Below are 144,179 nucleotides of genomic sequence, written 5' to 3' on the forward strand. Positions count from 1 at the left end.
CCACAAGGAGGGACCAACTCGGTGGCCCACATGGTGAATGCAATGAACAAGGTACTGAGGGATTGCATCCCGGACATCACCTTGCCATTTCTAGACGACATCCCGATCAAAGGGTGGCCGGTGGAAGAGAAGGATGAGACACTCGGGCCGGACGGATGCCGGCGATTCGTGGCAACACACATCGACGACTACGAGAAGGTGCTACAAAGGTTAGAGGATGCGAGGCTCACTTTCTCCGAGGAGAAATCGGCCTTCGGACAATCAGAAATCCTGGTGGTCGCACACCTATGTGCACCATATGGCCGGAAGCCGTCTCCGGAAAAAGTAGAAGCCATCTCCGCGATGAAGACCGACTGTAGCTCGGTTACGGAGGTTCGGAGGTTCCTGGGGGCATGCGCATTCTACCACATATGGATCCCACATTACGCCCACGTTACGGAACCACTATACGGGTTGCTGAAGAAGGGGCGAAAATTCGAGTGGCGAGACGAGCACACGGAGTCGGTCCGGAAGCTGAAGGAAGCTCTTGTGGCAGCACCGGCGCTCCCGAAGGCTGTCTACGAGAAGGGTACCCCGGTATACATAACGGTGGATACGAGTCCGACCGGGATCGGATGGGTCGTCAACCAAGAAGACGAGGACGGCATTCGGTTCCCGATCCGATTCGGCGCGAAGGTCCTCAGTGAGCGACAGCGAGGGTACGCCCAGGTTAAACGCGAACTCTGGGGTATCGTTTCGGCAGTAAAGGCCGACAAAGACTACCTGATCGGGACAGAAGTGATTATCGAGACGGATTGCCTGCCAATTCTCGGCATGGTTTCCGGATGCGCGACACCGGACCTGGCGATGCACAGGTGGATAGCGTACATCAAGTCCCTAGACCCGGAAATACGACACATTTCCGGAAAGGACAACGCCATGGCCGACATGCTTTCGAGGGCGAGGTTTGATGACGAGGGCGGCATGGTTTCGGAGGACGAAGAAGTCGGCGTGGACTTCTTCGAGGCAACGTAGGTGACGACCGATGGGACGGGCACTCCGGCGCTTAACGGCTTCGACGTGAGCAAGTACGACGGCGAGTGGCTACAGATCGGTGGTTTCTTGAGGACAATGACGCCGGATGCGTCATGGACGAGGGACGAGACCAACCGGATCCAGAAGAAAGCATATCGATTCTTTCTCCGGGACGGATACTTATGGAAGCACCCGAAGAAGAGGAACGGCGTCCCGCTCCGGGTGGTGGCGATGAAGGAAGAACAGGAGGAGCTGCTGACGGCCTACCACGACAGCCCTTGGGCTGGACACCGTGGAACGTGGGCCACGTTCGAAAAGATAAAGGGGAAGTACTGGTGGCTGGGACTGTACCGGGACATGCATCGGTTCGTGACAACTTACGAGAGCTGTCAGATACACTCCATGGTACGACATCGGGACGAGCTTCACCCTACGTACCCTCCAACCATCCACTTCAAATGGATGGTAGATCTGGTGACGATGCCGATGGGAGTAGGACAGATGCAGTATCTGGTCCTGGCTCGAGAAGATCTGACGAACCAGGTGGAAGGCCGAGCCCTTCAGAACAAAACGACCGTGGCCGTATGTCGGTTCCTGATCGAGGACGTGATATGCCGGTACGGGTGCGTCGGGAAGATCGTGGCTGATCGCGGGGAGTTGGACGCCGAAGAGGCCAAGGAACTGTTCGACCGGCTAGGAGTCAAGCTCTCGCTTACCACTGCGTACAATCCGGAGGCGAATGGGAAGGTGGAGCGTGGACATGACCGATCATCAAGGCGTTAGTTCGGGCATGCGGAGGTCAAGTCGGGAACTGGTTGCGGCTGCTGCCTTACACGTTGTGGGCGGACCGAACTACGCACAGTTCAGTAACCGGATTCATGCCGGCAGAGCTCATGTTTGGGCAGAAGCCGATCATGCCGATGGAACGTACGATCTCCTCATGGGCAACCATGGACTGGAGAGACGAGATGAGCCGGGAGGAACTGTTGGCGGCGCGCATACGACAGCTCGAGCGAAGACCGGAGGACGTGGAGCAGGCTGCGAGAAAGCTTCGGGTGGCAAGGACGAGGAACAAAGCCCGCTTCGACCGAACGCACCGGCTCCGACCGAAGAAGATCAAGGAAGGCGACTGGGTGCTAGTCTACGACAGTAGCCTCGACCACCAACATCGAGCAACACGGAAGTTCGCAAGAAGGTGGTTCGGGCCTTACGTGGTACAAAGCGCCAACGACAACGGGACATACCATCTGGAGGAACTCGACGGCACGAGAATGGCGATACTGGTAGCTGGGAAGCGGATCAAAACGTTCAAGAAGCGTCACGACGACGAGCCGGATCCGGTTAACCTGGACCGCGACGACGAACGATCCGAAACCGAGGAAGAACCGACGGGCGGGGAATAAAGACTGGACCGGTTTTCTCCGTCCCAACTCAATTTGGCGCATGCCAGTGGATGCGCGGTTAGGTGGGGGCGGATGTCGTGAAGAAAACCGTCCACAAGCGGAATCGGTGCACCGGAGCATAGGAACCGACTCTTCATGCACGTACGCCTTATGTTGTACATAAGAGAGAATTAGGTACATAGAAGATCCTAGGTAGGTAGATTCGGTAGGTAGGAAGTTAATGGGAAATGGCTCCTTTCTTGCCTATAAGAAGAGGGAGACGAGAAGGAGGAAAGGGATCGACGATAGAGAGGACGAAGTGCTGTCGGGTTGTCGGCCGAAGGCTTCTCTCTCTTCCAAGCCCCGTAGCTTCTTTCTGTGCAAGTTTCGGGAGGCTCGCGCTGCTCTGAGGAATGCCCGAGCGCTTCCGGCAGCACCTCCAACCTACTCCTTTCTTTCTGTGCGTTTACGAACAGGCATCGGCATCTGCTCGCCGGCCTGTTCAGTTGTAACCGACTTCGTGCTTCTTGTTGTTTGTCTTTGTTATTATATATATACATACATTCATGTCTCTCTGTGTCGGTGTCCCACTCGCGTCTTTGTGTCGAAGGGCCGTGTCCCCGTGAATCTACGCTCGCACGTAGTGGGTCCCTTCTCCTTTCTCTCTTGCTTTTCGGTGCAAGACCCCCGAGGTCCCGCCTCATTCCACGCGTCCGCGAGGAATACCTCAACAACGTACCACCTCGCGGAACTCGACGGGACACGGTTAGCGGTGCCCGTGGCCGGAAAGCGGATCAAAGCTTTCAAAAAGCGGTTCGAAGACGAGCCGGAGCCTGCAAGCGGGAGCGACAACGACGATCAGTTCGGGTCCGGCGAAGAATCGGAGAGCAACGAGTGAGGCCGGGTTTCTTCGATATCTACCCGTCTCTGGCGCATACCGGTGGATGCGCGGTTTGGTGGGGGTGGATGTCATGAAGAAAACCGGCCATAGGCAGAATCAGAGAGAAAGCGCGTAAACCGGCCCTTACACGAATGGACGCGTGACTTGATATTTTGCACACGAACCGGTGGACGTAAATACTAAGCCGCACGCATTTATTAGGGGGGGATTGTGCGTATCCCGGTCAGAGGGACAGGGAATAAAGGGAGGAGGACAAGGGAAAACGAGCATCGCGTGCGAGGAGGAAGAAAAGCGTTGCTGCAGAACGAAAGAGGGAGCTCTCTCTCTTGGACGCGAATCGTCGCTCTCTGCGGGTGTCGGGAGGTCGCTGCCTCTGCTTCGTGGACAGCCCGTGTGCTTCCAACAGAGTCGCTCCCTTTCCCTTTTTGTTTCTTTGAGTCGTGCATCTATCGTCGGTGTGCATGAGTAGGGTCCCCGTGTCGAGTCCGTCGCCGCTTTGTCGGTTGTAACTGTCGGTGTTTGTAATCTCTGTCATTATAATTAAGTGTTACGTTCTATATCTCTCTTTCTAGCTCCTACGTGTCGGTGAATCTCTCTCTCTGTCTCTCTGTCTCTCGCTCCTCGGTCCAAGACCCCCGTGGTCCCGCCCCTGTCTACACGTACGCGCGTAACCACGCGACAACGGCTCTTGAGGAACTGACACAAATGGTGCGCGACCTACAAATCGCGCAAGCCCGGAGAGACAGTGGAGGGCAACCACGCGACCGAAGGCCACCGGCTGGACAGCGGTGTATGTGGCGTGACATGGTCGGACACAGCCAGCGAGACTGTGTGGAGTTTGCCAAAGCCCTCAGGGGTAATGTGGTGTACCTATGGAACGGATAGGTGCACATTGGTAGCAGCGGAGGCACGCCATGTGGAGGCCGTCCATTATTCAGCATCGGCCGGAATCCGAGTGGGAGGTGACGAAGACTGGAAAACGAAGGACTTTTGCTTCTGGCCCTTGGTGCTACAAGGCCTCTTCAGCGCACGACTAAAGAGGGAGGAAGCAAGTCGCGCAGAGCAGCAGGTCCGGGAGGTCACTGGATGGGATGATCCGGTTGAGGAGAAGAGCCGTCTCGTGGAAACCGTGTGCCAAAACTACAAGGTTCTGGTAGAAGACAAGCGCGCGAGAAAGGCCGGAGGTGCCGGGCCCTCATAGCGGTACGAGACCCGGTTCGGGCAAAAGCAAAATGATGCCGGTAACCCCGGTGCACCGGACAAAACTAAGCGGGCCGGTTATCGGCTGAGCACGGAGATTGAGAGGTCAACGGACCTGCAAAAAGTCTTCGAAGAACGGATCCTCGACAACAAGGTGGAGTTGTCAGTAAGGGAGGTTCTCGGGATCACCAAGAAGGAGTTCCACGATTCCATCGTGGACTTGGTGAAGCGGAAACGGCTCTCGACAGAGCCGAAGCCAGAGCCGGAGAAGAGGTACGGACGACACACTTAGAAGACATGGGCCTAGAGGACGAGTTGGCGAACAACCACTATTCGAAGTTGCATTGGGCCAGAGCCACTACGGAGACCCCTATTCGGATTGGGGACGTTCCGGAGCCGATGGTGGCATTGATAGACCATAGATCCAAAATCAACATGATGTCCATGGATTTCTATAAGAAAGGGAAATGGCTGATCAACACCAAGCACAGGTGGAAGATACACGCGGTGGAGGAGCTGCACGGTGCGTGCCCAAATGTACGTGTAAAGATCAGCGACATCGAGATAGATCAACACTTCTTTTTGTGGAGGAGACATCCTCGCAGTCGGTGATACTCGGCGAGCCGTACATTACGGCGGCATGTATGGAGACAAGGGTGCTGGATAACGGTTCGGCATACGTGCGCGTAAAGAGCGAAGATGGACGACACTTCGTCCAATTCTTGACTGTGCGACCGAACCATGAGCAGAACCGGGAAACCCTCGACAACGACGAATGAGGGGATTTTTGGAGAGGGTTATCAAGGCGTGGGGCCGCAATAGTCCGGACATCCCGGAGGATCCCCACACCTGTACCATAGGTAGGAAGTTTTGGTTCTCTGATAACGGAGGTTGTACGATAGCCGTCATCATTGGCCGGGAGAAGAAGCGGGTACAGGAACGACTCATGACATGCGGAGTCCTCGACCCCGAAGAGGAAATTAGTGGCGCCATGGAGGCGGTCTCTTTCGACGACACCCTTTGGGAAATCAGGAAGGTGATCGAAGAAGGCCTCAGTAAAGATCGGATGATTCTGGTTAACTTGGTGGGAATGTATGAAGTCATTGTCGATTTCGGGGAAAGGGTCAGGTCGGATCGGACGGCCTACGTGGATACAAGGTACAAGACTGTGGACCGGAAGGTGAGGCTAGTCGCGACACCCTTGCCAGAGGGCAACAAGGAACGAATAAAAGGGGTCACCGAGGACCCTAGTTTGCGGAATCCGGTCGGCATAGGACACCAGTTCACCGACATAACGCTACAAGAGCTCAACGTCGGTGGGGGTGGCTTCCTATTGCTGGCGGAGGAGGAGAGGTTTCGGGTAATGCTCGGGAGGCACGGGAAGGCCTTTGCATTCACGCCGGGGCGTGAACCCGACGATCGTGGAACCAATGGTGACCTTCACGGTACCGCATGTGCCGTGGAATCTCAAGCCAATTCCAGTACCTAGAGCTCACATCCCGGAGCTGGTAAAACTGCTTAAACCGAAGTTGGAGATGGGCATCCTCGAGCCGTCGAGTGCCCCGTATTCGAACCGGTGGTTTACAGTGCCAAAGAAGAACAGCACGCTGCGTTTCCTTCAGGACCTGCAACCGGTCAATAAAGTGACCATTCAAAATGCAGGTATCGGGCTGACCATAGGTCGATCTATTCGATCGGGGATCTATACTCGGGGTACGACTAGTTCCAACTAGCCGTGGAGAGCAGGGATAGTACGACGATGTGGACACCTCTCGGCCTAGTGTGGATGTGTACCTGGCCACAAGGAGGGACCAACTCGGTGGCGCACATGGTGAACGCTATGAACAAAGTGTTAAGGAACTGCATCCCAGACATCACCATGCCGTTTTTGGACAATATACCGATAAAGGGATGTCCGATGGAAGATAAGGATGAGTCGGTTGCACTGGACGGTTGCCATAGGTTTGTTGCGGACCACATCAAAGACTGCGAGAAGGTCCTACAAAGGCTTGAGAGCGCACGGCTCACCTTCTCCGGAGAGAAGTCATCTTTCGGGCAATCGAAGATCCTGGTCGTCGGACACCTATGAGGGCCTTACGGCCGGAAACCATCTCCCGCGAAGGTGGAGGCCATCTCTGCGATGAAGGACGACGACAGGTCATTTACGGAGGTCTAAAGGTTCTTGGGGGCATGCGCGTTCTATCACATCTGGATTCCGCACTACGCACACATCGCGGAGCCACTCTACGGGCTACTAAAAAAGGGGCGTAAATTCGAATGGGGCAAGGAGCATACGGAGTCGATCCAGAGACTGAAGGAGGCGCTTACTGCGGCACCGGCTCTCCGGAAAGCGGTTTACGGCAAGGAGGTCCCAATCTACGTAACCGTAGATACGAGCCCGACCAGGATAAGATGGGTGATCAATCAGTTGGACGAGAGCGGCACGCGGTTCCGATCCAGTTCGGGGCGACGGTTCTCAGTGAGCAACAACGAGGATACGCCCAAGTTAAGTGCGAACTGTGGGGTATCGTTTCGGCAGTCAAGACCGATAAAGACTACTTGATAGGGATAGAAGTAATCATCGACACGAACTGCCTGCCGATCCTCGGTATGGTTTCCGGATGCGCGACTCCGGACCTGGCGATGCTCAGATGGATCGCGTACATTAAGTCCCTAGATCCTGAGATATGACACATCTCCGAAAACCACAACACCATGGCCGATATGCTTTCTAGAGCGCGGTTCGACGACGAGAACGGCATGGTTTCGGAGGACGAGGAAGTCGGCATAGACTTCTTCGAGTCAGCTCGCATAACGACAACGGCAGGGAGCACTCCGGCGCTTAACGAGTTCAACGAGAGCGAGTACGACGGGGAGTGGCTCCAGATTGGAAGGTTCCTAAGGACAATGACGCCGAACGCGGCATGGACTAGAGAGGAAGCTAACCGTATCCTGTAGAAAGTGTACCGATTCTTCCTACGGGACGGAAGTATATGGAAGCTCCCAAAGAAGCAAGGCAACGTTCCGCTTCGCGTAGTGGCAAGAAAGGACGAGCAGGACAACTTGTTAACGGCGTACCACGAGAGTCCTTGGGTCGGACACCGCAGGACATGGGCCACGTTCGACAAATTGAAAGAGAAGTATTGGTGGTCGACTGCACTCCACATTCCGACATTGAGATGAGCTACACCCGACCTACCCGCCGACCGTCCATTTCAAGTGGATGGTAGACTTAGTAACGATTTCGATGGGGGTAGGTCAGATGCAGTACTTGGTGCTTGCGCGGGAGGATTTGACGAACCAGGTGGAGGGCCGCGCACTGCAGAACAAGACGATTGCGGCGGTGTGCCGGTTTCTGGTCGAAGAGGTAGTGTGCCAGTACGGGTGCGTGGGAAAGATTGTAGCGGACCGCGGGGAACTGGATGCATAGGAGGCCGAAGAGTCGTTTGTGTTGGGAGACAGGTCCCTCCGGATGGGAAGAGAAACCATATGACGAGTACCCGGCTACGTAGAGCCGGATGGTGCAGACGCGGTGAAGACCGGATGAGGAGTACCCGGCTACGGAGAGCCGGATGGTGCAGACCCGGTGAGGACCGGATGAGGAGTACCCGGCTACGGAGAGCCGGATGTCGCAGACTCGGTGAGGAATGCTCTCCGGATGAAGAGACATATTCGTAAATATGTTTCTGAAGAGCCCATCGTGGCTATATTTGTAAATAGCCGAAAAGTCATATTAGTATAAATATGACTTAGGGCAAACTTTTAGATACTGTTGTTGTTGTTGTCATTCTTGTTGGTGTAAGGGAGAGAGACAGTGCGTAACTGTGTACAAAGAGTGAGAGAGAGAGAAAGAGGTCGTTGCCTCTGTTGTAACCGCCGCCTATGGCGAAGATCGTGAGCACGAGGTCGTTGCCTCCGTGAACTCACTGTTGTACATACTAACCTAGTGATAGTTTGCAGCCTGAGGGCTGCTGTGGTTTTTCCCTAGTTTGGGGTTTTCCACGTTAAACATTCTGCGTACTCTTCTCTTCCATTGTGTCGTTCTTTATTTCCCGTTCTCTGTGTATGATTCTAAGCTCGGTTGTGGCCGAGCGTTGCGTATAAGGAGCGTTGAGTTCCCGTCAGTTTGGACGGTTAGGGGTTAAACTCTCGCTCACTACGACGTACAATTCGGAGGCAAACGGGAAGGTGGAGCGCGGACACAGGCCAATCGTAAAGGCGTTGGTACGGGCCTACGGAGGCCAGGTCGAGAAGTGGTCGCGGCTCCTACCCTACGCACTATGGGCAGACCGGATGATGCATAGTTTAGTAACAAGGTTCATGCCAACGGAGCTGATGTACAGGCAGAAGCCTATCATGCTGGTGGAACAGACAATCTGCTCATAGGTGGTGATAGACTGGAGGAACGAGATGAGCCGAGAAGAGTTGTTGGCGGCGCAGATTTGACAACTTGAGCGAAGACCGGAGGAGGTTGTTGCGTTGTTACATGCATGCATGTAGAACGATGCGGAACCACGGGGGTCCTGGACTGAGGGATAACCGATCAAGGGTAGGAGCTACGAAGAAAACGGTCATGCTCCCACACACACACACACAGAAACCGCAACCGAATGAAACAACGGAAACGAGACAAATGCGTATATGTTTGTATATACTCTAATGAAAAGGGGTTTACAACCGGCAGGCCGGTGAGTGACAAACCTCCTACGCCTACGCACACACACACAAAAGAGTGAGATGGAGACTCTATCGAAAGCACTCGGGCGTTCCGCGGAGCAAAGTCAGCCTCCCAAAAACCTGCACAGAGCAAAAACAGAGAGGAAGACAAAGGAGAAGAGCTTGGTCCTAGTCTGGCAGCACTTCTTCCTCGACAAAAGCGATTCCCATTTCGATTCCTCTCCCGCTCTTTTATAGCCCAAGGAGGGAAGCCTTTACAACCCGTTACATCATCTTTATTCTCTATCCTTTTGGACGGAGATACGCCTCGATTTTCCCACCTAACAAATGCGTGCTACCTAGGATATTCACATCAGCCGACTTGTACCTAAATGTATATATTACAACAAAACTTGTGCCTACATATAAGGGCCAGTTCGCGCACATTAATCTCCAATTTCGCCTAGGGACGGTGTTCTCCACGACATCCGCCCCCACCTAATCGCGCATCCACCAGCATGCGCCTAAATAGACTCTCGCCGGAGAAGACCGGCCTGCGCTTACCCTTTGTCCTCCGGATCGCCATTCGCCCCCCTCCTCGCAATCCAAGTCATCCGGGTCCGGTTCATCCTCGTGCCGCTTTTTGAACGCTTTGATCCTTTTCCTGGCCATCGGTACTGCCATCCTCGTCCCGTCAAGCTCCGCGAGATGGTAGGTCCCATTGTCGTTGGCGCTCGTCACCATGTAAGGCTCGAACCACCTCCTTGCAAACTTTCGCATTGCCTTGTGTTGGTTATCAAGGCTGCTATCGTATACCAGAACCCAGTCACCTTCCTCAATTTTCCTCGGCCGTAGTCAGCGGATCCTGTCGAATCGTTCTTTGTTCTTCACCCTCGCCGCTCGTAGCTTTTCCGCGGCTCGTTCCACATCCTCTGGTCTTCACTCGAGCTGTCGGATCCGTGCTGCTAAAAGCTCCTCCCGGCTCATCTCGTCTTTCCAGTCCACCGCAGCCCATGAGGAGATCGTTCGCTCCATTGGCATGACTGGCTTCTACCCGTACATCAACTCCGCAGGCACGAACCCGGTTACCGAACTGTGCGTAGTTCGGTCGGCCCACAACGCATAGGGTAAGAGTCGCGACCAATTTCCAACTTGGCCTCCACATGCCCGTACTAACGCTTTTGACGATCGGCCCGTGTCCGCATTCCACCTTTCCGTTCGCCTCCGGGTTGTACACCATGGTGAGCGAGAGTTTAACCCCTAGCCGGTCAAACAGCTCTTCAGCCTCTTGTCCGTCCAGTTCTCCGCGGTCGGCTATGATCTTTCCTACGCACCCGTACCGGCATACCACCTCTTCGATCAGAAATCGGCACATGGTTGTCGTCGTTTTGTTCATCTGGGCTCGGCCTTCCACCTGGTTTGTCAGGTCCTCCCGTGCCAGCAGCAGGTATCACATCTGCCCTACCCCCATCGGCATTGTCACCAAATCCACCATCCACTTGAAGTGGATAGTCGGAGGGTAGGTCGGGTGAAGCTCGTCCCGATGTTGGACTACGGAGTGCATCTGACAACTTTCGCAAGTCGTCACGAACCGATGCACGTCTGGTATAGTCCCGGCCAACAATACCTCCCCTTTAGCTTCTCGAATGTGGCCCACGTCCCGCGGTGTCCAACCCAGGGACTTTCGTGGTACACCGCCAGCAATTCCTCTTGTTCCTCTTTCTTTGCCACCACCCGGAGTGGACCGTCGTTTCTCTTCTTCGGGTGTTTCCAGATGCCCCCATCCCGCAGGAAGAATCAGTACGCTTTCTTCCGAATCCGGTTGGCCTCTTCCTTCGTCCACGCCGCGTCTGGTGTCATTGTCTTCAGGAAACCACCGATTTGGAGCCACTCCCCGTTGTACTTGCTCTCCTCGAACTCGTTAAGCGCCGGAGGGCTCCCCTCCCTTGTTGTTACGTAAGCCGTCTCGATGAAGTCCACGCCAACTTCCTCGTCCTCCGAAACCATGTCGTCCTCATCTTCGAATCTTGCCCTCGAAAGCATGTCAGCCATGGCGTTGTCTTTTCCGGAAATGTGTCGTATTTCAGGATTAAGGGACTTGATGTACGCTATCCACCTGAGCATTGCCAGGTCCGGCGTCGCGCATCCGGAAACCATACCGAGAATCGGCAAGCAGTTCGTCTCAATTATCCCCTCCGTCCCAATCGGGTAGTCTTTGTTGGCCTTGACTACCGAAACGATACCCCAGAGTTCGTGTTTAACCTGGGGGTACCCTCACTATCATTCACTGAGAACTTTCGCACCGAACCGAATGGGGAACCTTGTGCCGTTCTCATCCTCCTGGTTGATCACCCATCCAATTCCGGTCGGACCCGTGTCTATGGTCACGAAAATCGGAATGTCTTTACCGTAGACCACTTTCCAGAGTGCCGGTGCCGCAGCAAGTGCTTCTTTCATTTTCCAGACCAACTCCATATGCTCCTCTCTCCACTCGAATTTACGCCATTTCTTCAATAGCCCATAGAGCGGCTCCGCGACGTGGACGTAATGCGGGATCCAGATATGGTAGAACGCGCATGCCCCCCAAGAACCTCCGGACTTCCGTGACCGAATTGCAGTCGCGTTTCATCGCGGAGATGGCCTCCACCTTGGCCGGCAACGGTTTCCGACCAAATTGCCCGCATAGGTGTCTAACGACCATGATCTCTGATTGCCCGAAGGCTGAGTTTTCCCCAGAGAAGGTGAGCCTCGCGCCTTCTAGTCTTCGCAGCACCTTCTTGCAGTCATCGACGTGGTCTGCCACGAATTTCCGGCATCTGTCTGGTCCGATTGTCTCGTCTTTATCCTCCACCGGGCATCCTTTAATCGGGATGTCGTCTAAGAATGGCATGGTGATGTCCGGGATACAATCCCTTAGCACTTTGTTCATTGCGTTCACCATGTGGGCCACCGAGTTCGTCCCTCCTTGCGGAAGGGTACACATCCGCACTAGGCCGAGAGGAGTCTGCATCATCGTAATGTCCCTGCCCTCCACGGCTAGCTAGAACTGATCGTATCTCGAGTACAGATCACCGACCGAGTAAATTGACCTTCCAGCGAAGGCCTCCGCGAATTCGTCTATGGTCGGTCTGATTCCTGTGTCCCGAATGGTCACCTTGTTGACCGGTTGTAGGTCCTGAATGAAGCGTAGCGTGCCGTTCTTCTTGGGCAATGTAAACCACCAATTAGAATACGGGGCACTCGACGGTTCGAGGATGCCCATATCCACCTTCTGTTTCAGTAGCTCTATCAACTTCGGGATGTGAGCTCTAGGTACTGGAATCGGTTTGAGATTCCACGGTACATGCGGTACCGTGAAGATCATCATCGGTTCCACCATCGTCGAATCTACGCACCCGATCTCCTCCGGCGAGAATGCGAAGGCCTCTCCGAGCATTCTCCGAAACCGGTCCTCCTCCGCCGGTAGTAGAAAGCCACCCCCACCGACCTTGAACTCTCGTACCGTTATGGCGGTGAACTAGTGTCCTATGCCGGCCGGATCTCGTAAACTCGGGTCCGACGCGACCCCTTTCATCCGTAACTCGCTGCCCTCCGGCAAGGGTGTAGCGACTGGCTTCACCTTCTGGTCCACAATCTTGTACTTCGTGTCCACTCGGGCCGTCCGATTTGACTCGAGTCCTCTACCAAAGTCGGCGATGACTTCATACATCTTTTCCGAACATAACGAAATCGTCTGGTCTTCACTAAGGCCCTCTCCGAACACCTCCACGGCTCTGTTGATTTCCTCTCCGGGGACGAGGACTCCGCATGCCTTGAGTCGCTCTTCTGCCCGCTTCTTCTCCTGGCCAACGACGTCGGCTATTGTACAACCTCCGTTGTCGGAGAACTAAAACTTCCTACCTATGCTACAGGTTCTTCTGCCTACTGTACACGTGTGAGGTTTTTCCGGAGTGTCCGGACTATCGCGGCCCCACGCCTTGATAGCCCCCTCTAAAAATCCCCTCTACTTTCGCCGTCGAGGGTCTCTCGGTTTCGTTCATAGTTAGGTCGTACCGTCAGAAACTAGACGGAGTGACGCCCGTCCTGGCTCTTGACTCGCGCGTACGCCGAACCGTTGTCTAGCACCTTCGTCTCCATTCGTGCCGCTGTGATGTATGGATTCCCGAGTATCACCAGATGCGAGGATGTCTCCTGCACAAAGAAGTGTTGATCGATCTCGACATCGCCGATTTTCACTCGTACATTTGGGCAGGCTCCGTGTAGCTCCTTCGTGGTGTGCGTTGCCACTCGTATTTTCCACCCATGCTTAGTATTGATTGGCCACTTGCCCTTCTTGTAAAAGTCCATAGTCATCAAGTTGATTTCCGAACCATGGTCTACCAGCGCCACCACCGGCTCCTTGACATCTTCGATCTTAACGGGGGTCTTCGTAGTGGCTCTGGCCCAATGTAGCTTCGAATAGTGGCTTTCCGCCAACTCGTCTTCCAGGGCCATGTCTTCTAGGTGTGTTGTTCGCACCTCCACCAGCTTCTCCGGCTCCGGCTCCGTCGAAAGCCTCTTTCGCTTCACCAAGTCTACAATGGAGTTGTGTAACTCCTTTTTGGTGATACCGAGCACTTCCCTCAGTGACAGCTCCATGTTGTTGTCGAGGATCCGTTCCTCTAGGACCTTTCGTAAGTCCGTGGTCCTTTCGATCTCTGTGCTCAACCGGTAACCAGCCTTCTTGGCCTTGTCCGATGCGTCGAATGCACCGGCGTCATTCTGACTCTGCCCGAACCGGGTCTCATACCGTTGCGAGGGTCCAGCCCCTCCGGTTTTCCCCGCACGCTTCTCTTCCACCAGAACCTCATAGTTCTAGCACGCGGCTTCTACGAAGCATGTCTTTTCTTCGACCGGGTCACTCCACCCGGTTACCTCCCAGACCGGACTTTCCGCACGGTCCGTTTCCTCTTTCCTCAATCATATGCCGGCGAGGCCTTCTAGCATCAACGGCCAGAACCTGGAGTTCTTCATCTTCCGGACTTCGTCGCTCCCGACCCGAATTCCTACCGACGCTGAGTAGTGGACAGTCTCCGCGTGGCAAGCCGCCTCTTCCATCAGCCAATTCATCCCCCCTCATCTGACGTTCAGTTCCAGGGCCCTCCTGGTTTCGCTAGCGTGTACACACCCATTCCACATGTATACCACGTTACACCTTATCACTTCGGCGAAATCCCCGCAGTCCTTCCGGGCGTGGCCGAGCGCGTCGCACCACAAGCACCGATGCCTGGCATGAGGCTTTCGGTCGTGAACTTGTTCACCGTTGTCCCTCCGTGCTTGTGAAATCTGGAGGTCCCTCACCATCTGAGTAAGCTCCTCCAGAGCCGCACCTCCAGACGGGCCTTTGACCACGTTGGTCGAAGTCGAGCCGGTCTCGAGCCAATCTCGGGTTTCCTCCCTTCGCGCCGGTGGGGGTACCTCGAGCTTCCTTACCGCAACAGAGCCTGCCCCCGCCGTGCCTTTCTCGACCCAATCTCACCGTTTGTCGAAACGGCCGCAGACTCTCTTCACCACGGCTCAGTCGTCCGTCATCCCGTCGTCGGTCTCGAGCAGGAGGCCCGCTTGCTCCCGGTCCCTCACATCCACTGATTTAACAAAAAATAGGACACGAATTGTGTCTAGTACGGTCTGGTCCAGCGCTGAAAGACGCACGAAGAGTTCTTCAAACTCCCAGAGGAACACCGACACGTTTCTCCCCTTTTCGGGGGTCTCCACCCATTCCATGAAGTCCCGCTTTGATAGCCGAAGCGCGTCATCAAGCCCGTATTTCTAAAGGAGTTGACCTTCAAATTCTTCCCAGGTCTGGCTCTCAGCCCGTACCTCGAACACCTCCGCATGGATGCTCAGTATTGCCACTCGAGGGAATCCGACCAGTCGCCTGTCCTCCGGAATGTCCCTCATCATCATTTCGGCTCGGTAGGCCTCCAAATAGCTCGTGGCATCCTTTCCACTGAACCGGCCTATCGTTCCGACGATTGCTTCAATGGCCCTATCGAGGGCGCCTGTGCCTTCGCGCGCACTCACTATCCGATCCACAACTGAAGCCATGGCTTCTGCAAGCTCCGATCCCCTCATCTTCTTATCCCTCTGCCGCCTGTTCACGTCGGGTTCACCAAATATGTCGTGTTGTTACACGTGTGCGTGTAGAACGAGGCAGGACCACGGGGGTCCTGGACCGAGGGATAACCGATCAAGGGTAGGAGCTACGAAGAAAACGGTCATGCTCCCACACACACACACACAGAAACCGTAATCGAATGAAACAACGGAAACGAGACGAATGCGCATATGTTTGTATATACTCTAATGAAAAGGGGTTTACAACCGGCAAGTCGGTGAGTGACAAACCTCCTACGCCTACACAACGCACACAGAAGAGTGAGATGAAGACTCTATCGGAAGCACTCGGGCGTTCTGCGGAGTAGAGTCAGCCTCCCGAAAACCTGCACAGAGCAAAAACAGAGAGGAAGAAAAAGAAGAAGAGCTCGGTCCCAGTCCGACAACACTTCGTCCTCAACAAAAGCGATCCCCATTTCGATTCCTCTCCCTCTCTTTTATAGCCCAAGGAGGGAGGCCGTCACAACCTGTTACATCATCTTTATTCTCTGTCCATTCGGACAGAGATACGCCTCGATTTTCCTACCTAACAAATGCGTGCTACCTAGGATATTCACATCAGCCGACTTGTACCTAAATGTATATATTACAACAAAACGTGTGCCTACGTATAAGGGCCAGTTCACGCACATTAATCTCTGATTCCGCCTAGGGACGGTATTCTCCAAGACAACGTGGAGAGGGCAAAGACAAAGCTGCAAACATCGAGGGAGAGGAGCAAAGGCTGGTTCGACCGGACACACCAACTGTGGCCAAAGAAGATCAAGGAAGGCAACTAGATGTTGGTGTACGACAGCAGCCTCGACAACCAGCACAAGAAAACGCGCAAATTCACGAGGAGGTGGTTCGGGCCCTACGCCATAACGAGCGCGAATGACAACGGGATGTATCATCTTGTGGAGCTCGACGGCACGCGATTAATAATGCCAGTAGTCGAGAAGTGGATCAAGGCGTTCAAGAAACGGCATGAGGACGAGCCGGACCCGGGAAACGTAACCGACGACGACGACCGGTTCGGAACAGACGAGGATTCGGGAAGTGACGGATGATTACGGGCCGATCTTCTCCGGAGATTGTTAGTGTCTGGCGTATACCGGTGGATGCGCGGTTTGGTGGGGGTGGATGTCGTGAAGAAAACTGGCCCTAAGAGGAATCAAGGAATTAAAGGCGTGAATCCGCTTCTGCACGAGTGTGCGCGAATTGATTCATTGTACATAACTAGGAGTAGGACGGCTTATGTAAATATACTAGGTATCAGATATTCATTAGCTAGGAAATCGATGCGTATCTCTGTCCGAAGGGACAGAGAATAAAGTTAACGTGTTTTGATGTAACGGCCTCCTCGGTGACCTATAAAGGGAAGGGGAGAAGAAAAAAAAGTTTTATCACGTTTTGGGCGAGGAGGTGCTGTCGGACTAGGAACCGAGCTCTCTCCTCCTCTATCATCATTCTCTGCAGAGTTGCAATCGTTGTAATATTCGATGTTATTGAAATTGAATCTCTTGTTTTCGTCTATTTGTGTTTCTAGGAGTTTCCTCTTTCATTTCTCTCGAGTGTGCTTCTTGATTAAGTCGGTACACGCGTTGGTGGTTCATTCAACAGGCAAGTGCTGACGGTTGCTGACAGTTCTAGCAGGCCTTACACTTGCGTGCTTCTCACTTCCTCTTGTCTCTCTTGCTCCTTGGTTCAGGGCCCCCGTGGTCCCGCCTTATTTCACACGTGAAAGCGAAACAACACGACAACGGCTTCACATGCAACCACCGTTGCACTCCTGTATTCGGCCTCTGTGCTCGAAAGAGCGACAGTTGGTTGCTTCTTGCTGCTCCAAGAGATGCCTCTACTTCTGAAGGTTGATAGTCAATCGGCTTTGTAGCCGACCCAATCGACATCTATGTACCCTTCGAGTTGAATTGGTGTGGTCAACTTATAGAGAATATCATAGTCCATCGTTCCACTCACGTATCATAGCACTCGCTTAGCACAATCCAAATGGATATCTCGTCGAGTTTGCATGAATTGGCTAAGGAGCCCGACCGAATAGCTCAGGTCGGGTCGAGTGATCATGAGGTAGATGAGGCTCCCAATCAGTTGTCGATATTGAGTCGGTTCACACGCTGTGGTGCCGGAGTCGGCATCAAGTTTGAGGTTTCAATCGAGAGGGGTTGTGATAGATTTGCACTCAGTCATTCCGAACTTGTATAACAAGTTGAGGATGTAGCCGTTGAGAGATCATTGCTCCAGTTGGAGTCCGGATTACCTCAATGCCAAGGAAGTAATGGAACTCTTTCATGTATGTCATCTCGAATTTGTTGGAGCGGAGGGACTTGAGCTTGTTGATGTCGACTAGATGCTCACTTCCAATGACCAGATCATCCACGTATAGGATGATGACAATCAGACTTTCAGAATCACTTCTTACATAGATAGAATTGTCAGATTTTGACATTCATAAGCCAATTGGATGAAGATATTGTGTTATCTTCGAGTGCCAAGCACATGGTACTTGCTTAAGGCCATATAGAGGCTTCTTGAGTCGGCATACAGCTTTCAGATGAATGTTGGATTCGAAGCCGGGTGGTTGTACCATGTACACCCCCTCTTCTAATTCGCCTTGAAGAAAGGCGTTCTTGACGTCCATCTCATGGAGGTGCCACCCTTTTGTTGCATCAAGCGCTATCACGGTCCGCACGGTTCTCATCTTTGGCACCGTGGCAAAGGTCTCTTCACACTCGACTCCCTCTGTTTGTGCGTAGCCCTTTGCTACGAGGCGAGCTTTGTAGCAGTTGACAGAACCGCCAACATTATACTTCACTTTGTATATCCATCTGCAGTCGATTGCCTTCTTGTGCGGTAGTGAGGGACGAGATCCCATGTGTTGGAAAACCGATTTGGATCCGATTTGGAAAACCCAAATACTTGATGCTCGCTCCCTAAGGCTTGTTGATTCACGTGAAATTGGGATGTGTGCACCAACCTGGATGTGACTCATCATAGAGCCATATTGCATAGGATTTAAGCCAATTGATCATGGCGTTTGATTGCTCATAAAACAAGGATAGTCCACTTCCTAGCTTCTTGCAAAATAAGGATAGTCAACCTTATCTCATTTAAGTAATGAGATAAGGTTGACTATGATTTGTAGACCTTCTTGCTTTATATTGAATTCAACATTCAACTTTTCAAGGTTGATGTTTGCAATGTCCTTTTAGCATCTTCCCACTTATTCCTTAGTGGCTCCATTAACCTTTCCACTACATATTTTGTGGCATCACTTATGAGCAGGCAACAGCTTAGCTCAAGCCTGAACCAAATTGTTAAACCGTTTTTAAACAAACTAGAGGTTCGGTTTGGTTCAAGCTTGAGCTTCCTTAATGGGTTTGCATTCTATTTGGGATGATTGACACCAAGTTGAACCGTTTTAGGCCAAACCGGTTAAGGCTTAATTGGCTTGGTTAAACTGGTTCCTAAATTATTTAGACTTAACTGGTTTAGGAACCAATTTAGTTCAAGTTTGGAAACTCCCAAGCCGGTTAAGGCTTAACCAGTTTGGTTTGCACAAGGACAAACCAGCTAAGCTGAAACCAAAATGTTGTTGATTTCTAGCATCACTAGAATGATCTACTAGGTCTTCCACATGGTCCCTATCTTTTGTGATTCTTTTGTAGTTTAAATTCAACATTCCAAGCAAGACGTGGTAATCGATAATTCCACGTATTCTTGACTTTTGTAATGTATCGATAGACTCTCTGTTCCACCAATATCTCTATAGAACAAACACATGTTTGAAAGAGCATAACATGATTGGAGGTGGTGGATTTAACTCCTAGTTGTCTCCTTAAAAAATGTTTTGAATTTTCTCAATCTATTCCATGCATCACGAGGTCATAGTGCTTCCCCAGACTTCTACTCTATCAAGTAAAACATGTGTTACCATGGCAATAAATAGTTACAGTAATTTTTTCTCCCATCTATGAGTATCATATTAGTTACATTGAATTTCAAACGTATAATAACTTTTCCAACTAGCTAGAAGCCTAGGTCAAAGCATACACTTCACTTATTTGTGGTGGGTACATTGGTACCAAGATAATTAAAGCTTTGCACAAATTGTTAATGTTCTCCCTTATATGGGTTTTGGTTTAGGGTTTATAATGTCATGGATGATTGTTGGCAACTCAACATGTAAAAAAAGGGTTCTCAAGGATGGAGAACATTGACACGTTTAGAAGCTTAGTACCAATAATATATATATACATAAATACATATGTTTGCAAGTGATTTTCACATCCACTTTCACATACACCCATAAAGACCATGACAAATTTGAAATGTATAAATTCATAAGGCTCTTCATTAAGTTGAAGGATTTGTGAAGCATACATAAACTTGATATGTTGTTATCAAGGGAATTTGAGACAAATATGGACATTGCTTTGGATTAGAGAGAGACTGCAGTTGGTCAAATTGATGTAGACATATGGCTAAAATTGATTGTCACTTTTGATTTCCATCAAAAACCACATTCCGGTTGTACTTCTATAGGGTTGTGAGTTTAGCATAGTCTCACAACTCAAGTATAAAGTCTACAAAAACATAAAAAAACAAAATGAATTAAACATGTAAATCCTTCATAGTACTCACTACTTGTAGGGAAATGTTTTGAACAATGCAACAATTATTTCAAAATATGTTCCTGAGAAAAAATGTTGTATAGATTAGTTAGAAGTAGTTGTTTCATATAATATTGGCAATTTGAGGTTAATTGGGGATGATTTGTTACCCTTACAATGGCTTTTCATTCCGTTAGCCAAAACTCTATCCTCACCATCTTATAAGGTTGTTTTTTACTACCTTAAATATTGGGGTATCTAGTACTATTGGAGTTTGCGAAATGGGTCCTTGTTTGATGGCTGCAATGGAATACAACAAAAAGAGAGGTGCAAAGATCCTCCTATTTTGGAGGGGTTTTTATATTGTCATGTTGTGTGTGTGTGTGTGTGTTTGAAAAAAGAGAGGCGATCCTCCTATTTTAGAGGGGTTTTTATATTGTCATTTTGTTTATATATATATATATATATATATATATTATCACTACTTTTTTGGGAAACAAGAGAGTACCATAGAGATATATCCACCCTATTACAATAGAGTTAAAAAAGGATTTTTATATTACTACGTTGGTTGAATACAGATGCACACACACAGTATACTTTTATGAAAAAGTAGGATACACTTGCAAAGGAAAAGTAAGATGGACTTACATTCATCATCTGTGATGATCCAACATTCCTTGAGGGGATGTATTATCTTGTTGTGATGTCCATTGTCACTAATGAATTCATCATCATTATCATGAACACTAGAATCACTACTAAGAGCAAATGAAGAAGAAGAAGGTCTATTAACGTCATTAGAGAATGGGCTAGACAAGGAGCAACGAAAAACTCCATCCCCATCATCAATTTGTTGACGATGTTCAATATGTCTAATTTCATTACTGATGGCTAGATTTTCTATTGCCATTAATGCTCTATAGCAACAAAGCATGAAACTATCATCCTTTGGATGTGTATTAAATTTCTTAATGTTATGGTTGCTTGTTGGGTAGCGCTTCCTTCTTGCCAAACCACGTGATGATACTTGCATCTTCCTCTTCATCATCTCCAACACCTACATTACAATGAACGCTTCTCTTGGAAAGTAGCACTATATAACTAGAATAAAATGTAATGAACCATCCAACAATTATAAGGTCATCAAAATCTTCATATAGTTATGATTAATACTATATTTAGTCTAATAGGTAGAACTTAACACATGGTCTACCCATACATATATACTGCATTCACAATGTGTGGTGATAACACTCAGGTGTTTAGGTACATATGTGTGGTGCCAATACTCAATATCAAAAATGTTCAAGGCTTGTTAAAATGCATGTTATAATTCAAGGTAATTAGTACCTTTTGCACCATGCTTCTTGGAACATGGTCTTGTGGAATGATATTTTGTGGAGCTCCGGCCTTGCCCATTGGCTTGGAAATTCCCGATAATTTCACTAATACATTTTTTACAAGAAAGATAGGTAATTTTACACATGTTGGTGTCGGTGTTGGTGACATGTGATGGAGGATTTTCTTACTCATGCCTTGAAGCAAACAATAATTACTACTTGGGGATGTAGGTGGCATGTCATGAAGAAAACTATGGAGAAACCCTTTTGGTCCATAAGCCCCATTTGAACCTATTTCATCTATCAAGAGATTGAATTTATGATCCTTGCAATGACATTGTTTTCTACCAGCTTTTTTCTTTCTTAATATACTATCCTTTAGCTTATTATCCTTTGTTATAAGTTTGTCTTCTTGTTCTTCTCTCTTCAATGGGTTAACCTCTAGTTTGAAGCATAAGATCCTTTGCAACTCTTCTTGAAGTAGCTTTTGTAATATACAATTGTCATTAGTACTCATCAACCTTACAGACACCGACTTGTCTAACTTTGTACCTCCAATACTATCCCCATCCAATTTATCTTCTTCTTCTCTAATGATATCAACTAATTCATTATCATGACTTCCTATCTTTTTATCATAATCTTGGTTTGAATGCAAACTAGCCAACAAATCACTTATTCCTAATGTGCCAATTGTGAGGATCTCAACATGATTAGATGATCCAGAATCTTGAAGAATCTCTTTATTCAATGATGTTCTTATGCCACCTAGAAATATTAATTATAATGGAAATGAGTAATAAGTTTAAATTACCAACATTAGAAATGAGTAATTAAAGATTTAGGGAGACTTACTTGAGTTTTTAACATGTTCTTTGCTAGACTTGGAGTGTGGGCTATTGTATAGTTGATGGAGACGTTTCTTGTTTGCCCAATCAAATATCTATTGGAATGTAACATTAAGATGGTCACCAATCAATCTTGGTATGTATGTAGTGATAAAGTTCCATCATGAATGATAACCCAACATGCTTGATTAAACTTACCTTCATTTTGATAATATTGACTCAATTGCAATCTAATATTGCACTTATAAGAGTACAATATGTGTTTCTACACTATTGGATAGAGTTTGACGAAATAATCTTCAATTATTAGACACCTCAAACCTTCATAAGTGGTATACTGGATAGATCTAAAAACCATATGCCACACATGCTCTAGCTTTATAGGACATTTTGGTCCATGTTTATTAATTGAATTTCCTGTTTTAGGATATTGGAATGTGGCCTATCAAGACTGGTAAAGGCATTTATCCTTAACTAAATGTTTGAAAAGAAGAAGTTAGCATCATACACACCATACGCGATTTTAAAGCGTGTTGGCATGTTTATCACGACAGAAGAACATTCCGACCAAGATGTTGACATGTTATTTGTGCTAAAAGGTACCTTTATCGCGGTGCGATAAAAAAAGAATGATAAGAATATCGAATTTTCCATTGTTCATTCTATGCACAAAGTGTCACCGATATACACTTCTGAAAAACCAACTAAATGTAGTTGAGATGAAGAGATTATCCAAATATTATTGTGAGCCTCATCAAAACCCCTTTCCAATTAACAAGAACATATAAATTGGGTTGGTCTCTTAAAGACTTATGCACTCTAGTGTGAAATGGAGCCAATTATCCTCTTAGAGTGTACTATATGATATGGCATTGTGTCATATATTGTGCATCTATCCAAACATCAGTATCGGTAAATTCTCATCTAATCCTATTCATTAGATTTCTGCCATTTCCACATGGTATTGTACAAAGTTTCCATTTTGTGTTTTTGCACAGGAATATCATTAATTTATAAGTTGTTTTTTATCATCACTTAAGCATTTGTCCTCTACTATTTGGCATCACACTTATACGTGGAAAGGAATTCTAATCTATGCACATGATTCTGTATATATCCCTAGCATAATAATTTGAATTTTGCACTTCTTACTTAACATACAAGAGATAGCAACTTTGCACGAGTACAAACTATAAGCTCATCATGACATATGTTAACTTAAGTAATAAATGTCAACAAAGAGGATCCTAAGAAAGGTACTCTATGCTAGGAAATTCAAACTTGTCATTACATGCTCATTAAATTATAGATTGTCATAAAAAACAAGGGAACATTGAAATTAGAGAACGAGATTTAACATAACAAACTAAACAAACTCTTTCTAGCATATGTCTGTTAACTTTAGGAAAAGGTTTACAAATGGGATCCTAAGAAAGGGACTCAACACAAGTATCAGTTATATAAACAAACCATTACATGGGTTGATGAATTCTATATTTTGGAAACTACTTCAAAACAAACACTTGTTTTCATAAGCAACATTTATAATGAGTAGGTGGCCACCATCATGTTGGGGTTAGACGCACACAATAGTAGAAAAATAATAAAATATGAACAATAAATGACTTGGCTATAATAAGTACAATGAAATTATAATAGAGTAATACCCTAAACATGCTTGAATCACGTTTGTTTTTTAAAAGAATAATTAGTTATATCGGATAAGACTAGACCAGCAGCAACCTAGAGACAATTCATTTGACCTAGGAGGCCATCCTCTTGTCTATAGTATGTCCAAGTTCCAATGCATGAATGGGTGATGGCCCCATGGTCCTTATCAAATAGTGGTCTCAATCAACTATGCATACAGTCAAGGATATTTTAGAATAATCCCGTCCATAATTTATGTGAGAATTGTATGCCATGTTTGTTACGATAGGGCTTCGATGACCCCTGTTCATATTTTCAAATATCTTGGGTTTGGGGTTTCCTCAAGTGGACTTTTCTGGATTGAGTTAAACTTTTTATTTAAATATTCTCTCTCTTTTACACGCTTTCTTTCTCTAAATCTCTATCTTTCAATCTAGTCTCTAACTCTTGACATTTCACATGTAAATTATGAGCATGTGTTGTTTTTTTTTGTTTTTTTTATCCAAAAAAACACTACTTCGCATTAGTTAGCAAACCAAATAAAACAATGTTCAACTCGAATCCACAATGGAATAAGTATATACAACATGGAGGAACGACTCCAAAACCAACAAAACTCATGCGGCCCTTATCCCCAACAAAACTGAAACAAAACCCATTTTACACAATTTCTACTCATCTTTTATCAACTATACCTACATATTATTCATCCCATGTACAATATTGAGAGCCATTGGCGAAAACAACTACTTAGGCGCCTGGTAGTTCCACATAGGCTTTGTCGAAGATTTGACCATCATGGGAGAACAACCCCATTTCAGCAAGTACATAGACCTTGCACTTTTTGCTTCATCCGATTCCCCCTGAATTGAGTTCATACCGTCCACGCAGCCAGGCCACTAGCTCAAACCAGATACTTAGCATCACCTCACCGCATGAGAGCTTTTGCCCCTAAAAATCAAACTTATAGCGATTGGTCGAAATGTGCTAGACCGATAAGCACACCACCATAATCCAAATCTCCTCAAAAATTTTAGAATTTGTACCAGATCTCACCCTTAGATATAAAAAATGCCTCAATCATTTATAAAATTTTGCCTAGTAAACCACTCTCTCCATCTCTGATGAATATTATCAAACTAGGAGATCCCTAAAGCAAGGTGGTAAGGAGTTTCAAAAATCTCTTTGTTCCTAACAGTCGGCAACAGTTCGGTTTGAATCGAACCAAACTGCGAAACTGAGGCTTAATGATTAAATTGGTTTGGTTTGGTTCAGGTCAGGTTTTTCTAAACTGTCCGGTTTGGTTTCCACAGTTAGAAACCACGGTTTAAATAGTTTAACGGTTTTTTTTAATTTAAAAAATTAATTTTTTTTAAAAATTAAATTTTTTTTTAAACAACCTTTACATTTTCAGGCCTTATTCTCACATTTTAGGAAAATCTTTAAATTTTTAAATTTTTAAAATAATAAAATTTTAAAAAATGTTAAAAAATTTTAATTGAATTTTGACCTAAGTTGAAACCGAAACCGAACCACCAAACTATGTTTTTAACGGTTAATGGTTTAAGGGATTGGAAATTTTTTAATGGTTTCATGGTTCGGTTCGGTTTGGGTCAGGTTTCAAAAAAATTAAACGGTTCAGTTTTGACCCTCTCAAACCGAACCGTTGCTGATTGTTATTTGTTCCATCAATTCATAAATAAAAAATATTTCTACATTCATTTCGAAGCATACAAATGATTATATGTTGTAAAGAGTTGCTAAATTTTACAATTTTGGAATACACATATTTGTGTGGTAATATGTGTATGCCTACCTTTCATAAGGTTTCTAGTATTAAGATGTTGATTATTATGAGTGATATCCCTAAAAACTTTCATGATGATTCTTCATGTGATCATTTGTAAACAATGTTAGGCTCATTCGCTCATGTTTTTTTTTTTTTAATGTATTTCCAATGTTTGCATTACCGACAAAATACCTTGTTTGCAATAACAATTATATATATTTAAGAATTTGTTATATATCTCCTATTCTATTTATATGTCTTGCAATACCATGATTGACCTAGAAACTTTGGGGGTAGTTTTGGTCAAAAGACCATGTAAACATAGATTATGGTTATTTTTATAGGCTCTTTATTATTGTTGACCCTTTTTTATTTAAAGGTTACTGCTTAATCAAATTTTGTCAATTTACCCACATAGACCTTTTCTGCCCCAGATCTTGCTTAGCCAACATCATGCACTCGTCCACTAATTGTCCACACTTGCCCCAATTTAAAGCAAAATTTGTAAATCCAACCTTCACCCAACAAATAATATGATGACAACATGGTCGCTTGATTTTATTGTGACTTCCAACATGATGTGTTAAGCACTCTTGGGTATTATGTTTCCATTGCATTGAAACATTGTCTATAAATTATAACAAGATTTAACGCCAAACTCACCAATACAATGATACAATGAACGAATCCACAATCCACAAACTTAACTAATTGGGACATTTGTCCATTTTGGCTAGATGACTTCCATGTAACTAGTTTTGATCACCCGCTCGTATTGATCAAGGATGTCACAATCTACACCAACTAATATGCATGTCATTTTTCTATAGTAGTTATAGGTCTCATGGAAATTGAGGCCTAGTTGGTTCTCCACACAGTACTACAAATGTTGCAATTAACAATGGTGAGCCAATCAACAAATAGAGGAAGACATGCACTTGTACAAAAGTTGCAACAAATTTTTGAGACTCAATCAACCCACTAAAGAGGTTAGAATCTAGCATCAAGTAGCTCTTTCACTAGAACTATTCCAAAAATGGGACATCAATTTTGGTATACCACTCAATCCATGAGCCACATATTGCCCTAGGCCGACCAAAACTCTCATATGTATACCTCATGTAACAATATGGAAAGACAAATTAATTAAGATTATTGGTACTAATAGTCGATTGCAACTCAACTAGATGTTCATGACCAAATACTGCAAAGCCTTTCGGCTGCTCTATATAAATTTCCTCATCTAAATCACCATGGAGGAAAGCCGTTTTTACATCTAGCTGAATAAGCTCCAAAATCTCGGCTGCCACTACGCCGAGCATAAATGGAAGGGTCGTCATTTTCACCACTTGTGAAAAAATTTCGTCGAAATCGACACCATATTCTTGTCGAAACCCTTTCACAACTAACCTGGCCTTGAACTTTGGAGTGGTCAAATCAGATGTCTCATTTAGTCTGTAGACCCACTTGCACAGAAGAGCGCGTCGATTTTTCACTAATTCGATTAAGTCCCAAGTATTGTTTGCTCTAATGGAGTGCATTTCCGACTCCATTGCCAGATGCCATGGGGCCGAATCGACGGATGCCAATGCTTCTTCATATGACGACGTTTAGCTAGGGTCCATGAAGAAGACTCCAAGAGAGTACCTCTTCGGGGGTTGCAACAGTCTCTCAGATCTTCGAAGGATGACTGAACTAGTCGCATCAGGTGTTGGGGTCGGATGATCCAAAGCCGAACCATTCGGTTGTGCCGAGTTGGGCGCTACCGAGTCAGTGGTAGAGGTTTCAGCTACCCGTGAAGCCGACTTCGTGTTATGTGTTGGGCCTTCGTGAAGGGTCAACACTTCGGAAAAAGTTACCCTTCGGACTTCAATAGGCCTTTCGGTCGTCTTATACATAGCCAACTCATTGAACATGACGTCTGAACTTCGGATGATCTGTCTATGCTTGGGGTTCGAGAGTCAGTATCTCATCTCGTCGTCTGATCCATAGTTAAACAAAATGCATTTCCTGGATCTTGTCCACACAAAGAGAGAAAGAGAGAAGAAAGAGAGAGAGAGAGAAAGGGAAAGAGATATATTGATGAGGCAGAAAGAGAGAATTGAAAAGAAAGTATTTTATTGCGATATAAGATGGAGTACACAGAGTAGGCAATAGGGAGCTATAGGATGGCGTTGAACCAATTTGGTTTTTGGATGGTTGATAGCTCCTTATTTATAATTCTCTATAGAGTAATCTAGAACACTCTAGAATATTCTGGGGTAATTTAGTAATTAGAAGGTTTATAGAGTATTCTAGAAGGTTCTAGCATATAGAACACTCTAGAATATTCTAGGACATTCTAGAATATAAAGTAATTCAAAATATCCTTATGATATTAGATTATATATTCTAAAAACTATACGCATAAACGTGTTATTACAATGGTTGGGAATCTCGAATGAAAGGCGACAGGATGTACTAGCTCTCCGTCATCTCTAGTCTCCAACAAGACACTTCCTAGTGCAAAATCGGATGCATCAGCTTCAAGGATGAAGCGTTTTGTTGGGTCGACATGTGCTAAGATCGGTGCCGTTGTAAACGCCTGTTTTAAACTTTCAAATGCCTCGGCTGCATCCGAACTCCAAATGAATGGTTGATTTTTGTGTGTGAGTTGAGTGAGCAGAAACACGACCTTAGAATAATGTTTAATAAATTTCTGATAAAAATTTGCAAACCCGAGAAAACATTGCACGTCGCACACTGAAAGGGGAGTTTGCCACTCTAGAATTGCTTGAACCTTCATGGGGTCCATAGAAATACCATCTGAGGATACAACGTACCCCAAAAATTCCACTTGATTCTGGCCAAAACTACACTTTTCTAATTTTGCATAGAGACCATATTCTCGTAGCCGACGTAGTACCTTACAAACATATTCATCATGTTCCTCTTGGGTCTTCGAATAGATCAAAATGTCATCTAGGTAAACTATAGTGAAGACATTGAGAAAATCTCGAAAAATATCATTCGCCATATGTTGGAAAACTGTAGGTGCATTCGTGAGACCGAATGGCATCACAGTATACTCGAAATGTCCATAGCGAGTGTGAAAAGCAGCCTTCCATTCATCCCCCGGACGAATCCAAACTAGATTATATGCACCACAAAGGTCCAATTTCATGAAATATTTTGCTCCACTAACATTCCGAAAGATTCGGGATTAACGGTTTAAAAGCATATCGATTCCGGATGGTCACTTTGTTTAGCCCTCGATAATCCACGACCAACCGAAGAGACCCATTCTTTTTCTTAATGAAGAAGATAGGTGCACCAACAGGGGATCAAGAATGCCGAATGAATCCATTTGCGAGATTCTCGTCGATATATTCCCACAAAGTCTCTAGCTCTACAAGGGAAAGATTATAAATTAGGCCCCATGGAGGTTCTTTCCCCAGTTGCAAGTCAATAGGGCAGTCGTATGGCCGATGCTCCGGCAATGTATTGGCCTTCACCTTATCAAAGACATCTGAAAACTCTTTGTATTTATCTAGTAGTTTAATGTCCCCTTCATGTAAGGTGGATGATGGAGTTTCCACTATTGCGAAGACAAACATATGCTCAGTCCCCCCTTCCTCACGTAATTGACATAAAGAGATGGTAGATAACTTATGGGGTCTAGTATCAAATGTCGGAGATTTGAGGGATGTGGCCTTTGTTCTTTCTTCTTGGGTCTCCTCAATTGTTCTTTTCATCCAATCAATCTTCGGGTTATGGAGTTCAAACCAAGGGAGACCTAGAACTATTGGGTGTTCTGGACTACGAATAATGTTGAAAGAGATTATGCTTGCCAAATCGCCAAGAACTATACGAATTGGCTCGGACTCCTCGACTATATCACCTGATGCTATGGGACGGCTATCAATGACTCCTATGACTACTGGGTTCGGGAGCTTATTCAAGAGAATGTTTTGTGACAATGCAAATTCACGATCCATGAAACAAGAGTTGGCTCCAGAATCTAGGAGGGCAGAGGCTAGGACTCGATGACATGTAGATGTGGTAAGCTCATCTTGTGCAGAAAAAACTCTACTCACTTGACTTGATAAAATGGAACCACGACTAGGGACTAACTCTACATATCTAGGATGGTCCAACCAAATGGCTCCTATTTTGGCCGCACTTACTCGTTTAACACATCCTCTAATTGACTCAAGACGTCGAATCTATTCTCATGGCATGGACTATTAGGCTTATTAACGTTATTAGAAGTAACAATAGAGCTTGAAGTAGGAATATCATGTGCACTTACTTGGTATACTTTACATCTAGGTTTATGTGGACAATTCACGGCTATATGTCTTGGACCGACGCAATATAGACATAGGCGGTGCGCCCAACGTCGTTGTTTCTCAATATCGGATAAAGGCCCTCGACGTTGTGTTGTCTCTATTTCCATCGGATCGGAGTTGGGCCATCCCCCGCTTGTGGGGGCGTTGCGACTACGGAAGCATACGTTTGTTCTGGTTGGCGGCGTAACATTTGTTGGCGCTCAGAACGTCGCTCAAAAAGACGATTATCACATCGCACAGCTTGACTAATGGCCTTTGTTAGAGACTTCGGATCTTCATGGAAAGTAAGTAGAAGATCTTTGACATCATTACGCAAACCTTGGCGGAATTGATCCATTAAAGCCGCCTCATCCCAAGGAATATCGCGTGCCAAAAGACGAAAATCAGCTGCATACGCCAACGCGGGACGATCTCCTTGCCGGAGTCTTCGAATCTTGTTTGTCGTCGTCCTAGTGTTGTCGGTGTCTCCAAAACTAGCCTGAAACTCCTTAACAAATGCCTCAAAATCGTCTAGCAATGGTGATTTCTTCTCAAGAAGTGGTGCAAACCATGCTAATGTTGTACCACATAACAAGGTTCCCACTAATCCCACACGAACCGTGTCAATTGGGTATCGATTGGGATGTAACTGAATAACCAAACGGACTAGATTCAAAAAACCTCGAAATAAAGACCTCGTACCATCAAATTTGGCAGGGAGACTAATCTTTGGTTCTCGAGGGGAGTTTAGAGCCCCCGACGCTTGTTGTCGGAAAAATTTGCCGAATTCTTCAAATTTGAACTCTCCTCCATTATCAGTTCGAAGGCATTTCAGTTTTCGACCGTTTTGGTTCTCTACCATAGTGAGCCAATCGGAAAAAGTCGAGAACACTCGATCTTTGGTTTTGATCGGATAAACCCACACCTTCCGAGTCGAGTCGTTAATAAAGCTGACGAAATACAAAGCACCGTCGAGAGACTAATGTGGCATTGGACCAAAAACGTCCGAGTAGACCAAATCGAGTGGACTCGATTCTCTCAATGCTGATGTCGGGCGTGATGCGACTATCTATTTGTTGTACAATTGGCAATACTTGCAAAATTGATGATCAGAGAAGGAGATTTTAGGGATGTATCTGGCACTAGATAAATGCGTTATGTTGGCCTTGCTAAGGTGTCTGAGTCGTCCATGCCATAGAGATGACACGGGGATATCATCCAAGAACAGGTCACCCTCTCTAAGTATGACATACAATGAGTACAATGAATGTACTTTTGGTCCTCGAGCAAGCAGGTGGTTCCCCCTGTGGAGTGTCCACCCTCCAAATGAGAAGCCAGCATGAATGCCGTCTTCATCCAATTGGCCAACTGAGATCAAAGGTCTTGATAGCTCAAGTACATGTCGGACATTATGTAGTACTAATGTAGAGCCACTTGGAAGGTTGAGCTCTACTTTGTCAATTCTGATGATAGCACAATGTTGCGAATTTCTGACTCGAACAGAGTCGGAATGTCAGGCCGAGTATTGTTGAGATTGGGATCAAAGAGGGGTCACATGATATGAAGTGCCCGAGTTCAAGAGGCATGTGCTTGATTCCTCAGTCATAAGCAGAACTCTGATTCGACTGGGTTACCAATGGATAGTATGTTTGGGTCGCTCAGCACTACTTCGGCTGAAGAGCTGACGTAATTGACCTCCTCATTCCGACCACTCTTCTAATCCACTCGTTGAGCTTTGTCGTTTTTGGCTTTGAGTGTGCGGCAATTAGTTTTGGTGTGTCTGGGTTTCTTGCAATAATTGCAAACTCAATTGTCCCGGGATTTGCTCCGACTTCGTTGGTTGTTCGGATGTCGTGAAGAATCTCTTCCTTGATTGTTTGATCGGTCGGTCAAACCTTGTAAGCATAGTTGGCCGAATCGTTTGCAAACGATTTCCTCCGAGTTGCTTCAATCATAATTGCACTCGTGATTGAGGAGTATTTGACGGCAACAGTCAACGTGTTGTACAAAGTAGTGACGAAAGTTTCCCACGAAGGGGGGAGACTGCTCATGAGCAACATTGCTCTCAGTTCATCTTCGATCGTCGTCCCCTGGGCCGTAATTTGGGAACTTAAACTTTTGTACTTATTTAGATGTACTTGGACCGAGTAAGATTCTTTCATCCAAAGGTTGTAAAGGCACTGAATCAGATATACCTTTGTGGCATTTTTGTAGGTGTCCGAGAGTGTCGTCCACAGTTGGAAGGCAGTTGAACACGATTGCACTATGAAGTACACGGACTCCGACAAGTGCATCTGAATTGTGGCGCGAACAATTCTGTCAAGCTTCTGCACTCAATTGGCTTGTATCCTTCTTGAGGGTTTTCATTTTTTATGGGGTCGATTTTCCCCTTGACTATCAGAAGTTGAAGTTCAATCCGTCAAACTTCCTTGGACTCATTTTTTATGAGCCGGATGTTGATGCCATCTGTGTTGATTTACTAGACTTTGTCCGGAGTCGAATATGAACAATGGTGGAGTGTAGCCAACAGGCTCACTCAATGTTGTTCTAGTCGGATTTGGACATAAGTTGAAACGATTTCGACTATTAACGAATTCTGTCCAAAGTGACTACAGTCAATCGACTTAGCCGAATTGGACTTGAATTTGCCGATTCGATTTTGAATGTAGATTTAAAGATGTCGATCACAGATTATATGCCGATTATCCAAGTCGATCCTGCTTCGGTTGACTACAACAATGAGAGGACAGAGCCGACTGGTCCTCCCGAGTGTCGTTCAACCGAATGAAACACGGATTGGGGTTGTTCCCTGGAGTTCAAGCTACTACGAGTGATTACGATGAGCGAATAAATAGCATCAATTGACCTATTAGATTGTCATCTATTCCGATGTAACACAATTGAGGCAGAGCCTCCAAAACAAAATCTCACTCCAAGTGGCTACAATCACAAGGGTAAAGTACAACCAACTAGCTTACTTTAATGGTGATTTAGAACAATGTAGTGCAGGTCTTGCAGGTGTTTCTCTTCACAAAAATGATCTTGTAGAGAGTTGCCAACCGAGATCTTCAAGGTGTACAGAGGAAGAGTTGCTAATGGAGACTACGTAGACGTGGTAAGAGAATCGAAAACACCAAGCTCTGATACCAGATGTTGTGATTGCGACCATATAGTGCGGAACAATCTTAGCACTCCTCTAGTGAAAGATCATTAACATATACAAGTCTAGAGGATTAATGGTTACAAGCAACTGAATCAAGTAACAAGATCAACACGAGTGCAAGAAGGAGAGAGAGAGAGAGAGAGAGAGAGAGAGAGAGAGAGAGAGAGAGAGCAGAACATTAGGCATAAGGTGAACTTTATTCAAGCTCTGCAGCTCAATGTACAGAATGAACAACTCCTCAAACTGGGTTACAAAGTCAGTAACTTATATACTGACTAACTTAGGGCAACTGCCCTTCTTAATATTTACAAAGATGGCCTAAACCTAGTGTGTACAAATGGGACAATGGGATATTTACTACCTAAGTTCCCATACCCCCCACTCCCACAATTGTTCTTAGTTATAGTGATCACCTATTGATCATTGAGACCCTCCCACATTTAGATCCCATTGATTGTTCAATAGTTGTTGCTCATGTATATGTTTATTGCGTACTAATCAAAGGATCCACCCCCTCTAGATGTAAGTATGTTTTAGATAATGTTTGTTTGTACTCTCTTTACTACCTAGGTTCCCATGCAAGGCATATCAACCCCAAACATGGTAGATTGTTACATATTAACCCCAATATGGTATAGATCATGGCTTCTACTACATGATTTTCACATTTAGTCTACAAAGTCCGAAAACTAAAAAGCCATCACACCCTTGGCTAAACACAAATGCATAATCAGAAAACAATCAGGGAATGTGCTTATAACATGTTCTTTGCTAGACTTGGAGTGTGGGCTATAGTTGTATAGTTGATCAAGACGTTTCTTGTTTGGCCAATTAAATATCTATTGGAATGTAAGATTAAGATGTTCACCAATCAATCTTGATATGTATGTAGAGATAAAATTCCATCATGAATGATAACCCTGTTGGGAAGTCGGTCCCTCTGGATGGGATCCGGTTATGAATGAAGAGGACCCGGTGAGAACCAGATCGGATGGACCTGGTTAGAAGCGGAAGAGAAGACATATTTGTAAATATGTTTTGAGTAAGCCTATTGAGGCTATATTTGTAAATATCTGTAACTTCTTATGAGTATAAATATGAACTAGGGCAATCACAGAAGTTAGGTTGTTGTCATATTGTTGTATGTGCATAACTGTTTTATAGAGAGTGAGAGATACAAAGCAATACTCTGTTGTAACCGCTTGGCGAAGATACAGCGCTCGAGGTTGTTGCCTCCGAGTCTCTGATTGTACCTTCCTTATATAGTGATAGTTTGGAGTCTGTGGGCTCCCGTAGTTTTTCCCAATCAGGGTTTTCCATGTAAACATCATGTGTACTCTCTATTGTTTGTGTGTGTACGTGCGTTCTCTCCCCACTTCCCATTTCTGTGTTTGATTCTCATTGAAGTGATTCAAGACTCGGTTGTGGTCGAGCAATATTCCACACTATTTTCTTTCAAACCCAACATGCTTGATTAAAATTACCTTCATTTTGATATTATTGACTCAATTGCAATCTAATATTGCACTTCTAGAGTACAATATGTGCTTCTACACTATTGGATAGAGTTTGACGAAATAATCTTCAATTATTAGACACCTCAAACCTTCATAAGTGGTATACTCAATAGATCTAAAAACCTTATGCCACACATGCTCTAGCTATATAGGACATCTTGGTCCATGTTTATTAATTGAATTTCCATTTTTAGGATATTGGAATGTGGCCTATCAAGTCTGGTAAAGGCATTTATCCTCAACTAAATTTTTGAAAGAAGAAGTTAGCAAGCATCATACACACCATACAAGATTTTAGAGCGTGTTGGCATGTTTATCACGACAGAAGAACATTCTGACCAAGATGTTGACATGTCATTTCTTCCAAAAGGTACCTTTATTGTGGTGTGATAAAAAAAGAATGATAAGAATATTAAATTTTCCATTGTTCATCCTATGCACAAAGTGTCACCGATAGACACTTCTGAAAAATCAACTAACCGTAGTAGAGATGAAGAGATTCTCCAAATATTATTGTGACCCCAATAAAAACCCCTTTCCAATTAACAAGAACATATAAATTGGGTTGGTTTTTTAAAGACTTATGCACTCTAGTGTGAAAGTGGAGCCAATTATCCTCTTAGAGTGTACTATATGATATGGCATTGTGTCATATATTGTGCATCTATCCAAACACAAGTATCGGTAAATTCTCATCTAATCTTATTTCATTAAGTTTCTGCCATTTCCACATGGTGTTGTACAAAGTTTGCATTTTGTGTTTTTGCACATGAATATCATTAATTTATAAGTTGTTTTTTATCATCACTTAAGCCTTTGTCCTCTACTATTTGGCATCACACTTATACATGGAAAGGAATTCTAATCTATGCACACGATTCTGTATATATCCCTAGCATAATAATTTGCACTTCTTTACGTACAAGAGATAAGAACTTTGCGCGAGTACAAACTAAATAAGCTCATCATGACATAAGTTAACTTAAGTCATAAATGTCAACAAAGAGGATCCTAAGAAAGGTACTCAACGCTAAGAAATTCAAACTTGTCATTACAAGCTCATTAAATTATAGCTTGTCATCAATTTCAAAGAAAAAAAAGGGAACATTGAAATTAGAGAACAAGATTTAACATAACAAACTAAAGAAATTATTTCTAGCATATGTCTGAACTTTAGGAAAAGGTTTACAAATGGGATCCTAAGAAAGGGACTCAACACACGTATCAGTTATATAAACCAACCATTATATTGGTTGATGAATTCTATATTTTGGAAACTACTTCAAAACAAACACTTGTTTTCATAAGCAACATTTATAATGAGTAGGTGGCCACCATCATGTTGGGATTAGAAGCACACAATAGTAGAAGAAATAATAAAATATGAACAATAAATGACTTGGCTATAATAAGTACAATGAAATTATAATAGAGTAATACCCTAAACATGCTAGAATCATGTTTGTTTTTTAAAAGAATAATTACTTATATCCGATAAGAACATACCAGTAGCAACCTAGAGACAATTCATTTGACCTAGGAGGCCATCCTCTTGTCTATAGTATGTCCAAGTTCCAATGCATGAAGGGGTGACGGCCCCATGGTCCTTATCAAATAGTGGTCTCAATCAACTATGCATACAATCCAAGATATTTTAGAATAATACCGTCCATAGTTTATGTGAGAATTGTATGCCATGGTTGTTATGTTAGGGCTTTGATGACCCATGGTCATATTTTCTAAGAATAAGTGTTCAAAGTTAGTTATAAAAGCCCAAGGATCATAAACACTTTAAGCTTCTAGAATAAGACTTATCGTACATAGCAAAACAAAATTCTTTTAATTGTAGCGTCCCATTACAATGATTAAAAATTAGAAAATGTAATTGAATTATACTCCCATGAACTATTTACAAAAAAAAAAAGCAAAAAAAATTGGATATCTCAGCTTGGCCCATCATACAACGATGTACATAGTAAATGTCATGGGTTCAGGTTTATTGTCTTTGAACCTCTCCAAGATCATATTGATGATAACATTTACCCATGTCCTTGATCCTCTTTCCAACACCATATTGATGACAACATTAATATGCTAAGATAAACATATAAGTAACAAGGATTTGTCAATGGAGTAAATTGCATATAAGGAACACAAGACCATGATGCTTACCTCCTTCCGGCAATCTAGTGTTGCATCATCTCCCTAGATGTTCTAGCTTTATTATTTAATTCCACATATGTGGACTATAAATTAACCCCATGTTTTAGCCTAAGCACATATATATACAGTTTTCAAGTTGGGGCAACCATTTTCTTACATTAATCCCCTATGGCTAGATGTTCTGCTCTTGGAAAACAAATCTAGGAAATATTTTATTGTGTATGGGAGATGGATTCTATGAGTTTTTCACTCCCACTCTCACAAACTCTATTGGGTTTATCTATTGATGAATCAAATGGTGTACCTGTTTGTAATGCAAGAAATCATGAAGCAGTTACCACTGGAAATCTAGATATCATGCTTTTGTTCAATATAGACCATGTGGTGCTTTTTATAAATACTTACGTAACAATGAAGACTATGAACATATTGGAAAACTTTTGTATGCACAATAAGTTGAGTATCCATAGCTCCAAATTAAAGGTTATGCTCATGAAGACTTACAAAAGGATAAGCTATATAGTTTGTCCAATAATAAGCCCCACTTGAAACCGTAGAAAGCTTCGAATATCTTGGGTTTGGGGTTTCCTCAAGTGAATTTTTCTGGATCAAGTTAAACTTTTTATTTAAATATTCTCTCCCTTTTACACGCTTTCTTTCTCTAAATCTCTATCTTTCAATCTAGTCTCTAACTCTTGACATTTCACATGTAAATTATGAGTATGTGGTATTGTTTTTTAGTTTTTTTATCCAAAAAAACACTACTTCGCATTAGTTAGCAAACCAAATACAACAATGTTCAACTCGAATCCACAATGGAATAAGTATATACAACACAAAGGAACAACTCCAAAACCAACAAAACTCATGTGGCACATATCCCCAACAAAACTTAAACAAACCCCAGTTTACACTATCTCTACTCATCTTTTATAATCTATACCTACATATTTACATCCCATGTACCATATTGGGAGCCATCGGCGGAAACAACTACCTAGGCACCTAATATTTCCACTTAGGCCTCGTCAAATATTTGATCATCATGGGAGAACCACCCCATTTCAGCGAGAACTTAGACCTTGCCCTTTCTGCTTCATCTGATTCCCCCTAAATTGAGTCATACCGTCCACGCAGCCAGGCCACTAGCTCAAACCAGATATTTAGCATCACCTCACCACAAACAAACTTATAGCTCCTGGTCCAAATGTGTCAGATCGACAAGCACACCACCATAAGCCAAATCTCCTCAAAAGATTTAGAATTTTTTCCAAGTCTCACCCCATCACATAGGAACACGCTACCACTCTCCACTATATAATCCATGTCCTTGTGGGTTTAACTATTCTACCCAGCCTTCTCCATTTAGGGTCAAACCTTGTATGGAACCCCACACAACATTCCCATTCACACCGCATGTTGCCACAATTCTAAGGCTTCTATTCCAAATGCATCAAAATAGTAATAGTATGTGTTTGTTTGATACATAAAAAATGTATCAATCATTTATAAAAATTTGCCTAGTAAACCACTCTCTCCATCTCTAATGAATATTATCAAACTAGGAGATCCCTAAAGCAAGGTGGTAAGGAGGTTGAACGATCTCTTTGTTCCTAACAGTCGGCAATGGTTCGGTTTGAACCGAACCAAACTGTGAAACCACGGCGTAACTGTTTTTCTAAACGGTTCAGTTCGGTTTCCACAATTCGAAATTGCGGTTTAAATAGTTTAACGAGTTTTTTTATAATTATTTTTAAAAATTTTAAAAATTGTTTTTAACAATCTTTTCATTTTCAAGCCTTATTCTCACATTTTAGGAAAATTTTGAAAATTTTGAAAAAATTTAAAATAATGAAATTTTTTAAAATTGAATTTTGACCTAAGTTGAAACCGAAACCGAACCACGAAACCGCGGTTTTTAACGATTTAATTAAGGGATTGAAATTGTTTTTAATAGTTTCATGGTTCAGTTCGGTTTAGTTTATGTTTCAAAAAAATTAAACGGTTCAGTTTTGACCCTCTCAAACCAAACTGTTGTTGATTGTTATTTGTTCCATCAATTCATAAATAAAAAATATTTCTACATTCATTTCGAAGAATACAAATGATTACATGTTGTAAAGAGTTGCTAAATTTTACAATTTTGGCATACACATATTTGTGTGGTAATATGTGTATGCCTATCTTTCATAAGGTTTCTAGTATTAAGATGTTGATTATTATGAGTGATATCCCTAAAAAACTTTCATGATGATTCTTCATGTGATCATTTGTAAACAATGTTAGGCTCATTCGCTCATGTATATTGTTTTAGATGTATTTCCAATGTTTGCATTACCAACAAAATACCTTGTTTGCAATAACAATTATATATATTTAAGAATTTGTTATATATCTCCTATTTTATTTATATGTCTTGCAATACCTTGATTGACCTAGAAACTTTGGGGGTAGTTTTGTTCAAAAGACCATGTAAACATAGATTATGGTTATTTTTATAGGCTCTTTATTATTATTGACCCTTTTTTATTTAAAGGTTACTACTTAATCAAATTTTGTCACTTTACACACATAGACCTTTTCTGCCCCATATCTTGCTTAGTCAACATCAGGCACTCGACTACTAATTGTCCACACTTGCCCCAAAGCAAAATTTGTAAATCCAACCTTCACCCAACAAATAATATGAGGACAACATGGTCGCTTGATTTTATTGTGACTTCCAACATGATGTGTTCAACACTCCTGAGTATTATGTTTCCATTCCATTGAAACATTGCCTATAGATTATATCAATATTCAATGCCAAACTCGCCAATACAATGATACAATGAACGAACCCACAATCTTGAGTATTTTGGATTGATGACTTCCACAATCCACAAACATAACTTAATTAATTGGGACATTTATCCATTTTGGCTAGATGACTTCCACGTAACTAGTTTTGATCACCCCCTCGTATTGATCAAGGATGTCACAATCTACACCAACTAATATGCATGTCATTTTTCTATAGTAGTTACAGGCCTCATGGAAATTGAGGCCTAGTTGGTTCTCCACACAGTACTACAAATGTTGCAATTAACAATGGCGAGCCAATCAACAAATAGAGGAAGACATGCACTTGTACAAAAGTTGCAACAAATTTTCAAGAATCAATAAGCCCACTAAAGAGGTTAGAATGTAGCATCAAGTAGCTCTTTCTCTAAAACTACTCCAAAAATGGGACCTCAAATTTGCTATGCCACTCAACCCACGAGCTGCATATTGCCTTAGGCCGACCAAAATTCTCATATGTATACCTCATGTAACAATATGGAAAGACAAATTAATTAAGAGTATTGTTATTAATAGTCGATTTGATCTCATGTACCTCTATTTAATCAAGTATTGATGTTCAATAATTGTTACTCATGTATATGTTTATTGCTTACTTATCAAAGGATCCCCCCCACCTCTAGACATAAGTATGTTTTAGATACATACTCTCTTTACTACCTAGGTTCCCATACCACCCACTCCTACAATTGTTCTTAGTTATAGTGATCACCTATTGATCATTGAGACCTTCCCACATTTAGATCCCATTGATTGTTCAATAGTTGTTGCTCATGTATATGTTTATTACATAATTGTACCCTCTTTACTACCTAGGTTCCCATACAAGGCATATCAACCCCAAACATGGTAGATTGTTGCATGTTAACCCCAATATGGTATAGATCACGGCTTCTACTACATGATTTTCATATTTAGAAGACAAAATCCGAAAACTGAAAAGCCATCAAATCCCTGGCTAAACACAAATGCATAATCAGAAAACAGTCAGGGACTGCGCTTATAACTCAAATATAGCAGAGGCTAGTATTGAAGATCAAAACATAACCTACACCAGAACCATACTATGGTGGTTGGATCATTTTACCAATGGTATAACCAAGCTTAAACTACCCCTATGAATAAAATTATTCATCTTTCGTAAAATGATCTAGAAGGTTTTGGAAAACATACTTAGAAGACATTAGCACAACATGATTTTTCATCTCAATTAAGTGAAGGGGTCTGTTTGCAAACCAGCAATAGTTCTATTTCTAGACTTTAGTTTTGCCACAATTCAGAGACAGATTGGAAAACAAGACATATGCTCAACAAGAATAGAGCAGAATTAGCATTTGAAAGGATGCAATTGGTGAAATCAAATAAATAAATCCAAACAAGGTCATTACACTAGTAAATACATGCAAGTACGATACATACCTAAAAATCTGTGGAAAAAATAAAGACATGGATAGTAAAGAAATCAAAATCGTTTCATTTTCAAAATCTTGGTAGAAGAACTTTCTAATAAAATCGCTAGAATATTTAGCCATATTTCTATATGTAACATATAATACAGGTAAGATACATCTCATACGAAATGAAGAACTACAAAGGATAGATACGTTAAAAAGCTTCTCGCCAAAACCGCACCGAACGATCCATTCCACAAGTAATGAATGCTGATTCACTAGGGGAATGCTCTAACCACCTTGGAGCACCGTTGTGGCCAGACTGCCACCTTGATGATATTTCACCAGTAAGAGCATCCCATGCCACAATCTGGTGAATATAAATAAATATAATATATATGTATGTATGTATGTATGTATGTATGTATGTATGTATATCAATAATTCTCAGCCATAAAACAAATATAAAATCTCCGCAATGCAACAAAATTATAAATTTCAGCATTATAAAAATATATATCTACATTTTTGTTTTGGTACACGCTTAGATAATTTTGTCACATACTATCTTTTCTTGTTAATTTTTTGACAAAAAATCTCAGCATGTAACAAATAATAATGAGTGTCAGCATGTTTAAAGACAATGGGAACAAAACTATCGCCAGAGTATCAGCAAACAACGCCAAGAACTCACCTCGCTACTAATTTCATCGGTGCAGAGAACAAATTCTTCGGTATGACTGAAAATGGCCTTTAGAATAAACAAAAGCATTAGAACACTCAAAATAGTATCAGTTCTTTTGAAAATAAATATCATCCCAAAACAATATTCACCTGGCAATGCAATTGGATATGCTGGGCCCCCAAATACTGCTTCACTTGCTTACCATTCCCTACATCCCAAAGACGCACCGCAGAATCTTTTCCACATGAAAGAATATACCTGTACATGTCAAGAGTAACAATGTTGCACAGGACTCATTAAGAGAAAATTTGAACTTTGAAAGGCTCTTCTAAAAATTGCATTACATGCATACATGGTGCTCAATGAAACATTATGATGTCAACATTCATTTGAAAAAGCTTGAATAAGGCGATCAGAGAATCTCGAACTTTGTTCAAATCAGAGTTTGTTTGAGACATATAAGCTTTTCTTCTAGAAAGTGACAAATATAAAAAGAGCACCATTTATAACCATCAACCTCTCTCTTATTAGTGGCCCATTCTTAGAAATCACTTAAGCAAAGGGCATTTCATGGCCCAAACCTTTCTTAATGAAGTAGACAAAGACAAACGTGGTTACCTTTGATCTTTGGTAAAACGAGCACTTGTTGCTTCAGAGGAGCCATGTGCCAATTCAATAGCTCGGACACAAGATCCAGAAACACCGTCCCATATACGAATACCTCCATCTTTGCTTGCTGTGACATACATTCCTCCAGTAGCAGAATAGCGAACCTGTATAGTTTTAAGATAATCCCTCAGCATTTTTTCCTTGATATTCCAACATCAAAACCAGATGTCAATTCAAATACTCATCCACTCTCAATAGACACTGGGTTTTCATCCAACTAAAGTTCATACATTAAAAAAATATATGTTGCCTATATAAAAGAAGGTTTATTTGGAAATTTTAGATATCAATTTCCTAAAGCATTAATGAATATGTTTTCAAGATAAGCATAAAGTAAAAACTTATTTAGGTCTTTTTATACCAAATACTGTAAAGTTAAGCACATTATATTTAGACAGTCAAAATGGTATATTGAGAAAGAAAAAACAACCCCCTAATTTTTCCAAATTTGAGCTATAACCCTCTTTTCCCTTCAAATTCAGAGATAAACCTTGAAGGCTAGCATAGGTTTACAAAACAAAATCAGTGCTGTGTCCACTTTCCTATAGCAGATCTGTATACATTGAGATATCAACATCTCCATATATTTTTACGTTGAAGGCTAGGATGAAAAATGCAAAAGAATGAGGTTTACAGTTCTAATTTCTGATATAAACCAAGGATTATGCATCTTTCAAAATCAAGTCTAATCCATTCACCATATCTAAGCATGATTACACTTACCTGAAGTAAAAGACAAAACAAGAACAGTGATACCTGATTAATTGCGTCATTTATTTGCCCCTCCTGAATAGATGAGGACAGATAGCATTGAAAGGTATTAACATCATAGAGATGAGGGACAGGATGATCAGTGCCTGCAATATACAATATGTCAAGAACCAGAATTTGCATCACTTATGCATAATACTCTATTGATTAGAAAAGGTAGTGCCGTTCATTTTTTTACTGTATCATTTAAGGGATTGATCAAAGAGATGGAGAATGGGTTATTTTCAGGGATAATTGGAGGCTGCTATTTCTGCGTACACTACTTACATGACTTTAGAAATCCAACGTAAAAGTGTTCACGGAGTTTTATGCCAACAATATCTGATTACTAAGATTCACAATGTCATCAAACGTTTAGTTGAAGCATTCTCCATTCAATATAGACCAATAATTTTTGTTGTCTTCTGATATACCATACACCTCTACTAGAATATAGATCCACAGATGTATAATCTTATACAAAATATCGTGAACAAGATAGAGGTATAAAGAGTTTTACTGCACCTTAATTTGGCTTACATGTTTAGTTTGTTATGTCAACTATATCTAATAATAGAATACTAGAATATAGATCCATGGGTGTATAATCTTATACACAATATTGCGACAAGATAGAACTATAAAGAGTTTTACTGCACCTTAATTTGTCTTACATGTTTAGTTAGTGTCTGTATCTAATAGTAGAATACTAGAATGAAGATCCATAGATGTATAATCTTATACATAATATTGCAACCAAGATAGAACTATAAAGTGTTGAGAATCAATCTCAACTCATGTGAACATGTGCTTATGAAGAAAAGCACAATGTGTGAAAAAGTGTGTGAGCACACTTTATTGTAATCATAGTTCTAGCCATACGTCTCAAACGTGTCATACTCATACGTGAATATTCGTATCATACTCCTACGTGAAATGGCTCCAAGTATGATTGGAATCCATTCGTCTATATTTTTTTTTATTACTCTAAATTTTATTTTTAAATATGAAAAATAAAAAATAATCAAGATTTTTATAGACAAATCGGGAATCAGAAATTAGAAATTAGAATTGATGGAAGATTGCGCCCTGTTCGTTTCGTCCTTCACAGAAAGCTGATTCTCACGATTTTCTCCTCACTACTCACTCAGAGCTCTCAATTCTCTACACTCAACTCTCAGTTACGATTCACGAACACTCAGAGCTCTCGATTCTCAACACTCGACTCTCAGTTCAGATTCACGAACACTCAGAGCTCTCGACTCTCAGACTCTCAGTCTTGTCACACCTCACAACCCGTCAGAAAAAACCCCCCAAAAAAAAAACGAATATCGGGTATCATACACGTACGTTTGCAAACATTCGCGTACATCCAGTAAATTGGACGTACACGAATATTAGGAACTATGATTGTAATCCATGTGAAGACCTAGATTGTAATATTCAGTTAGTTGTCAAGTGTAATGTGGTCAAACAACTCGAGTGGATATCTATAAGTAGACTCCACCAACCACATTTAATGCGGCAGTCCCTTGAGGACTTCTATATAAAACACCCTTGGCCCATTGTGTTCAGTTGATAATCTTTAGCTGATTAACGTAGTTTTCTCTTCCGTGCATAAGTTGTGATCCCCCTACTATGTATTTTATTATTTCTGGCTATTTTCTCTTATTCCTTCTGTTGCTCACACCCCCACTCTCACACATGCACTACGATTCTGCATACCCCAACTCTACAAGAGTTAGATTCTTTATGCAAAGAGTATTACTGCACCTTAATTTGTCTTACATATTTAGTTTGTTATGGTACTAGCATGGTCAATGGATACAAACCAGCAAGTAAGAAATCTCCACAAGGATGAAAAGCAACTGAACGAACATTGTGTGTGTCCTGAAAACATCCGAACCAAAATATTATGACGATGGAACTTTTTTAGAGTATTGAAAATCCTGGTGTATGATACCTGTATAACACGAAACGCCCGCTTAGCAGCTGTTTTGGCAAAGTCAAAAAACCTGCAAATGTTATTTGGACCTTAGATATAAAAAGATTGATCACATCTGATTATAAAAACTAGAAAAAACCCATAGTCCATGTGGTTGTGTGAGATGCTGAAGGTAATAGTTATTAAAAGCTTCCTCATGCAGCATTGTATAACAGAATTACTTTAATATGGGATAGTAAGCCTTACATCTAGGTAAAATGGGATATAAACCGTAGAAATAGGATTTGCATCCCATGGTTGAAATTCATATTGTAGCACCACAATACATACTTGATTGTCCGATCTTTTGCTCCAGATATTAATACAGCAGATTGAGGATGAAAATCCAGATCATTAATTGGCTGCAGAGAAGCATGTGTGTTCAGGAACAAATCAAATGCAGCTCTTATTGTCTGGATTCTTACTCACTAATCATTGCATACATATACTGAGTAACGATGGGGATACCTGCATATGGTCGTAGAAGGTTCGGATCACTGGCCGAACAGGCCCTTCTCGTGCTCCATTATCTGTCATCAACATTTGCCGAATTTTGTCGACCTAAACCTTGAATAAATACACTCTGTCAAGAGGCTTACCTCATTCATAACATTGTCAAAAACATAAAGTATCATTGCAGGGCATGATTATCCAAGCAGGAATTTATCTGGTATATCCTCCCATACATCAGGCATGTCCAAATTAGTTTTTTAGTGTTCAACCTCCAAATGTATACTCTTTAATACAAACCATCACTTTAAGAAAGAACATGCATGCTAGTTTTACAGAATTTTTCTCCTGCATTAATTGTGCACTTATAGTAACTTGGTATGCGCTCCACTTGGACACCCAACTGCATATTCTTCCTTCTAAAATATCACACCTCAAACAGTTTAATGGACATGTCTGCACTTCCTGTCGCAATAAATCGGCCATCTGGACTAAAGCGAGCACACCTTGCCACATTCTACAAAATAAAGGAAATTCAATTAAGCATCATAGTGCGACACTTGTCCATCCTTATCATTATTATGATTAAGGTGGCTTGTCATAATAAGAACATTCAAAGAACCATTAGATCATTAGGAACAAATCACCTTATGCTCTGAAATGTGACGTGTATCATGCTTTGGAAAAGTCTTTGGAAGGCCTTTTGGTTGTGCTGAACTGCCCCAACACCAATCAGCCACAATAGACAGTACAACACTCAGCATAGCTGCAGAAGTTTCTCAAACAAGAACTGCTTTGAATGTTTATGCACCTGAAGTCTAATGAATTCAGTGGGAGAATAGGCAATGGTCCATATGAGTAAGTAGTGCCCCCACTTGTTGCTAGATCAATTCCAGCTGTTGAAATAAAACCTCTAGGATTCTCATCTCTATCTGCTGACATCCCCTGCCATAGAGCGTAAATTTGAAAATAAACAAGAGTTTGTACCTCCCCTTCCTGAGAAAAAATCTGTGGTTCCCACAAATTTCAAATCCCCAAAAAAATGTATTTATAAACAATACAAGACCAGAACATTACAACACCATCATTACAGGCAGCTCTCTTATTTATGCTACATACATGGATAGCATATATTGCATCTTTCCTACTTGGCTTAACCTAGAAAATCCACATTCTTTTTGGCATCCAAAACATTGTTAAGGTCTACTATTGCAGAAATATTCTATACATAAACAATTTATCTCTACATTGTTCTTCCCTCTGCAAATGCTTTCATAAATTTGCAATATCCTTATCTACCCAATATATTGTAAACCCTGTGATAATGGCCTTTCAATGACAGTGACAAGATCTTGGTCCTTAGGACCGGGCTCTATGTGCACAAAAAATTGCTGGTCTTTTGTAAACCCTTTGCATGTCCTGATCGGGATCCCATTTGTGTAGCCCTTGATTGACTTATGGCATGATTAGGAGTGATGGGCTAAAGAAAGTTGTGCTTGTTTTTTGGTGATGAGCTTGTGTAGTTGTATTGCTGTCATTCAACAACTTCTCCCAACATTTCTTGAGTTCTAGCAAGAAATGCTCCAGGCACTGTTGGTCCTCATTGGAGAAGTTGTTGAAGGGCAGCTATACTACAATCACACAAGCTCAACAACAAAGAGCAGTTGCAACTTTCTTTAGGTTCATCACTCCTACTCTTGCTACAAGTAAATCAAGGAGTACACAAATGATCCTCATATTCCATTGGTTCTTCGAGAGACTGAGAGAAAGAAGAAAGAAATAAGAGATTACATCTTGAGTGTTTTCTCATCTTTGAGAACAAATCAGAATAAAATAAATATTACACAGTAAATATAAAAGTAAATAAGAGAGAAAGAAAGAAAGATATATTGATGCTTTTTAAGAGGCCAAAATGGCCTATAAGACCAAATAAGCGATTACATATTAAGCGTTATCTCATCTTTGAGAACAACAAATCAAATTAAATAAAGGTTACTAAGTAAAAAAAAGTAAATAAGATAAAAAGAAACTAAAGAATCTTGTTATCGGTACATGTAAGATTCTCAAGTCAGATATATTATAATTGTTACTGGATGATGAATCCATCCTCCAATGTGTGTAAAACATGAATCTTACAATGGGTCATCTTCTTACCAAGTGATATTTTGGGGCTGATCCATGTTATCTCGTTTTCCGAGTTAATAATATCAGTTTGGATCACTCTATTCTTTTCCACTTTGATCATGTTTAGATGGGAACAACCCAATCTATATTGGAATGGGCAGTTATGCTTATGCCATGTGACAAGAACCATTGTTGCATTTCAGCATACCAACAATGAACGTCTCCATGTTCAACAAGTTATCTTGATGACATAAGTGCTAACCTTGAGTACCTTCCTTTAGGGAGCTCCCAAAGCCATTGGATATAGGTCACCGATCGGAATAATGTGTCGATGATTATAGGGGTTGCCCTCATCTCTACCCGGATTATATCATGGGGCCGATGCTTTGCTCCTTATAATGCAGACTATCATTGAGACTAAAGGTCTCTCTAAATCATTCCAATTATTTCCCATGTTTCTACTCCATACATAAGAGTTGGTATCACAAGTGTATTAAACAAACATAATTTAGTTCATGGCTCTCATGGCTCTTGGAACTGCAAATGTGCCCATTGTCTTTCAAGAACATCAAGGGCTGCATATCCACAAGAAAGTCGGGCACAAGCAACCAACTCTAACGAGATCCTAGGCCCTTTAAATGTTACTTCTAGGTATGTGTAGGAGGGTTAGTATGCCACCTTTTCCTCTCTCAAGAAGAATTCTGGCTCCGATCTTGTTACCCATGCTTGAGTAGCGTTAAACACCATCGCTCTAGTTTTATCCAAGTTCATTGACAAACCTTTGCCTATACAAATTACTCTCTATAGTTCCTCCAGAGAGTCAAAAATCAGCCCAACATCATCAGAATATAGTAATATTTGGATAGCTTTACCTGTTAAGCATGCTCTTGAACCCCCGAATCTCTCTATGTAATGTGATACCTCATCTATATAGAGACTGAAGAGAGAGGGTGATAGTGGGCATCCTTGTTTTACTCCAATTTTGCTAGCCACAGCCTCTAGCAAACCATTTGTCGTTGCATCAGCCGAGCACGCAGCACAATGTTAAAGGCTTTCAGGAAATTCACAAAGCAGCAATAAATCCTCTTATTATGGGCTCTGCCCTCCTTGATAAGGGCTTGGAGGGTCAATATGTGATCCAAAGTTGTGAACCCCTTTCAAAAGCCTGCCTGTCCAGCTGAACAGCAACCATTTCATTCTGCCCATATATTTAATTCTAACTCTAGGATCGAGCCATATAGTTTAGCCAAAAAATGGGCAATCATGATTGTCCTATAGATGCTCAGTATCATGGGGTCTCCACTCATGAGGATTGGCACAAAGGTATGCCCTATCCATCTAGTGGGGAAACCTTCGTCATCTTTGTTGTTGCTTTCATCAAGTTTAGCCTCAGTAGAGGTGGGTAGTGGCACTGGGTGGACACACCTAGCTGTTGGGAATAAAGGGCCATTGTGCCTTTTATTAGTGCACGAGTGTGAACGCACTCATAGCACACTTTTGAGTTGTATATACATAATATCTAAAAACCAAAAAAGAGGTACACTCTTTTGTACCCAAGACAGCGTGCATCTCTCTCTCTCACTCAGACTCTCTCCCTCTCTGTTTTTGACCTAAACCCTAATCCTCGTGCTGCCTTCAAACTGGTATCAGAGCCAGGTTTAGGGTTTTATGCAGAGAAAAGATTAGGATTTTTTGCAGGCAGAGCAGAGATTAGGGTTTTCTGCAAAGCAGAGTTTAGGGTTTCTGCAAAGCAAGTCACGTTTTCTGCAGTGCAGGTTTGGTCCTCCGTTTGGGCTAAAATCATGACTAGCAGCAGTGAAAGTAGCCACCTTATGCACATCAAGAAGCTTGAGGGTGCACATAACTTTGCGGTTTGGAAAAAGCAGTGCTACAACATCCTGCTGCAAAAGAAGCATGCAAAGCCTATAAAAGACAAAGGTGTAAAGCCTATAGATATGAACGAAGATGATTGGCAAGAGTTGAATGAGCTTGCACGCTCGACTATTGAGTTGTCGATTTCTGATGCCTTGCTTTTTAATATTGAAGGTTTGGACTCCGCCTATTCTATATGGATTAGACTAGAGGAACTGTATGCCCAAAAGACAGCAGCTAGCAAAGTTTATTGGCTTAAGAAACTTATGGATTTGCGTATGACAGAGGGCACACCCATGTCAACTCACCTGAGTGAGTTCAATTCCATTTTCAGCCAGTTGATTGCCTTGAAATTCATCATTGATGATGAGTTTAAGGCCACGTTTTTACTTTGCACCTTGCCAGAAAGTTGGGATACTTTCAGGACTGCTATGAGCAATTCAAATGCGATGCTTTTTTATGCCGATGTAGAGAGTTCTCTACTCATGGAAGAGATGAGTCGGCAAAATAATGCATCCAATAAGTCCTCTAGTGCGTTGCATATGAGGGGTAGGTCACAACAAAGAGGCAAATTTGATAGTTATGGCCGTAGTATATCACGTGGTAAAGATGTAGAATGCCATCACTGTGGCAAAAAGGGTCACTTTAAACGTGATTGTTTCAAATGGAAGAAAGAGAAAGGAAAGGGCAAGAAGATAGATGATTTCATAGAAGAAAAGAGAGATATTCAACCGAGGAAAGGCAATACTAAAAGTGAAGAGGTGAATGTAGTCACTCATGATAGTGATAGTGGAAATGATGTACTCTTTGTTTCATCATGCCATAGAGAACATGCTTTACTTGCAGATACGGATGGTGACATGCACACTTGGATACTCGATTCCGGTGCTTCTTTTCATGTCACCCCTCATCGTGAGTGGTTTTCAGATTACATAGGGGGTCGACATGGTGTTGTCCATCTTGGGGACAACTATGCATGTGAAATTGCAGGTATTGGCACTGTGCAATTACAGTTTCAGCATGGTTCTGCTTTCACACTTCAGCATGTACGGCATGTACCTCAGCTCAAGAAGAGCTTGATTAGCACAGGACAGCTAGATGATGATGGATTTCACACAACCTTTGGTGATGGGAAATGGAAGATTTGCAAGGGATCTAGAGTTATTGCCAAGGGTAGTAAAAGTGATACTTTGTATCCTCTCCATGTATCTAGTGTGAGTGACCATGTTGTTGCCATAACCGAGCAGCCTAGTGTTTCTTTGTGGCATGGCCGGTTGGGACACATGAGTGAAACTGGTATGAAAGTACTTTCTCGTTTGGGTTACTTGCCGTGTCTTCGTTATCCTGATTTTGAACATTGTGATCATTGCATTTATGGTAAACATGTACAAACATCTCATAAAAAGTCTCTTTCGCTGAAGTCGTCCCCGCTTGAGTTAGTACATTCAGATGTATGTTAGATGCCAGGGCTATCATTAGGGGGAAAGAAATACTTAGTCACTTTTGTCGATGATGCTACACGGAAGGTATGGGTTTACCCTATTCGTAGCAAGGATGAAGTGCTTGTTGTATGTATGGCTGGACTAGCCGCAACACAGGTGTCTATCCGACACTTCTCCAAAGGGGTGGTAGGGATAGGATGTTAATACACGCGTATGATAATTATACTTAAGCACAGACGAAGACAAGATCAATAAGCATAAGCAAAACTATATTAATTCTTCGTCACTTCATTACAAAACATCGGATCCTTTTATAGGCATCCGGCCAGATTACAATCGGTGCTCGATAGGCAACCGTTAACCGAAACCGAATCGGTTCGGATCCGGATCGGTTACAACTACCGGATCCGTCCCTCCTAATAATTCTATTCCTATTTCTATATTTATCCGATCCGACCTTGCTTTCCCATTTGCCTTCTCTGACCGGCCAACACATGGCACGCCCGTGGGAAAGTGCATTGCACTTCGAACCCACAGCCGGCTTCAGTCTTCCTCCAAATTATCCAGCAAACTCCGCTCAGAGGTTTCAAGTGTTGCCTGTGCCGTCTCCGACTTCCGATTGGATTGGCTGCCTTTTCGCATCTTGCTGCTCCGACTCTACTTGTACCGGTGGTACCGGTGTTTCTTCTGTATCCTGTCCGGGTCTGTCCTGCTCTACCTCCGTTCCGTTCCCGGTATCGCTTTCTCCGGTTTCCACTGGTTGTGTCCTTTCCTCCCCGGATTCGGTACTTCCCTGTCTCCTCTCTGCATCATCCCCGGCATCAACCTGTTCTTGCTCCGGAAGTTCTTCCTCGGGTAATTCTTGTCGGGGTGCGTTGTCGGTTGGGTCCTCTTCAGCCGGTCGCTCGCCCTCACTGATGGAGATCGGCGTTGTGTGTCCCTCGGCTTCCTGTCGCAGTCGGTCCTTCTCGTACCCTTCCAATTCTAGTTGGGTTTCGAGCTGCCCGTCATCCAACCTCTCTACTAACCCTCGGATTTCCTTGAGATGCTCTTCTGCTAGAGCATAGAAATCCTCCGACAGTTCTTCCCGGATGTTGACGATACTTTCTTCGTCCATTTTATAGAACCCATCTCCGGTTTTCCTCCGATTTTCTGCATCAGCTCGGAGTGTCTGCAGTTCAGCTGCCTGTTGTGCCCATTCCCTCCAGAGCTTCTCCGTGCTTTCATTTATGCTTGCCTGAGCTCGGGTACTCCAACTTGACATGATGAACTTAATTCGGCCAACCCCTGCTTTAGCCTGTTCCGAAGCTGCTTGTTTTTCCTTCCTTATCCGTTTGATGATGTCAGCCATTAACTGAGCTTGAGCTTCAGAGTCGGCTTTTTGCTTGTCACAGGTACTCCGCCATTTGTTAATTTCGAAAGTCGACTTCACTTTTTCCTCGTTCCTGCTCGTTGTCAGCTCCCCTACTTTCTGCCGAAGTACTTCCATCTCCTTTCTTTGTTCCGACGTCAAGGTCTTCTCCGCCGATACTTCCTCCCTTGCTTTGGACAATTCCAAGCGGTTTTCCTTGAGCTGCTCTTTCAGCTTCTCTATCTGTCGGTCGTACGTTGCTGCCTGATTCTTGATGTCCGACGTGGCCTGTTTATAATCCTTACATAGTCGGTCGAATTCCTCCGTCTTCTGTTTTAGGCGTCGGTTCGCCTGATCTCGCAACCGATCATCCCGGTCCTTTTGTTGTCGGAGTTCCTCTCGCAACCGCTCGATTTCCTGCTCCATTCGTCGGCGCAGCCTATCTTTTTCCTTTTGCAGCTTCCCGTTTTCTTCTTGTAGTCGGTCATTGGTGGCTTTGCTTCGGCGAAGGCCTTCCTCCATTCGCCGTCTGTCGTCTTCTACCAACTTCCGCTGCTCCCTTTCGTTATCTCTCAATGCCTCCTGAGCCTGTAATTCTTCTTTCAAAGTTGCTATTAACTTCTCGGTCTCAGGGCCGGTTTGCAAGGCCTTCTCCGTTTCTGGTTCGGCTTGCTTTTCTGATGTCCCGACCGGCTCGGTGCCATCTTGTGCTTGTCGGCTGCCTTCTTTTGCCTTTGCTAGCTCTTCTTGCAGCTCATGTAATTGTGCCCGGAGCATGACCATATCCTTAGTCGTCGTCCTAGTCACTTGTTTCCTTTGCTCCTCCTCTTTCTCCATCTGGTCTGCCACTCCCGACAACTGCCCTGACAACCACCTTAGCCATTGTGCCTTTGTTCTGCCTTCGTTGGTGTGAGCAGGCGTGCCTAGCTCCGGCTGTTTTTCCGGCTGTTTCTCCGGCCTCTTCTCTTGCTCCGGCGCTTGTTCCTTTCTTTGTTCTTCGAACTCCGCCGTCGGTTCCGGTACTGCCGTCTTTGGTGCAGACGGACCTTCATCCTGTGTCGCTTCTGTTCCAGTTACTGGAGGCGGTTCTTTCGCCCGTTGCTGAGTTCCGTCCGCTGTTGGGGTCGGTCTTGTCGCCCGTTTCTCCTTTCCTCGCCTGGTTGGTAGTATTAACATCGGTTCGGATGAGCCTTCCTCTGTTTCAGCGTCCTCCGTCGGTGCGACTATCGGTACCGGTTCTGATTCGAGCGTTACTGGTTCGGTGTCGGTTTGCCTCTTGCTGGTCTTCTTCGCCAGCTTCTCCTTGCCTTTTTCCGCCTCTTTCTTCTTCGTGGCCGTTTGCTGTTGCTGTTTCCTTGGCTGCCGTGATGGGCCTTCCTCCCGTTGCTGTCGGGAGGAGTCTTCTTCCCACGGTTGTCGAAATGATCCTTCTTCCCGCGGCTGTCGGGATGATCCTTCCTCCCGCGGCTGTCGGGATGATCCTTCTTCCCGTGGCGCTTCTTCTTCCTGTGTCCATCCTGGAGTGTGTTTCTCTAGGATTCGTCGGCGCTTCATGGTTGGCTTCGGCGTAGTCTCCTGCCGACTTCTTTTCTTGTGCTTGATGGGGGACGCCGGTGGGACCAACACGGTTAACCATTGGGATATTCCGGCCCATGGCTTCTTCCCTTCCACCAAGTGCTTGATCGCCTCTTTCAGTCCTTCGGTAATGAAGTGGAGCCAGTCCACCTGCAGGCCTTCGTATGTCGCGATGACGATCGCTGCTCGGTATTTGGCTATGGCTGGCGGACGAGGGTTCACGAACCCATACTCCATTAGGGCGCGGGCCACCTCTCCGAACAGCAGGTTCTCTCCGCCCTGTGTGCGATACGCCTTGCTGCTGAGGGAATATTTGCCGAAATACTCGAAGAATATTTGGCTCGAGGGTAGCTCTATTGTCTGAAGTCCGCCCTCCGCAATCCCAGTGAGTGCTTGTACCGCTCCTTCGGTGACTTCTGCCAGGTCCACTGCTGTTGCGGAGGGCTCTGGTTCCTTGTGTGGCGGAGCGTCGGCGACCCGCAGCAGCCCTCCTAATCCGTTCTCCATCAGCCATTGTCGCGCTCCTTCCGACAGTGCCATCGCTTCTTCTTCCTCTGCTGCTGCCTGTGGTCTGAGGTCGGGGTGTGGGTGTTCTGCGCGTCGGATCTCGCTGTCTTGAGCCTGCGTTTGCTTGTGGGAAAATTCGTAAAAAGTGAACCCTTCTCCGGTTCTTCCTTTATATAGTGGCGTTTCCCTCGAGCCGCCTTTTCCTGTTTTTCGCGCGTGCGTATCTTCTGCCATAATTAGCATGTCACTCTTTAATTTTGGCGTCTGCACGTCCTCTGCCTCGAATAGCATGTCCTATTTTTGGCGCCTGCGCATGCTCTGTCATGAATAGCATGCCTGTCCTTTGCTGCCGCGTGTCATGCTTGCGCTTCTTTGCCGCGTGTGTCGAATCTCCTACGTGTCTGTCATTATGACTCCTTGATTGCCGCGCGTGTTGAATCTTGTACATCGGCCCCCCACGTTCTGTGCTTTAAATAGCTCGTGCACCCGTGTGACGGTTGTAACCACTTCCTTCATCATTACCTTGATTTTCTTGATCCTCTCTTTTATTGCTTTTCTGAATTATGATTTGCTTTTTCTTTTTTCTTTTTTTTTCACCCATGTGCCGCATCATTGTTCGGTTCCCCCCGATGTGTTCGGGTCGGTGCGTACTGTTGTCGGTTCCTCGTTGTTCCGCCTCGGTGTCGGCTCCTCGCCATTCAGGATGTCCGGGTCTTGCTTGAAGGGGTTAGCTGGCATGTGCCCCTTATACGGTTTTAGGCGAAACCCATTCGCCCATTTGCCCACAACTTCTCCTGCCAACGTCCCGAGCTGGTAAGACCCATTGTACTCCTTTATGATCCAGAATGGTCCGGTCCATCGAAATCGCAATTTCCCCAGCATGTTCCCCATCCGTGTCTGGAACAGCAATACTGGTTACCCCGCCGGTGTCGGTCTACGAAGGCTTTCCTCCGACTTTGCTCTAGTTCTAGCTGTAGCAGGCTGGCTATTCGATTTTCTTCCAGTTCCAACAGCATCGCCAGCCGGATTCGTTCGGATTCCTTCTCGCTTAGCCGCTCCTTAACCTGTATTCTTAAGCTAGGAATTTGGAATTCTACTGGCATGACTGCTTCCAAGCCGAATGCCAATCGGAACGGGGTCGTCCGGATGCTAGTCTTGTACGCCGTTCGGTACGCCCACAGCACGCTCTGCAACTTCGTGTCCCAGTCGGTCCGGTTCTCATTGACGATTTTTCTAAGGATGTTCTGTAGCGTTTTGTTCGTTGATTCCGCTAATCCGTTGGCTTGAGGGTAGTAGGGAGTGCTTCGTTTGTGTACTACCGCATAGAATGATGTCAAACTTTCCACCACCTGCCCGAGGAAATGTCCTCCCTGGTCACTGATCAGCTCGATCGGGCATCCGTACCGACACCATATGCATTCGTATAAGAATTTGGCCGTGGACGCCGCCGTGTTGTCCCGTAGTGCCTTTGCTTCTACCCATTTGGTGCAGTAGTCGGTAGCCACTATTATATACCGATTTCCGGTCCGCATTGCCGGTGGCTTGAAGGGACCGACAAAGTCCAAGCCCCACTTTTGGAATGGTTCTAAGGGCAAGACCGGGTGATGTGGCATCCGGGCCTGCTCCGTGGGTTGGCCCAGTCGTTGACACAGGTCGCATTCCCTGCTATACTTAACGGCATCTCTCATGGTAGTCGGCCACCATAGTCCGCTCTGCCATATCTTCCGGGCTGTTGTTTCGCCGGCATAATGCCCGCCTGCAATTCCACAGTGGGCTTCCCTCAGGATCAGATCCTTTTCATCGCTCCGCACTGCTCGCCTCCGCAACAGCAATGGACCTGGCAGAAGTCACCGAAGGAGCGGTACAAGCACTCACCGGGATTGCGGAGGGCGGACTTCAGACAATAGAGCTACCCTCGAGCCAAATATTCTTCGAGTATTTCGGCAAATATTCCCTCAGCAGCAAGGCGTATCGCACACAGGGCGGAGAGAACCTGCTGTTCGGAGAGGTGGCCCGCGCCCTAATGGAGTATGGGTTCGTGAACCCTCGTCCGCCAGCCATAGCCAAATACCGAGCAGCGATCGTCATCGCGACATACGAAGGCCTGCAGGTGGACTGGCTCCACTTCATTACCGAAGGACTGAAAGAGGCGATCAAGCACTTGGTGGAAGGGAAGAAGCCATGGGCCGGAATATCCCAATGGTTAACCGTGTTGGTCCCACCGGCGTCCCCCATCAAGCACAAGAAAAGAAGTCGGCAGGAGACTACGCCGAAGCCAACCATGAAGCGCCGACGAATCCTAGAGAAACACACTCCAGGATGGACACAGGAAGAAGAAGCGCCACGGGAAGAAGGATCATCCCGACAGCCGCGGGAGGAAGGATCATCCCGACAGCCGCGGGAAGAAGGATCATTTCGACAACCGTGGGAAGAAGACTCCTCCCGACAGCAACGGGAGGAAGGCCCATCACGGCAGCCAAGGAAACAGCAACAGCAAACGGCCACGAAGAAGAAAGAGGCGGAAAAAGGCAAGGAGAAGCTGGCGAAGAAGACCAGCAAGAGGCAAACCGACACCGAACCAGTAACGCTCGAATCAGAACCGGTACCGATAGTCGCACCGACGGAGGACGCTGAAACAGAGGAAGGCTCATCCGAACCGATGTTAATACTACCAACCAGGCGAGGAAAGGAGAAACGGGCGACAAGACCGACCCCAACAGCGGACGGAACTCAGCAACGGGCGAAAGAACCGCCTCCAGTAACTGGAACAGAAGCGACACAGGATGAAGGTCCGTCTGCACCAAAGACGGCAGTACCGGAACCGACGGCGGAGTTCGAAGAACAAAGAAAGGAACAAGCGCCGGAGCAAGAGAAGAGGCCGGAGAAACAGCCGGAAAAACAGCCGGAGCTAGGCACGCCTGCTCACACCAACGAAGGCAGAACAAAGGCACAATGGCTAAGGTGGTTGTCAGGGCAGTTGTCGGGAGTGGCAGACCAGATGGAGAAAGAGGAGGAGCAAAGGAAACAAGTGACTAGGACGACGACTAAGGATATGGTCATGCTCCGGGCACAATTACATGAGCTGCAAGAAGAGCTAGCAAAGGCAAAAGAAGGCAGCCGACAAGCACAAGATGGCACCGAGCCGGTCGGGACATCAGAAAAGCAAGCCGAACCAGAAACGGAGAAGGCCTTGCAAACCGGCCCTGAGACCGAGAAGTTAATAGCAACTTTGAAAGAAGAATTACAGGCTCAGGAGGCATTGAGAGATAACGAAAGGGAGCAGCGGAAGTTGGTAGAAGACGACAGACGGCGAATGGAGGAAGGCCTTCGCCGAAGCAAAGCCACCAATGACCGACTACAAGAAGAAAACGGGAAGCTGCAAAAGGAAAAAGATAGGCTGCGCCGACGAATGGAGCAGGAAATCGAGCGGTTGCGAGAGGAACTCCGACAACAAAAGGACCGAGATGATCGGTTGCGAGATCAGGCGAACCGACGCCTAAAACAGAAGACGGAGGAATTCGACCGACTATGTAAGGATTATAAACAGGCCACGTCGGACATCAAGAATCAGGCAGCAACGTACGACCGACAGATAGAGAAGCTGAAAGAGCAGCTCAAGGAAAACCGCTTGGAATTGTCCACAGCAAGGGAGGAAGTATCGGCGGAGAAGACCTTGACGTCGGAACAAAGAAAGGAGATGGAAGTACTTCGGCAGAAAGTAGGGGAGCTGACAACGAGCAGGAACGAGGAAAAAGTGAAGTCGACTTTCGAAATTAACAAATGGCGGAGTACCTGTGACAAGCAAAAAGCCGACTCTGAAGCTCAAGCTCAGTTAATGGCCGACATCATCAAACGGATAAGGAAGGAAAAACAAGCAGCTTCGGAACAGGCTAAAGCAGGGGTTGGCCGAATTATGTATGGCTGGACTAGCCGCAACACAGGTGTCTATCCGACACTTCTCCAAAGGGGTGGTAGGGATAGGATGTTAATACACGCGTATGATAATTATACTTAAGCACAGACGAAGACAAGATCAATAAGCATAAGCAAAACTATATTAATTCTTCGTCACTTCATTACAAAACATCGGATCCTTTTATAGGCATCCGGCCAGATTACAATCGGTGCTCGATAGGCAACCGTTAACCGAAACCGAATCGGTTCGGATCCGGATCGGTTACAACTACCGGAGCCGTCCCTCCTAATAATTCTATTCCTATTTCTATATTTATCCGATCCGACCTTGCTTTCCCATTTGCCTTCTCTGACCGGCCAACAGTGCTCGACAAATTTTGAACATTTTTGGCATTAGTTGAGAATCAAATTGATAAGACACTTAAGTGTCTTCGCTCTGACAATGGTGGGGAATATGCGTCCAAGGCTTTTCAAGCATTTTGTGACAGCAAAGGGATAAAGAGGGAACTCACTGCCCCTTATAATCCACCCCAAAATGGAGTTGCAGATAGTATGAATCAGACTATTCAAGATAAGGTCCGTACTTTGCTGTCTCATGCTGCATTACCCCATGGTTTTTGGGCAGAGGCTGTTATGACAGCTGTTCACTTGATTAATCGGTCACCTAAAAGGTCTTTGGGAGGGGGAATACCCCAAGAAGCGTGGTCGGGCAAGCCACCTTCATATGCTCACTTGAGAGTGTTTGGCTGTGAGGCTTTTGTGCACATTCGTAAAGAACAACGCAACAAACTTGAGCCAAAGTCCTGCAAATGTATTTTCCTAGGATACGGTGACAAGGGTGAAATGGGGTATAGATTGTGGGATCCCGAGAAAAGAAAAATAGTACGCAGCAATGATGTTATCTTCCGGGAAAATCGCATGCATAAACAACCCGAAAAGACTGAGGAAGTACGTAGGGTTGTATTCCGAGAAGAAATACCTTTTAGACAGGAAAATGTGCCCGCTGTACAGCAGCAAACACCTGCTGTAAAATTACCTGCAAATGCAGAAAATGAGGTTGGAAATGATCCAGTCTTTGCCAATAATGATGAGCCACCAAATGTGCAGGAACAGCTAGAACAGCAAGCTGTGAATGCTGATTTGCAGGCTAAAATGCCTGGACTGCAAATTGACAATGATGATTTGCAGGCTCAACAGCTACCAAACAATGAGCATTGGGTTAGGAGATCGTCTAGAGTTACTAGACAGCCTGACAGATTTGTTCCTGATGCAAACAACGTGGCTGACTATGTCATGGTAACTGATTGTGGCGAACCGACTTGCTTCAAGGAAGCAATGGACAGACAGGACAATAAGAAATGGTATAAAGCCATGTTGTCAGAGATGGAATCTCTTGAGAAAAATGATACTTGGGATTTGGTGCAATTGCCTAAAGGGCAGAAAACACTTCCATGCAAATGGGTTTATAAAATGAAGGTCATTTCTGATTCCTCGCCAAAGTACAAAGCAAGATTGGTTGCAAAAGGATACACGCAGGAATATGGAGTTGATTTTGATGAGATCTTTTCGCCTGTAGTCAAGATGACTACATTAAGAATCATTTTGGGCTTAGTTGCAGCTGAAGATATGGAGCTCATACAAATGGATGTGAAGACCGCCTTTTTACATGGCGATCTGCATGAAGACATATATATGCAGCAGCCTGAAGGTTTTGTCACTAAAGGCAAAGAGAAGATGGTTTGTAAGCTCAAAAGGAGTTTGTATGGGTTGAAACAAGCACCAAGAGAATGGTATCATAAATTTGATGCATTTATGCAGTCTCAAGGTTTTCGTGGAAGTCAAGTGGACCATTGCTTGTACACCAAGAAGGCAGGAGATGGCAGCCTGATTATCTTGGTTTTGTATGTTGATGATATGTTGATTGCTGGCAAGGATGTTCATGCCTTGAATTCATTGAAGCAAAGCCTTCATGGCAGCTTTGATATGAAGGATCTTGGTGTTGCAAATCACATCCTTGGCATGCGAATACTCCGAAACCGATCGAAAGGGGTACTCTTTCTATCTCAGCAGGAGTATATCTCTAAGGTTTTGCAGTGTTTCAATATGGAGGGGGGGAAACAATTGGGGTTTCATTGCCTCCATATTTGAAATTCAGTGCAGAAGACAGCCCTACATCTGATGATGAGAAGGCTGAAATGGCTAAGGTTCCATATGCTTCTGCCGTTGGCAGTTTGATATATGCGATGGTTGCTACACGCCCTGATATTGCCTTTGCAGTGGGAGTGGTTAGTAGGTATATGGCAAATCCCGGCAAAAAGCATTGGGAAGCGGTGAAAGGTATTATGAGATACATCAAAGGCACAAAGGACTTGTGTATTTGCTTTGGAAAGCAAAAGGCATCTGTCGTTGGTTTTACGGATGCGGACTATGCTGGTCACGCAGACTGCAGGAAGTCTACTTCTGGGTATGTGTTTACTTTCACAGGAGGAGCGGTCTCTTGGATCTCCAGACTACAGAAATGTGTTGCATTGTCTACTACAGAGGCAGAGTATGTTGCTGCCACTGAGGCATGCAAAGAGGCTTTATGGCTTTCATATCTAGTGAGAGATCTTGGCATTACAGAGTTACCTATTCTTCATTGTGACAACCAGAGTGCTATCATGCTAGCTCGAAATCCCGTCTTTCATGCAAAGACGAAGCACATAGAGGTGAAGTATCACTTCATCAGAGATGTACTTGACAGCAAGAACATTGAGCTTGTCAAAGTACATACAAATAATAATCCTGCAGATCTTCTCACGAAGGGTCTTCCAGCTGAGCGATTTGCTCATTGCCGACAGATGATGGGAGTTGGATAGATGTATGTATGTAGTTCAGCTTTGTACATACTTGGACTTAGCTGACTTTTTTTTTGTTTTTTTTTCTTCTCACGGCACATTGCCTTTAGGTGGGAGGTTGTTGGGAATAAAGGGCCATCGTGCCTTTTATTAGTGCATGAGTGTGAACGCACTCGTAGCACACTTTTGAGTTGTATATACATAATATCTAAAAACCAAAAAAGAGGTACACTCTTTTGTACCCAAGACAGCGTGCATCTCTCTCTCTCACTCAGACTCTCTCCCTCTCTGTTTTTTACCTAAACCCTAATCCTCGTGCTGCCTTCACTAGCTTTATTAAAGATGTGTGCTAGCAACGGGAGCAAGATGTCATGGGCATAGATAAAGTGCTCACCAAGAAATCCATCATGAGCCTGGGCCTTCCCAAATTATAACCTATCAATGGCATTTCTTACATTTTGTGGAGTAAAAAAGGTGGATTCATGTGAGTGTGAGCCATGTGGGTGGGGAAGTCAAGGTTGTCCCGGGATATCATATAGTACCCTTGCATATTCATGCAACACCTGAGGTGAGGTCAGTTGTGTGGTAGGTTTCTCTCATTAAACATTTTTCATGCTCTTTTACTTCCTTGTCCTAAAAACAAGCAATACAAATGATCTTCGAATTTAGCTAAATACAATTTCTTCCTCGGGAGGCATTGGAAGGTTGCTCTTGCTTGTTTGTGCGTATAAATACCTTGAGTTACTTCGTGTTGCAAGCATCTCCTTTAACTATTTTGTATGACTCTACATATGCATGATTTGCTGCCAAGGCAATAGGTCTACAAGATATAGTGAACTTTCTTACTTCAAGTATAAGAGATGGAGATCCCATTAGGTAATCAATTGTGCTTGCACCTCCTTTCAGGTTCCAACATGTCAAAGCATCTGATCCAGGCCATTGTGAGAATCCATTATATCTCATTAATCCATGTGCACTTCCCAAGGCTAGAAGGTGTTTGCCATATTTTGTTACTCCATTCGTATCTTGAGATTGTCGCTTTAGACCAACCTACTCTACCGTAACTTCTCCATAAACATCCTCGTTGGTGACAAGCATACTTGTTTGTTGATCCTTAGTTCGTGCATTGAGGCCTCCTAATAGTATTAGGTCCCCCATAGTAGTGGATCATATGATATCATCATATAGTGGTAGATATGGTGATTCACCGAGAGGTGCAAACCTTGAGTATGCAAGTGGAAAGTAGCAAATGGCAATATATAGTTCCCTAAGATCCCCTCTTTTGATTCGTATCCACATATAACACACATAAACATCCTTATGTATAATATGCACTCTATCATGGAGCTCCGTTTTGTACATTATGGATCCTTGTAATGCTTCCTAGTGTCCATGGTTGAGGACAACATACGAACTCCCATCTATATCCTTGTACATCATGGAGTCTACTAGACATGCATTGATGGATCTTTGTGTTCTTGAAGGTATCTTCAAAAGACCCAACATTTTTCCGTGGTTGGGGACGACATATGGACTCCCATCTATATCCTTGCATCATGGAGTTTACTAGCCATGCATTAATGGGTCTTTGTATATATAGCAATATCTGTGTTCTTGAAGGTATCTTCAGAATATCCAACATTTGTTAGTAGAGAACCATTGCAATTCCATATAGTCATGTGTAGGTCTCATAGGCCAAACATCATCACGTGGCTCATTTTTCTGTAATAATGACCTTACAATCTCTAAATTCAGCCCATTTTCCTTCCTTTCTTGCGCTAGCACTCATGGCATGTTTTCTTTGTGTTGTGCCACTTAAGCTAGAGTGAGATCGTCATCTAAATATATTTTGTCACTCTTGAGTGCCCTTCTTTTAGATAAGAAAGTTTTTTTCTTTCCCATACCCATTAAGCAGATGATAAGGGCTTCACCTATAGGCTCATCTCTTCCCACCCTCCACGTTGAAGCAAATGGAATATCTAATGCCCCACATCTTTGTTCCGAGATTCTTGGCATCTTCTTGTGGCTTACTTTTTCGGCCCAACTAACCACTCGTACATGTAGCGCATGAACTGTCCTCTTGGCTTCTTCTTCTAATGTAGCATTTATTTCCATCTTATCCATTGATGTTCCTTTTAGCTTTTTCACTACCGTTATCCAGGGTGCATTTGCTTTAATTTCTTGTTGAGCATGCTCAGCTTGAGCTTTCGCATCTTTGGCCATCTCTGCCCATGTTTACATTTCCTTATTTACATTGGCTTTAATTATGGACATGCATTTTTCCTCTACTTCTTGTCCTTTCTCTAAATCAACTTTTATAACTACTAATTCAACCTTATTTGAGGATATTCCATCATTAAAGTATTGTGTCACATCATCCTTGAGCTCTAAGTTTGATTTCATGACAAGGCTTGAGATGTCTTTCTTATCTCTTCTAATAACTCAACCTTGAGAGAGGCATAAAACTCTGTTTTCAGTTTCACTATCTCCTCGTAATGCTCTTTCCATATCATCTATGATAAGATTGATCTCTTGCATAATCAAATGGTGTAATAGATCATGTTTCCCCCCTTCGACATTGAACAGAAAACTTGCATTTTGGGTGCCTTGCACGCCCTTCTAGTGCTACTCATGGTGCTTCCATATTGTCCTTTTCTTCTACAGTATCTTCTTGGGGTCTTCCCTGGATCTGGGCAATCTTTGTGTGTGTTGAGATCCATATCTTCATTTGCTGTCTATTCAGAATCCATGGTGTCCTATAGTTAGAACAGCAGGTATAGGGTATGGCCCCAGAAATGCAAAGGGCAGAGGGAACAGTGTAGTAACTAGGAACACAGGCAAAGAGGACACAGAGATTAGTCACGACATTGTAGACTGTGCAGAGTATCAAACTTCACAAAAAACGCAGAGGATCAGATTACAAAGGCCAATATTAACCCATGGGACTTCAGTACACAAGTTTTCTTGATCACTTTACTAGTTTAAACTGTAGAACCATGGACAATTACTTATGTGACTATCTTGAGCTATATTCTAATATTTCTCGCTTTCTCTCACCTTCAATCACATTCTAATCACCATCAATCCCAGCTACTTAGATTAGAGCATAAACTAAATGTTATGGCTTCCCTACTTATATAATCAAAATCAATTCTACATAAATATTTTTATATCAAGATACTCTAAAGAAATCTTCTCTCATCAAAGGGTGATGGGCAAACCTACCAATGAACTCTAGCAGCAAAAGGTGAAAGGCATTTCACAGTATTATGCAAACAAGTCATGCACAAGAAGATGAGATTCTTTGCCATGCTAAGAGCCAAACAGCAAGTATTACACAAATGACACACATACCATGATGATGAGATTCCTAGTCATGACTCATGACATGAGCCAAACAGCAATTATGTTGTCCAATATTTATGATATTCATTTTTAAAATTAATATTGCAGATCTCATAGAGGCTAAATATGATTCAAAAACACAAGTTCTTTCTTCAAAAAACATATTCCTTCTTTCCAAAGTAATGGATTATATTACGAGACAGAAAACAGAAAAATAAACTTGTATATGCCTTACCTTAAAAACAAGGTCTAGAAGCTTGTTTGTTGGCACTTCCACATTAAGTGGTGTCATTGTCGCCGTAGCAACTGCTGTGGCGGCCTATTAGTTAAAACAACGCAACACTAGGTTTTATAGTGTCAACACAAACACGCTATAAATTAACATATTATAGTACACTTGCTTGAGCTGAAGACGAAATGATAATACAGATAAAATCCAAACAGACTCATCCACCTGAAAAAACAATATAATTTAAATGATCTTTATGAAAAATAGCATGAATTGCTTCATAAAACTCATCACATTGACACTAATTTATAGGGCGAGATGAGGGATTTATTAAGCCCCATCTCGAACTGCCTACTTCCGCCAGCATAAACCTATTATTTCTTTCTTTATTAATGAGGAAATTAATTGCACGTATACTTTTACTCGCAGTAGTAAGGTGCCAAAATGAGAGTGGGGTTTGTCGCACATGAAATGCTCTAACAAAGTAGTGGCAGGTCCAGAGAATCAAATGAAATGAATGTTGGAATAAAGTGAATCTAGATAGACAAAAACAAGCACAGAGAGAAGCGAGAGATTAGTTTTGGGGCTGTCACCCTCCAATAATAGTTCACCGAAGTCACACATATGTCATCAGGATTAAAGTTGCAAATTCAGTCAGGATTGTGGCCCAAGCTTGCTACCATAACCTAAGCTTTGGCAGCATAGAGGTTGATTTTTCCCACAATACATAATGGTGGTTGGCATCTCTTTCAAAGAGAAAGAGACTGAAATGACTTGTTTAAGGGTCATCAAGAAATGTGTTAACATCAAAACAACTGTAAGTAGCAACTATATGAAGCTATGAAAAATGGGTTAATCAATTAATCAAATATTGAAGCAGAAAGAAGAAAGAAAGAAAGAATGCTATTTTAACATCTTTTAAGTTGCAAAAATTGCCTATAAGACCCAACAAAAGATTACATCTTTAAATGTTTTCTTGTCTTTGAGAACAACAAACTAAACTAAATACATATAGCTAAACTTTATCTTAGCACCCTAAGTTTAGTAACTTAGATAGACTGAAACTTTTGCCTTTGAAAAATCTCCAACATGGGCAATTCCAAGATGGAGTGATCTTCGAAGCAAGGGAAGCACCTTCAGTGCCAAGTGATAATGTCCTTCATTTGTCGATGACAAGAGTGATAGGCCATGGCTCTGATGCTTGTGGCCTATGTGCATAGCACGTTCTTATTGTAACCCACTTTCAACTGTCTTGGTCAAGACCCCGAATGTGTAATCCTTACTTTGACTTGTAGCAAAAGAAGTTGTAACGGAGCTAAAGAAAGTCATGATTGTTCTTTGTTGATGAGTTGTTGTTGCATTTTTGTCCTTCAACCACTTCTTTCTATGTCTCTTGAGTTCTTTCAAGAACAGTCCTAAGCACCGTTCATCACCTTACATATGGGCCAAAGCCTTGATTGAAGAGGCTGAGGTAACTCCTGTCTTAGTTCATAAAAACAACACAATGGCAAGCCTAGTGTTCTTCCAATTCCACCCTTCGATGGCACAATTGGCAGATAGTGGGCCATCCTCCTACAAAGAGATGTTACGGAGTTGATCTCTGTTCTTTCAAATTATCCAATTTAATGACATTGGCTCGTATAACTTTATTTTTTTCCACTTTTCTCATGTTCAGGTGTGGCCAATTCAAGCTATATTGGAATGGGGATAGTGCATTAATAGTTATGCCATGCAATTGGAACCAGTCTTGCATTTTGGCATACTAATGAAAATCTTCTCCATGTTCAGCAAGCTGTTTTGATGATATAAGTGGCAATCTTGATTACCTTTGCTTAGGGAGCTCCCAAAAAAATTGGGCACCGATCACTGAACGGAATAATGAGTCGGTCACTATTTGGGCTGCACCCATCTCTGCTTGGATTATACCATGGGGCACCAAAGTTTTGGCCCTTATCATGCAAGCAAACATCAAGACTAAAGGTCTCACCAAATATGTCCAGTTATGTGCCCTATGCAAGTTCAGTGCCCAACATTCTATTCCATAGAGAAGATTGTGTTAAAATTGTATTGACTACAATTTAGCTCATGGTTATTGGAACTGGGTATGTTGGGCATTGTCTTTCAAGGGCAGCAAGGGCTGCATATCCACAAGAAAGTCAAGCACAAGCAGCCTTCTCTGGGAGAATCAAGGCGTTGTGGATATTAGTATTATCCAAAGAGTCAGAGATCACTGCAATGTCATGGCATATTGATAGTATTTGTATGGAACCACTATTAAGCATAACCTTGAACCATCCAATCTATCTATGTAATTAGATATCTCATCTAAATAAAGACGGGAGAGAGAGGGATTCTAAACCTTGTACATATTTGTTGTGCAACAGATTGGCAATTTGATGCATAGCCCTCTTGGCCATCAACTTTTGGGCTTTAACCATATCAGTAAATATCATGCAAAATCTCAAACCTACTCCAACATGGTCTAAGAGCTTTTCATATGTTTGAATTCTTTTTAAAGGGGCAGTCAGCATGTAGAATGATTGGTTTGAAGATTCAGTATTAGAGGGGAATTGTTCTTTACCATCTACTAAAATTTCTATCCTTGTATGAAGTAATGAAAATTATGAGAAAATAATACTAGAAGAAAGTTCATGTATTTTGGATTATTGTTTCTTTATGAATATTTCCAACTAGCAAGTTTGAAACAATTCTTGTTTTCTCCTGAGCACTAAGTTAGAATGAAAAATAGCAAGGTCATAACCTATTCAGCTGAGGTTCCAATTCAGGCATGAAATAATAGGAAATTACAAGAAAATTACACAATGGTTCCGTTTACAAATATTTCCGACCATAAAAATTCAAAATTTTGATCAGCGTTTTAGCGCAGGCCACTTTATTGTGAACACTGTACAACTTAGAATAAATACGAATTCAGTTGCTAGCCTATTCAAAATGAAAGCCCTAAAATTCACTCAACATGACAGCCTATTGAGAATATAAACGTTAAATATCACTCAACCTATTCAGAATGAGAACCCTAAAAAATCATTCAAGACATAAACAACACTGAAATTTAACCCAAATCAAAATGTGACATCTAAATTACTCAACTTCATACCCTAGTTTAAAAATCAAGCCCGAAAGAATCACTCAAGTTTACAAGCTATTCAAAAGATAGTTAAGACCTAAAATTTTATCTAAACAAAATAGTACATCCAGAATGCAAAACCTGCGATGAATCATCCTAAATAATAACCTAATCATAATCAAAACCCTAAAAGAATCAATTTTACCAAATTTGAAAAACTTTCCCAATATATTGGATACCTGTTTATGCCCATGAAATGCAGGAAAAAAATGTAACATTGTAAAGATAATAATATCTAATTTCTTTGGGGGGAAGGCTTGTAAATAGCTGTCATTTCTAAAAAAACGCTATATCAATTATGTGAAAAAGAAACCCAAAACCAATCAATGACAACTTTTTTCTAAAACACAAATCTTTTTTTTTTCGCTTATAAATCTAACTGAGCTAAGTTATCATCAGAGGAAACTTGTAGATAACTGTGATTGTTAAAGAAATGAAAAAGACATATTGATATATACCAAGTATGGGAAATTTAAAAATAATAATAATAATAAATGAAGAAAAAATATCCTTCCATTTTTTTCTTTTGCATGCAAAAGTATACCTGAGTGAAGTTATGGTCACGAAGATGGGAAACAATGAGAGCATTGACATGGCGCTGCAGTTGGGCATCGTGAAGAGCTTGGTCCACAGACATGCTTCTTGTCGCTGTCTGTCTCTCCTCGAAAACAAACCCGTGTTCGCGCTCCTTTGCTGCTGCTGCTGCTGCTTGGTTTCTGTTTTTCCAAAGGTTCTGTTTCGCCTGTTTTTGAGAGCGAGCGAGTCCCAAGTTTTCTTATTACGAGTTCAGGCTTCAGCTCCTCCTCTTGTGAAGGAACTAATTATGACTATGGTAACTTCAATGATTAAAAAGATAAGAAGCCCATGACAATGTAACTACATACTACTACTACTACTCCCACTCCTAATTTTTGAGACATTCAATCTCATCACCTCCCAATGGCTCTTCGTGCCTCGACTACGGCTACAACCACATGACACCACTGAACATATCCCAATTCTCCACTCCGTGTCTCCCACGCAGTTCTTATCTCACGGAAATGTAGTGTTCTCACCCCCAGAAGCTTTATCATTCTCTAGATTTGTGGGTCTGATTGCGCCATCAAAATTCCCTTTTCTATAGCATCTCCCCCCCCCCCCCCCCCCTCCCCACCTTTTTTGACAATCTTCACACTGTTCTATACTGCAGAAAGTAGGATTCGTCCAATTGTGTCACGCTTTTCTAAGGATTCGACGCATTGAAACTTCAAAAAGTTCTATGTTGAAGGCATCCCTTCAGACTTTGACCCCATGACCTTAAGCTCAAGATTTTGCAACAACGCCGCCACGTCTATCTATGCGTTCGAAATTTCAAATTTTAAATAAGAAAAGCCCAAAGAACATACATGCCATGATTTGTAGGGAGGTATAGAAACTCTCCTATAATCTATGAAGGGCATGCTTTCACATTGTGCTTTAACATGTAATTTATGGTTTTTGTTAGCATCACAACAAGTGATTATATGTTGTTTTCTAAGGCCTAGTTTGAAAAGCCTTAAAATTAGGCAAAGTGTTAATTGCGCCCAACATTAAGTGGTCATATTATATTTACATTATACATAGTAGCAATGCATCCAATTATGCTTTCCACGTGTTATCTTCTTTATTATTTATTCCACTCTCCTACCACTTGAAAAAGCCTCGCCATTGGGTTTAACCCCTGACATGTTGGTCATGGTTTCATTAATGCATGCATTTTTTTAGAATGGATGTATTCCTCTAAAGATTCAACATTCTATATGTGGGCAACAATTGGTAACATGCATGGCAATATGCATATTATTTTTCAATGGGCACCATCAAGTGATCGAGAATTTTGTACTTCGTTACAAAATGAATTGCTTTTTTCTTCTCAAATGTTGCATTGGTGTGGAAAAGAGAAGTTGAGATCACAATTCAATCGTTTATTTCGATTCAGGTTGTAGTTTTGGGAGATGTGGTTAATAATAAAACTCAATGGTTGTCAAACGATGGTCATGTATATCCCCCAGATTGTGGATTTATTTGGGAGAAATTACAAGATATATCGTTGTTACGTGGATCTTTGCCAATGAAAACAAATGTTGCACCTTCAAAAGACAATACACGCTTGTTACATGTCACCACAAATATATTGCACCATCATGCAATGACATCGTTATCTTGGTTATCACCTAAAGGAAGAAAGGTGTGGAATGTATGTAAGTCGAATGCAAGGTGATGACAAATATTTCAACATTGTTGACATTCCCATTTGTGAGTCCCTACAAAGATATTCATATGGAGAGTCATGATTGGTGTGGCCCCATTTGGTCCAACCTTAGAGAGACGATGACTAGGGTTAGGTACATGCTTCTATTACACAGTGCACCATTCCATTAGAGGAAAATATACATAGGATCATTAAATGTCCCATAGCACATGTCATTTGGAAGTACTTATCGGACATTTGGCAAGTTTTAACTTGTTCTTATTTGAGGCCTCAACAATGGGTTTTTTCTTAGTGTGTTCAAAATGGTTTAGATGATGAGCTGGTCGAGGAGATATTGTTCTAGTTTTTACAATATTGGGAACGACAATACAATTGGAATATGTGCAATGCTTTCGTGTTTGATGGTAGACATGGGTGAAATCATATACAAAGAAGTTGAAAGCCATTCTTATTTGGATTTTTTGGATGTTAGAGCATGTGGAGATTATATTTCTCGAGTGCATATTCGAGTTTTATATTAGCTTTATAGCACGCCCCTCTCACTACGTAGTTTAGGTAAGTAGAGGTAACTAATAAGTTGTAACAAGTGGATTTTGCATACAAATTATATAATTGTGTGGTTTTATTAGAGAGAAAAGAAAGAAAGAAATATTAACGTCTTCTTAAGGCCAAAATTGCTTAGATTTTCGATTTTCTCAACAACATATTAGTGTTGTGAAGAGTTTTTACAGTCGACAAAACATCAGAGTTGTTGCTTTATTTTTTTCAATCCATCATTGTGTTGTTTAACACCCCACCACAAAATGCTTATGTACTTGAATTTGAGGTTTTCTACTTCAACATCTAAAAGTTGTGCCTCCTACTATATGGCAATACTTTCACATTGCGATCGTATTGTTCATCTCGAATAAAACTTACATGTGCAACATTGTGGACAATCCTTTTTGTGCACGCTCATGATTTCATTCAACCAAGGAAATGTTCACGTACATGTTGTTTGGTGCTAATTATGGTTGATTGTGTGTGAACGTGCATGTCATGCAACGATTACTTGTAAAAACACCCCATGAAGCCATATGCTTCCGAGTTAAAACGAGAACATACATGCTTCGGTAAACGCGTTTACACATTGACGTTATCGGGTTTGAACCCAGTTGCTCTAAGTTATCGGGTTTGAACCGAGTTTGCAGGTTTTCCCCCGAAATGGGAGGCATTGCTATGGATAAGTACCAAAACAAAAACAGTGAGAAAAGGGGAAATCTAACAATACACATGCTATGCGGGCATGGGATTGAATGAACGAGGAGAGCACCACGCACATTTATTCATATGCGAAAAGAGAGTTGCTAAGCAAGAGAAGTAATCTTGTATTTGCGCGCGCACACATACACACACACACACACACACACGTGTGGAGCCCCTCCCCATTGCATGCACCCAACCTCTTCTTCCCCTAGTGCAGAGAACACACACACACATGTACATACATACACATATGAAGGTAAAACAAATTGAGATATGAGTATAGTATGTATGTATGTATGTATGTATGTACATGAATGAAGCATTCACTATTAACATAGAAGATGGATTTTTTTAACAACATCGTTAGTATCGATGATTTAAGCGTGTATTGGGCGGCGGCTGAGGAGGTTTCGAACCATGGACCACCTTCATCACCACCCACCTCTGATGCTGCTGCTGCGTCTTCTTCCTCCTCCTCCTCCTCCTCCTCCTCCTCTCCTCCTCTCCTCTTCCTCCTCTAGCCTCCATACCCGGGCTGTCCTCATCGCTTCCATTTTCGTACTCCTTACCCTCTGCCTCTCCTTCTCCCTCATCTTTGCTCACCTCACCAGCTACACCAATCCACAGGTATGTAATGTATTCCATGCATGTTTTTAAATATGCTTTCAACCACCGTACTTTACCCATATTGTATGTATTACCGTATATGTCTATATACGACGAGAGAGAGAGAGAGAGAGAGCCTCTCCCTACATAGGCATATATATATATATATATGATAGGTAGAGGAGACTAAGAAGATGTTGTAACTAAGTAGATTTTACATACAATTAATAATATATTAATTGTGTTCTTTTACCGAGAGAGAGAGAGAGAGAGAGAGAGAGAGAGAGAGAGAGAGAGAGAGCCAGCCAGCCGGCTTAACCTCTCTTATGAGGCCCCAAGATGGCCTATGCGACTGAACTTCAGATCACATGTTACAAAATTAAATATAGCTGAATTAGTAAAGCTGCCTAAGACGCAAGATAAATCTTGTTTAGCTAAAGTAAGCACCTTTTTAACATTCCCACAATCCATCCTTACTATTCTATAGATGGTTCTGCTTGGATTGACTTCAGAAACCCAATACTTCGGTTATGCTTTGGCTGATATAATGTGTGTTTCTATGAGGGTCATGGTGATTGGCTTGTTTGGAGTGTTAATAGTTTACCATCACAGCAAGCATAGCGTGTTATTAATCTTCTTTTCCCATCTATTTCGCTTAATGTAACCTATATGAATACCTTTGCTTTGGGTGAGGGAGAGATAAGATTGTGAGGCCAGAAGGCCATGCATTGAAACCCTCCATTTTGTCATGGCATTTTAATTAGGTAGTCCCGAAACAGAGGCCATTGTATTGGGCTACATAACCCTCGATATTGTATTTTTCATATACTTAAATGTATGTGTAGACGTACATACATTATGTACAGTGCATTCTCTCCTATTAATATTTATGGGCATGTAGTTCTCAATAACATTATAAGAAAGAAGTTCTCATGGGCTATATATGATGCAACTATTCATCTGCACACTGCAAAGTAACCATTAGCTTCAACAATGAAAGACTCAGGATGTTGAAGATCTTAGATGAAAATGTACTAAAAAAGCTGTGATTTGCAGGAGCAAAAATGGCTTCTTGGAGTGGTCTTTATGGTTCCTATCTATAGTGTGGAATCGGTAAGGAATGCAATTACATGATTTCTTATTCAAAATTAGTACAAACATGCACAAACATTATTGTGAAAGGTAATCATTAGAGTACAGAATCATTTTCAGCATTTATGCCATCAACTGAAATTTTATTCGAGCATGATATACTTAATCTTGAATGAAAATAGTTAGACAATGCTATGCCTCCTCCATAGCCATGTAAATGACGTTGCATAGCGTAGATGATGGTGTAAGGCGAGGGGACCATGTGATTAGAAAAGACTTCATATAGAGATTTGGCTGACTATTCTTGTGCAATAATTGATACATTTTTCTTGAGCTATTTTAATTCATGTGTCTATATTTTTATCCGAGAAATTACATCTTAAAATGTTGTCTCATCTTTGAGAACAAACCAAAATTAATATAACTAAATTAGTAGAATCAATATAATTAAATCAATATAACCAGAGAATCTCTTTACCTAAGCACTTAGCATTCTGAGGTTAGATTAGGTGAAACTTTTGCCTTCCCAATATCTCCTGACATTAGCATGGGATAGAAAGAGCGAAAATGGCAAGAGATCACATCTGAAAATGCTATCTTGTTTATGAGAACAACCCAAAATAGATACGAGTAATTTAGTAGAACTACGCTACTCTGTTTCGCTATGCCGAGACATTATCATTGAGATTAGAGCAGACAGAAACTAAATTAGTAAAACTGCGTAAGGTATTAGATAATCTCATTAACTAAGCAGTATAGAGATTAGAGCAGAAAGAAAAAGGTAAGAAGTTAAACTTCTTCCAAGAAGCTAAAGTAGCCAATCAAAATGAACAACAAGAGACGACATGTTTTGAACCATTGATGTGCTCAAAGGTGTGGGGTAGGTGTATGCTAAGGCTTATCCTTCCAACCACAGGACATGCCTTTATATAGTTGCTCCCATACGTATGGGTTACTATGCATGTCCCACCGTCTTGCCCAACGACATTATGATTGTACGTCCAAATGCACACCTAGGGAAATCTTAACAATGGTTCCATCCTGCAGGAAATCGAAAAAGAGGGTCTTATAGTGAGCCATCCTTCTATCAATGTCCAATTTAAATGAGATCTGTTTGAGAATTCTTTTCCACTTTGGTCATGTGGACAATCCAGTCTGTATTATGATAGGGCACTAGGACATTAAGTGCCAATATTGAATGCCATTGCTTTTAAAGCTCCCAAATTTGTGTAATACAAATCACTAATCCAAATAGTTTTGCTATCATTTTTGGGTATGCTTCTACCTCAATGTGAATTATACTGTGCAGCGCCAATGCTTTTCTCCTTATCATTTTGGCTATTATTGAGGCCAAAGGTTTCTCTAAATATCTTCAGTTTTGCTCCCTATATATGCTCAGTCCCCAAGTTTCTAGTGCATAGAGAAGGGTTGACATTACAAGTGTATTAGACAAACAAAATTTTGTACATGTTGCTTGAAACTGTATATGGGCATCATTCAAGGGTATGAAGGGCTGCATATCCATGAGAGTCAAGCATGTGTGGCATCTCGGAGGAGGAATTCAGGTAATGTGAATTCCATTCCTAGGTTATGTGCTTATGTAAACTGCCTTTTCTCTCCCAACAAGAATTATGGTTAAGTGATTGTGAGATACACACGAGTGAAGGGACAAGTCAGTAAGAAATTGCAGCAAATCTGTTAGCTCATGCTCTCCAGAAGTTTGCATGTAGTTTCCAACAATGTAAATGGGCCCACATTCTGCAATTCAAGCATATACATGGTCCATTTATGTATGGACGAGTGTATTGAAGACACCAGTAACCATGTCAAATGTTTCGTCTACAGTTTTAATATTAATCATGAAGTTCTTACTAACTTTTTGATTGCTTTGTTTATCGGGTTATATGTATGGACGAGTGGCTTGAAGACACCAGTAACCATGTCAAATGTTTCATCTGCAGTTTTAATTTTTATCATGAAGTTCTTACTAACTTTTTGATTGCTTTGTTTTTTGGGTTATGTCTGTAGTTTGCTTCTTTGTGGAATTCAAATATCTCAATAGAATGTGATATCCTGAGAAATTGTTATGAAGCATTTGCACTCTACTCATTTGGAAACTACCTGATCGCATGCTTGGGTAAGATCAAATGCTCAATATATTTCTTTAACACATGGGTGTCTACTTCATCTGATGATTAGAAAAACCTTGCAAGGAACTAGAAATTTAGGATTTTAGAGTATAGAATATTTTGAGCTATTATGAATTGAATTACCTCATCTTCTTTTCAATGAATTAGAATCACTAGTTTTTTTGCCATTATAATCAAAAGGTGCACTCGAAAATATGTAGTGAGACTTAAAAACATGAGTGCTATGTATATATACATGTAATGAGATTTAAACACACACACGCTATGTATATATACATATGTCATTATCCCATGTATAACCATTATGCTAATAAACACCAAATTACAATTGCGAGACTGGTTTTCTTCTCTAAAATAATGATACACATGATTTACATGTAGATTTTAGCAGGCAATCAAATACAAAATTAATAGAGAAACTTTTGAACCAAAAGTTATGGTAGTTTCTAATATATGGTTCTTATGGTCGCATGCTTAGGTAAGATGTCACGTTAAAATTTGATTCTAATGCATGCATGTCTACATATAATTTCTGATGATAGATTTACAAATCAAAAGTGACTCACAAGAAAATGTAATGATAGATTTACAAATGAGGGCTATGCATATGTACATATGTGACTTCCCCATGTATAACCATTATGCTGATAAATACCAAATTACAACTGAGACTGAATTCTGCTCTAAAATATTGATTTACGTGTAGATTTTAGCAAAAACTCTTATTGCAAAATCAATAGAAATGAACTTTTGAACCAGAAGTTATGGTATTTCCTAATGTTTATCTCCTAGAGTATGAATGCAGGAGGCGAGGAAAACATCTTGGATTCCTTTCAAAAGAAAGCACTAGCTACTTCTATTAATACATGTAACAAAGGTGAAGAAACTGATACAGCTGTGCACCATCCCTTTCCTTTGAAGCTCCTCGTGGACCCATGGACCTATGGTGAAGATATTTATAGAACAATCAAATTTGGGATTGTCCAATATGTAAGGTCCAATATATATCCAATATATATCATCGAAGGATGATTCATTAATATGGTATTTTGTTCTGGATGAAAAAAGTAGATCCAAATAAGGGGATAGATATTAATGTGCTGGTTGCTTTTCCATTGGTGACCATTTTGAGTCTATTGTTGACATTTCAAGAATAATGATAAGCAGATTGGGACATCTAGGTGCATGGGGCAGGTATTATGTTAAAATCATGAGGACATAATTGTGGTGATATGTGAAGTTTTATGTCTTGTGTGAATATTGAAATTGTTTTTTTCCCCCATTAAACTGCAACATATTATCCAATGGTCTTAATTTGAACAAATCTAATGTGCAGATGATTTTAAAAACAGTGTGTGCCCTTGTAGCACTGCTGCTGGAACTTTTTAACAGCTATGGAGATGGAGAATTTGACTGGAGTAATGGGTATGCTCCATCTTTACACATCATTCTTGATAGCATGTTTGTTCTAAAAGACGTTACAGTGGAAACTTATATTGGAGATACAAACATGTTTCTGGTATAAGTGCATGTTTAAGATCTTTTATATCATGTTTCTACGGCAGATGCATTTCTTATAACTCTGTGGGTGCATATGGGTATGGGGAACCATCAGTGAGTTAATATCTTTTGCACCATTCCCTCTTAATTTGGCTATGCTATTGCCTGTTCAAAGTTTAAGCATATATTTGATTCATGGGAAGTCATGTATTATTAACTTACAATTCCATCTGCATATCAATCATAACAAAATATGGAAAAGCTCGAACAATCAAAGAACTAAGGCAGTTCATTCGTATTCATGTAATCTTATCAATCATAAGATAAGTTGGGTGATAAAATATACAGAAAATTAGAAGTTGAGCACAACTATACTATGGTTCACCTCATTGATCACAAAGATCCTATCAGGAGGAAACTAACTTTAACTCTCAGTGAACTTACAATTCTTTAGAACAAAACAAATTCCTCGAATGATTGTCAATTAACAAATATGCCATATCCATATTGGAGTCTAATCCTTAGTTGTATTTAATTGGTTAAAAACTATCAAAGTTCCAATTGAGACCAGTCATATGTCAAGGATTTCTAAATTACGGGGTCTTATTGAGTTTACAAAGCTGAGGACTGGTAGGAATAGAAATTGAGAGTTCATCAAGATTTCTTGTATGCATGTCATATCTACATCTGTCACCAAGGATCTTGTTTTTTTCTTCTTGTATGGTATTATTTAATGGTATTTTATTGGATTATATATGATCCTGACATATGGTAAGAAGACATTGCATGACTAGTGAAATATCTAAGGGCCAAAGATCTCTAAACCAAGTAGCGAAAGTGGGCAGGTCCTTAGATCAACAGTGGTCTGTCCGATTAGCATTGTTCCGAGGCATGTGATGTGTGCATCTGATCATAAATCCTAATAAAATCACTGGGCTAAGATATTGGGTTTTTGAAGAAGTAACAAAGAATAGCACACGTGCCACATAAGGATCACCTGAGTATGGGTGTCAATTACCACAACTGCACACGAGTTAACTCATTAAAAATTGGCTAAAATATTTTAGAGCACAGCCTAAATATGAGAATGATTGGGCCTAAAGAAAGAAAGATATGTTAACGTCTTTTAAGAGGCCAAAATGGCCTATAAGACCAAACAAGAGATTACATCTTTAAGTGTTGTCTCATCTTTGAGAACAACAAATCAAAATGGAATAAGTAGTACTCAGTAAATAGGATAAAAACAGATGGGGGAATTTGGTTTTCGGCACATGTGAGATTCTCAAGTTACACATATTGTAACTTTTGTCTTCGAAAGATCTCTAGCATAGGTTGATCCACATAGGAGAGGTCTCCGAAGCGAGGGAAGCACCTACGATGGTGGGAGATGATGGCCTTTATCTGTCGATGACAAGGGGCTGCGGTCGTGGTCCAGGGGGCCGGGGCCTACATGCACGACAAATTGCTATTGCCCGATCTATTGTAACCCCTTTGTTCTGTCTTGGTCAGGAACCTATTTGTGTATCCCTTGATTGACTCGTAGCATTAGTAGGAGTGATGGGGCTAAAGAAAGTTGTGATTGAGCTTTGTGGATGAGCTTGTGTGGCTGTATTATTGTCCTTCAACAACTTTTCCAGGCACCGTTGGTCCTCATATTCCATTACCTTGCGTAGCGGCCCAAAGCCTTGTTTAAAGAGGCAATGGTATCTCCCTTTGATTTCATAAAAGACACTATAGTGACAAACATAGTGTTCTTCGGATTCCACTCCTTCTAGAGGTATTTGTGTATATCTTCCTACCTCAATCTCTAGCTGATGTGATGAAGTTCACAACTGCCTTATCACACTGTGCAGTGCATAATATAGATGCATGTCCATATAAGGTGGTCTGATGATGAATCCATCCGCTGATGCGTGTAAGAAGTATGTCTTGTAGTGGGCCATCTTTTAGTGGCCTAAAGAAACTTGTGACTGATGAGCTTGTGTGGCTGTATTGTTGTCCTTCAACTTCTCCTGTTTCTTTTGAAGCGCTTGCAAGCAAAACCCTATGTTGGTCCTCATATTGCATAGCACACAAACGCCTTGCTTAAAGAAGAAATGATCTCCATCGTTTTTGATATAAAACAGAACAATGACATAATATTCTTCAGATTCCACTCCTTGATGACACAATTGGCAAATTCTTTCTTATAGAGGTATTCGTGCATATCTGCCTACCTCAATCACTAACTGATGTGAAGAAATTCAGAGCTCCCCATTGCACTATGCAGTGCATGGGGTAAATGTATGTCCATATAAGAGACATTGTGGGGCTGATACATGTTATTTTGTTTTCCAAGTTATGGAATGCCACTTAGCCGGAGATGTAGATTCCTGAAAAAGCGATTGAAACGATTAGAGGCCCTTAGATTCCCAGGTATTTATTGAATAAGGAATGCATGTGTTATAAAGATCAGTATTAGTAGAAGTGCATGAGTTTAATGGGTTGTCCAAATTCGCGGTTTAACACAGTTGGAGTGAAACAAGGATGCACATTATCATTATTATCAACTCTCACACATCCAAGGAAAATCTATTATTGCTTTGTGGATTCTGGAAAGCCTTCAACATGTACACAATGCTCAGCTCATGTGATCACTAGAAGCCCTTGGAGTCTTAGTAGTTTCACATGGGGAATCTATGCACTATATGAATCATCATCTGGGTGTACCCTCCTATTGTGTTCTGGAGGTTGTTGCTAGCATAATTACAGTAAAGAAAGGATCCCTGCTATCACTCAGTCTCTTGGTTTTTGTATAGATGAGATATCTAATTATAGAGAGAGATTGGGTGGATCAAAGGCATGCTTAGAAGGGGTAGCCATACTGATATTACCATATACGGATGACATTGTGTTGACCTCTAACTCTGGATTCTGTTGTGTTGTCGTATCTTGTATGAAACGCTGGAAAGTCTTCTAAGAGGTGATTCTTCATGTTGCTTCAGTGGCGCCTTGGGATCCGAGAGGGATGGCTACTATGTTAGTTTGGGGTTGGGTGAGCGGTTGGAGGTGTAGGGTTGGAGCCAAGGGGGCCTTCCCCCTCCCACCCCCAAGCTTAGCCTAAAAACATTGTGCACCCACCCCCACACAAGTGCAATTTCTATAGAATCAATATTCAAAAGAATGCACGCACTTACTGTTTGTAAATGTTTCAGATTTTGATGGAAATATCACCTCCTATACTGCTTGTTCCATTACAATAATTGCTGACATACTTAAATATGGAAATTACATTACATCTACTGAGCAACTTCTATGTACATCACAATCATTCTCAACTCCAGGTATCCATACATCACGATCATTCTCAACTTCAGTCAAATGTGGGCATTATATTGCTTGGTGCAGTTTTATAAGATAACACACGAGGATCTCAAGCATATCAGACCTTTAGCCAAGTTTTTATGTTTCAAAGCCATAGTTTTTGCAACATGGTGGCAAGGTGTAATTATTGCAGCACTGCGTGCAGTCAATGTCATCCCACGTTCTATATCGGGAATTCCCAAGCCTCAAGCAAGCTTGCAAGATTTCATTATTTGCATAGAGGTTTGTTTATGGTTTTACATATTTGCAAAATCTGTTTATAATACGATTGCTCATCTATGACGGCCTTTTTTCTGTAGATGGCAATGGCAGCACTGGCACATAGATATGTGTTTCCTGCAAGCCCATATTTTCGCTCTCCAAATTATGTTAGCCGAAGGAAACTGGAAATAAGCTCTACGTCTGATTTGAATGAGTCGTTGTTAGAGATTGACGAAGTACAAGAATGTAGAAAGGATTCTTCCAAAAGATTTGTCGAGGCTGATGTTAAGGTGTCTAGTACTAGTTTGAAGGACAGTGTTCAAGATGTTGTACTTGGAGGTGGAGAAACTGTACGCATTCTATTGCTTCATAAAAATGAGTTGATTATGTCATTTCTAATAGCTTTATTTTTTTTGTTTCCTTTTCTAAAATGGTGCATCTGTGATTCAGCCTCTTATTAGCATATCTGGTAAATGTGTCTGTCAAAGTCACATGTACATAATGGCTCTTGCCTATCCAAACCTGATGCAAAGAGGTCATAGTCTGGTTTCTCACACTAAATTAGTTATAGTTGTGACCTCGCACAAGAGGGTTCAATTATATATAGATCGTTGAGGGGATATATTTACAAATAAGAAACTAATAGCAGGTCATTTTGTGTCAAGTACTTCCTCAAACTTTCTATGGACATTGTATTAAGTGTCCCAGGCTCATGAAGAGAATTTTGGTTCTAGGAATGTGACGTGTTATATAAATCCACATAGGGTAGTGTGTAATCCACATGCTCCCCTTGAAACAAGACTTGATTATCTAGTAAAATGCCCACGTTCAACTAAAACCTTGGAGGGGAAACAAACCACTCCACCATTTTCCCCTTGTAATTTTTGTAGAAGCTTCACCAGAAATCCAAAACCAACTCAAGAGGTCAATATTCACTGATGCGTCTCTTATAGTGGCTAACAGAATTATGTTTTGGTACAGAGTTACTTGCCACATTTCCGAGGGTATTGCAGCTGTACTTTACTCTGATTATTGGCGGTTGATCCGCTGATACGTCTCTCAATGTTGAAGGAAAAGTTATTGAATCTCTTGTGAGACAATAGCTTACAATAACTCAATTATTTAACTATTGGGTATAGGACACGGTCCAATTATGAAGTAAGACAGATGATCCTGTTTCTAATGGAGTTGTAGCTCATGACAGGCCTACGCATTTAACTGTTGGATGTACTGAGGTACCTGTAGGATAAATTTGCATCTATGACCATCACACAATTATATACAGAGGTACCTCTCAGGTAAATTTGCATCTTTGATGATGTCACATGTGTTCATAGTAGCAGCATGGTTTGGTCATCCTCGGTCTTCTTAAGGCTCATGTCTCTTCTCTGTGACCACTTGTATTGAGGTATATCCTTTTTAAGTCAGTATTGGTAAGGGTATATTCCTTTAAGGTTAAATAAACTCAATTGGTATCTCCCGTAGAGGGATACTTGAACCTGAAACCTAAAGGTAGCAACTCTGATTCATCACATTCAACATATTCCCATGGTTGATCTTTTCCACATGCTGCCATGCAGGATACTTATTGTGCATATAGTGGCTATCCTCCTTTAATTGTGTTGTATTTGATTCGATACAATACCTGTTTTGAAAGAGAAAACCTTCTCAATTGTTTTCAGCATATGTCCTATGAGTAATTTGCCGTTATCACCATATCTTGAGGATATTAGCAATGTATAGCCTTGGTAATAAACCAAAGATTTGGCTTATGTTGAAAGACACATGATTCACCTTTATCAAGAGAGTAAGTGGTCTATCTATTTACAATAATTTTAGATAAGTGAAAAAAAAACAAGGAAAAGTTTCGAATAGTGTAACACGTAAAATGAAACAAGTAATTTTTTAAACTAGTTCCAAATGACTAGACCTACGAGGGGGCTGTTAAATTAAGAACCGTGACATAGATTGCGATGAAAACTTTCATAGACGATTGATCTAATAGACACCAACATAGTTAAATAAGTATAACTCAACTCCAGATAAATGCAGCCAAGTGTCATGAAGAAAACCCAATATATGGAACTAATTATATATGGTAGAAGATAGAAAATCAACATGAACTTTATTTTCTAGTAAAGTATGCTGATTAATGATAATAGGAAATTCAAGGCAAACTCCCTTAAAAGTTTTTCCTGTTTCATGAAATCACACTTGTCTCTAAAGCTAAATTAATGTCTTTTTTAAGAGGCCAAAATAGCCTATGAAACCAAATGAGAGATTTCAAAACGTTACATCATTTTTGAAAACCACCACCCAAATAAATGTCATAAAGATTATAACTGCCTAAGGTACTTGGTGTCCTTGACAGCGCAGCGAAGCGCTTGCCATGCAAATTTTGTTACTCCCCCATTTCTGAACTATTAATGTTTCTGGAAGTTCCTAGATATTGGGAATTAAAAAGGTAATAGTTGAATCAATCCAGTTTTTGATTGCTTTTTGCTTTTCAAAAAAGTATTGTATGCTGTATCACACTATTCCATTTTGCGTATAATTATGTAGCATGGTACACTGTGTTGTATCGCATTCACTCTTGTTTTTCTTATGTTGTCTCTTCATTTGATCTAATAATGGAAGAAATAAATGAAGGTCGTGCAAGATGTAAAGATCACTGTAACACAAGCGGTTGAACCAGTGGAGAAGGGAATAACAGCCTTGAATGAGAGACTTCAACAATTTCCATGGGCAACGACAGCCAACAAGGTTGGCGAGACTAATATTTCGGATGTTGGCATTGAAGAAGTAGAGAAAGAAAAACATGAGATTCATGTTCATCCATCATGTATTGAGGAATACCAAGAGAAACCAGCCACTTCTTGATAGTTGATTAATTATTTGAAGACATTGTTTGCATGGGTGCCAACAAATATGAAGTGTCCCTAGTGGAAAATATCACGTTTAGATATTAGAGTAAACTGGATTTGCACTTGCAAAACACAACAAACATTTGAGTTTTAGGGCAAACTTAGACTCCAAGCAGTGTAACAAGTCTACTGTCATAATGATATCCTTTCGTCCTGTGTATATACATGATAATTTGCAGGTGTTGCATAATAAATAATAGAGCAATGGCTGAACAGTGGCAAAGGCAATGTACTATTTCAAAATTTAATATCCCCAAATAGTGTGGTGTTGCATATTGTATGTAGTATATACTAGAGTGGACGACGTAGTGGCTAAAATAATATCCTGGTCTGCAATTTAATATTCACTGATTATTCAAAGGTGGTGCACAGTAAACTAGTTTTCTAGAGTATATACATGAGAAATGGCTGAACTATTGGTTAAAAGGTGTTACCCGTCCCTTCTCACAAGGACTGCCTATCATTAAAGCTGGAAAAGAAAGATGGAAGTGATCAATTGGTTGCCTCACTCTACAATTCTTGCATTGCATTTTGGTTTGATTTTCCCTAGTTATGCTTGATTATAAGAGGTTTTGGTGTGCAAAGCAAGAACATTATAGTGAAATTTAGACTATGATGGTGATTGGAATCACATTAAGAGTCGGAATATATTTCATTATTGGCTTGGGGGTGGTTTCCAAATGGTAAGTTTTGACCACTTGAGACAAAGTTGGAACCGTGCAAGATCCTTGACACTTTGCTGGGACTTCATATCAATATTACCATTTTTACTCTCTCCATCTACTATTTATTTTGTTCTTATGATCTCTTGGATTTTATTTTGTTCCCATGATCTCTTGGATCTCTTATTGATTACTCACTATTACATTTACAATCAGTTATCACTGAACAGATGTTCTAGTTCTTCATCTAAACATTTACACATTCTTTGGGAGATTGTTGATTTACTACATAGATTTATCCCTTATTCTAGGATTTAACACAATGTCAACTAGCGAAAGTCGCGTAAGCATCATCCAAAGTGGAGCTAATAAATCTTTTAATCTCTGTTACAATGTATTCTTAGATATTTATGTTGAAACCATTGAAAATAAGTACTCAATGATGTATTATATTTGTCCATAACCTTGAATACTTGCAAGTTTCAATACTAAGTATATCTTACTTATTGGTCACAGCTCATTTATGCCAGCCACATTCCATAGGCATCCACTGCAATTCTAAAAAAGTTAAGTGTAGGAGTTTATTTATTCACGAGTCTAAGCTTTCGTACTTTTGTATGCTTCTGAGAATCATTTTATGGTAAGAGAGTAAAATGTAACTTTGAAGTGGTTCCAATTATTGCTGAGAATGATGTCACTTTTTCCGAATGTCGTTTCAAATTTCACCGTCTTGTTAGTTCTGGAAAATCAATTTGCTCACTAAGAATTTGTTCTCTTGACTAAAATAAGAGGCTTGGTCATACTGTTAGATCAAATGATTAACCAACCAAATTATTCAACTACGTGAGGTTTGCTGGAGAATGACAATGATCATACATCGAGAGAAATTTTGGATCTCGAAGAAGCCTATCCATGCTTGATTGGCCTAAAGCCATGCATATGTCGATCCCACCATGTGAACCTGGAAAAAGCACAAGCTCACCAGCTCTTGTCACACTGGCAGGGCGGACAGCCACAGGTTTACCCCACCCGAAATTGACCCCGTACACATCGAATTTGGGAGAGCTAACCACACGCATCGTCGATGATTCATCCCATTGGATCCTCTCTCCAAATGTGTTTCCATTGAGCTCTAGCCAATGTATCATAGGCCACACTCTTGCCTCATCACAATCTTTTGCTGTGTTGTGTATCATGAAAGCTATGTCACCCAAGTCTTTGTTCATTAGGTCACAAGATGTGGTACTGGAGAGGGCAAACATGACGGCATTTCCGAAGTACGCTGGGCCCAAGGGAGGAGTCACACGCCATCTCATGTCACCAAAGACGGAAATCCTTACTATTTTGTTCTCTTCTAAGTTACGAGCTTTGGTCACATGTTTCCACAAATGAGCACAAAGTAGTTCGTATGGATTGAACACACGTGACATGTTGGGATGAACTCTGGCACACTTTTGGAGAGAATCGAGTTGGGCATGGCTTAAATGGAAGAGCTTCTCGACAAGTTGTGATGTTTTCGGCTTTTGTTGTTGTTCGATGACATTTGCATCTTGGCTGGCAAGGGGTAGATTCATGTGGCTTGCGATTTCGGTAGAGGGCTTATCAACTTTGAAGAACATGCGGTCATGTATAGGAAGAGAACTAATCGGATCACCCCGAGTGACATTGGCCCATGAGTTCATGAAATGCCAAAGAGAATGCTCATCTGCCACGACATGGCTATGTGCAAACCCCAAGGCTAAACCTCCACATGAAAACTTGGTAACCTAATGCGAATCAATGTTGATGCCAGTACCATTGGCAAAATGAGAGTCAACACCAAATGTGAGGTTCAATGTCGACTCAAAAGGATAAACCTAATAAGAAAGGGTCATAAACAATGTATAATAAAATGCACCTGGATTGATAGAAGGGCCAGGTCATTGATGTTAGAGTGATGGCCGTCGATGACGGGAGACTCCTTAACTAGGTTATCAAAGTTGGGGCAAGGCGGGAAATCATTGTTGGGGAAAGCATGTGAGAGGGGTGATCCAACTGAAGCAACCACAAATTCGACACCTTGGACATTGGAGTCACTGCAATCGATACTTAATCGGCCATCATGGTCGAAGAAGAGCCTCCCCGCGAGAGGATAGAAATGGCCGAGCGTCTCCGATAAGCTAAGCTTAAGTTTTTGCACAATGCAATCTTGCACTTGGTGATGTTGACCACCACCACTACTCGCTGAATCGTAGAAGAGGAGCCTCCTATTGTAAGTGAACTCACTCCAAAATAGATCTAAGCTACTAAGGTATAGATGATGGGTCTTGTTATTCATGTGTGGTGGCTTCACATACCCTACCTCTTCTACTATAACCTCCATTATTCCATCACTCCTTAGTTCCATTTCTACAGCTCTTCTAGATCCTTCACCTCGTTAACACTTGATTGCAGGGTCTAGAATTGATATCTTATTTATTGTTAGGGATGTACTGTGCTAGAGTAGGGCAATAGCTACTTTCCTCTTCCGACAACCTTTTTGGAAGTATCGGACCTTTTAAACTATGAGATCTGTGACCGCATGTCATTTGCACGATCATGCATGCACTTTCTCCTTATATTCTTGGGGTTGTTTCCATTTCCTTCTTGAATATTCTCCTCTATTGATCATGCGTGACCCTGTTTCCCATGATATTTTATATCCAGTTCTCACTTGTGGCAATATCCCTCGACCACAAATTTAGAGACTTTACGCCCAACACATTATCCCACCGAAAACGAGTGTCCACATGTACACACTCTCTCATGACTTGAAACAAAACCTTTTCTCCATCTCTTTTCTTTCGCAGCTCATAGGATTAGGGCTATTTGGTTTCCGAGCTTCCAAGCAACTTTATCTCATGTCATCCATTCGTGTCATATGGAATTAAAGTTTACATAATGGATTTCTTAGGCTTCACAAAAATCCTTATATCTTCAAAATAAGGAGAGAAAGTTTACAAAATAGAGCAAGAAGACTAGTTTGAGAATTTAGAAAAACCAGGGATATTGAGATTTTCACAAAATCAGGGGTATTATTTCAGGATGCTGCTATTTGGGGGATCTTTTGAAAACATAGAAGTATTTGGTAGATCTTCCCAATCAAAAGATGAAAGTTGAACCATGAAATATAAAGCTAAAATTGATTGCTTTTCACAAGCAAAGCTTTACATGTAGGTGAAAGAGTAGAGGAAATTAACCACAATTGTTTTCATAAAAGTAGTATATGTATGAATAACAACATGGAATTACAAGTAATCGATGCCATCCCCACAACAATAGTGAGGATCTTATGACAAGTTAAGTTGTCTCATATGTTATTAAGACTACTTGACCAAATAGGTTCTCTGATCCTCCATCCATAAGTGCAAACAAAAAACATCCACTAGTCATGACGATGTCATGGATTATATGTACCAAAGCTTCAACACCACATAAAATCATTTGAGTTAAATTTGTCACACCATGATGATAGAAGCATTAGTCTCAATAGTGAACCTCAACAATACATTTTTAGACCATGCCGCCTCAAAGAGTTTCATGAAAGGCAATCTCAGTCTGAAAGAGAATGGTGACAATAAAACAATGGTTAAACAACAGTGGCCTCAATATTGAGAACGTATGCCACTCTTCCATATGCTTCTCCACAATGATAAACGAAAAAACAAGACATTGCCGCAAAACATAAGGCATCTCTATACCCAAAACACATGGGAGCATCTTATGACAATGATGACATGCTACAAAGATAATTTCATGAGCTTCTCAAATGATGGATTCATACATGTATGTCCATTGTCTACATGCCCAACAATGTTTGAAAAACAATAGGCCAGCTTAACATTTCCGGGAGCAAATAAGAATTTAGTGAAATCACAGTAAAAATCATTTGTTTTACTCATACATCTACAAGTACATGAATAAAAGTGCAAGAAATATTCATAAATAATATAAAATTTATGAGAGCAATTTTTTTGAAGTGAAATCACAATAAAAACCATTTGTTTCACTCATAGTTCTACAAGATGTGAATATAAGTGCAAGAAACATAAGTTATAAACAAATTATGACTCAGTAGAGGTTTATTTGGTAGAAGGGTTTGATCATAGACAGCAAGCAATGGGTGGTATGTAAGCTGAAATTCTCCCATTTCTCTTCAGATAAATACGAGTATCATAAACAATATTTCTCCCAAATTGCATTTTTTCAATCGAATGCAATTCAAATGGGGTATACACTTTGTGTTGTCATACAACTCAAAATGGAGAAACTTTCTATAAATTGGCACATTGTTACATTGTCAAAATGGATAACAACCTTAATAAGAGATCCAAGGCCATAAATGTCACTCCAGTTTACACAATATATGCACACATTAGGGGCATGCAAGATATGTTTGCCAATCCGAAACACAAACTTTTATCTAGCATTTCCAAACTTGCAAGAGTCTTTCACCTCGATTACTTAGAACTGAAGAACAACATTTTAGGGTGGGGGTGGGAAACGAAATGTACCGCAGTCATGAAAGATACGAGAAACTAAAGAGATAACACAAAAAGAAAAACCAGAAAGATATAATTCATTCACTCAAACCACTTCTGTGGGATAGCTTCTACAGAGCCGCTGTGACTGTCCCATTTGTCACCAGAGGGCCTTGGCATATATGAAATGGCCATTTGACAATGAGAACCATCAATCTGATCAGAAAACATTCGTTTTACATTTTCCTGTCATATTTGGTGTCTATTTATCAGGCAATTTCTAGTGCTACATAGCATCACCTTTTAGTTATTTCTTTATGCCTTTCTTTTACTGTTCTTTTAGATTTTACAGGTTCATGGGAGCTATTAGCAGATTGTTTTTCATTTTGGAAGAAAACCTGTTTGCGTTAATCTTCCACTCAATTGACTCAGAAGGCTCTTTTAAGATTGAATTCTAACCATGCGATCTTCACCTGCTACAGTTTACAGTCAAAAGCACTTTGAACACTATGGAAACCCAAAATTGGTGTATTCACTACTCTCAACCAGCTATAGAGCGGCGAAATCTAGCTTATGAATGTTAAGGACAGGTATTCGATGTTTCGACAGACAGACAATGGACGCAACCCTGTGTCACTCAGGTGTTCTTGGCTTACATTCCCTTCTTTTACTCAACTCCTTTGTTGGAGAAAACAATGCAAAACTCAGTCTTGTAAATAAAGCCACAAGTCAAATGAATGAAAGCACATAAAACGTTTTCTTCTAACAGATAGTGCAAACCTGCTACAGTCAAACATGCAAAAATCAAAATTTTTCCTTTATGAAAAATCGCTTGAATATTATATGGCTTGATGAATTAATCAAGATCAAAGCACAATTTAGCCTCATCCCAAGGTCCATTGATCTCAAATTTATATTCCTGAATCCTTATAAGCCAGTAAGGGCAAACAAGCATTATGAATATCACAACCGCCACAAATAAGACTAACACAAGGCGGTTAAGAGGGAGAATCAATCCCATTGTAACAACAATAAGCATACAAGAGAACCCAAGATGCAATTTCACGGAGTATCTCTTGATGCATCGAGTGACAAGTGGGAACAAAAGAAAAAACTCAGACGAGAAGAGCATCAATGCGAACACGAGAAGACCCGACGGAAGCCTCGAGGCAATCAGAACCGATGCAACGATTGATGCATTAAGCGATACATTTCCACTCAATGTTGTGGGTTTCTTTACTGTGAGTTTCGGATTGAATTCTGATGGACTCCTCATTGTTGGAGGTCGGATTGAAGAAGAAGATGACGAATCGATGTAATCAATATAATCATGAAAAGAAAGATGTATCATTAGGAGACATACCGTGAGCGCCCATATTGAATCCGAGCTTATTGAGCTTGTAAGCGTTTGGAAAACGGGGGCCAATACATATAAGCCACTAACAAAGTATGTGAAATAGAGAGCATATCTGTATAATACTGGTGTCGAGATGCTTGGCGATGTGAGAAGAAGAACAACGAACCCGATGAAGAATAGAACCGTGTCCAAAATGAGAAGAAGAGAGGCATCGAGGACACCATTGAGGGAATAAGCCCATACCGAAGCCACCATGGCGACAACACATACATATTGAGATATGGCAACTGAGTCTCTGATGGCTGTCCAAGTGTCTCTCTTCACTACATTAGCATTCATGACCATGGCTTCTAAAAAGGATGAGTCTGTGTGATTGTCTTGGAAGCCAGGTTGCATACCTCCATAGACCACCTTCTTCCATTTCGAAGACGACGACGATGATGATGGGCATGTCCCCTGTTCTTCTGTCTTCTCCATCATTTTCTTCCTTTGTTTTTGTTCTTCTCTCTCAGAGAGAGAGAGAGAGAGAGAGAGAATTCATTCAGTTGGGCGGTTTCACACCTGAAAAGCGACCACTTGAAGAAGAAAGTAGGAGAATACATACATACACACACACATACATGATACATACATACTTGAAAGAAGTGTCTACCTCTAAGACTCTTAACAACAAGCTCAAGTAAAGTAACAAACATGTAGATGGTAAGACCCACCGAATGTTTCGATCCCGCCCCTCCTCCTCGTGAAATCTCTATCTCTCCTTAATCGATTGGACAATATCTTGTATGCCCACTATTTCTGATGATTCCATGCCACTTCATAGCATACATTTATGTGTCTGTGGACCGTCATTCCACTCCGAACCAGACTTTTAAAGTCGAGTTTGCATACATGTCCCATGTGGCACAAAATCATCATTTGCAAATGAAATGTGGAAGTGAGTTGAATTGCCATCCAACTTAGAGAATCAAAAATGTCCAATCATTGTGCATCCATTGATTCATATATGGCCAGTTCAAAAATGCTCAGAAATTGATTGGTGTGCCTTTGTGTTGACTTCTACATTCTTTTTGTCAACTTGATATATTCTTGTCCAATAGTATAAGTTGGCATGTACACTTGCTCACCTCACATGCTCCACAATCAACGATATTGTGTTGCATCATCATGGAGCTTAGTGTAAGCGTTCGGTCTAAAACCAACCCTAGAGATAGGTTGCTTGGAAAAAAACATGTATGGTAATGCGGGACAAAATCATTGGGCTTAAAAAATGTGGCCAATGTGCTTCATCTATGTTTTGTTGTACTATTTCCTCATGGTACTAAAAATTGTCCTCATATTCTTTTCATGCTATTGCTCCTAATAAAATCCATGGTTTGTTTGCTTGTTCAAAGTATACCTTGGTTTGCTAGTTCAAAGTCTAACTAGGATTGGATTGTTGACGTCACCTTTAAAGGGTAATATTTGTGTCTTCCTCCTACAAAAAAATGTTGATATCAAGCTTTACCTCCATCCCTTTAGGAGCAAGCAATTAGAGTGCATTATCTTAAATTAAAATTTATAAAGTTTTTTTTATTGTGAGACATGAACATAACCGGCCTTAATGTTGAACAGCACAAGCTTTCACATTGCAAAACTAGGAAATTTCTATAGATCTCAAAGTTCATTAATATCCGGCATGTTAAGAGCCTTGTGATTTGAGATTATCTCTCAAAGCTAGAAAATACAGTAGTAAACCACGTGTCTCTTACATGGTACAATTGGATTAAGCAAAAGGAAAATATCATTTAGTATGTATTTAAAATGATCATGACACTAGTAAACCACGTGTCTCCTACATTGTACAATTGGAATAAGCAAAAGGAACATTGGTAGCCTCTACCTAATAAACGTTTTCTGAATTTGCTTAAACTTTTGACTAATCTTCTAAAAACACATTGAAAATGTGAATGTTTACGACAAGAATCTCTCGCACGCACAAGACTGGTCTAACTAGATTTTAGGTAATAGTTTGACAATTCCAGCTCTTTTCGCGAGATCGATTCTCTCTTCCATAAAATAAGAAGCTTAATTCATTTTGTATTTAACTTTCAAAACTTTGTCAAAAGATAACACTTTGTAGAACATACAGCAATCAACCATCAACACCATGAAGCTATGCTCTTGCAATCAGTTTTTTTAACAACTGGTTGGAAAATAACATATCGCAAATCTTGATCTTTCTCTTTAAAATTGCTATAGATTTGTGATGCAGCATTTCATGCGTGCGAAGGAAAATTCACAATTAGTAAAGAACATTTTCATTGATAGAGTCGGAAAGGGTTCAAATTGATCACAAACGCACTCCCACATAAATGCATTCATTCATGTGGCCTCAGAGATGGCAAGGATGATACAATATAAATGCACATAAAATCAATACAAAATATACGTCAGAATGTTAGTTTTCATACAAAACAAGGAAAGCTCCACACACATGAAAAAAGGTTATTCATGATTTGCGAGGATAGTAGTATACAACCAAATGGTTTGTCTTTCCTCCCTTGAAGTTTGCACAAACATACATGATATTGGGGCCTACAAAATGACTAAGGATCTTGGGAGAAATATGTTGGTCCTTGGGGAGTACAATATTTCTTTGACCTCTGGAAATCACACTTTCCATCTTAGAAACTAGAGGTGAATGAATGGAAGAACTTCCCATCAGCTTCACCAATAATCATCACCAACCAATTGCATAAACATATCATACCTCGTTCGACTTTTTCGAATGCAAGTCATAACACAAAGTTATGCACAGGTAAATCTTCCTTTAAGTTATAAGATCGAGAGCCCGAACAGCTCGCCAGCCAATATCGCGATCCCCACAGAGATGGCAACCAAGGAAGAGATCCATGAAAGGTGTTCCGTTATCCTCGGGACTTTCTTTTGCAATGCATGGCTACATGTCCCCAGAAATGCAGTATATCCACTCATTGCCAAAACTGTGCCAAACAAGAACATACCAAGAAAAGCCGCTCCAGCGAGCCGCGAAGGAAGAGCAAGGGCAGGAAGAATCATAATGAGAGCATCAGGTTGGAGGCCATGAACTATGCCAGTGGCAAACGTGGCAAATCCTACATTCTTCTTCGCTCCACTCATTGATCCTGAGGATAAAGGTGGGTATAACTCATTCATGTTTCCAGCTAACAAAGGAATCGACGATGCTGCCTCTTGCGCTTCTTTGATTCCAACAATTCCAATTGTCAGCAAAGTGACCCCTACCACTCGAGCTCCCCATGTCCGTAATATTTCTATATGAAGCTTATCTTTCAGCAAAAGAAATAGAATGCCAAAGATAACTTGGCCAGCATCATGTCCACATCCCCAAAGAGCCCCAACAGACACACTTTCGAGCCACGATCTGCCAATTGATAGAGGAGCTAATGCTGCCAGATGATCCGGCCCCGTTAAAGTGTGAAGGCACCCAGCCATGAGACCCATCCACGCACTTACCAACAGATCTCTTCCGCTACTTGTAGAGTTAGCTACACTTGGGAGGGTGATTGATGAACTTGCAATCGCGGACCGTGACCCCGTTAGTGTCACTAAGGCAAGAGGTATGGCTATTGATAATACAGCTTTCACCACCTGTTTTGATTTTCAAAACAGTAACGCCTTTAGATGAAAGCAAATGTGACAATTGTAATCATCAGGAGGAAAAGAGTTGTGGCAACCATAAAAACCCATATCAGAACCTCCACATAATCAAATTCACAGGAAGTCTTAGGTATCTTATCACAACACCACCACATAATGCTTTAACATTGGCGGGAACAAATGAAGTAGAATGAGATGGGTCTAAATACCGACATGGATAACAAATAAAAAGTCTAGTTTGAGCAATGGAAGGAAAACATGAGAGGAACAAAAATGCACTTCAATTTCCCATTTGGGAATATATGGTAAAACTTGGGCGATGGAGGGGAAACAAGAGGGAAACAAATGGGCTCCCATATAGGATTAAAAAAAAAAAAAAAACTTAATCATTGTGCTGAATACTTCAAAATCATCCACATAGGGTTATTGACTAGGGCTTCAAAAAATCACCCAAACCAGAGAATGGTAGAAAAAGAAAAACATTTCTTGTACAAGACTTCCAAATCACACAAAATCTCGTGTTCAATCAAGCCTACGAAAAAACATTCAAATAAACACTTCTTGTAAAAGGAAAAAAACGCATGGAACAATTTGTAAAGGCATACAAAAAATCATTCATGAAAGAGTGAGAAATTTGAGGAGAGAAAAATGAAATTTGATAGATAAAAAAAAGGCAAAAGATGAACAAAATAATACCTTGAAAAAAGAGATGGTCAAAAACACTCATCAAGACATGGGAAAATGTGAACATTTACACAGAAATGAAGTAAAATTGAATAAAACCAGATGAACTAGAATAGGGGCAACGTACCTTTTTAGCAAAGTCTCCATGATTCCAATCATCTTCTGTGCTCAGACTAGCATTAGAAATCGCAGCCGGACGCATGCGATTCATGTCTTTTAGAGAAAGAAGACCAGTATGTAGAGGTTTCATTCGAGGAGGAAATCGGCACCGTCGGATCATCGCGGCCGAGGATCTGGGAAGAGGAAGGAGGCGCGCAGGAGGGAGGAAAGGGTTGCTACCCACCAATTTGGCATGATGTGGGGAGGGGTGAGAGACCCGGAGCTGCGAGGAGCAGATCATTCTGTTGTGCGGAGGAAAGATTTGGAGAGAGGCAGAGGCAGAGGCAGAGGCAGAGGGTGGGTGCAGGGATGAAGGAAGGAAGGAAGGAAGGAAGGAAGGAGATATGGAGCAGGAGCAGGGGAAGGCAGAGACAGAGAAACAGAGACAGAAAAGAAGAAGAAGATGAAGAAGAAGATGATGATAGACATTTTTTTAGTTGAAGAAAATGTGAGTGGGGCGACGCCACGTCAGCGCTCTGCCAAAGGGTGCCGCCACGTCAGCCCTAACGCGGAAAGCTGGCTCGTGGAGCTTGCTGAGCTGGCCCTAAAAAGCTCGCCCAACCCTGTGGCTAACACACACTCTCACACGCTCCCCCCCCCCCCCCCCCCTTCAAAAAAAAGAGAACTTTTATTTTGTGTGTGTGTGTGTCTCTCTCTCTCTCTTTCTTTCGGCCTCAAATCAGATTTTTGTTTTTCTCTTAATCTAATGTTTTTTTTTGGGGTTGTCTATCTCATGTTTTGCGCGTGTTCTTTCGATCCAATCATTTTGTTCGTTCGTTCATTCCTGAGAGCACGCACACAATACACACAATTAGAGGGAATAATTTTGCCCGTATTGGATCGTGCCTCGGCCCGCAATTCCCCTAACCTCAGACCGATGATGCAAAATGTCACAGGGGTGGACAGACATACATACTAGCTTTGATGGTTGAAATGGGGAGTGTTTGTGGTCATAGTAATGATATAATGATTGAAGATTGTCCCCCAACAACTTGTTAACATATCATTGTAGAGGTATTCACTATATTCCAAGATTTTGAGCACGTATTTCTCAACGTTTTTCTATATTTGGTGTAATGGTGGATCATATGAAGTAGTTAGCACCACTAACGTTGGATATGCCACCATGTGCATATATGTCCATCTAAAGTGGCAAGTTCAATGCAACTCAAGCAAAAGTGCTACCAACGTAAGGTAAAAGTTATCCTAGAATTTCCTACATATAGTCAAACTAGTGAGCTCGCCAAATACCCTACGCAGATTGATGTCATAACAAGATGTTGAGGTATTTAAAAGACTTGACTCACACATTGGCACGACAAACATCGTTCAATTGAATGAAGAAGGATAAAACCAATTAAACAAACTTGGAAGTAGTGTTATGCCAATCACGTGTGGTTCAACCACCAATTTGGGTAAAAGGATTCCAAATGCTCACTGAAGCCTTGGACATTGTTGTTCAGAGGCGCATTAATGTTCATGTGTGATTTCAAGTCGTCCATGAGTGTGTTATGCTAGCAAGCAACCGCCCAAAGTAGACCATTATTACACACCACTCAAAGAGAGTAGCTCCACATTATCTATGGTGTCAACATATTTCATCACTACTTGTTGAAGATCATATTCTAAATCCTCGTGGGTCATAGTGCAATAATGTACTTAATGACAAAATGGGCACCTAGTTTGAAGTTTTCATGCATCAAGAGCTCAATATTGTTGAGTAAAACTTACAATGACATATTTGATCAATACAAATAAACAAATTTGAAAGAGAGTGTTGGCTTGATTTAATTGGTTATTTTGATAATGAACCATCGATCAAAAGTATAGTGACTCTTTGCATACCTTCTCAAATGTAGAAACAAGAATGTAAGGCTATTCATGGACTATAATAGAAATTTTGTAGCTTTGAGAAGCCATGGTGGTGGTAAAGTTACAACAAATGGAATTTCATGCCATATGGGATAAAGGAATATTTTATAGGAGGAATTTTGACAAGGGGGAGTGGTTCTACTCTACACCAAAGTATTTATTTACGCCGCCATTTAGAACTTAGCATGGGGGTCATTACCTATATGTACATACTTCATGTATAGCCTTAGGGTGTTTCTTAATAATAACACAATATCTTTCTCGGAAAAAAGGGATGGAACAATCACACACATAATGATGATGTATACTCTTAAGATGAATGTAGTAGTTGAATGGAAAAATCAACATATCGTAGAGTGAGAGTTATGATGTTTGAAATGTAAGTTAAAAACATGTAGTGGATAGATGTATCTCATGGTGTTGATTGATAGAATGCTAACTATACTGCTAAAATCAATACTTAGTACCAATTTCTGAAACAAAAACCTAAAGTTTATAGTTAAAAAGTGTTTGGATATATTTTAATATGTTTGTGTTAAGTAAAGTTAAGAATAGATTTGACGAAAAAGGAATAAAATGTGTTATTTAGAGAATTGATAATATTAAAAATGGATGTCGATGGTATGATGTTGAAGAAATGTTTTGATGAAAGCATGAGTTTTGAAGATATGAAGTGTAAGGTGTGTGAATACCAACCACAATAAGAAAATGTGGAGATGAAAGAAGGAATACACGAGGATGAAACACAAAAAGGAGAAGACGATGATTGCAATATCAATCATCAAGTTCTATTTCAGCCACCTTGATCCTAACGATGTGGACAAGTTAACTTACCATTCATCAATTGCAGAAATTTGTTTGTATATGCCAGAAACCGAACGTTGTTGCAAATAGAATAACAAAAATCAATTTCAAGAAGAAATGGATGCATTAAAGAAAAATGGCACATGAATTAATGTCGAGAGTTGAGGGTCAAAATATAATTGGTTTTTTTTTTTCCTTCAAAGATTTTCTTCAATAGTATTAAAACATCGAGAAAGTACAAGTAAAAGTTATCTACCCGTAGGCTTACAACGTAATGTATGTACACTTAAACTTGTACATACAAAAACAGCTTATATAGGGCTGTTGAGCCTTAAACGATACATTAACATGTTGGTTTTATATCAAGAAAAGGTCCATGGAAGATGATAATTCCATTGAGGTCTTTGGTTTGCCATTACAAAGGGAGGCACCTTCCTCCATAAGTGAAGAAGCTTCATCCTTCTTTTACAAAGGGTTATGCACACTATTGTGGTATGTTGTCACATATGTATGCCAAAATTTCTAGGGTACAAAGGGTTATGCACACTATTGTGGTATGTTGTCACATTTGTATGCCAAAATTTCTAGGTTTGGATAGCCCACAAAAAATGTTTGAAGACCATCCTAAAGAAGATAATAGAAGAGAGTGAAATAGCATGGGTTCATAAACTACTCTTGGCACACTATTGTGGTATGTTGTCACATTTGTATGCCAAAATTTCTAGGGTTGGATAGCCCACAAAAAATGTTTGAAGACCATCCTAAAGAAGATAATAGAAAAGAGTGAAATAGCATGGGTTCATAAACTACTCTTGTTGCATAGCACATCATATGAAACAAGTATTAATGTGACACCTTTCCAATTGGGTTATTGCATAGAAGCTTAAGTTCAATACTGTAAATGGCAGAAACCTAATAATTACAAGTATCTAGTGAATTGGATGAGGTTAGTTATTAAAGGAGTGGTAAATAGCATCATTATCGTGAGCATAAACAATAAAAAGTATGGTACCTTACGGATGTTGTAGAAGCAAACAATGGTGTTCATCTCCAAACATTGAAAACGCTACAAACTAGAATTCACCAAACAACAAATGTTGTTCTTTCAAAGAAAGTCTAGCTTCATGACAAATTATTGCAATGTATGATTGATTGAAAGTGTCAAATACTGGATGTATGGTTTTCACTCTGAGATCATAGATGTATATCGTCCATCATAATAGTTGTGTACATTCTAAATTATCACTCTTTTTATAGGGGTGAGGTATAGAATCCAAAATATTGTAGTAGCATTATGAGATATAGAATGGCAAGTCGAAGTAGAAATGGCACAAGAAATATGTATAACCTGATTTTCTATGTAGAATAATTGTGTCACAAAAAGCACCACCAAAAGCAATACATTGAAAATATGTCAGTAGGGATTACACAACAAATAAGATATTGTAAGCTCAATATTAATGCACACCATAACTAACAGAATAGGCCTTTCACTATTACAATTTACAACTATCAAATACATCATCAAATTGAATTGTGTGTTTATGTGCATTCTCCAATTATGAGATATAAGCCAAAAAGTTCTTTTTTATGCATCATCGAGTCAAATAGATAAAACTTTCGTAATTGAAAACATCCATTTCTCTGATAAAAAAAGTAGAATCCTCAAAGAGCATTTCAGCAAAGCCTTGGTTGAGAAGATGAGACACCCAGGAATATTACTCATTCATCCTCTTAACTTATAAATCATGAAAATTAATAGCCACTTCTTCATCAGATCCATTTCGTGGCCAAACGACAAAATGCTCGAGAGCTACTGATCAAAGTAGCTTACAACTACAAACTTATTCACATGTCTGCATTATAAAAGCCTTTAAAAAATTTCAATACATCATGGGAAGTTAATTTTCAAGGAAAATTCTCCTGACCCCTTGATATTGGTTCCTTAGCTTTCGTAAAGATTCGCACAGCAATTGCTAAGCCTAAGATAACAATAGGAACCAAAAATTGCAAAATTTTAATGAAAAGCTCTGCTGTTTTGTTTGGGTTGTGAGAGCCTTTCTTGATGGGAACATTGGGTTTTCGTTTAGGAATAGTGGATGCATCAATATCGCCTACATAGTATTCGTCCATCATCGCTTTAGCAGTTACACTATGTCCCACGTCTTCAAAATCTTCCGTAGCATCTTTGCCTGCACAATGATTTATCATCATATCTCATTGTAATCAAACATTAACAATTTATAGTATTTTAACATAAGGAAAAAAATTGTACATTTGATGCTTCCAAGAGATTTCAAACATTAATTAGCATTTCAATTTTTTACCAAAGGTAGTAAATGGCTGGTTCAGTTCTGGATTCGCAAACTCAAAACCGTTCCAAACCAACGCATTTAAAAAATTAGGAACTTAATGTGAACAGAACCACAAAACCTTTGAATCAAAACCATTTGAGGTATTTTCAAGCTCTAACCACATAGTTCAGGAGACCTACAAACTGGTAAGTTATGGTTTCAAGGTTCAGTTTTGGCTCAAACCAATTCATTATAAGGGTTTTTTTCAAAATTCAGAAAGAAAACTAAAATTTAACGGAATTGTTAAGGTTCAAAGTTAAAACTTTATAGTATATATTACATCATTTATAAAGTTAATTGATATATTTAATAAATATTTCAAAACTCTCCCCCCAAACCATTAGAATGTTTCAACCATGCCTTGAAGCTAGATAAACTGAGGATCATTAAGCTGATAAGGGTTCAAACCAAACCCTTGAACCCCCAAGCCAGACCAAACCAAATCCAATCTGTTTACGAATTCCCACACTTAAACAGAACCAATTAAGCCGTTAAGCCAGAGTTTTGTGATTTGGTTCGGCTCAAACCGAGCCGTTGCTGATCAAAAGATGTGGAATTTTTCTTTTCCCCTTTTTAAAAAATCATAAAACATTTAGTATGCATATATATAAAGAATGCGTGCGTGTGTGTGTGTGTGTGTGTGTGCATATAAAATATTTAGTATGCATATATCTATAATTTTTAGGATTAGGTTTACCTGTGGCTGATATTAGCACATCATCACCTCCTGGATGTTCATCGAGAAATTTTGTCACATCATAGACCTACATCAAGATGAAGAATAAGTATTCCAGAGCTCAAATTCGTATACATGCATGCAAAACACACATATACTCATATTATATATATATTCTAGCACATACATACACAGTACATAATAAATAAATACAAACATATTCTACCATGCAAACATAAACAGGAAATAACACATATTCTAAGAGACACATAGACCATAGATGCATAGTATACAATATACTACGACACACACACACACACATAGAACATAAATACATATTTTACAACACACACACAGAACATAAATACATATTTTACAACACACACACATACAGGACACACTACATATTCTACTACACACAAAATACTCATGATATGATACATATTCTGCAGACAAGTATAGGCGACATGATACATATTCTACAACACACACACAAACACACCATACAACACATACTATATTCTACAAGCATATACATAGAACACATCTACATACAAAGATAGTGTAATATGTATATATATGGCGCCATCATATGCCATAACATTTATGCTTCAGACATTTTTCAGATTTATATTAAACAAGTAATCAACCGATAGGTAAAGTTTCCTGGTATCTATCCATGGGTGTGTGTGTGTGTGTGTGTGTGTGTGTGTGTGTGTGTGTAATTGGAGCAAGAGAGAACAGAACAACAAGATCCATTGATTCATGATCCATCGATTCTTTCATACCTTTCCCGAGATGATAAGCCAGCAATCCTTGGAGTTGCTGTGCTCTGAGACTTGGGCGAGAGTGAAGACCTTGTTGGGCTCATCCGCCATGAAAGAGGAGAGACAAGGAAGAACTAAGCTGAGCTAATGAAGGGGTGAGACACAGACAAAAGATGTAGACTGTGCGAGGATAGGATCTCTCAGACACATATACCCTGCCTCTGCCCCTGCCCCTGCCCCTGCCCCTGCCTCTGGAGAAAAATAGCTTTTGCTATTACATATCTATGTACTTACTTAGTGTCTTTTCTTTATGTATTGTGTTCCAATGCAGAGGTTTGTTCTGCTAGCATTTTTTATTAACCTCTCTCTCATACTAACTATATGTAATGATCCCACACCTCACCTTCTCAATTCTGCCCCAAAAAGCTTCTCAATTCTGATGATCCAAATGAGAAGAGATGATGTGCTTCAAGCTTATTCGTCGTGGGTAACACATGATTTGCAAACATTGCTAGAGGCACCATGTGTACGTGTATCCCATAAGGTATGTGTTGCATAATCGTGAATATCATTCAATTACCCTTGTGACAATCTCGTGTCAACCCGCCCTTCTTTTGTTTACGTCAAGCCCTTCAATATGTATGTATGTATGTATGTATGTATGTGTGTGTGTGTGTGTGTGTGTATACATGTATGTATGTATGTGTGTGTGTGTGTGTGTGTGTGTGTACATCTATGTATGTATGTGTGTGTGTGTGTGTACATCTATGTATGTATGTGTGTGTGTGTGTTGTGAAACATATCAACAATCAGGACTAACCCCCTTCATACAACCAAATGATCTTTCAAAGAAGTGTTTTAGAATTTATGTTGTGGTTTCCGTTGTTACTACTTTAGCTACCTTGGACAGGTAAGGGGTTCTCCATTTCTTCCACTACCATTGTTTAGATTTAGCATGGACCATTGAAGAGAAACAAAGGCTTAGAATGGTCTTGATGAAGCTATGGCTTGTGGGGATCAAATCCCATTTTTAGCATTTGTTCTTGTGAAAAACCTTGTTTATGTTATGATAAAAAACCAAATTACTCCACAAGTTTATTATCTTCTACCGCAAACCAATGGGATGGCTTCATGGGCTTTCCTTTTAAATCTCACTATGACATTAAAAAAAACACAAGAAAAAAAGAATATGCAATCATGACCAACTAATCAACTACCATTAACTAAGCCTAAATCAACACTATATAAAAGGGGAGAGCTTGGCTTTTATAAATGTGTAGCTGCATAGAAGTCTACACCTATCTACATCGATGGGAGAGTGAGTGGGATGTCTAAAGTATCCACTTTCATTCAACAAGGTATCTCCCACACACTTAATGCAAACATGAACTTTACAATACATTCTCTAAGAAGTGTGTTCACATTACATAGTGTGGTTGAGCTTGATATATCAATAGTAAGTTTTGTTGGGATTACGGTCCCTCCGGATGGGATGGTCGGATGTCCGGAGATGAATGACGACAAGCCCGGTTGCGGTTTCGGAACCGGATGATGAAGACCCCGGCTTCGGAGCCGGATGACGAATGTACCCGGAGAGAGATCCGGATGCGGGGACATATCTGTGAATATGTTTGCCAAGGGCCCTTGAGGCTATAGTTGTAAATAGCCCTAAAGTCATATGTGTATAAATATGACTTAGGGCAAACAGTTTTTAGCTTGCTACTCATTTTTCTGTTTTTCCACTCAAGAGGAGTGAAGAGAGAGCAGCCGTGAGAGAGATAGAGCGTGAGAGAGGAAGAGGTCGACGCCTCTGTGTAATTCCGCCGCCTGTGGCGAGGACAGCGAGCTCAAGGTCGTCGCCTTGCAGCTCGCCATTGTATATTTCTCTGTGCGTAGTTTTGGTTCGGAGTCTTGTACTCCCGTGGTTTTTCCCGTACAGGGTTTTCCACGTTAAATCGTGTGTCCACTTATTTATCTTTGCATTTCCCATTTTCTGCAACAACGATTCGTGTGTTTCCTTGGTTGTGGCCGAGAGGTGAAGTTTGGAAAGTGTCGATTATTTCCATCAATTTGGTATCAGAGCGAGCTGCTGCAGAAAATGGAAGGCGGCGGCAGTGGGCAGCCGGGGATGATGGTGCTGAATGCGCAGAATTACGCCGACTGGAAGATCAAGATGGAGGATCTTCTGATTGTTCGGGACCTGTACGAACCGATTGACAGGTCGGAAATACCGAAGGGGGTACTTGAGTCGGAATGGAGGCTTCTGAACCGGAAAGCCGTTGCAACCATTCGGCAATACGTCGACGTGAGCGTTCTACAACATGTGGCGAACGACATCAACGCATATGAGATGTGGCGGAAGCTGTCGGGCCTCTACGAGAGGAAGAATGCGTTGAACCGGACCTCCCTGATGAGGAAGATAGTGAACCTCAAGTACCGGGACGGCGAGAGTATGGTGGAACACGTAAGCACGTTCATGGGATTCGTGAACCAGCTTGCGGCGATCAAGTTCCCGCTGGAGGATGCAATGCAAGCCATCATTCTGATGTGTACATTGCCGGAAAGCTGGGAGAACTTGGTGGTGACTCTCAGCACCTCCTGCACGGAAGATAACTTGTCCCTACAAACGGTAAAGACAAGTATTTTGAACGAAGAAGCGCGTCGGAGAGATAAAGAACCGGCCTCCGACTCGAAGGCGCTGCTTACCGAATCGGAACGGGGAAGACAATGGAACCGGAGTCCGCAAAGACGGGAGAAGTCGGGGACCCGGTCGCAGTCAAGAGGAAGACCCACATGCTTCCACTGTGGGAAGCCGGGGCACTTCCGGAAGAATTGTCGGCATTACCGAAAGGACAACGGAGCCGACGACACCGATTCGAAGAAGTCACCGGAGAGAAACGGTGCATACCGGGGAGCCACGGACCGGAGAGGTCCGGATCGGCGAGGGCAGGACCGGAAAGGAACGACGGCACTCGCGGCAAGTGAGGAAGAAATCATGCTCATCACCGAAGAAGGTGAACTAAACATTGCCGGCGATGAGACGACCTAGGTGGTCGATTCCGGAGCATCGTTCCACCTGACCCCGGAGAGAAGATACTTCTCATCCTACACAGTCGGTGAGCATGGCTGTGTTCGGATGGGAAATGAAGGTACGTGCCGGATTGCCGGCATAGGAGATGTGTGGTTGACAACCTCGACCGGATGCAAAATGCTGCTGAAGGATGTCCGACACGTTCCGGAGGTTCGATTGAACCTGATTTCGGCTGGGAGGCTAGACGATGAAGGCTACTCAGGTAGCATCCGGAACGGCGTAATGAAGTTCAGCAAGGGGAGCCTGATAGTGGCTCGGGCCCGGAAAGTCAACACACTGTACCTTATGAATGCCTGGTTGTGTCCGGAAGAGTTGAACGTGGCAGCCGACACTGCCGGTGAGCTGTGGCACAAGAGACTGTGCCACATGAGTGAGAAGGGGATGAAGAGGCTTGCAGAAGACAACCTTATTCCAGTGAAGCATGTGCACCTGGAGAAGTGCACCGATTGCCTGGCCGGTAAGCAGAACCGAACCTCCTTCCACTCAAGGCCATCGACGAGACGTAGCGCACCATTGGAGTTGGTGCACACTGATGTGTGTCAGGTAGAAACGGAGTCACATGGCGGAGCCCAGTACTTCGTAACATTCATTGATGATCACAGCCGGAAGCTGTGGACGGCACCGTTGAAGACAAAGGACCAAGTGTTGTGCGTCTTCAAAGAACTCCACGCGAGAGTGGAAAGGGAATCCGGCAAGAAGCTGAAAGCGATACGAGCGGATAACGGAGGGGAATACCGGGGGCAGTTCGCGGAGTACTGTCGCTCGAAGGGAATCCGGCTCGAGTTTACTGTGCCGAAGACGCCGGAACTGAACGGGCTGGCCGAGAGGATGAACCGGACCATAATGGAGAGGGTCCGGAGTATGCTGGCGCATGCGGAATTACCCAAGGGGTTTTGGGCTGAGGCGATGTCAACGGCGACATACGTGATAAACAGATCACCCTCAGTACCTTTGGACGGAGACACGCCGCAGAGAGTGTGGACCGGTAGGGAAGTATCCTACCGGCACCTGAAGGTGTTCGGGTGTCTCGCATACGTGCATGTGGCAAAGGACCGGAGAGGAAAGCTAGATCCAAAGACCCGGCCATGCATATTCCTCGGTTACGGCGATGACGAGTTCGGCTACCGAGTATGGGACCCGGTCGACAAGAAGATATTCCGGAGTCGTGATATCATCTTCATGGAGAACAAGACACTCGCCGACTGGGAGTCGGAGAAGAAGATGAAGAGCTCCAAGTCGACCGGTGAGGATAAACTCTACGAGGAGCAGTCCCGACCGGCAAGGGACCGGTTAACACTCGAAGATCCGGCTGAAGACGGTGAAGAAACAGAACCGGCCGAAGAAGATGAAAATGATACCGGAACCGGCCCCGATCCCGAAATGGATTCGGATGAAGAGGAATCGGAAGAACCGGTTACCGAAGCTCCGGAACGGAGATATCCTCTAAGAGAGAGAAGGGCTCCCCGGAGATTTTCGGAACCAGAGCACGTGCTGCTAACCGACGAGGGGGAGCCGGAGAGCTTTGAAGAAGCGAAGCAGGACACCCATAGCCGCAGGTGGTTAAGTGCCATGCAGGAGGAGATGGATTCCCTGCATGAGAACCACACATATGAACTTGTGGAGTTGCCGAAAGGAAAACGGGCACTCCGTAACAAGTGGGTGTTCAAGCTGAAACCGGGAGATGTCGGAAACCCCCCGAGATAAAAAGCCAGGATCGTGGTGAAGGGGTTTCAGCAGAAGAAGGGTGTCGACTTCGACGAGATATTTGCCCCGGTAGTGAAGATGACCTGCATCCGGACGGTGCTGAGCATAGCGGCAAGCATGGACCTCGAGATAGAACAGATGGACGTGAAGACGGCATTCCTTCACGGTGACCTCGAAGAAGAGATCTACATGCAGCAACCGGAAGGATTCGAGAAGAAAGGGAAGGAGCACCTGGTATGCCGGTTGAAGAAGAGCCTTTACGGTCTGAAGCAGGCTCCCCGGCAATGGTACCGGAAGTTCGACTCCTTCATGACAGACGAAGGGTACCACAAAACGCAGTCCGATCACTGCGTGTTTGTGAAGAAGTTCGAAGGAGGAGACTTTCTAATACTCCTCCTGTACGTGGACGACATGTTGATCGTCGGACGAGACCAGGTCAAGATACGGATGCTGAAGAAGGCTCTTCACCGAACCTTCTCAATGAAGGACCTGGGTCCGGCGAGGCAAATACTAGGGATGCACATCATCCGGGACCGGAAGAAGAAGCAGTTGTGGCTGTCACAGGATCTGAAGTACGTGACAAAGGTGCTTCACCGGTTCAACATGTCGGAAGCAAGACCGGTCGGGTCAACACTCCCGGCAAACTGCAAGCTGTCCAGCAAGCAGAGCCCCAAGACAAAGGCTGAGAAGGAGGACATGATGAAAGTACCATATGCCTCTGCCGTCGGGAGCTTGATGTACGCAATGGTGTGTACCCGACCGGGCATAGGATATGCAGTCGGAGTGGTGAGCCGGTACATGAGCAATCCCGGCAAAGAGCATTGGGCATTGGAACGCGGCCAAGTGGATACTCCGATACCTGAAGGGCACGGCAAACGTGTGCCTCCGATTCGGCTCCGGTAAGCCCGAACTCGACGGCTTCACCGATTCGGATATGTCGGCTGATGCAGATACCAGCCGGTCCACATCAGGGTATGTGATGACGTATGCAGGGGGAGCTGTTTCATGGCAGTCGAGGCTGCAGAAGACGGTTGCGTTGTCAACCACGGAGGCGGAGTACATGGCGGCTGTTGAAGCCGGCAAGGAAATAATATGGATGAAGGACTTCATTAGAGAGCTCGGTATCCGGCAGGAGGAGTACCGACTCTACTGCGACAGTCAGAGTGCAATCCACCTTGCGAAGAACGCGGCCTATCACTCCCGGACGAAGCACATCCAGCGAAGATATCACTGGATCCGGGAAAGGATAGAAGACAAGGAGTTCGTGCTAACGAAGATCCACACGGACGAGAACGGGTCGGATATGCTGACCAAGGTGCTCACACCCGACAAGCTGGAAGCATGCCGGAAGAGGATCGGATTGGAGAGACATCCCATGCCGAAGTGAAGGGGGAGTTTGTTGGGATTACGGTCCCTCCGGATGGGATGGTCGGATGTCCGGAGATGAATGACAACAAGCCCGGTTGCGGTTTCGGAACCGGATGATGAAGACCCCGGCTTCGGAGCCGGATGACGAATGTACCCGGAGAGAGATCCGGATGCGGGGACATATCTGTGAATATGTTTGCCAAGGGCCCTTGAGGCTATAGTTGTAAATAGCCCTAAAGTCATATGTGTATAAATATGACTTAGGGCAAACAGTTTTTAGCTTGCTACTCATTTTTCTGTTTTTCCACTCAAGAGGAGTGAAGAGAGAGCAGCCGTGAGAGAGATAGAGCGTGAGAGAGGAAGAGGTCGACGCCTCTGTGTAATTCCGCCGCCTGTGGCGAGGACAGCGAGCTCAAGGTCGTCGCCTTGCAGCTCGCCATTGTATATTTCTCTGTGCGTAGTTTTGGTTTGGAGTCTTGTACTCCCGTGGTTTTTCCCGTACAGGGTTTTCCACGTTAAATCGTGTGTCCACTTATTTATCTTTGCATTTCCCATTTTCTGCAACAACGATTCGTGTGTTTCCTTGGTTGTGGCCGAGAGGTGAAGTTTGGAAAGTGTCGATTATTTCCATCAAGTTTGACTATATGTCCCATCATGGGACAATGACCTTGGATTTCTCAATACCATGATGCATTTCTACTCAAGCATTGGAAATCAGCTAGATGTAGGCCAAATGTTGTTGAAAATTGTCCAAGTTTTCGCTAGGGTTTGCATTTGTTAAGAAATAAGTTATGCTCGGGCTTAACTAAAGATAGGATTGTGGACCTCGATGATCGTTGTGGTGATAGAAATGAAACTACATTCATTGCTCCACAATCTTTTCGATGGAAACTAAATTCTTCATTTTTGTGGGATTATGCAAACGCTCATGATGCATTTCCAATGAGTTTTGTATACTACCATCTTTGAGCAGGAGTTTAGCAGATAGGTTGGGCGAACAAGCGTTAAGCCCTTGGACTTGTTGGACCATCATAGAGGAATATGAATCACATGGATAAAAAAATATGTTGTCAATTTATGAATTTCCTCCATGCTTGATACCACATCAAGGATCCAATTGGTCTCGCATTAGAAAACATAAGTTTACCAATTAAACTCATATGGTGGATTTGTGCGTTATGTACCATTACAATATTGGGAGGAGTTGTTACACCCAAAAGAGTCTCAAAGCAAGTTTGGTTCACCATAGAGATAAAATGAGGACCATTCAAATAGACGGTGGGTTTTTATAAAGATTCCTTAAACATAGAGGCATGTACAAAGGAAATACATGTCGTGATGTGGTGGGTCCAAAGGTGAAAAAAAGTTAAAAAAGGAGAGGGGGGATAACCACATAAATACGATTATGCATATTGTGGTGGTCACATGGACCACACCTAGATTAGGCCCCTACCAAGCCTCATGCACCACACCCAAACTAGGCCCCCACCAAGCCCCATAATTAGTAGAGCTAATTGGAGCGGGAGAACACCCTCCACGCTAAGAGAGAGTCTATAAAATGTAACTTGAGGCATAATGAAAAGGGGGCGATTCTTGAGAGCATTTCACATCTTGAGCATTTCACATCTTGGTGGAGAAGACGGGCCAAGCCACCCCAACTCACGACCCCAACAACGCCCGCCACGATGCAACACGACAACAACGACGGCAACGCAAACTCGATGAATCCGGAATTCCTACAACACAATCAAGGACACCAGCCCACATCGCCAATCGACCAACTGGTTCAAGCTCTGTCCAACATCATTTTACAAGTTAACCATACTAACCAAGCCATGTTGTCCTTTCTTTCAGCACGATCCGAGCCACAACAAAATCTCCCGGACTCTCGAGTTAGCCCAAAACCATTCTCCGGCCTACCATCGGAAGACGTCCTCTCTTGGCTGGATCATTTCGAAATGGTGGCCAGTTACCACCAGTGGCCACACCCTCGGAAGGCAATGCAGATGAAGACACTCCTCGAGAATATCGCGGCAACATGGCTTGTACAACAACCCGAAGAGACACGCAACGACTGGGATCTGTTACGGGCAGCCATGATTCGGAATTTTGCTCATCAAGACTCCCGCCAGACGGCCCTACAACAACTTGAGTCAATTACCCAACAACCACGCGAACCCATCACCCAGTTCGCGGTTCGTTTTGTGCAGATCCTACGCCGGGCTGACGCCAACATGTCGGAGGACATGAAGTTGTTTTTTTTCTGGCCGCGTATACGACATGACCTCCGCCGCCGTGTACGCGATCAAGGCCCGACCACACTACACGAAGCCATCCTCACTGCCCAACGCATCCAAGCTGCAGACGCGCACGACATGCACACACCAGGTAATCTCAGTCATGATCATACAAACACTATACCAGCCGTCACTCCCATGGACATCGACATCCAGAACGCGCAATTACGTGCCAAGCGTGCATTGCCCGAACGAGACAGCCAGGGACGCCCCAAATGTTTCTACTGCAACAACTATGGTCACATTCGGCGTCACTGCCGAAAGTGGCAGAATCACCAACAGAAGCAGAACGTCCAATTGGCTGACGCTGCCTCCCTCTCTGAGCTCCCGGAAAACTAATGCGCGGGGTGCCGCAGGGAGAGCCGCCCCCGCACGTCCACGTCTCCACGTCCTCAACTTCTCCCGTTTCTCCCACGATCGAGCCGCCCCCGCACGTCCACGCCTCCATTTCATCAACTTCGCCCGTTTGTACCACAATCGCCCGCCTCCAGCACACGACCCAAGAAGTTCTCCTCGACTCCGGCAACAGCATCTCTTCCATCAGCGCAGATTTAGTCACCCAATTACAACTTCCCACGAGCCACGCACCGCCCATTAAAATCCTCTTCGGCGACCAACAACGGGTGTACCACTCACATACGCAAGTCAGGTGCATGCTCACCATTAGTTCCGCCCAGATCCACCATCGTTTCTACGTCCTCCCGCGCCAGTTGTTCCCAATCACCTTGGGATGTGATTGGTTCCTCCATAGTCGAGCCTGTCTCGATTTCTCCGCACAACAGCTCATCCTCCCAAATCACATTCCGATCGCGCTCTTCACTACTCCGCGGGATACCACCCACATCAGCAACACACAGTACCTGATATCACCGGCGGAGCGCATCAACGACATCAGACGGCTCCTCGCCACCTTTCCCTCGTTGTCTACACCACCTGTAAAACCTCCCTCGGTCCGTTTTCCGATTCACCACACGATTCCTACAGGCAACGCCCGCCCCATCAACGCAGCTCCCCAACGTCGCTCGCCTATCGACCACGAGCGCATCGACAACGCCGTCAAAACTATGCTCCAACAAGGGATTATCACACCTTCCAAGAGCGAGTGGATCTCGGAGCCACACATGGTAAAGAAAGGGGATGGTTCTTACCGCTTTTGTGTCGACTTCCGACAATTGAACCATGTCACCACCCATGACCGATACCCTCTCCCTCGTATCGATGACCTCCTCGACCAGCTTGGCAAATCAAAGTACTTCACCTCCCTCGATCTAGCCTCGGGATATTGGCAGATCCCGATGAATCCTCACGATGCCCACAAAACTGCATTCCGCACTAGGAAAGGCATTTTTCAGTTCACACGGATGCCCTTTGGCCTATCTGATGCGGGGAGCACATTCCAGCGAATGGCTAATGCCATCTTCGATGATCTCATCACCCGCTGTGTCGTCATCGTCTATCTAGACGATATTCTGGTACATACAAGCACTTGGGCAGAACACCTTCAAGTCCTTCGGGAGGTCCTAACTTGTGTTCAACGCTATCGATTGCAGCTGCAATGGAAGAAGTGCCGATGGGGTAGTACGTGCCTCCGCTTCCTTGGGTACGTCATCTCCTCCGACGGAATACAAATGGACCCGGAGAAGACAGAAGCAGTCCAAAAATTCTCACGCCCCACCACAGTCAAGCAGCTTCAATGCTTCCTCGGCCTCCTCACGTTCTCTCTTCGTTTCATCCCACGGCTAGCCGACCTATCAGCCCCACTACGCGCGCTCCTACAAAAAGACGCACCCTTCCTGTGGACCGAAGCCTGCGAATCCAGCTTCCTGCAGCTCAAGAGAACACTCCAAGCCTCTGACCTCCTGGCCCACCCTGATTTCACGAAGCCTTTCCATCTGCAGACGGATGCCTCCAATGTCGGCCTTGGTGCGGTCCTGCTCCAATCCGACGACAATGACCAACTCCGCCTGATTGCCTACATCAGTCGGTCACTTACCAAAGCCGAACAAAATTACTCGACAACTAAAAAAGAGTTCCTCGCCATCGTCTGGGCATTCCATCGTTTCCACCCATACCTTCACGGATCAAATACATCAGTCGAAACCGACCATCAGCCATTGCTCTCCCTCATAAAGAAGGCTCATCCACCCGGCCGCTTACTTCGTTGGGTTTTGGCGCTACAGGATTACACATTCACTCTGCGCTATCGCCATGGTCCACAAAACATCGTCGCTGATGGATTATCCCGCATATCCTTTCAGGCGAACCAGATCACCTCCAACACAATCGATTTCCCCATATCCTCGTCCCAAATGGCCAACATGCAACAACACGACAAACAAATCCAAGATATCTGCCACCGCCTACGAGCTGAACCGACATCATCCCTCACCAAGCAATTCATAATCCAAGATAATTTCCTACTTTTTTGTCAAGTAGGCAAAGAACCCCGAGTCTACGTGCCTGAGCAACTACGCCAGTCTTACCTTCGTTTCTTCCACGATCACCCGTTGTCCGGCCACTTGGGTTTTCATAAGGTGCTCGACAAAATTCATCGCGAATTCTATTGGCCTGGGCTACGCCACGAGGTCGCCTCCTACATCAAAGCATGCAACTTATGTCAGGCCATCAAATCACCTCAAGTGGCTCAAGGCCTCTTACATCCGATACAAGTTCAAGCTCCATTTGAAATCGTCGGATGGGACATTATGGGCCCCTTTCCCGAGTCACAAGGAGGGAACAAATTCATCCTCGTCATCACCGAGTACTTGACGCGTTGGGCTGAGACGGCCGCTATCCCAGATGCAAAGGCTATGACCATCGCCTCCAAACTATTGGAGAAAATCATCTTCCCCCACGGTTGCCCACTCCAAATCTTGTCCGATCGAGGACCCCAGTTCAACGGTGAGCTCCTACGCCTCGTTTCAACACAACTAGGAATCCAACAGGTATTCACGTCACCCTACCATCCGCAAACGAATGGGTTGACGGAGCGCCTCAATCGAACCTTAAAACAACAAATCTCAGCCTACATCGATCCGCTGCACTCAACCTGGGACCGAATCTTGCCCTTCGTTACGCATGCCTACAACACAACTGTGCAAGCCTCTACCCGCATTAGCCCATTTCGGGCCCTTTACGGAAGGGACCCGCGCTTACCCCCAGAAGTGGCAGTCCCGCAACCAACCACACGACTCCACGCTGACGCAGTGTCTTGGTGGTCCCACCTACAACAACTCCAGCCCCTCCTCCGCAAAGCCATCACGAGCAACCTGCACCAGGCACAACTACGCCAAAAACTACAACACGATATAGGCCGTGTCGACCATCAATACCACGTCGGTGACAAAGTCCTCGTCTACTTCCCCATCCGTCGTCGCGGTCTCAGCGAATCGCTCATGCACTGATGGATCGGTCCCTTCGAAGTTCAAAAGCAGATACACGACACTACATACCTGCTCCGCCGCGCCTCCAACAACCGCTCTACCTTTGTTCACCAGTCTCGCATGAAGCCCTTCCATCAACTACCACCGCCCCCACCCACACTCATGCCTACGCCCACGCCCGTGTCATCCCCCCGTCTGGAACCGTCGTCCACGCCTCGTCGCGCTTTGACTGCACAATAACTTTTTTTTTTTACAAGGGGGAATTGTGGTGGTCACATGGACCACACCTAGATTAGGCCCCTACCAAGCCTCATGCACCACACATAGACCACACCCAAATTAGGCCCCTACCAAGCCTCATGCACCACACCCAAACTAGGCCCCCACCAAGCCCCATAATTAGTAGAGCTAATTGGAGCGGGAGAACACCCTCCACGCTAAGAGAGAGTCTATAAAATGTAACTTGAGGCATAATGAAAAGGGGGCGATTCTTGAGAGCATTTCACATCTTGAGCATTTCACAATATGTATATACATTATATTATAATAATGAAAGGTTTATAGCCAAATAGTTAAGGCTATAAAATTGTAAGTAAAAATGGTTAGAATTCAATTCTTAGTGAGACCATAAGGGAGTAAACCTTTTACATGTTTCTATCACTATAAAAAGGGAATAGGAGAGCACATGGGGGTCTTCGAGGTTTTGGGGTGTTTGAAGGTTGGGAGAGGACTTTCATTTTTTGCGTTTAGGGTTTTGTCATTTTCTACTTCTTACGTGGAGTTTATGGTTAGGAGAGTGTTGAGTGTGAAAGTGGAGTTTGGACCACCTCATCTCCATTTTCTTTTATTTTTAGTTTGGGATCTTCTCCTTTACTGAGCTATTGTTACATGTCAGGTGAGCATGAATGAAAGAAGTTGGGACTCACCAGTCTAAAGTTGGGACTTACCGGTCTAACCTTCATTGCCACCATTACAAACACTTATGATAATCACTATTGTGATTATTGTGTTATAACCCTTAATTTGAGAATGGATTTTATAAATCAAATGTCAGTTTCTTGTGCCCCCATTCCTGCATGGGGTTCATGTTCCAAGAGAGACAAAGAGAGCCCACATCAACAAGAGGCAGCGTTGAACACAGGCAAGCTCATTGAAGACTACGAAGCTTTGGATCCTTATTGTTAGCGTAAACCAGTCTAACCTTCATTACCACCATTATAAACACTTATCATAATCACTATTATGATTATTATTGTAAGCGTAATCGGTCTAACCTTCATTACCACCATTATAAACACTTACCATAATCACTATTGTGATTATTATTGTTAGTGTAACCGGTCTAACCTTCGTTACCACCATTACAAACACTTATCATAATCACTATTGTGATTATTATTGTTAGCGTAACTGGTCTAACCTTCATTACCACCATTATAAAACACTTATCATAATCACTATTGTGATTATTATTGTTAGCGTAACCGGTCTAACCTTCGTTACCACCAATATAAACACTTATCATAATAACTATTGTGATTATATTGTAATCACGGTTCATGTTCCAAGTGCGAGAGACAAAGAGAGCCCTTTGTAGTGTGTATGTATTATGTAATGTGGTGATTCTGGAGGGGTATTTTGGAAATGGGCGTTCCATTTATCATATTTACATGCATATTACATGTCTTCTCTTGGCTTTTGTCTCTCTGCCTGCCGGCCTATACTAATCGTTTCAAAATCGGGTCCCCTGCTTGGCGTCTCAGGTGGGTCTTCTTTCCCCCCCCTTCCCCTGATCCCCATTCAACCCTTCATTTCAATGCCCCTTGTCACTACTTCCTCTCCTCCTGCCTTCGTATTTCTGTATAATTCATCTTGTGTTTTCTTTTTTGTATCTTATCGGTTAAAGCTTCTCTTCATCTCCATACCTTTCTTGAGATATACATTACAATTTACATACATTCCTTTGCTTTATTTTGATTTGAGTTGAATGCTGCTTTGATCCCTCAATTGGGTTCGTTTACTTGTGCCATAAATTGTTTAAGAAAAGTGGGGCGGCCCCCGATTTTGTAATAGGATGAGGTGTTTTTATTAACGATTCCCTCTTCTATTGTTTGGATCATATGTGATCTGTCTTTATTCATCCCTTCAAACCAGGAATGTCTGTGTTAACCAAGAAAAGAAAGATGTATTGGAAAGACTAGATTTGGGAGAGAGGTGTTTGGGATTCAAGAATTAAAGAGATGTATGTATATGCTTGTCTTCCATTGAATGTTGAGAAATTTCTGTGCAGAAAAGTTGGTTGCAAGGTCAGGACGATGTTGTCATCATGAACAACAAATCATATGGCACATTTTACTTTGAATGAGGTTGGGAACCTCTCAAAATTCTAGCCCCGCCCCAATTTGTGAAGATGAAAATTCTGCTAAAAAACTATTATAGCAAGATCAACATTCTTCAAATTACAATTTTATATCTGTTGATATGGTTCATGATCCATGAAGCAAAACTACAATTTTTAACTATAATCTGCCACATTCTTTTGGGAAAAATGAAAGTTGGTTTGTCTTCAAAATAAGTATTAGATAAATTTACATTAGAACCAATGACCAACTAGATAAAACCTCGTTCAAATTACAATAAATTACATGTTAATTTTCTAGAGAACTAATTGTGATCTATTTTTGTTTAGTATCAAAATCATTACATCAATCGATATGACAATGCTTGAACCCTCAAGTCTTAAAAAAGATCACGATCTTGGAATTGAGCAATATTGGAAAATTCATGATCGTCTATCAAACAAAGAAGGTTTTCACCATAACATTTATTGGATAACCGGGGATCAGTATCGTGGTTATTGGAAGCACAACAAAAAGGATGGTAATACACCTTGCACTACAACAATAATATTAAACATCATAACTCTAATATATATGTGGGGCATGTGGTTTTTGGTAGGTGACATAGTTTTAAGGAACCTCATAACTTACAATAAAAAAATTTGGACATTTTCATCAATCTAAAGATGTATGAAAGTCTTTAGTCAGCATTACCCAAATTTTAGAAAATCAAGCATTACCCAAAATTTACATGATATTCAATATAAACAAGAATCTTTTATATTGTGTACAACTGGGGAGCTCGAATGTCATAGACACTCATAGATGAACCTAGTTATGAAACACTAAACCCTACATTCTTTCATGTCATAGCCACTCACAAAATAAAGGGAATGGTTAATATAAATTAACATGTTACCTTTCTCTTATTTTCATGTCAAACTCGTCCATATTAGTTATTTCCAACATAAAATTTCTATACTTAGAAATGTAACTCTTGAGTTAACGATCTCCATTCTTCCCTGAGTCTATAAGGCTCATTTGGTGGGATGAAATACTCCCGCATCTTTAGCTTGTTTTGATTCACAATTCCCCTCAATGCTATTTCTACATGGTGGACTATGAATATATGATGTTCCCATGTTAAGTTTAATATGTTTTATTCTAGTAAAGTACTACAGAAGACAACAACATACTATTGTGTGCCTTTTTTAGGTAGTGGAATACATGTATATAGAAATGGAAATAGATACGAGGGAGAATGGAGAAATGGTAAGAGAGAAGGGCAAGGTACCTTTTGGGTTGCTAAAGAGGGACGATATAAAGCAATGTATAGGGGCACTTGGAGATCTGGAAAATGGCATGTAAGTAGAATTGGTTTATTCTTTCTAGATAAAAGAACCAACACTACTTTAGTTGGAAACCATGTCTGTATAATCGATATAAATCAATACCATGTACTATCTATATCTATCTTTGCTCTAAAGACCTTATATTTTAACGAATTCGTAACTTGTATTTTTTGTAGGGGAAAGGCATATTGTATGGTGACAAAGGTGAGGTGTACGAAGGTGAATTTGAATATGGGAAACGAACAGGTGTCGGAAAGCAAACTTATTGGTGTGAAGAGTTCAATGCATTTGAAGTTTATGTCGGACAATGGTTGAACGATAAGCGTGAAGGAAGTGGTATCCTATACCTGGGTATGTATGCAAAATGCAAGTGTTATGTGCCAAAGGACAAACATGTTCAATTGTAACTTTCACATATTACTTTCATGATCATCATCGGAAAATTGCAAGGAAACATGATTTTTTACAAGCATTTTCGATGAATAATGAAAACACTTAAGAAGAGTGGATATACCATATACCACCATATGACTCTAAGCACTCTGCAACATTTGAAGCTTGGCATACCCATTTCCTCAACCCTGGAAAAACCTAGAAGAGATTGTAGCCATGGATATGTACTCTTTTAAGCACATTCACGTCCATCAAACGTGTTAGGGCCACATCTTGTTGATTGCTACCATGCAGAGTAAGTAATCTATGGAGTGTGTATATAGGAGCATCATGTTGGTTACAAACCTTTCGGAATGTGCTCCCTTTTAGGTCGGTCCCTATCCATGTCTGTGAAGCAAACTCGTCTTTATTTGATTCTGATAAAGGTAAAGATAACTCAAGTTGAGATATCCCAATTATCTGTGGTTTTGAATTATCTTCCTTTAAATTCTGGTCATGAGATGTACATGTTTTTATTCATTAATTAATGTGTGTTGTTGATGCCAAATGATCTTTCAATTGTTGATTAATTGGCATCAGTTGATGGTGATCGCTATGAGGGAGCATTCTCAAACGATAAGCGAGCAGGCAAGGGTATCCTCTTCTATAGGGATGGAGGTTCTGTATATGAGGGCCTCTGGCATGATGATAAGGCGATTTGTGGCACATACAAGAAACTACTCGAGACAAATCAAGAAACCATTCCTCTTTTGGAAGTCGCAAAGTCAGATACACTAGCTGATGATATATTAAATGAGTCAATTGCTAGCATTGAAGCTCCATGTAACAAGCCACTCTGATCCTGTTTGAATATAATATATCTACAGATTATTTGAAGGTTGCAACAATTTCAACTCATTATATTATGGCCGGGAACTGACAAATTGACCAAAAATTATGGAAATTTGTATATCATTCATAAGAAGTTTACTGATAATAAGTCTTCTTTCCAATGATTGACGACTTATTTTCATAAAAAAACATGAAATTTCCAAGCGCAGCCTAGCAATCCATTCAATACATTTCTTTATTTTATTGTTAAGGAGAAGCGATCAGATGTAAGAATAAAATATGTCATGATATACATCTGTAATGTGAAACGAAATAAATGAGATGCTGTTTTTCTCTTCTAAAATATGTGGGAAATGAAAAGCAAACCTTGTAGAGCTACGCTAAAACCATACAAACACACAACATATTCTTTGCGATAAAAAAATTCTTTAAATTTCAGAAACCCATTAATTAGGATAGCCAGCGTAAGACAAGACGATGCCATGCAATTTGATTGAACATTAGGAAGGACGATGCTAGTTCTTAGGATTTACAAACATGGGATATTGTACTACACTTCTCGATGCATCAAACAGTATTTTTCATGTTTTCTAGAATGCCAAGAATGTTGATTATACAGAAACAATTCAGCTTTACTGCAACGTTTGTTCATCTCTTTTATTATTTGGAGTTGTAGTTCACGTCACATCTTAATTATAGCAGGACATAGGTTTTGTAAGGCATTATATGTAGGAGAAGATGAGGCATAAGAGGCAGTTATAGAAGAACTTATGTTCAAAGAACCAATCTTCCATAGAACTTATATGATCTTCCCAATAGTTTCCATCAAACAATGCAACAAGTAATACATTTGGGATATTGGGTTCTCATGATTTTCTCTCGCTATTTGGAGTACAAAGCTAATTATGAGACCTTCTAGGGTCGAACAATGATCTTTAAAGTAAATTGGTTGGGAAGTTGTGATCAAACAACATTTCAGTAACCTCATATGGATTTTATAATGTGGGCTTAAAACAAATTGGTTAATACACAATAGGCCACTGAAACTGCTATATATTGGTCTATTGAGGAGAGTATTTGTAGCTCGGGCATGTGACCTGGTTAGAGCTCATGGTTTATGTGCCTGAATTACTTCATAGATATATTAGTCGCTTGCATTCCATGTCAAAATCTTGTGATTATGACCAAACCACCATGGCATACAATGTCACGCTCATGGTTCATGTCCTCCGAAGCACATGTTCCATTTCATTGAGATGTCATTAAAGCATACGATTACAAAACTGACATGATTATGAGCTGGAACTGCCTCAGATACAGCTGACCATCAAATACAAATAATAAAAGTTTCTGCATTCCAACAAACTAAGAGATGAATAAGAAAATACTATGCTATCTAGTTGCTAGACTTTAAACCATTGTGAGGAAGAACAGGAATTCGGTTTTAATCTCTGTGTTATGGGCAGCTAGTAGAATCCAAGAACACAAACTTTTAGCTTGTAACCAATGAAAGACTTGCATGGCGACTGCAAGTCTGAACAATATACTGCCTTCATATGCACTCCAGGCTAGAAGAAGATTATAAGATATCAATTGAACCAGAACTATAGTCACATCTTATACACTCACAGATTAGGCTGAATCCTGTCTATCAAACTCAATATCCAGAAGACAATATAAATGATTACAAATTACAATAAAAGAAATCTGCAATAAAACCTTTGGATCCTCACTGAGATGGATGATTATTGAGGCATTCCGACAGGCTCCTTGCTGAGGTGGTTGACATATTCTTATTGTTGCGGTGCCCAACAAGTTCTTCTTTTTCTTTACCCTTCTTATCTAGCACTTGGGATTCCCAATTCTATGTGTACATTAGAGATTTACAAACAGAGGATGAGCAAGTCCATGTAGGAGGACATGCATCCTACAAGCCCAAAACACGCCTCTTTCTTTACTCTTCTTAGTTAGCATCTGGGCTTCCCAATTAAGGACATTAGACACAGAAACTCTTCTTTAATCATCTTATTATCCGAGTACATTGGAGACAGACACAAACAGAGAATGAGCAGGTCCGAGCATTATCATGACAGAAGGGATATACGCATTACCATGGTTTGATCTCCTAGTAATAGTTAATAATTAGTCCGTTATGTACTGGTTGTTGACACAAATCAAATAATCAACATGGGTAGCCACAAAGATTTACATCCATTATCATCATATACCCCATTGAGATGATTTGGACAGTAATGACGTTATACAAAGCATAATTGAACACTGAAATAAAAGACTTCCCACATTGGTTTTGACATTCTACAAAACGGTGTACTAAAAAACTCCATACTTGCTTTTTGATTCTCTGAAAAATTTAAAAGACTTCAAAATTGGAACATGGAAAAAAATCTCGAAAGTCATTTCATCAAACATTGCCAAACATATTATAGATCATATAATCAAGCAATATAACTCAAGGGCTTAAGAACTTCATTGCATTCACGAAGCTGTTCTTCAACTCTTTCAGTAGCTTTACGTCGAAGCTTAATGAGTTGCTTCTTTCTTTCATAGAAAACTTTAGCTTTCGTCTTCCTTCTCTCCTCAAGGTCCTGTAACCAGAAGAATATAGAATATATATGTAAGTCCTCAGCACATTATCACTCCAAGATCTTCATTTACAAAATAAATGCCCACCTTGATAGTTTCATAATGATGCCACCCAACCTCAGATGAAAGCCTACCAAGAAGACAGAACTTATGTCCAGGCTGCAACCTCAACACTCTGCAACAAAGCAAACGTTATACAGTATCAGCATCGGAATATTAGCTAATTATATGGGAATACAAAACCACTGAATAAAGTTACAAACAAACGTGTAAGCAATGTATCAGCACACCTAAAATTTCATAATATAGGAAATATGCATCCATTCTGGTTATCAATCAAACAGGCAGCAAACCCCAAATTAATGCATATTGATAATCAATCCATATGAATCAGACCTTTAGTTCCATCAGACTATATACTTTTGTCCTTATTTATAACAGCTATAGCTATTGGCTTATATTTACAAAACCTTGATTTTTATCTAACATATAACAGTCCTTCCACATGGGTAGAACCTTCAACATATTCATCCCATTTCCTATAGTCAAAAGGCTTTATTTTTATCTATCATCTAAACTACAAATGAGAGGGCATAGAGATAATTCCAAATACATAATACCTTAGATTTTTCATTATCCTTCGTATGTTTGTAAACATAAGTATTTTATCTCTGTTATCCAGCAAAGAGAGTTACTAAACTTTCCTACAAACAAACAAAAAAGTTAGGAATCTTACTTCAAGGCATCTGGTATAACCATTCTCTTCACTTTGTCATAAGGAGATGGAACTCCTTCAAAGGCCTTCAAGCGCTCAAGAGCTGCGGCTCCTCTCTTAGTCTTATGAGGAATCATGCTACACAGTTGAATTATATCAATTTTAAATAAAATTTCATATCTCAAAATTAAAAACAGGAAACTAATGTTATAATGCTTTCAACATAAATTATGTTGCAAAAACTAGTATATAAAAATCAAACATGTATAACTAGTGCTGGGTTACTTCAGTCAAAAATAACAGTGCAAAAGCAATCAACTAGAGAAAAGTAATGCTTTATCTCTTTTGATAAAGAAAAATAGTACGAAAACAATAAAACATGATGAACTACAATTTTCAATAAATAAATAAAATCCTACACATAACACTAATGATAAGTAGCTTTTTGAGCCAAAAATCATACTTGCAAACTGATGCTTACCATTCTTTATCAATAATCCTACTGCAAACACAAATCTTGAGCACTTTCTGACAAACCATAAGGGAAAAAATAATAATGGCTTCACTTCCTCACAATCACACACTTCTAACTAAAGCTTTACTTCCTAACTACTCACCCTCTGATAGTTCTCCATAGTATCCTAGAAGGAGCTCGAAAGTGAATGGGACCCTTGCTTGGTTTTGTATTCATACGCTTCCTGAGGAAGCGAAGATACTTCATCTTCTGCCTCACTAATCCACCAGAGAGGCATATCTCTTCGCATCTCACTACCACCTGAGAAAAACTCGTATCAAAGACCATACTCGTATCACTACCATGGAAACTTCAATCTTTACAGAATGACATTGATGAGAAAATAGTATTAATGAAAAACAGAATATATAATGATATACAATTTGCAATAAATGAACGACTGAAGAGCTTAAGGAGACGTCTAGAAACGCTGAGTACATAAACGAAATCGGGATGCGAGACAAAGGAAAATTCTTGAAGCAGCACGCAGGTTTTCAACCCGGAGAAAAGCAAGATCTGTAACAAGGGGAAAGAGAAGAAGGAATTTGGAGGTTACCACGCGTTGCCCATTGAGGAGTTCTTTGGCGATGATGGAGGCAAGGCGACCAAGCATGTGATGGCGAGCATCGACAACAACGACGCGGGCGCAGAGGCCGGAACCAGAAACCATGGCGAGAGCAAAACCCTAAATCCTGCAGAGGAACAGAAGAAAGGGAAGAAGACGACGGAGCTGAAAGGAAGGAACAAATGTTGTACTGACTCTTCCTACAAAACCTAGCTCTCTCAGTCTTAGCTTCGGGACCCAACCTCCTAGCCTCGGTCTCATCACCGAATGTCTCGGTACCAAGCCAACTTACCCAACTAACGATAGCTCCGGTACCACGGCCGATAGAATGTCTAGGTTTCTTTCGCATCACCCCAAGTGTCACAAAGGTGCGTTCGCTCTCGAGTAACCGTCCCTCCTCTACAGACCGACAATCTTGTCTTTGTTTCTTCGTAACATTTGGTACTGACCCTTTGGTGTTTCATGCACCAACGATTCGATATTGAAAACCTACGTCCACCAATGGACGGACGTGTGCATATTCTAGCAAGCATTAAATACTCATATGCGTCATTACATTACACTGCTCAATGGGTGCTTTTATAGGCCATGTGTATCTTCTTTGGGCACTGAATTCTCTCCTTTTGCTTTGGTACTAAGCCTCCATGATCTCATCCCGTCATAGTGTCGATATCGTACGCGGGTCTATGATCAATCTTGGTACACGCACATCCATACCTAGTTGGGGTGTGTTCAATAACCTCGTGTTAAATCATTTGCACACCTCAACCTTACGAGTTGTGTTGTCACTTAGAAAAAGGATGTTAGTGATGCCGTTGTGCACTATCTAAAGAACGCCACCTTGTTTATGGTGTAGAATTCCTCAATGTCAAATGATGCATGAGTCTTTTGTGGTGTATGTTGAGAATGAAGCAACAATTATGATTGCACATTATTGATCACATTGGCTCATCTCTTGTGTAGCCAGATGGAGGCACACCATTTTCCAAAAACAAGTCATCTTAAAAACCCAATGTCATGATTGTTATGGGGTATGTTAATGTGTAAAACTATCATGTCAAAGAAATCATTGTTGATCCCACTACCAAATTCACGAAGTCAATTTCCGAGAAGTAATCACCCGTCACGTGTTCTACCAAACATTTGAAATATAGAGACCATGACTTCCTATAGGATCCATAACCACCATATGAGCTTCCTATTGAAGGTAGTTTTCACAACTAGATAAAGAAAGGTAGAATAATTGACATAGGTCGATATTTTTATGTCGAGCAAGTAATGTCCAAAATTATTGACAAATTGCATCATTGCTAAGAGCCTATGGTTATGTGGTTGAATAACTAGAATTTGGTAGAGAAGAATCGTTGATTGGCACCAACATTAGATCATTACAACTTAGCTAGTTATCGCATGAAGATTTTCCCAATCAACGTGATATTGAAAACATAATTGGGAGGTTGCACCATCGAGGCTCAAGATTATAAGGGACTTCAATGCATGGAATAATTTGTTTTCCTCGTTTATATAGGAGAACAATGTGCAATGAGATCATAATGTCCATGATATATTTAGCAGGGTTGAGGCAATGGCATGCATCACACAATTTATCTAAACTCCACACACAAGCATAGGTGTCACAAAATGCTCTACCTTCAAGTTAAAAATTGCATATTCGTCAAAAACATATCGCATGAAGGTGGGGATAAATGGATCAAAGATTTCAACAAACACAAGCTACAATGTGAATGGAACCATCATCAAGTAGAAAGCAAATACCACAAGTAAATGGTTCTATACAAGGTAGCGTGGTGGGTATTGGGTGACTACTATTACAAGTGACACAAGTCACCTGTGCAGTGTCATCTTCTATGATTCACTACACATTATTTTGAATTCGCATATTAAACCTATGGTTTCTTGCACATCGTGTTCTTGAGGTCATGCATAAACAAAACAACGTTGTCAACATGTCATAACATTGAGGTTATGAGGTACACACATTGCCACGGGGTGTCGATGGTGAGAGCTTCAATGCCCCTCCTTGCCATTGGCAGGTGTAGCAATAGACATTGGTGGAGCAACCGGGGGGGGGGGTCGGTTGGTGACCTCGAGCTCATTTCAATTGTACGCGGGCTTTGATCGGGAGTGGATGCAGCCGTCCGTGTGCGGTGTCAAAGGCTGCATTGCGTTCTGCGTTCACACTCGGAATTCCACTGAACCAGACCACAACTTGTGTTGGCCCAATCGTAAGAGTACATCTCACATAAGATGAAGGGCTTCGTGGTGGCGGCCGGATTCATGAAACGTTTTACCGATGTATGTATGTAATGTCGTATATATGTAGTTGGCACATTCCTTTGGGGGAGTCTGGTCGATCGAGACACACTATCCACTTCGGTAGCAACGTACCATCGTGTCGTCGACTGCATTTTTTGTGGTATGTGTGACCGACAGCAGCCATGGCCAATTGAGAAATGTGATGCGCGCGTGGAAGCGGCCGGTGCACACTGAAGAAATCACAGGCAGATTGTTATTCGCTGGCCGGACAAGGCCTAACACAAGGTGTCACGGAGACACTTCACCAAAGGGTGATTACGGCATAGGATTAAGATTCAACGATTACACCGACTTACGTAGGTTACACGATTAGAATGCTTTGGTTAATTACACGCGTAAGATATAATAGTAATTACAGAACGGAAATCAACACAGAAGTATAAACACCATATGCTCTATTAATTATCCGTTGTCATTACAATGGGGTCCGGGCCTTTAAATAGGTTTCCGGCCCGTAGTACAAAACGGTGCCTCTCGCACCTATTCGGGATCCGTCCGGATCTGGAACGGCATACCGTTTCCAGTCCGTCCGTCCACACTATGCTTATTTACAACCATGCTTAATTAATTCCTTCACTCCGTATTTTGGACTCCTTGCCGGCCGGTAACACATGGCACGCCCGTGGGACAGTACCTTGTACGTCGAACCCTTCTCGGCCCCTTCATTGTTCACCCAAATTGTCCAAAATACTTTGTTCCAGAGTTTCCACTTGTTCTTCCGGTTGTGGTTGTTGCGGCTGTGCTTGCTGCTGCTGCTGTGGTTGCGGTTGGGACTGAGACTGCTCCGGCTGCTCTATAGGCGGCTGCTCCGTTTGTTTCTCTGACTCCGGCATCTCCGTTTGACTGCTTCCGGTCCGGTCTCCTTCCAGTAACGGTTCCTCATCACTGAGGTTGACCGTAACCGGTTCTCGTGCTTTCTCTTCCCGGATCCGGGACCTCTCGTAGCTTTCAAATTGGATCTGTGCCTCCAGCCTGTCGTCGTCCAGCTGAGCTACAAGTTGCCGGACTTGCCCTAGTTGGTCCTCTGCCAAGGCTTGAAAGTCTTCGGCCAGCTCATCTCTTATGCCGGTGAAGTCCTCGGAAGTCAGCATATAGCAATCATCTCCCTCCTTCCGCCGGTTCTCTACGTCGGCCCGGAGCAATTGGAGTTCCGCCGCGTTCGTGGCCCACTTGGTCCACCATTTGACGGAGCCGTTGTCAATCAAGCTCTTGGTCTGGTTCAACCAGGACCGCATGATATCCTGGATGCGACTTGCTCCCATTTGCGCTCTACTTTCCACCACTTGTCGCTCCTCCTTCAACTGCTTGATGAGATTCGCCGTATCCTCCGCCTGCTCTCTGTAGCGCGTCAGCTGCCCTTGATATGTTGTCTGCAGCCTCTGCAGTACCTCCGCCGCTCTTTCTTTTTCCGCCTGCTGTTGCCTGAGGAGCTCTGTCCAAACCTTCTCTGCCTCTTCCAACCGTCTTTTGGTTTCTGCTTGTTCATTAGCGTATGCCGTTGCGGTCCGATCAACTGCTTGCCGGAGCTCATCCGTCCGTTCCTTGTGCTCCGTTTGCAACCGTTTATACTCCCGGTGCAAGTGCTCAAATTCCTCCGTTTTTTGTTTGAGCTTGCCATTGATCTGGCGATGGTTCCGGTCCTCCCGGTCCTTTACCTGCCGGAGTTCCTCTTTCAGGCGCTCTACTTCTGTTTCGGCGTTTCTCCGGAGTCTGTCCTTCTCTTGTAGCATTTTCTCCTTTTCCTCCTTGAGCCGGTCGTACGCTTGGTGGCCTTTCCGTAAGCTCTCCTCAGCCCGGCGTAGATTCTCAGCAGTCTTTTTGAGTTCTGCCTCCGCTGCCGTCTTCAACTCTCTTTCGCGGCTCCTCAGCGCTTCTTGGGCAGCTAGCTCATCCTTTAAGTCCGCCAGCTCTTGGGCTTGTGCCGCATTTCTCTCCGGAACGGTTTCCGTTGCCGGGGTCTGATTGCTATGTACAGGTTGATCTGACGCTTTATGCTGTACATTGCCCGGAGTCACCGGTGCTTGGACTTGTGTTGTCAAAGCCAATTGAGCCATTTCCCTTGTGACCCTGTCCAAGTCTTGTTCAAGGCTCCAGATTCTGGACCGGGCCGTCTCTAGATCTACGGTTGTGACGAGCAACCGTTCGTGGTGCGCTCTCTCCTCCGCCTCTATGTACTCGACCGCTCCGGCGATCTGCTCGCCTACCCATCGTAGCCACATGCTACTGATGCCTTGCTGCTGTACTGGTCGGGTCGGCTCGTTCACTGTGGAATTGTCTGGCCTGAGTGCCTGTATCTGCCGTTCTGGTTCCACTTCTTGGCCGCCGTGTGTGCTGGCTGGGCTCGCCGGCTGTTGAGTTCCGGTTCTCGCCGTCTCCGGAGCCGTTGGAATGACTTCTGGTATACGCACCGGTTCCGGTTCCTCCCTTGCGGTTTGCTCAGGTTGAGTTGGGGGCGTCTCTTCCTTTTGCGGGTCCGAACGCTCCCCCGCTGTCTCGGCGGTCCTACTTCTTGACTGTCGTTGGAGGTGCTCTTCTGGCTCCTCCGTTTCCTCTTCCTGGGTAACGGCATGTTTCTGTGCCGTCAAGGGTTCCGGTTCTTTCTGTCCCGGTCGCCGTATGGTTATCTTAACGGGTCCCACCGATGACACCTCCTCCGGTTCTGGGAGCCGTTTCTTCCCTTTCGTCGCCTTCGACGCTAGCAGTTGCTGTCGTTTGGACGCGGGTTTCGAGGTGCTTCCTTCCGATAATCTTGGCCGCTTCTTTGGCTGAACGGTCTCGACCGGCAGCACGAGCAATGTTATCCACTGAGCTACGGCATGCCACAGCTTCCGGCCCTCCTTGCCATCCTTTCCTCTTACCATGTCGATTGCCGCGCACAAACCGTCTGCAATCAACACCGGCCAATCCACCTTGGTCCCTTCATAGGTGGCTATGATCATCCCTGCCCGATTTTTTGGCATGACAGGGGGTCGAGGGTACACGTGGCCGTACTCATGGAGCACTCGAGCTATCTCCCTGAATAGCGGATCTTCGCCGCCCTGCGTTCGATAGCCTTTGCCGGCTATAGAGTACTCACCGAAATATCGGATGAGTTGCTCCGAGGTTGGGTTATCAATCTGAAAAATACCTCCCTCCGGAAGGCCCGTTAGCGCACGGATCGCTTCTTCGGTGATGACTTCTGTGTCGAGCTCCTTGATGACCCGGTCGGCTTCTCTGTGCGGTGGTGCCTCCATGATGGTCAAGAACCCATCCAGTCCGTGTTGCCTGAACCATTTCCTGGCCGCTTCCGACAGCGTTTGTGGTTCCATGTCTGCTTCGAGGTCGAGGAAAGATGGCGAGGTAGAGTGGTGATGAGAGTGAGAGCGAGAGAGAGAGCGTTCCGAACGTGGGGTTTCTCTGAGTGCAGGTTCGCGTTTGCTAAGCTTCCACTGCCTTGGTGCTTCTGTGCTTCTTGGCTCGCGAAAAAAAAAGGTCTCCATGCGTTCTTCCTTTTCTCTGTGCGTCTTGGCGCCTTTTTCGAGCATGCGCACGTCGTGTACCAAATTAGTATTAAGCAATGTGGCGGCTCTTAAATGCCCACTACGTACCTTTTCGCTCCTTGCTTTCACGTCCGTTCATACCTCGATTTTTAATGTTTTTTTATTTTTTTATTTTTTTTTATTTTTTATTTTTTAATGACGGTGTGTGATCTTACACATCCGTAGGACCCTTACCGTTTTCCTTACGGGTTGCCGTGTCTTCCTTCGCCTCTGCTACGGGTTCCCCGTCGTCTTTTTCTTCCATCCGTACCGTTCCCAGACAGGTTCCCGGTATAGTGCCGGTGAGCTGCATAAACGGGTTATTTGGCATTGGTCCTTTATAGGGCTTTAGTCTAAATCCGTTCACCCACTTGCCTAGTACTTCACCGGCAAGTGTCCCTATCTGATAGGACCCGTTGTATTCCCGTGTCAGCCAATACGGGCCTGTCCATCTAAACCGGAGTTTACCCGGCATCTTGCCCATCCTCGTTTGGAATACTAGCATCGGCTTTCCGATTTCGAACATCTTTTCGTTACCTTTCCGGTGACGGTCAACGAACGCTTTCCGTCGTCGTTGCTCCAGTTCCATGTGTAGGATGCTGGCCAGCCGTTGCTCCTCCAGTTCGCATAGTGCTGCTAGCCGCATTTCCTCTGACTTCTTTTCATTCAGCCGTTCCCGTAGTTGGATCCGTAAGCTTGGTACCTGAAACTCCACCGGCATGACCGCCTCTAAGCCGAACGCTAACCGGAACGACGTTGTCCGGATACTTGTTTTGTATGCCGTTCGGTACGCCCATAGCGCGCTATGGAGCTTTGTATCCCAGTCCGTCCGGTTTTCATTGACGATTTTGAGGAGAATGTTCTGCAGCGTTTTGTTGGTGGACTCTGCTAACCCGTTCGCTTGTGGGTAGTACGGTGTGCTCCGTTTATGGACCACGGCATAGAACGTTGTTAAGCTTTCCACTACCTGGCCGAGGAAGTGCCCTCCTTGGTCGCTGATTAATTCAATCGGACATCCATATCGGCACCAAATGTTCTCGTACAGGAATTTTGCTGTGGATGACGCGGTATTGTCTCTCAAGGCCTTAGCCTCCACCCATTTAGTGCAATAATCTGTTGCCACGATGACATAACGATTACCCGTTCTCATTGCCGGTGGCTTGAACGGTGTCGTGAAGAAAACCGCCCACAAGAGGAATCGGAGGAACAAGGCGTGGGAAACGGCTCTACACACACGCGCGCGCCAAGATGTACCTAAGGACGAAGTAGGTACATACGAGGATCCTAGGTGGGTAGATTCGGTTGGTATGCAGTTAATGCCAAACGGCCTCTTGACGGGCTATAAAAGGAAGAGGAAGAATAGAAGTGGGGTATCTCCCGCGGAGAGGACGAAGTGCTGCCGAACCGATTTCGGAGCTTCTCTCTCACTCCTGCTCTCTCTGTCTTCTGCTCCATCGCGTACCTGTGCAGGTTTCGAGGAGGCTTGCGCTGTTCCGTGGAACGCCCCGAGTGCGTCCTGCAGCACCTCCGACCTGTCTTCCCTTTCTGTGCGTCGCGACATACAGGGGTCGGCAGCTGTTCGCCGCCCTGTTCGTTTTCGTTAGTATCTATTTTGTGCCCCACCGTGGGTTGTAATACTTTAGTCTGTTATTTTCTTGCATTCATAAGTACATATCTCTCGTTGTTGCGTCCATCTGCGTCGGCGTTTATTTGTGATCTCTGTTTGTTGGGCCGTGTCCCTGTGCAATCGTCGGTTCTGCGCAATCGGATCTTCGGTTCTGTGTAATCGGGTCTCTCTCTCTTACTCCTCTCTCTCTTGCTCTTCGGTTCGAGACCCCCGTGGTCCCTCCTCCTTTCTACACGCAAGGGCGTAGCAACCCCGACATCTTGGTGAACCCGACGTGAAAGAGGCGGCAGAAGAGTAGGAAATGAAGGGGGCGGATCTTGCAGAGGCCATGGCTTCGGCCGTGGATCGGATAGTAAGCGCGCGCGAGGGCACCGGCGCCCTCGATAGAGCTATTGAGGCGGTCGTCGGAACGATCGGTCGATTCACCGGAAAAGATGCCACGAAGTACCTGGCGTCCTACGGTGCGGAAATGTTAATGCGGGACATTCCGGAAGACAGGCGTCTTGTCGGTTTTCCCCGAGTGGCGATGCCGAGCATCCACGCGGAGGTGCTCGAGGTGCGGGCGGAGAGCCGTACCTGGGAGGAGTTCGAAGGTCGGCTCCTGGAAAAATACGGACTGGACGACGCGCTCCGGCTTTCGAAGCGAAGCTTCATGGAGTGGGTGGAGTCTCCCGGGAAAGGAAGGAATGCGTCGGCACTCCTCCGGGAGTTCGAGGAGAACTTCGCGCGCCTTTCGGCGCTTGACAGGATGGTCCTGGATACAAGCCGGGTCCTGCTGTTCGTCAAATCGGTTGACGAGAGGGATCGGAGTCACGTGGGCGCCCTGCTAGAAACCGAAGACAGGCTGACAGCCGACTGGGCGGCGGTCAAGAGAGCCTGCGGCCGTTTCGACAAACGGCGAGAATGGGAGGATGACAGAGCAACCGGGTCGGGCTCAGTCGCGGCGAGGAAACTCGAGCCGGCGCAGCCGGTGCGAAGGGAAGAGACTCGGGAGTGGCTGGAATCCGGTTCAGCTCCGACCGGCGTGATCAGAGGCACGACTGGAGGAGCTGCGTTGGAGGAACTGACGAGGGCGATAAAAGACCTCCAAATCGCACAAGCCCGCAGAGAAGGCGGAGGACCTGCTCGTGACCGACGGCCGGCGGCAGGGAACAGGTGCATGTGGTGCGACGGGGTCGGCCACATCCGAAAAGACTGCGGCGATTTCGCAGAGGCGCTGAGGAACCGGGCGGTGTACCTATGGGAGGGCCGGGTTCACGCCAACGACACGAGAAGGGCCCTAAACCGAAACGACGGGCGAGGCGGAATGAAGAGGTTGATGGAAGAGGCGGCGGCCCGACATGCGGAAACCGTCCACTACTCGGCGTCGGCCGGTATTCGAGTCGGGGGCAACGAGGCCCGAAGAGGAAGCAAAGCCGGATTCTGGCCGACGGTGCTGGAAGGCCTTGCCGATACGAGGATGAAGAGGGAGGAATCGGACCGTGCGGAGAAACGGGTACGGGAGATGACCGGGTGGAGCGACCCGGTCGAGGGAAAGACGGGCTTCGTGGAAGCCGCTTGCCGGAACTACGAGGCTCTGGTAGAAGAGAAGCGGGTGGGGAAACCCGGGACGACCGGGCCCTCACAACGATACGAGACCCGGTCCGGGCCACGACGGGACGAAGCCGGCGGGGCCGGTACGCAAGATAAACCCCAGAAGGGCGGGTACCGTCTGGGGACGGAGATAGAAAGAACCACGGACTTACGAAAGGTCCTGGAGGAACGGATCCTCGACAGCAAGGTGGAACTGTCGCTACGGGAGGTGCTGGGAATCGCCAAGAAGGAGTTCCACGACTCCATCGTGGACTTGGTGAAACGGAAGAGGCTGTCAACGGAGACAGAACCGGAAAGACCGGTGGAAGTGCGGACGACGCACCTAGACGACATGGCGCTGGGAGACGAGTGGGCGGAAAGCCACTATTCGAGACCGCACTGGGCCCGAGCGACCACGGAAACCCCGGTGAAGATCGGCGATGTCCAGGAACCGGTGATAGCTTTGGTAGACCACGGATCGGAGATCAATTTGATGTCCATGGACTTCTATAAGAAGGGCAAATGGCCGATCAACACCAAGCACGGGTGGAAAATAAGGGCAGCAACGCGCGCCACCGAGGAACTGCACGGGGCCTGTCCGAATGTGCGAGTCAAGATCGGCGACGTCGAGATTGACCAGCACTTCTTCGTGCAGGAGACGTCTTCGCATCCGGTCATACTGGGAGAACCGTACATCACGGCGGCGCGAATGGAGACCAAGGTGCTGGACAATGGTTCGGCCTATGCGCGGGTCAAGAGCCAGGACGGGCGCCATTCGGTCCAGTTTTTGACGGTTAGGCCGAACCACGAGCGTAACCGCGACTCCCTCGGTTCCGATAACCGAGAGGATTTTTAGAGAGGGCTGCCAAGGCGTGGGGCCGCGACAGTCCGGACACCCCGGGAAAACCCCACACCTGTACGATAAAACCGAAGAAACCTTGTACCATAGGTAGGGAATTTTTGTTCTCCGACAGCGGAGCGTGTACGATAGTCGGCATCGGCGGCCGAGAGAAGACAAAGGCGGAGGGGAGACTTCGAGCGTGCGGAGTTCTCGGCCCTGACGAGGAAATCAACGGAGCCGTGGAGGCGGTCTCATTCGACGACACCTTGGGAATGCTGGGAAAGGTAGTCGAAGAAGGCCTTAGCGAAGACCGGACGATACCGGTGTGTTCCGAGGAGATGTACGAAGTCATCGCGGATTTCGGTCGAGGGCTCGAGTCAGTTCGGACGGCCCACGTAAGCACCAAGTACAAGACTGTGGACCGGAAGGTAAGGCCAGTCGCGGCACCCTTACCGGAGGACAGCGCGTCGAGAATCAAAGGGGTTGCATCGGACCCTAGTCTACGAGATCCGGCCTGCATAGGGCACACCTTCACCGACGAGACGCTCCGAGAGCTCAAAATAGGTGGGGGCGGGTTCCTACTGCCGGCGGAGGAAGACCGGTTTCGGAGAATGCTCGGAAGGCACGGGAAAGCCTTCGCATTCTCGCCGGAGGAAATCGGGTGCGTTGACCCGACGATCGTGGAGCCGATGGTGATATTCACGGTACCGCATGTACCATGGAATCTCAAGCCAATCCCGGTTCCGAGAGCTCACATCCCGAAGTTGATGGAGCTGCTGAGGCAGAAAGTTGATATGGGAATTCTCGAGCCGTCGAGCGCCCCATATTCAAATCGATGGTTTACCGTACCGAAGAAAAACGGTTCGTTGCGCTTCATCCAGGACCTGCAGCCGGTCAATCGAGTGACCATTCGGAACGCAGGGATCGGACCGACCATAGACGAGTTCGCGGAGGCCTTCGCCGGAAGGTCAATTTACTCGGTCGGGGATCTATACTCAGGGTACGACTAGTTCCAGCTAGCCGTGGAGAGCAGAGACATTACGACGATGCGAACTCCCCTCGGCCTAGTTCGGATGTGTACACTGCCGCAAGGAGGGACCAACTCGGTGGCCCACATGGTGAATGCGATGAACAAGGTTCTGAGGGACTGTATCCCGGACATCACCATGCCGTTTCTGGACGACATCCCGATCAAGGGATGCCCGGTGGAAGAAAAGGACGAGACGATCGGGCCGGACGGATGCCGGCGATTCGTGGCGACGCACATCGACGACTGCGAGAAGGTGCTGCAAAGGCTAGAGGATGCGAGACTCACCTTCTCCGGGGAGAAGTCGGCCTTCGGGCAGTCAGAAATCATGGTGGTCGGACACCTGTGCGGACCATATGGCCGGAAACCGTCTCCGGCAAAGGTAGAAGCCATCTCCGCGATGAAGCCCGACTGCAGCTCGGTCTCGGAAGTACGGAGATTCCTGGGGGCATGCGCGTTCTACCATATATGGATCCCGCATTACGCACACGTCGCGGAGCCACTGTACGGGTTGCTGAAAAAGGGGCGAAGGTTCGAATGGCTAGACGAGCACGCGGAATCGGTCCGGAAGCTGAAAGAGGCCCTTGCAGCGGCACCGGCACTCCGGAAGGCGGTATACGGGAAGGGTACCCCGGTATTCATAACGGTGGATACCAGTCCGACCGGGATCGGATGGGTCGTGAACTAGGAAGACGAGGACGGCAATCGGTTTCCGATCCGATTCGGCGCGAAAGTCCTCAGTGAACGGCAGCGAGGATACGCCCAGGTTAAACGCGAACTCTGGGGTATTGTTTCGGCGGTTAAGGCCGACAAAGACTACCTGATAGGGACGGAAGTGATCATCGAGACGGATTGCCTGCCGATTCTCGGTATGGTTTCCGGATGCGCGACTCCGGACCTGGCGATGCTCAGGTGGATAGCGTACATCAAGTCCCTGGACCCGGAAATACGACACATTTCCGGGAAAGACAACGCCATGGCCGACATGCTTTCGAGGGCGAGGTTCGACGACGAGGGCGGCATGGTTTCGGAAGACGAAGAAGTCGGCGTGGATTTCTTCGAGGCGGCATACATAACGACCGACGGGGTGAGCACTCCGGCGCTTAACGAGTTCGACGCGAGCAAGTACGACGGGGAGTGGCTGCAGATCGGCGGGTTTTTGAAGACAATGACGCCCGATGCGTCATGGACGAAGGACGAGGCCGACCGGATCCGGAAGAAAGCATATCGATTCTTTCTCCGAGATGGGCATCTATGGAAGCACCCGAAGAAGAGGGACGGCGTCCCGCTCCGGGTGGTGGCGATGAAGGAAGTACAGGAGGAGCTACTGGCGGCCTACCACGACAGCCCTTGGGCTGGACACCGTGGAACGTGGGCGACGTTTGAGAAGCTGAAGGGGAAGTACTGGTGGCCGGGATTGTACCGGGACGTGCATCGGTTCGTGTCAACTTGCGAGAGTTGTCAGATGCACTCGATAGTCCGACACCGGGACGGGCTTCACCCTACGTACCCTCCGACTATCCACTTCAAATGGATGGTAGATCTGGTGACGATGCCGATGGGGGTAGGACAGATGCGGTATCTGGTCCTAGCGCGGGAAGACCTGACGAACCAGGTGGAAGGCCGAGCCCTTCAGAACAAGACGACCGCGGCCGTGTGTCGGTTCCTAGTCGAGGACGTGATATGCCGGTACGGGTGCGTCGGGAAGATCGTGGCTGACCGAGGGGAGTTGGACGCCGAAGAGGCCGCGGAGCTGTTCGACCGGCTTGGAGTCAAGCTCTCGCTCACCACTGCGTACAATCCGGAGGCGAATGGAAAGGTGGAGCGCGGACACAGACCGATCGTCAAGGCGTTGATTCGGGCATGCGGAGGCCGAGTCGGTAACTGGCCCCGGCTGCTACCTTATGCTTTGTGGGCAGACCGGACCACGCACAGTTCGGTAACCGGGTACATGCCGACGGAGCTCATGTTCGGCCAGAAGCCGATCATGCCGATTGAACGGACGATCTCCTCGTGGGCAACGGTCGACTGGAGGGTCGAGATGAGCCGGGAGGAGTTGTTGGCCGCACGTATACGACAGCTCGAGCGGAGACCGGAGGACGTGGCACTGGCTACGGAGAAGCTCCGGGTGGCGAGGACAAAGAACAAAGCCCGGTTCGACCGAACGCACCGGCTACGACCGAAGAAAATCGACGAAGGTGACTGGGTGCTCGTCTACGACAGCAGCCTCGACAACCAGCACCGAGCAACGCGGAAGTTCGCACGGAGATGGTTCGGGCCGTACACGGTACAGAGCGCCAACGACAACGGGACGTATCATCTGGCGGAGCTCGACGGTACGAGAATAGCGATACCCGTGGCCGGGAAGAGGATCAAAGCTTTCAAGAAGCGGCACGACGACGAACCCGACCCGATTCTCCTGGACAGCAGCGACGACCGATCCGAGGCCGAGGAAGGGCCGGCAGGCGAAGAGTAGAGGCGGGCCGGTTTTCTCCGTGCCAACTTAATTTGGCGCATGCCGGTGGATGCGCGGTTAGGTGGGGGCGGATGTCGTGAAGAAAACCGCCCACAAGAGGAATCGGAGGAACAAGGCGTGGGAAACGGCTCTACACACACACGCGCGCCAAGATGTACCTAAGGACGAAGTAGGTACATACGAGGATCCTAGGTGGGTAGATTCGGTTGGTATGCAGTTAATGCCAAACGGCCTCTTGACGGGCTATAAAAGGAAGAGGAAGAATAGAAGTGGGGTATCTCCCGCGGAGAGGACGAAGTGCTGCCGAACCGATTTCGGAGCTTCTCTCTCACTCCTGCTCTCTCTGTCTTCTGCTCCATCGCGTACCTGTGCAGGTTTCGAGGAGGCTTGCGCTGTTCCGTGGAACGCCCCGAGTGCGTCCTGCAGCACCTCCGACCTGTCTTCCCTTTCTGTGCATCGCGACATACAGGGGTCGGCAGCTGTTCGCCGCCCTGTTCGTTTTCGTTAGTATCTATTTTGTGCCCCACCGTGGGTTGTAATACTTTAGTCTGTTATTTTCTTGCATTCATAAGTACATATCTCTCGTTGTTGCGTCCATCTGCGTCGGCGTTTATTTGTGATCTCTGTTTGTTGGGCCGTGTCCCTGTGCAATCGTCGGTTCTGCGCAATCGGATCTTCGGTTCTGTGTAATCGGGTCTCTCTCTCTTACTCCTCTCTCTCTTGCTCTTCGGTTCGAGACCCCCGTGGTCCCTCCTCCTTTCTACACGCAAGGGCGTAGCAACCCCGACAACGGTCCGACAAAATCCAACCCCCACTTCTGGAATGGCTCTAGTGGAAGTACCGGTTGGTGTGGCATCCGTGCTTGCTCCGTAGGCTGGCCCATTCGTTGGCATAGGTCACATTCCTTAGCGTACTTGACGACGTCTTTTAACGTCGTGGGCCACCATAAGCCGCTCTGCCATACTTTCCTTGCCGTCGCTTCCCCGGCATAGTGTCCTCCGGCTGTCACGGACACACCAACCTTGGACCACAATAGAGCATGGATGATGAGGCTACGATGGAGCGATGAGGCGAGGAACTTAAGATGGGGAATGACACAAGAGCATAAAGATAGAGATGAAGATTAAAGAGAGAAGATAGGCGAAACGGGAATACTAGATTGATATGTCCATGACTGGCGTTGAATCCCTTGAATGGGACCACGAACGTTACAAGTATTTATACTGTGAGTCAAATTACATGCATTAGAATATTCTGGAGAATATTCTAGACAATGTTCTAGATTCCTCTAGAACCTTCTCGTTCTAGAACTTTCTAAAAACTCCTAGAACTTGAAATAGATAAACGACTAACAATCTACTGAGATACATATAATATAACCATGTATTTGGATGTATTGGTTAGAGCATAACACTTGACTATAGTATAGGTGGTCAAGAGTTCAAATCTTGACATGACTGTTGTCATGTCTGTGACACCGGCAACCCCACAGTGTGCTTCCCGTAAGATTACTTGTTTCTCGTCACTACGGACTGCCCGTCTCCATATTCCATCTGCTCCTTTGTGGTAGAGAGTGTCCCGTAACAGACAGAAATTGCGGCTCTGCACCGCCAGTCGTTTCCTCTCGTCCCGGTTCATTTCCTCCGGTGGCAAGCCCGTGCTTAGGAACTGGTGCATGTTTGTCAGCCACCTATCTTCTGATACCACCGTGTCGTCCGCTGCCGTTTCCGGGGTGATACGGAATAACTCTGCGTCCGGGAATTCATCCGCTACTCTGTCGCCTGATTCTCCGAACTCTAACCGGCTCAGGTAGTCTGCTACGGCATGCTGGATACCGGGCCGGTGAAAGATCTCGAATTCGAACTCCTACAACAGCAAGGTCCAACGGGCCAACTTACCGGTCAGGGACTCCTTGGACACTAAGTACAGGAGCGCCGAGTGATCCACATGAAAGGAGAACTTCCTTCCCAATAGGTAATGACGAAACTTTGTGACACTGTAGATCATGCCCAGGGCCTCCCGTTCTGTCGTCGAATAGTTCTTCTTCGCTTGGGACAGCTTCCGGCTGGCGTAATATACCGGCCGATACCATTTAGGCTCCGTAAGTTGCATTAAGGCGCTGCCGATAGCGATGTCGGAAGCGTCAACGAACACATGAAATTCCTTGCTCCAATCCGGAGGCTGCACGACGGGTGCTTGCGACAAAAGTACCTTCAGGGCATTGTATGCCTTATCCTCCGTATCCGTCCATTGGAACGGTGTCCGATGTACCGCAGTGTGTAATGGTGTAGCCAAGTCAGCCAAGTGACGGAGCATCCGGCTGTGCCACCGGATCTGTCCTAAGAATCGGTTGAGTGCTTTGGCCGTTTTCGGCGCCGGTGCCCCTAGTATCGCGTTTACTTTGTTCGGGTCGACCGCAATGCCCTCCTTACTTACAATGTGTCCCAGTAAGATTCCACTTGAAACCCCAAAGATGCATTTTGCTGGGTTTAAGCTTAGCCGGTATAACCTACACTTTTCAAGGCATAACCGTAGGTGTTGCAAATGGTCTTTTCCCCGGCTATAGACTGCAAAATCATCCAGGAAAACCTGCATGAAGGCAGGAATGTATTCGCCAAAGATCTCCATGATGATTCGCTGGAAAGTTGCTGGTGCCGTTTTTAGGCCGAACATCATTACTTCGGCCACAAACACCCCCCATTCGGTGACGAACGTTGTCTTCTCCTGGTCGTCGGGGTGCATCCGGATTAGATTGTATCCGCTGAACCCGTCTAAAAAACTATAAACTTCATGGCCGGCGACGGCATCCAGTACTCCATCCGTGAACGGAAGAGGGAATGCATCCGTAATTGTGGCTGCATTTAATTTCCTGTAATCTACACACACGCGGATTTTACCGTTCTTCTTTGGGACGACGACGATGGGGCTCAGCCACGTCGCTTTCTTTACCGGCCGGATGAAGCCCACTCTCAGGAGTTTGTCGATTTCCTCCTTCACTTTGGCAGCGTAGTTGGGGTTCATTCGGTAACGTCTTTGCGCCACTGGTTTTGCGTCCTTGCCTAAGTGGATCTGATGCTGATATAATTGAGGGTCCAGCCCTCGCATGTCTTCGTATGACCAGGCGAATACGTCGCGAAACTCCGTGAGAAGTTTGATCATCGCCGCTTTATCTTCCGGCTTCATTTCTTTGGCGATGTGTACCGGCTTTGATTCGTCCTTGCTTCCGAGGTTCACTTCGTCGAGCTGGGATGTTTTTACCCGTTGGGAAACGGCCATTTCCCGTTCCAACGCTTCCTGTGCTTGCCGTAATTCCCGAATCGCATCTTTGTCTGGTTCGGCTTCGGTTTCGTCCCGCTGCGGCAAGTATGGCGCTACGGCTTCAGCCACGTCAATCTCGAAGAGTGGTACGATCTTCGGGTGTTCCTCCAAGTACTGGGCTTCTTCGTCGTCTGCCAACCCTTCAAGCATGTTCACGCATTCCGCATACAGCGGTGTGCATTCCTTACCGTTGCTCGTCCGTGGTTGTGTCGGTACCCGGACCTTGGCTTTTCCGCGCCGGAAGGTAATCATATTTTTCCGCCAATTTTGCTTGATGTGTGTTGTTTTCAACCATGGTCTGCCCAACAACAGTGGGTACGCGCCTTGCGCCTGTAGCTGCAGCACTACAGCCGAGATGTGAAATGTGTGACCTCCTATGGTGACTTCCAATTTCCGTATTAAGCCCGTCGGCCGTACAGAGCTTGTATCCGCCATCCGTAGCCAGAACGGACATGGCTCCCATTCATGTATACCCAAGGCATCACACGTGTGGAGGCTTATTACGTTCACCCCGGAACCTCCATCGATTACTGTGCCGGGAAGTTCGTGCCCTTTGACAATAGCTGTAATCACCGGACTACTAGTGTCCACCACCGTCGGTCCCTCCTCCGGATTCGAGAAGAGAACTGGTGCCGGTGGGGCTATACCGTCTGTCATGACCGTTTTTAGTCCTTCCGTAAATCGCGGCACGAGCTGCAAGAGTCTTCCTAATGGCAACGTGATCTGACATTCTTGCAGTGCTTGCCACGTCTCGTTTTCTGGGTGGCTACCGCCGGTACTCCCTATGGTATTCGCCTTTTGCCGTTCCGCGTCCGCGACGTTCCTTTCATTGGCTTCCTTCACCCATTCCGTCGCCTGTTTTCGTATGGCCTCTTGTGTTTCCCACTCTTTGGCCATGCCTTTCGACCGTGTGGTTACTTGCTGTATATCCGCCACTTCCGGAACCACCATATTAACTGCTGGTCGTTTATCGTAGCTCTTTGCCGGGCATTGGTTACTGTAGTGGCCTTCCTGCCTGCAGTAATAGCAGTACTCTTTACGGGTATTGCTGGATTCAGCATTGCTGGTATCCGGAGTCGGTCCCGTAGTGAGTGGTGCGTTCTGTGCCGGTTGGCTCCTTGGGGTTCCATGTTCCGGGTCCCTAGTGTGACCACCTTTCTTGAAATTACGTTTCTTATTATTCTTATTTTTATTTCGGTAGTCCGGTCGTGGTGGATCGTAAAATCGGCCGTAGTCCTCCTGGTGCCTTCGGTAACCAGGGGAATGGTCTCTGTCGTATTGCTCGTGTCGTCTGTTGGGCTCCCGATAACGGTCCGATCGCTCATACCGGTCGTAGTTATCATGCCGATTCCCGTACCGGCCATCATTCTCTTGTCTGTCTCCGTACCGGACATCCTGTGCCGGTCGGTACCGGTTCATTCTTTGCCAACGATTGTCATCTTCGTCTCGGCTGCTTCTTGGCTCGATCCGCCGGACGGGTGGTGCTTGTTGGTTTAACAGGTTATACTCGCACCGGTCCGTTGTATGACTCTTGGATTGACAAATCACACACTGAGTTCGCATGGTGCACTCCACTGCCGAGTGTCCGGCATTCAAGCAGATTGTGCATTGAATTGCCTGCCGGAACCGGAGATCTTCCTCGGTGGGTAACGCCCGTTGCAGTGTTCCCAGTGTAAGCCATGAGCTTGACTTTTCCATTTCTCTGACCCGGTCAATGACCTGGTCAATGGTGCTTCCTCGAAAGTCGATTACCGTACACACCGTGCGTAACGGTTCCCGGAGTGCGTTTAAAAATATCGTCCGTAATTCCTCCTCCGGGGGTGCACGGGCAAGCTGGCTATGCATTCGTTGGAAACGGATGACGAATTGGGGAATGCTTTCCCCTGCCTCCTGTCGGATCGTATAAAACAGGCCCACCATTGTCGTCTGGTCGACCTCCTTGTGGAAAAAATGCAAGAATTTTGCTTTTAATTCTGCAAAGGTTGTGATGGTCGCCGGGTCCTGCGTCCGTTGCCATCGTGTCGCTGGTCCTTCCAACGTGACCCCGAATTCCGCTATCTTCGAGCGTTCTTCTTCCTCCGGTGTCATTCGCTGGGACGTGTGATTTGCTTCCCATGTCTGCTCGAAGGCATGAACATGCGCTTCCGCGTCCGGGTCATCGCGATACTTTGAGTATTGGAACGGCATGTCGTCGTCTAGTATTAGGCCGCGGTTTAGTAGCGTTTGTTGATATCTTTCCGGTTTTCTCTCCGGTTCGACTTCCGGTTCTTTTGCCGGTGCTTTTTCCGGTTCCTCTTCTGGTTCTTTTTCCGGTTCCTTCACCGGCTCTTCTTCCGGTACCTTTGCCGGCTCTTTCGTTGGTGTCGGTGGCTTTGCTTCTTCCACTTCCGGTGTTGGTGGGTTGACGGCTTCCGTTTGCGGTTCCGGATAGCCCTGGTTGAGCGGTTCCGGTTCTGGAGTCGGCACGGTATCCGACCCGTCGTCCTCCGGGCCGCCGGGGGTATCGTTGCTGCTCCGGTAGTTCGTGTGCACGCTGTATCCCCCTTCGGAATCCGATTCGTAGGCTGAAAAGGCTTCTTCCTCGTTTTCTCCGCTTGCCAGCGCCTCTAGGAGGCGTTCGGTTTCCCGGAGACTACTTAGACTGCTTCCGTCGTCCTAGTCGCGAGTTTGCTGTAACCGAAGAGATTCCTCCGCGACTCTCCGGATCTCGTTGGAGAACGAACGATCCGAGCGAATTTCGTGCGCTGCTTGCTGGAAAGTCTCACGCCGTCTTTGCCGTTCGGCGAGGCGTCGAGCTCGGTCTGTAACTAAGTCGTGCGTTGGTCTAGTCATCCATTACCGTCGTTCGCTGCGAGAAAGCAGGAATCGTGGTCGCCAAAACTGTGTTATTCGCTGGCCGGACAAGGCCTAACACAAGGTGTCACGGAGACACTTCACCAAAGGGTGATTACGGCATAGGATTAAGATTCAACGATTACACCGACTTACGTAGGTTACACGATTAGAATGCTTTGGTTAATTACACGCGTAAGATATAACAGTAATTACAGAACGGAAATCAACACAGAAGTATAAACACCATATGCTCTATTAATTATCCGCTGTCATTACAATGGGGTCCGGGCCTTTAAATAGGTTTCCGGCCCGTAGTACAAAACGGTGCCTCTCGCACCTATTCGGGATCCATCCGGATCTGGAACGGCATACCGTTTCCAGTCCGTCCGTCCACACTATGCTTATTTACAACCATGCTTAATTAATTCCTTCACTCCGTATTTTGGACTCCTTGCCGGCCGGTAACACAGATAGAGCCGCAATTGTCCACATGTAAGTAAGGAGTAAAAAAAAAGATCCGGTAAGATTGTGCATGCTGAAAGGTGGATCACATAGTCAAAATAATGAGGGCGACGGTTTCTGGTATATGATTTGTCTGCTAGACATTACGATGTTGGATGCGTTTTTTGTTGTTGTTGTAATAGTACTTTTGCATGCTAGACATGAGAAGGAGGGATTCAATTTTCGTATCACTGCGTATGTGTTGTTTCGTGTTCTAATCTGCTCAAATGCCAGATTGGCGTATGTATGTATTAACGGCAAGAGACACGCACATCTGTCTGTTTTTCTTTCTTTCTTTCGTGAATATATTCGTTGTTAACCTGTTCTGCGTGTGTGCGCGTGTGTCTATAACTATAATTTGTTGTTAATCCGCTTCCTTTCTGTATTATTGATGTTGAGCAGGATAAGTTACCAAAGAGTCTGAGTAAATTCGTGATGGTGATGGTGAGAGCTAGAGACATAACTACATGTAATTAACCAGTTGCAAAATCCAATTATGAATGTTTTGACATTATCTGATGAATCCACATCAAAGCCGCAAGATAATCGCATGTCAAGATCGGAGAAAACACACTTCCATCTCATGTTTCCGTTTCAGGCGTGCACCTAGTCATTATTCACATGGATATCGTGAAGATGATTCTGCTCAGAACGGAAATGTAGATGTAACATCCGGTGAAGGCACAATCTATGATGACTTCATAGACTCTCAAGACAATATTCATGAGCTAACAGGATTGATGTCAATTGTCTATGATTCAACTTCAACAATCATAGGCCGCGATGTAAACAACAGAAGAAGTGATCACGTGGATGGATCATCAATGGGTAATCACGAAGTAAAGACTCGAACAAGGAGATGCTGGAGCCTTCGTGATGAATATACACTCTTAAATTTACCTGATCCTTCGCTACATCCACGTACTATTGACGACATTGATCAGAAGGTTCACACGGCGCCAAGATCTACAGTCAGTGAATTTGCATCAGAAATCAAGGAAGAGAGTCACGGAACCAAATCAGACGGAATATGTCCATGGAAACTTGAACATATTCATGACGCAAAAGACCAATTTTATCCTGAAGAAGAAGAAGTAGATGGTCATGGTACAGAGATCCAGTCATCTGGAAGGCATTATAGCAAGTTCCAGTTATTGCACGAGAAGAAAGGAGTTCTTGGATACCTCATACGTTGCAAGAAGCGAGTCACCGAGCGTCTGATGAATCGCGATGTTTCCAAGTCCAAGAGTCGATATTCAAATCAGGGAGAAGGTTCACCATTAAAGCTGGGAGCTGCTTCAAGAAGTCATAAATGGCAAGCAATGATCAGAAAGCGCATAACCTCATCCCCATGGCAGGAGTTTAATCATGCTGCAAGTGAATACTATAGTAGTGCAGGAGATGAAGAGATTATGTCCATGGCCATGGATACCTACAGAGCAACTAGCAAGGGTGAGATAAATCAGGATATAACTAGATCAAAAGAGATAAACAGTCAAGAACATTATGAGTCATTAGGATCAGATTCTGATCAACAAGGCAGAGCTATGTCCAGAGGATCAATTGTTCCGTATATACTTTCCAGTAACTATAATGATGATAAGGCCGTTTCATTAACATGTACTTCTGTCTCTTCTAGCAACTCGAGATCTGTTGAAGATGTGCTTAATGAGCGAGATGCCATGGAAGTCTTGAAGGTGAAAAGAGAGAAACGTTCTCAGATAAAGAAAGATGAAGTATTTGATATGAAAAGTGATAGAGGATCAGGTCGTACAGAAAGATCTGTAAGTAGAAGGCGCTCGTTAATCTGGCCGAGGAAGAGAGGAAGGAAATGGACGTATAACGTTGATACCATCTCTGAGCAGAAGACGCGTGATCAGCTTGCAGGAGCAGAGGAGAAAGTGGTAACTTCTCATCGTGACAATAATAAGACGATACGGAAAGAAAAGTACCATAGCAGTTTCAATATTAAGAAGAATTCTGAAGTCGTTAATAGTGAATACATCGATCAAGGTGAAGAAGAAGATCTAAAGCTCAAAAAAAATATGAAAGAAATTAAGTCTCTGGATATACCGACGGAGGCTCAGCACTGGCTCCTCTGGACGTGTTTGGCATCAGCACCTATTCTGCGAGAGTTTCAGGAAGCTGTTGAAAACGCACATTTACAGATGAGGATGCTCTCAGGTTTTATTGCTATCCAGAAAGACACAGAAATTATGGCTTCTTATAATAGCTGCACAGATGTTATTCATCATTATCACCGGAGCAATGTGACTAGTAGCAGCACTCTTGAAGATACACGAAACCATGTCTTTGCTAGCATAATGGAAGCAGGAATACAGATATCTGGAAGCTTAATCAGCTTTCAAA

At 43.6% G+C, this 144,179-nt stretch overlaps 9 protein-coding genes across 14 annotated transcripts; 2 read left to right on the top strand and 7 right to left on the bottom strand.

The window, feature by feature from the left end:
• Positions 1-19,725: 19,725 nt before the first annotated feature.
• Positions 19,726-34,726, bottom strand: LOC147868613 (uncharacterized). 2 transcript variants are annotated; one of them, XM_087321428.1, is made up of 5 exons: positions 34,507-34,726; positions 22,118-22,205; positions 21,273-22,030; positions 20,571-20,979; positions 19,726-19,892 (listed from the first exon to the last, which is right to left on the bottom strand). In XM_087321428.1, exons 1-5 carry the CDS (start codon positions 34,510-34,512, stop codon positions 19,873-19,875), a joined length of 1,281 nt encoding a protein of 426 aa, XP_087177554.1. In that variant the 5' UTR covers positions 34,513-34,726; the 3' UTR covers positions 19,726-19,872. The 2 variants fall into 2 exon arrangements, with proteins under 2 accessions (XP_087177554.1, XP_087177563.1); XM_087321437.1 differs by lacking the exon at positions 34,507-34,726 and adding an exon at positions 22,309-22,513.
• Positions 34,727-40,882: 6,156 nt separating this feature from the next.
• Positions 40,883-68,561, bottom strand: LOC147868614 (Transducin/WD40 repeat-like superfamily protein). Its single transcript, XM_087321449.1, has 14 exons — positions 68,362-68,561; positions 64,676-64,759; positions 46,284-46,417; positions 46,120-46,189; positions 45,906-45,989; positions 45,491-45,583; positions 45,314-45,384; positions 45,002-45,053; positions 44,871-44,928; positions 43,045-43,145; positions 42,238-42,392; positions 41,769-41,877; positions 41,629-41,685; positions 40,883-41,304 (listed from the first exon to the last, which is right to left on the bottom strand). The coding sequence occupies exons 1-14, from the start codon at positions 68,452-68,454 to the stop codon at positions 41,149-41,151; spliced, it is 1,317 nt and encodes a 438-aa protein (XP_087177575.1). The 5' UTR covers positions 68,455-68,561; the 3' UTR covers positions 40,883-41,148.
• A 3,172-nt stretch (positions 68,562-71,733) lies between these two features.
• LOC147868615 (protein LAZ1 homolog 2-like) lies at positions 71,734-83,281 on the top strand. 4 transcript variants are annotated; one of them, XM_087321460.1, is made up of 8 exons: positions 71,734-71,919; positions 72,955-73,011; positions 75,019-75,127; positions 75,946-76,130; positions 76,477-76,565; positions 79,964-80,225; positions 80,303-80,554; positions 82,854-83,281. In XM_087321460.1, exons 1-8 carry the CDS (start codon positions 71,740-71,742, stop codon positions 83,082-83,084), a joined length of 1,365 nt encoding a protein of 454 aa, XP_087177586.1. In that variant the 5' UTR covers positions 71,734-71,739; the 3' UTR covers positions 83,085-83,281. The 4 variants fall into 4 exon arrangements, with proteins under 4 accessions (XP_087177586.1, XP_087177610.1, XP_087177594.1 ...); XM_087321484.1 differs by having other exon boundaries at positions 80,303-80,543; positions 82,854-83,021; XM_087321468.1 differs by lacking the exon at positions 72,955-73,011.
• A 1,289-nt stretch (positions 83,282-84,570) lies between these two features.
• LOC147868616 (BAHD acyltransferase DCR-like) lies at positions 84,571-86,276 on the bottom strand. Its single transcript, XM_087321498.1, has 2 exons — positions 85,688-86,276; positions 84,571-85,556 (listed from the first exon to the last, which is right to left on the bottom strand). The coding sequence occupies exons 1-2, from the start codon at positions 86,174-86,176 to the stop codon at positions 84,630-84,632; spliced, it is 1,416 nt and encodes a 471-aa protein (XP_087177624.1). The 5' UTR covers positions 86,177-86,276; the 3' UTR covers positions 84,571-84,629.
• Positions 86,277-89,085: 2,809 nt separating this feature from the next.
• On the bottom strand, positions 89,086-90,205 carry SETH1 (phosphatidylinositolglycan synthase family protein). The gene has a single exon (XM_087321510.1). It carries the CDS (start codon positions 90,124-90,126, stop codon positions 89,146-89,148), a length of 981 nt encoding a protein of 326 aa, XP_087177636.1. The 5' UTR covers positions 90,127-90,205; the 3' UTR covers positions 89,086-89,145.
• A 1,785-nt stretch (positions 90,206-91,990) lies between these two features.
• LOC147868618 (chloroplast protein FOR GROWTH AND FERTILITY 2-like) lies at positions 91,991-94,422 on the bottom strand. The gene is made up of 2 exons (XM_087321521.1): positions 94,097-94,422; positions 91,991-93,276 (listed from the first exon to the last, which is right to left on the bottom strand). The coding sequence occupies exons 1-2, from the start codon at positions 94,367-94,369 to the stop codon at positions 92,464-92,466; spliced, it is 1,086 nt and encodes a 361-aa protein (XP_087177647.1). The 5' UTR covers positions 94,370-94,422; the 3' UTR covers positions 91,991-92,463.
• Positions 94,423-98,645: 4,223 nt separating this feature from the next.
• LOC147868619 (cytochrome b5-like) lies at positions 98,646-100,861 on the bottom strand. The gene is made up of 3 exons (XM_087321532.1): positions 100,623-100,861; positions 99,856-99,922; positions 98,646-98,996 (listed from the first exon to the last, which is right to left on the bottom strand). Exons 1-3 carry the CDS (start codon positions 100,710-100,712, stop codon positions 98,713-98,715), a joined length of 441 nt encoding a protein of 146 aa, XP_087177658.1. The 5' UTR covers positions 100,713-100,861; the 3' UTR covers positions 98,646-98,712.
• Positions 100,862-114,147: 13,286 nt separating this feature from the next.
• Positions 114,148-117,510, top strand: LOC147868620 (uncharacterized). Of its 2 annotated transcripts, XM_087333861.1 has the most exons (6): positions 114,150-114,207; positions 114,735-114,810; positions 115,134-115,324; positions 115,999-116,147; positions 116,312-116,486; positions 117,108-117,510. In XM_087333861.1, the coding sequence occupies exons 2-6, from the start codon at positions 114,806-114,808 to the stop codon at positions 117,365-117,367; spliced, it is 780 nt and encodes a 259-aa protein (XP_087189987.1). In that variant the 5' UTR covers positions 114,150-114,207; positions 114,735-114,805; the 3' UTR covers positions 117,368-117,510. The 2 variants fall into 2 exon arrangements, with proteins under 2 accessions (XP_087190034.1, XP_087189987.1); XM_087333908.1 differs by lacking the exon at positions 114,735-114,810 and having other exon boundaries at positions 114,148-114,207; positions 117,108-117,509.
• Positions 117,511-119,632: 2,122 nt separating this feature from the next.
• Positions 119,633-121,946, bottom strand: LOC147868621 (large ribosomal subunit protein uL13-like). Its single transcript, XM_087321543.1, has 5 exons — positions 121,749-121,946; positions 121,296-121,453; positions 120,700-120,816; positions 120,051-120,138; positions 119,633-119,965 (listed from the first exon to the last, which is right to left on the bottom strand). Exons 1-5 carry the CDS (start codon positions 121,860-121,862, stop codon positions 119,816-119,818), a joined length of 627 nt encoding a protein of 208 aa, XP_087177669.1. The 5' UTR covers positions 121,863-121,946; the 3' UTR covers positions 119,633-119,815.
• Between the last annotated feature and the right edge of the window lie 22,233 nt (positions 121,947-144,179).

The sequence above is a fragment of the Azolla caroliniana genome, unplaced genomic scaffold (assembly GCF_043228905.1).
Source record: "Azolla caroliniana isolate FFs.n. ecotype wild unplaced genomic scaffold, voAzoCaro1.0.p SCAF_1, whole genome shotgun sequence".
NCBI lineage: Eukaryota > Viridiplantae > Streptophyta > Polypodiopsida > Salviniales > Salviniaceae > Azolla > Azolla caroliniana.

Excerpts from the sequence above, each read along its gene's own strand:
- LOC147868616 (XM_087321498.1), bottom strand. The coding sequence starts at position 86,176 with ATGGAACTAAGGAGTGATGGAATAATGGAGGTTATAGTAGAAGAGGTA. Across the intron at positions 85,557-85,687 it reads TGGCCCTTCTATCAATCCAG|GTTACCAAGTTTTCATGTGG; the intron begins GTGCATTTTATT and ends GATTCGCATTAG.
- SETH1 (XM_087321510.1), bottom strand. The coding sequence starts at position 90,126 with ATGATGGAGAAGACAGAAGAACAGGGGACATGCCCATCATCATCGTCG.
- LOC147868621 (XM_087321543.1), bottom strand. The coding sequence starts at position 121,862 with ATGGTTTCTGGTTCCGGCCTCTGCGCCCGCGTCGTTGTTGTCGATGCT. Across the intron at positions 121,454-121,748 it reads TCCTCAATGGGCAACGCGTG|GTGGTAGTGAGATGCGAAGA; the intron begins GTAACCTCCAAA and ends AGTTTTTCTCAG. Across the intron at positions 120,817-121,295 it reads CTATGGAGAACTATCAGAGG|CATGATTCCTCATAAGACTA; the intron begins GTGAGTAGTTAG and ends TCAACTGTGTAG.
- LOC147868614 (XM_087321449.1), bottom strand. The coding sequence starts at position 68,454 with ATGTCTGTGGACCAAGCTCTTCACGATGCCCAACTGCAGCGCCATGTC. Across the intron at positions 43,146-44,870 it reads TGGAGATTTCTTACTTGCTG|GCACTGATCATCCTGTCCCT; the intron begins GTTTGTATCCAT and ends TGTATATTGCAG. Across the intron at positions 41,878-42,237 it reads CGTTTTACCAAAGATCAAAG|GTATATTCTTTCATGTGGAA; the intron begins GTAACCACGTTT and ends TGACATGTACAG.
- LOC147868613 (XM_087321428.1), bottom strand. Across the intron at positions 20,980-21,272 it reads CAAGAAGCATGGTGCAAAAG|GTGTTGGAGATGATGAAGAG; the intron begins GTACTAATTACC and ends ATTGTAATGTAG. Across the intron at positions 19,893-20,570 it reads GATCATCACAGATGATGAAT|ACTTTATACTTGAGTTGTGA; the intron begins GTAAGTCCATCT and ends ATGTTTTTGTAG.
- LOC147868620 (XM_087333861.1), top strand. Across the intron at positions 115,325-115,998 it reads GAAGCACAACAAAAAGGATG|GTAGTGGAATACATGTATAT; the intron begins GTAATACACCTT and ends TGCCTTTTTTAG. Across the intron at positions 116,148-116,311 it reads GGAGATCTGGAAAATGGCAT|GGGAAAGGCATATTGTATGG; the intron begins GTAAGTAGAATT and ends TATTTTTTGTAG.
- LOC147868619 (XM_087321532.1), bottom strand. The coding sequence starts at position 100,712 with ATGGCGGATGAGCCCAACAAGGTCTTCACTCTCGCCCAAGTCTCAGAG. Across the intron at positions 99,923-100,622 it reads GGCTTATCATCTCGGGAAAG|GTCTATGATGTGACAAAATT; the intron begins GTATGAAAGAAT and ends ATCTTGATGTAG. Across the intron at positions 98,997-99,855 it reads TGTGCTAATATCAGCCACAG|GCAAAGATGCTACGGAAGAT; the intron begins GTAAACCTAATC and ends ATCATTGTGCAG.
- LOC147868615 (XM_087321460.1), top strand. The coding sequence starts at position 71,740 with ATGCTGCTGCTGCGTCTTCTTCCTCCTCCTCCTCCTCCTCCTCCTCCT. Across the intron at positions 75,128-75,945 it reads CTACCTGATCGCATGCTTGG|GAGGCGAGGAAAACATCTTG; the intron begins GTAAGATCAAAT and ends GTATGAATGCAG. Across the intron at positions 76,566-79,963 it reads GAATTTGACTGGAGTAATGG|GTATCCATACATCACGATCA; the intron begins GTATGCTCCATC and ends TCTCAACTCCAG.
- LOC147868618 (XM_087321521.1), bottom strand. The coding sequence starts at position 94,369 with ATGATCTGCTCCTCGCAGCTCCGGGTCTCTCACCCCTCCCCACATCAT. Across the intron at positions 93,277-94,096 it reads ATGGAGACTTTGCTAAAAAG|GTGGTGAAAGCTGTATTATC; the intron begins GTACGTTGCCCC and ends AAATCAAAACAG.